Source organism: Psammomys obesus, unplaced genomic scaffold, assembly GCF_907164565.1.
Source record: "Psammomys obesus unplaced genomic scaffold, mPsaObe1.curated_primary_1811, whole genome shotgun sequence".
NCBI lineage: Eukaryota > Metazoa > Chordata > Mammalia > Rodentia > Muridae > Psammomys > Psammomys obesus.
The window spans coordinates 2,098,216-2,240,383 of NW_026592636.1; the positions used below are offsets into that span (position 1 = coordinate 2,098,216).

At 51.2% G+C, this 142,168-nt stretch overlaps 2 protein-coding genes across 5 annotated transcripts; both read right to left on the reverse strand.

Annotated features, from left to right (window-relative positions):
• Positions 1-9,530: 9,530 nt before the first annotated feature.
• On the reverse strand, positions 9,531-17,528 carry Fadd (Fas associated via death domain). Its single transcript, XM_055614678.1, has 2 exons — positions 17,179-17,528; positions 9,531-15,557 (listed from the first exon to the last, which is right to left on the reverse strand). Exons 1-2 carry the CDS (start codon positions 17,462-17,464, stop codon positions 15,217-15,219), a joined length of 627 nt encoding a protein of 208 aa, XP_055470653.1. The 5' UTR covers positions 17,465-17,528; the 3' UTR covers positions 9,531-15,216.
• A 7,315-nt stretch (positions 17,529-24,843) lies between these two features.
• Positions 24,844-117,290, reverse strand: Ano1 (anoctamin 1). Of its 4 annotated transcripts, XM_055614718.1 has the most exons (26): positions 117,035-117,290; positions 107,919-108,251; positions 95,843-95,941; positions 94,212-94,363; positions 92,555-92,609; positions 88,914-88,965; positions 87,090-87,155; positions 86,528-86,583; positions 83,338-83,379; positions 77,618-77,682; positions 76,132-76,266; positions 72,596-72,756; positions 59,905-59,987; positions 57,737-57,748; positions 57,120-57,191; positions 53,308-53,382; positions 50,348-50,549; positions 50,075-50,186; positions 49,559-49,616; positions 44,720-44,820; positions 43,831-43,976; positions 39,653-39,805; positions 33,759-33,811; positions 32,038-32,222; positions 27,680-27,785; positions 24,844-25,270 (listed from the first exon to the last, which is right to left on the reverse strand). In XM_055614718.1, exons 1-26 carry the CDS (start codon positions 117,140-117,142, stop codon positions 25,004-25,006), a joined length of 2,949 nt encoding a protein of 982 aa, XP_055470693.1. In that variant the 5' UTR covers positions 117,143-117,290; the 3' UTR covers positions 24,844-25,003. The 4 variants fall into 4 exon arrangements, with proteins under 4 accessions (XP_055470693.1, XP_055470695.1, XP_055470694.1 ...); XM_055614720.1 differs by lacking the exon at positions 87,090-87,155; XM_055614719.1 differs by lacking the exon at positions 57,737-57,748.
• Positions 117,291-142,168: the final 24,878 nt, after the last annotated feature.

The following is a 142,168-nucleotide window of genomic DNA, read 5'->3' on the forward strand; positions in this document are numbered from 1 at the left end:
GACAGTGGTTTCTGCTGTTTTCAACCACCCACATAGGGTCATTTGTCACAGCAGCCCAGGAGGCCTACATAGTTCCCATTCCAGGCCAGCACAGCTCTCCACCTGCAAAGCAGAGAGCATCCCAGCCTGCTGCCCCTCCCCAAGTGCTCCAGAGTCCTCATACAGAGAACACTTCCCTTTTCTAAGGCTCATTTCATTAGTAATTACTATTTTAATAGATCTTAAAATAATGTGTGTGTGTGTGTGTGTGCGTGACACATGCCATGGCATAAATATGGAAGACAAGTTGCAGGATTCAGTTCTCTCCTTCCATGTGGGTCCCCAGGATCCAGCTCAGGCCATCAGACTTGGCAGTAGGTACCTTTACCCAATGACCTTTCACAGGCTAACTTTTGATAATGTTTTAAAACCAAGAGACAGGCAGGGTGGCACATGCATGCAACCCCAGCACTTGGGATCTGGAGGCAGGAGAATGAGGCGTTCAAGGCCATCTTCAGCTATAGCCAGTTCGAAAACCGCCTCAGATACGTGAGACCCTGTCTCAAACCAAAACCAGCAAGGCTGGTGGTGCAAACCTTTATCTTAGCACTCAGGAGGCAAAGGTAGGTGGAGCTCCATGAGTTCAGGGCTACAAAGTGAGACCTTTCATGTCTAAAAAAAAAAAAAGAAGGCCATGTAGTCAAAGAATGCTTGATGGCGAGGGAGAGTCTGCAGGAGTGAAGGGTGAAGCTGAAGTTGGCATGGAAGCCTCTGTCACCAGGCTAGGGAGCAGACTCCGCCAGAACTGTGAGGGGCAGCCTGCAAAGAGTAGGTGAGGGCACAGCCAGGAAGGAGCAGGAGGCTGAGGAGACTCAGATGGCACAGAAAGAAGCCAGACAGGATCACCAGGCCTCAGCCAGGATCACCAGACCTTACCCCACCTGCTGGTCCTCCCCAGTCTTAGTCATCTCCTGCCTCCAGGGGTGAACATGCCATTCCCCTGAGCCCTGCTGAAGAAACTGGCCTGTGGGCTGGCCCTGCCCCACTGGGCCCACTCCCATTACTGTGATTGGTGGGGAGCAAGAACTCTAGATCCACCCAGACATTTATTCTCAGAAGAGAGGAGCTGCCAAGATGCCTGTGGTAAAATGAGGTGAGCTAAACCTCCCCAGCAGATGAACCCTGAAATCAAGGCCACTCACATGAAGATACATGGCATGATCTTACCCAAAGTAGGTCCCTACAACAGTCAGACTCATAGACAGAGAGACAGATGGGACAACAGTGGTTAGTGCTGTACAACAGCTTTCCTGAAGAGACATGAGCACATTTGGGTTTCCCAGTGAAGGTGTCTCCAGAGCAAAGGAACATTCCAATCATGTCCAGAGCACTGAGCCAGTCAGTGAGTTGTCAAGCTTACTGTCATGGGGGAGGGGCTTCTTACAGGAGTGTGGGTGACTTTGCAATGATGAAATGAGTAGCATTGATGGTGACTTGAATAGCTGCATAGATGTGGTCATCCTAGTCTCCTGAAACTGTGACTCCCTGAATCTGGGTTTGCATACAGCTGAGAGCAGGGCAGGAGGGTGTGGCTGAACACTCAGGTGAGGATCTGATGACCATGCCTATCTCACCTACTACAGGCATTCAGCAGACTCTGTCTTGAGGACAGTTGCTCAAGACAGCAAAGGCAATGTTATGCCTGGACAATAGCATTCAACAACAATGGAGGGCAAAGTTTTTGTTTGGGAAGATGAAAAATTCTGGAGGACCACAGAGGGCTGTGGTGTTTTGAATGATAATGGCCCCCATAGATCCATATATTTGAGTGGTTTGCCCCCAGTCACTGGAACTGTTTGGGAAGGATTAGGAGGTGTGGCCTTACTGGAGTAGTTATGTTACTGGAATGGGTTTTGAGGTTTCAAAATGCAGTTGCCAATTAGCTCCCTTTCTCTCTGTGTATAGCTTTGTCTCAAGATGTGAGCCCTCAGCTACTGCTCCAGAGCCATGCCTGCCTGCTGCCATACTTCCCGCCATTATGGTCATGGACTCATGCTCCAAAACCATAAGCCCCAATAAACTCTTTCTTCTTTAAGTTGTCTTGGCTATGGCGTTTTACCACAGCAATAGAACCATAACCAAGACAAGCACCGAGCAGGCCAGAACCAAGAACATAGGTATGGGTGGCCACACAGCTTAATAAGAATTCCATCATCTCAGCTCCATTTATGGGATGGAAGGACACCAGAACAGTGTAGGTACATGTTGAGGCACATTCTTGATCCACACCCTGATGCCAAGGACAGCACCCTGCTTGCAGAGTAAATGAATGATAAAAGAAGCCAGAGTGATAGCACATGTCTATAATCCTAGTACTCAAGGGCCTAAGGCAGGAGGATTGCCATGCTTCTAGACCAGTCTGGGCTACAGAGTAAGACATTATCCTCAAAACAAAACAAAACATCAACCCAATAAATAGGCCTGGGGTGTAACTCAGTTGGATGGGTGCTTGCCTAGCAAGCATGATGCCCTCGGTCACACTCCCTCCATTTTACATAAAACTAGGTGTGGTAGCACATACCTACAACCTGAACATGAGGGAGATGGAGGCAGGGGATTCAGGAGTTCAGGTTATCCTCAGCTACATAATGAGTTTGAGGTCAGCCTGGTCTACATGAGATCCTATCTTAAAAACCAAAACCAAAACAACCCAGGGGCCAGAGAGATGGCTCAGTGGTTAAGAGCACTGACTGCTCTTGCAGAGGACCTGGGAACCTTCAGTTCCCAGTCCTACATGGCAGCTCACAACTTCAGTTCCAGAAGATCTAACGACCTCTTCTGACCTTCAAGGGCACGATGCACATCTGGTGTCCATACACACATGGACACAAAACACCCATACACAAGAAATAAAAAATAAAATCTAAAAAAAAAAAAAAATCCTCAACATATAGAGATTTAAGGGCCTTCATTACTCTGAACCCAACTTCCAGCAAAGTCTCAGGGAAAATGGCTTTTCTTTCCTCTCCCCGCTCCTGGTAGTACCCATAGGGAAAGTCTAGTTTTCCCATGATGAAAGGGTTTGGGAAGCTGTCCAGACGTCACCACCCTCTCTTCCTTGGGCTCTGGCCAGCTTAGGCTTAGCTGTGGAGCTGCCAAAGCCTAGGAGCATTTCCGGAATGTAGGCTTCATGTTACCCTCCTCCCAGCCAGCTTCTCTTGCCTCAGTCCAGACATTGGCCATCTTTGAGTGCCTGGTGACATCGGCCTGTTTGCCTTTTCCTGGAGTTCAGCGCGCTGCTGGTGACTGTGTCCTTCTGTGGACTTGTTGCGGGACAGAGATCCAAAGACCACTCAGAATGATCAAAGTCCTAATTGAGAGTCTGTAGCAAGCCATCAGTGACTGCCTGGAGAGAAACACTTCTCACAGAGCAGCCTCGAGTGTGTTTTAAAAGGATCTTTTAAAGTCAAAGAACACAGAAATAACTACATCCTGGTTGGCAGCTTCAGGAGGAAGTAAAGAAACCAAGCAGTTTAACAGTATCCAAAAACATGCAGTTAGCTGAGACATTTCAACCCCGAGTCTCTAGGACAGGACTGGGTACTTTCCCATGAGACTTTTCATAGGGGGGATAGAGGGCAGGGGGTCAGTTTCAGCTTAAACCAGAGAAGGCTCCAGTAGAGACAAGATGGAGGAATCTTTCCCCGTCCCAACTGGTCTTAGTGAATGAGTCAAATCGTGGACCTGGTCCTAAGGTCCAGGATTTAAAGAGCTGTAGTTGGTCCTAAGGACAATTAATTTGATGAATTACTCTTTTGTTTCACAGAATTGGCCATACAGTTTAAGATGCAGGGCCCCACTGTTAATCCAGTCAGAGTGAGAATTAAAGGTCCAGTCAGTGCTTGATAGCAGAGGGGATAGCTGGGAAAGCCAGGAGAACAGAGACTGGTACCAATGATCTGATTCATGTCTTTGTCTTTCTCTGAGGTCTAGCCCAGCCATGGCAAGATTTTCTCTGATTACTCCTGATCAATTATCACAGAAACAGCAGGTTCCTCCCAAGCTATACACAGTCCCCATTTCAGTTTCATGAGAAGTAAGTCTAAGCCTCTCTGGTTTTATAGGACCACTTCTTCAGGGGAGCCTAACTGTTGTTCTAATTCAGAAATGGAAACTTGAACACCTCTAGGTCCTGATCAACCTGTCTGCTCAGTACCTTTAAGTTTTTATCACCATAATAAAGTCTGACAGGCCTATAGCTGTTGAGACAGTTATGCCTGCTTCCACCAGGAATGGGATCAAGACAGATACAACTTCTTTCTTTCTTTCTTTCTTTCTTTCTTTCTTTCTTTCTTTCTTTCTTTCTTTCTTTCTTTCTTTCCTTCCTTCCTTCCTTCCTTCCTTCCTCTCATTCTTTCTTTCTTTCCTTCCTTCCTTCCTTCCTTCCTTCCTTCCTTCCTTCCTTCCTCTCATTCTTTCTTTCTTTTTTTTTTTGTTTCTGTTTTGTTTTGTTTTTAAGACAGGGTTTCTCTGTGTAACAGTCTGGGCCATCCTAGAACTCATTCTGTAGACCAGGGTGGACTTGAACCCTGGAGATCTGGCTGCCTCTGCCTCTGCCTCCCAAGTGCTGGGATTAAAGGCATGCACTGACACCTCCAGACTCTTTTTTTTCCTTTGTAATCCAGGGTCCATATTAAAATACACTCTCCCTTCTTCCCATTATATAAGTATACCTGGGACAGAATGAGTTTCTTAGTTTGAAACGCATTAGAAGAGGCACATATGGTTAAACCATTAGTACACACTCACCAAGCAGTCTTGGAGGCTCGGTAATACTGCTATTGTCCTGATGAGTTAACTGGAAAGGTAGAATAACAGGTCTCAGAATAAGGTTAAGGCTTAAGTGCCTAGGTTAAGAGTTTTGGGTATTAGACAAGTTCCAGACCCTTGCAGGTCCTCTAACATTAATCTGAGCTGCCCTAATCACAATGAGTTCTGACAGTCTGGTTAATTCCTATCCCTGTGTAGTAAGGGGGAGGTGGGGTTAAAGGTTTAAGCATACCCAGCAATCTTGGCCCATTTCTGGTTGGGAATGATTACCTAAGGGACAGTGGCAGGTGGGACTATGTTAAGTAAGGTAGTAAGTGTCCTTGGAAGGGAGAGTTGTCAGGTCTGTGGCATGGGTAGGAGATCTTTGTAGGGACCCAGAGATCTGGGGACTGAGAGGAAGGGGTTTTTCTGGGTAGTGACTCTATCCCCAGCGTCTCTTCCTGTGGCATTGAGTTGGATTCTCCAAGTTCTCCCTGTTTCCCATAGGCCAAAAATGTTTCTTAAGGAATTTCCAGACTTTTAATTTTAATGATCATTGAATCGCATTCTCCTATCCTACATTCCTTGGGAGGACCTTTCTTTCTATACATATGTATTCACTCACGTGGTTTTTAGGAAGCTTCTGTTTCATAACCTCATTCTTTGCAACGGAAACCCCCTTGTTCTTGGCAACTAGGGTGCCCAGCCATGGGGCATGCACAGAATTGTAAACTCTGCATTCCTGTCTCAAAAGATAAACTCCTAATCCTTCATTCTACGATTCAATGTAAAGTGGACATCAGTGAGCAAAGATCAAGGCGGAGTATGGGTTGCTGGTCTGTAGTCATGCTAGCTAAAACCTCCCAGGTATCTGTCTTTCTCAGTTCTCTGCTCCAGGCCTGAGGGCAGTGGGGGTTGGACCATAACCGTATGCTCTTATCCACAGGACAGAACACGAGACTCAGGAGGTAGAGGGGCAGGGAGTGAAAGGCCCAGACCAGCCAGATGAAACCTTAAATTTAATGAGTCCATAGGAGACAGCCCATTTGGTGGCATTGTCTCTAGGAGGGCCAAGATTTCCTGTTTTTAACGTCTTTGCCTAAGTGTTGAGAAGTCCTCTTTCTCTATTCAACATAGTGTGGACATGTGCTGCCACAAAAGCATTGTGATTGTGTATATGGTGAGAGTCTGGGTCAGAGTGATCAGTTCTACTCTTTGGGCTGAGGTATCTGACTCTAAGGCCTGAGCCACAACTGTTTCAATTAAAGGAAGCTTCTGTGTACCTGGTTCCGTCTTTAATGGAGCTGTTCCCATCCACGTAATGCAATGCATTGGGATTTCTTAGAGGAATGTCTGTTGGCTAGACCCAAGTCAGATCTGTTTTTAAAGCCTCAAATGCCTTTTGTTTAGTCTCAGTCCTGATTAGGGGCTTGGTAGCCCCCATTGTGCTGCTGTATACAGACAGGGCTTGCTATTTCTTCAAACCCTGACATCCACAGGCAGCAATACCTAGCTACAGCTAGGAACTCTCAAACCTGTCTCTTAATCTTTGAAGCTGGAATGTGAAGGATGGCAGCAATTTTACTCTGACACAGGCTCCTTTTGCCTCCCCCTCAGGTGGTAGCCAAGGTAAGTAGCCTCTGATGAACAAAGTTGGGATTTCTTGCCCAACTCTGTAGCCCAACAACTCTGTTGTTAAACAGCTTTTGAGCTTCCTTCAGCAACTGGAACCTAATTATACCTTTAAATCCTCTAAATTTTCTAACTTTTTCCTAACATCTGGGCCTGACTGGGTCACGAAGGCAATGTTGAGCACCTGCCTGTGGTCTCGTGCATCTAGATCTACAGGCGTTAAGACTGTAGAAGACACTCTAGGATGCTCTGAGGTCCCCTGTATGACTTCACTTACCTTGGACAGATTTGTGGGCTTCTGCTCTGCCGCTTGGAGCTTAGCCTGGGAAGTCCAGCTGTAGATGTCTACAGCTCCCTTTATTGGGATTGGGATCTCAATCGGGCCAGTTCGATGGAAACACACTCTCTATGTGAAAAACGCTATTAGCCAGAGATCCTCCATCTGGACCCAGGACTGCTCTCTTAGCTTCTAACTTTATGCAGTTCCTTTCTTCTGGTGTAAACAGGGTGGCCAGTAACTGTTGGCAAGCATCCCAAGTAGGCTGGTGCTTTATAGAAAACAGTCTCAAGGAGAGATGATTGCCCTGTGACCATCATCCAAACTGTTCTAGTCGTCTGGCAATCGTATGTGGCTGCAGATGGCCATCAATGTCAAAAGAGGGCCACTGTAAATCACAAAGGGTCCGGAGGTGTACTCTTTGTCTTTATATGCCTCCTAAAAATGGTGGAGGAAACAGCTCGAAGAATTGAGCTGTTTAGAAGCAGAACTAGCCAGAGTTTCACTTTTCAGATCCCAATTCACAATAACAACCATCAGACCAACCAGAAGAGCCAGCAAGACAAGACAAGAACAAATAGTAACAATAAGGAGACAAATTAGGGGTGACTACCTGAACAGACTGCGGATTCCAGTGGCATCTCACATGGATCCTAGGCATTGAATACTCTGTGTCCAAACAGAAGGTACCTTAACCAGACTTACCGCTGGAGGTGACAGAACAGGTGACTTTCACTGAAGGAAATTTAGACAGGGATGTTGGAGGGGCCTGAACCTCTGTAACATACTGAGATCTTCTTTCCCAGAGCATTAGAATGTCTCAAGCTATGCACCCCCTAAGAGAAAGTCTTTGCCCATCCACTGTGCTCCATAGTTGCACCGAGACATAAGGGTTGGTCAAACTGTTCAGAATCTGGGCCTCCAAATGTTGAAGGGTAGAGACCCAAAACTACTCAGTAGGACCAAAATCTGAATTGAGAGTCTGTATTTAGCCAGTCAGCAACAGCCTGGAGAAAAAGAAACATTTTTCACAGAGCAATCTCAAATGCATTTTATAGAACGCTTTTTAAAGGCAAAGAACACAGAAAAACTACATCCCGATTGGCAGTTGCAGGGGAAGTAAGCAAGTAAGCAGTTTAACAGAAGCCCAAATATGCAGTTATCTGGGACATTCTGACACTGAGTTTCTAGAGTAGAACTGGGTACTTTCCCACAGGATTTTTCACATTGGGCACAAGGAGAGTGGGTTGTCAGTTTGGCTTAAACCAAAGATGGCTCCAGCTCAGACAAGGAGGAAGAATCTTTGCCCTCTCACAGTCTTTGCCACTTTCAGTAGTACATTACTGGGCACTAGAAGGTTCTGTGGGTCAGACTGGCTCCATCTGGCTGGTAGCATGTCTAGGACTTGGACTTTGTTTGTTCCTTCCCACTCACCCTGGGACATCCCAATGCAGCTCTAATCAGCCAACCTGAAGCCCTTCCTCTCCTCATCTGCTGCAGGGGAGGATGGAACCTGTCTCTCCACACCAGCAGGCTCAGGAGACCCAGAGCCACTTGCAACAAAGAATTTGTCAGAGTACAGAGCCAGAATAGTTTGTGCATATAACACTTCAACCTACCCCAAATAGTGGCAGACATCACCACATGGCCCTCAAGTCACCTGGGGGTGGAGTGGGGTACCGCTCTGGAAATCATGTTTAACTATCTTTCTCCTCTTCCTTTCCTCATTTCCTCTCATCTTTCTCCACTCTCTCCCTCCCTTGTGTTCCTTCCATTTTTCTTTTTTCCTTTCTGTTTTCCCTTCTTTCCTTTCCTTCTAGAACTCAGAGATATGCCTGCCTCTGCCTCTTGAGTGCTGGGATTAAAGGCATGCACCACCATGCCTGGCTCCTTTTATTTCTTTGAGGCAAGGTCTCCTGAAGTCCATGCTGGCTTGGAACACTCTATGTGGCCAAGTCTGGCCTTGAACCCTGATCCTGTTCAAGGTGATCCTGCCTTCACCTCCTGACCACTGGTGTGTGCCACCATAAAGCTTTTTCTTGTTTGGTGGGGTGTGTATATGGGAGTGGTAGTTTGGATACATAGCCTATGTAGTCTAGGCTGGTCTTCAATCCCCTGCCTGAGGCCAGCTCACTCCTCTAACTCCACTTCTCCTGGCCTTTCCCTTCACTATTTCCTAGGACTGAACTGTTTGCCTCCTGGAGAACTTCTGCTAATCTTATGAAACCCAACTGTGATGGTTAACGTGAATTGTCAACTTGACAGAATCCAGTTTACCCTGTAGATGGAGCTTTAAGGAGCCTGTGGATAATTATCTTGATTACATTAATTGATGTGGGGAGACACATCTTAATTGTAGGTGAGACTTTTCCCCAAGGCAGGGAAGAGGGCCAGGGAGATAGCTAGGTAGTAAAGGCACTTGTGGCCAAACCTGAAACCCCAAGGACAATCCCTGGAAATTCTTGCCATCAGTGCCCCCTACAAAGAAATAAAATGTAATAAAAACTTTAAGAAATAATAAAGTGGAAAAAGTGAGCTAATCAGCAGCAGTCATTCATTGTTCCTTTTTTTTTTTTTTTTTTTTTTTTTTTTGAGACAGGGTTTCTTTTAGTAGCCTTGGCTGGACTCACTTTGTAGACCAGGCTGGCTTTGAACTCACAGGGATCTGCCTGTTTATGCCTCCCTCAGTGCTGGAATTAAAGGCTTGTGCCACCATGCCTGGATGCTCTTTGCCTTTTTTAATAAAAAGATGTATTTTTTTTTTCCTTTTTTCCTGAGACAGTGTCTGTCTTAGAGTTACTATTGCTATGATGAAACACTATGACCAAAAGCAAGTTGGAGAGGAAAGGGTTTATTGGGCTCACACTTCCAGATCATAGTCCATTACTATGGAAGGAAGTCAGGACCGGAACTCAAACAGGGCAGAAACCTGGAGGCCACAAGGGGTGCTGCTTACTGGCTTGCTCTCTGTGGCTTGTTCAGCCTGCTTCCTTGAAGAACCCAGGATCACCAGCCCAGCATTCCTTCTGTGGCCCCTCCCCTGTGTCAAGCCTGTAAGGCTCTCTAGATTGCCCCCTGCTGCTGCCACTGCACACTACACAAGCCCTCCTCCCACCACCATCCCCATAGCTACCCTGGTGTTTGTCACTGTCTCTAAGTCCCCTCTTGCTCCCTGCAGCCCAGCCTGAAGCAGGAGAGGTACTTGAAGGGCACAAACACAATCTCCGCACCAGATGTAACAGCCAGAAGGCTGTTGTATGGAACTATCAGGAGGTGAGGGCAGTCCTTTTGATGTTGGTAGTCCTGAGCCCAGAGGGCTGAAGGCTAGGACAGTGCTACCAGAGACAGGCTTATATCTCCAAGCCCTGGGAACTAGACAGAGATGACTACAGGCCCCGAGACTGATGGCTTGGGGTGGGGGCGGAGTGTCCAACCTTCAGACATCCAGGGAAGATGTTATCTCCAAAGTTCACTTCAGAGTTGTAATCAGGTTGCCAAACCCCACCCCCTCAGGGCAGGTAAGATGGCTCAGCAGGTAAAGGTGTTTGCTGTGCAAGTCCAGCAACCTGAGTGCTATCCCCAGAACATACAAGAAAACAAAACAAAACAAAACAAACAGAAAAAGAGAATCAGTTCCATCAAGTTGTCCCCTAACCACTGCCTGCTGCACTATGACAAAAATGCCCATATACATAGTAATAAATCTTAGCATACGCCCCATGGCTGCCAGTTGAACATGCCTTTCAGGGACATAGGTCACAGGCTTACAGCCAGCAACAGCAGCAGCAGCAGTGGCTGCGCTGCATAGCTCCTGAGCTCTGGGTGCCCACATCTTTCAAGGGCTAGCAGCTCCCAGGAACCGGCAGTGATGAGCCTCTTGCTTCTAAAATACTGCTGTGAAGCAATGGCTGCTTCTGCTTCTTGGGAACAGCCTTTTATCGGGCCTAATGTTGCAACACCAAGCAGCAGTGAAGGGCGCTGTGGAAACGGCGTGGCATGCAAACGGAGGATTGTATCCACACCAATCACAGCAGTTTCTAGTCACCGACTTCCCACTGAGTTCCAAGGGTTGAAGATGGCCAGTCAGTGAAAGTTCATCCTGGCTTGGGTGGGGTAGATTGTCTGGAGGCCTCCTAGGAGGAGCATGGCTTCGGTACAGTGCTCCCCTGGAGCTGGCGTGGCGTCAGCATGCTCCCTCAATGCAGGGGGCTAGGCAGAAGAGTAGTCTGTGGCCCATGAGAAGCCATGCCTGATTTATGTGGTGCTGGGACTGTAACATGGGATTTGCGTATGCTAGACAAGGTCAGTAATGAGGTATAGCCAAACCCTTATTTGCCAACTAGTTGTTTTTTTTTTTTTTTTTTTTTTTTTTTTTTTGAGAGAGGGTCTTTCTGGCTTTCAACTTGTAGCAATTCTGTCTCAGCTTACCAGGTGCTGAGATCACAGGTGCTGAACCACACACAGGATCTCACCACACACCCCAGGCTGTCTAGATTGCTTGTTTCAACTTCCTGAGTGTTGGATTATACACAACTGGCTTGCCTGTAGTCTTAAAAAATGTACAGTGTACCAAGTGACACAGCGGTCCTGAGAAGGTGGGCCAGAACAATAGGAAGCTAAGGCTGCTAGGTGTGGGTCTCAAAGAGGACTTAGACACTGGTTTATGCCAACAGAAAGTCTTTAATACCCTGCCAGTGACTACACTGGGTGTTTGGGATCCCAGAGTAGCTCTGAGCCTTTTTAGGGTGAGCTTTTAAAAACCTCTATCCTGGGTTGACATACTTAACAAGAACAGTTAGCCAGAAGTGGAACTACAGATGCCAAAAAGCAAGGTTAGTGCATTTAGAAACTTTCCAAGAACTATGGACTTTGATGGATTGGGTCTTTGTTTTCATTTTGCCAGGTGGTACTGTTTATGTCCTGAGTTTTATGGCCTGAATGGTACTCCATCATGGCCTCAGTTGTGCTGAGGTCTGGGGGCTTGTTAAAGCATTAGTGTGTGCAAGCAGCAATTAATTTGCTTGGGGAGTTCCATCCCCAGGAGGCTTGAGTAATTTGGCAAGTGGGGAGAATCTCCCTAATGTCCCAGGCCAGGGCTGTAGGGGAATCATGGATGGGCACAGCACCATTGGACATGCTTGGCCTTGGTGTCCCTGCTCAAGTTGACCTTCTGGTGAAAAGAAACCTCAGCATCTTTGTATGTGCCTTTCACTGCCTTGGGCTTGAACTGACCCCTCAAGGCCACAAGGATGGTAGGGACAAGGCCAGCCGGGGTCCAGCTGGCTGCCATCAGGTGTATGAGCTGGGTCTTAGCTCTGAGTATGGGGCAGGAATGTGATAGATGTGTGACGACCTCATCTGAGGACACTGGCTGTGTCCTGATGCCTCCAGCCAGGAGACCCATTGGAAAAAATGCCATTTTCCCAGGCTTTCACTAACAGCAGAGCTCTGCCACGAGCAAAACAGGACAGATTCATCTCCTGTGACTACCAATAAACAAGAAGCCTGCCAAATAGAACTCAAATTAGCAATGCATTTAGGTGTGCAACAATTACCTGGGAAAACACACAACAGGCCCATCTAACTACACCTATCACTAAATTCAGGGACTTGAGGTGGTGGTGTTGACCTGCTGCAGTCACCAGTAAGCACAGGGACTACCTTCTACTCTTTACAGGAGTCCTGTTCCTACCTAAATATGTAGTGTGCTATTTTTGGCAGTGGGTTGTTGTTGAGACAGGGTCTCATGTGGTTTAGGCTGGATTTGGACTCAGTAACAGACACTGCCTTGAACTGATCCTCCCACAGGTTGAGATAACAGGTCTGTAAAACACAACAAACACACTTGCCTTTTTGTTTGAGGTAGTCTGCTTAGCCCAGGATGGTCTTAAAATACAGCGATTCTCCTGCCTCAGCCTCCAGTGTTGGGACTACAGGTGTGAGCCAGCATTCTCACCTTATTTTGATCAACAGGGACTATACCTCATCTCTCACTCAGGCTGGCCACCATACTGTCCTATTCTAGCCACACAGTCCTGTTGCTTAGCCTTGGCTTGGCAAAGCCTTGGTGACAATGAGTCCCATGGTTATTAGATATCCCTCAGGCCAGCCTCCACTCAGCACATGACTCAAGATTCTGTGGGCTTCTTAGCCCACATCTTCCAGTAAACCAGTACGGCCTTTGCATCAGCTCCTGGAGGGCCATGGTCCCTGGTGGAAACGTCACACATTCCATCACATCACGTTCCACAGTCTGGTTTGAAACAGTCCACACTGGGACCTTGTGACCAGACGGCAGTCAGCTGGATGACTCAGAAATGATTATAGAATTCAAAAATAGGAAGCTAAAAATATGCAGGGCTGCTGGCTTCTAGGAACAGGCGGGTCTGTGGTTCCAGCCCCTCGTGGGGGATGGGCAGGAGCCAAAGCCCTGATGGAAGCTGAGGAAGGAAGGGCAGGCAAAGTGGACAAGGAGTCACCTGTGAGGTGCAGGGTTTTGAATGGCCATTATTAGGAGAGGGACAGGGTATTTGTGCTGAGGTGTCCAGGGCAAAACTGGGCACAAGTTGGAGAGTTTTGTGGGGTGCTGACTCTGATGATGCCCATGTTTTAATCCCCCAACATGGCTGAAGGAACTCTGTACAAAGGGATAAATTTCTCTGGTGGCCCAAAAGCAGCAACTCTGAGGCCTAATACTAAACTGTTACTGGAAGAAAGGAATGCAGCAAGTGACACGATGAAGGGGCTCTAAAAGCCATGGAACATTCTGGAGAGCCATTTTGGATAGTTGAACTGCACTAAAAAATGTGACATCTAAGTCCGTCGACCTATGACTTGACACAGGACACTTGAAAGGCACCAGCAAGAGTCATAGCAGAGTTGCCCAGGCTTCCTACAGTAGAGTGTGGGCTACTGGGTGGGCCTGGGTGAGGTTGTGAAGCAGAGGCAAGATGATCAGAAAGGAGTTCAAGGTCACTTCGGTTACACTGTGAGCCTGAGGCCAACCTAGGTTGTATCTGGGTTACATGAAACCATCTGAAAGCAAACCAAAATCACCCAAAACGGGGAGAGTTCCTAGAGAGGACCACAGCAGACCTCGGACAGGCTTACACCTATTCTGGGCCCCCAGGATAAGAGCATTGTAGCTGTAGCCAGGTGGGACATGGGGTCAAAAAAAACCAAGATGAGTCCCCAGAGTGGTCAGGAGGCCTCAATAGCCAAGAGTTTGAACAAGGCAGAAGAGCCAGATAGATAGGTGCTGGGCTGAGAAGCACGATAGCTTTGAGGCTGGGGAGGGTGCAACCCAAGGAATGCAGGGGCCAAGGGACCAAGTATGCTGAGGGATCAGCTCTCTGGTGGGGTAGGTAGAGCAGAGGGAAGGAAATGAAGGGAACAGAACCTCAGTGCCAGGAAATGTTGATCAATGTTTGAGCACAGGCCCCAGGCAGCTCTTCATTTTGTCAGGTGAACCCTGTGATTAGGATCCTCTTCTCGAGATTCAAACTTTTATTTGAGATAGGTAGTCTCAGCTGGCCTGTAGCTTGCTATGTAGGCTAGGCTGGCCTCAAACTCACAGATCAGAGAGATCTACCTGCTTCTACCTCCCTGTGTGCTAGGATCAAAGGTATGCATATTTATGCCCTGCTGTAGGTTGGAAAGCTAGGACAAGGCACAGTGTATTTGGCTGCCCACTGTGGTCGTTGGGGCCCCCTGCTGGTGTAAAGCAAACCAGGAAATCCCAGCACCCTTTTACAGCTAGCACCTAGGGCTGTAAGGCTGTTAAGACCTGAAGGGTCCTTAACGTAATGGATATTCTTGGCGACACAGGTTATCTCCAGGTAATGGCACCTGCTTTGTTTTCGTGTGGTCTCATTTGTAGCCTACGTTGCTGGGCAGCACAGCAGTTCTCAACTCTCAAGTGCTGGGATTTCAGAGTGAGCCACTACATGTAGGCAGAGGGCACTTGTTTAAAGACCGCAGTGGAAGCAGAGGTGCTGCCCTTTAAACCACAGTCCCTCACAGAAGCAGTGATTTTGGTAGACAGTGAACTCTACAATCAGTCCTTGCAGGAGCTGAGGTGCTAGGCTCCTGAAAGTACCACTTGTTTAGTGGTCAGGAGCTGCTCTCTGATGGCCTCCAAGGAAATGGGACAGATGTCCTCTTGGCCAACCGTGGGGACAGCCAAGTGCTCTGAGCTGAGTTGGTGTCTTCCCCCAAGGAGCAAAAGGAAGTCTCTCAAACTGTAGAACATGTGCCATTAGTTCCAACTTCCTCCTTGTAATATCAGGGACCTCTCTCAGGGGGAGGAGAACAGTAAGGGGAACGGTCATGTGTCCCCAAAGCCCAGGAAGCAGAGGCTCTAGAGATATAGCTTTACTTCAGGAGCTGGTTCAAGCTGAGTGAGAGGGGCCTCCAGCCTGGATCAGTGAGGTCTTCTTGGAACTGAGCACAAAAGGCACTTGGTGCTACATCATGGTGTATCAGGTCCACAGTGACTCCTCAGAGGAGCCGCAGGCTTGTCAGGGTGCTTCTGAGGAAAACACCATTGAGTCCCATAGCATCGAGGACACATCCTCGCTCCCACTTACAGATCCCTGGACCTGCGGTGCTTCTTCTACCAGGTCAGCCACCAGGTTCAGCTGGCAGGCCCGCAGCGCCCTTACCAGCCCAGCCACCGTGGCTTTCTCCCTTTCGGTATTCCTCCAGACCCTCAGAGTCTCCCTTACTTGCTCGTTCAGGCTTCGGGGGTATCTCTCCTCAATCGCATCAATCTTGACCTCAGACAAGTTTAGAAAGCGGGCCAGTCTCTTCCAGTCTCTCCCCACATTGTCACACACGATGTCAAATGCCACCCGCAGATCTAGGAGGAAAAACAGCAGCATGACTTAACTGAGGAGTTGGGAAAGTCTCATCATGGGCCACCAAGTATGGACCTGGGCACTTTAAAGGCAACACCACTAAAGCCAGCTAGGCCCCGGGTAGGCAGACACTCAGTTGTCCAGGAGTTATTCAAGAGACCCACAGTGGCCTCCTAATTGCCCAGTCCCCTCTCAGAATGGGCCACACCGAGCTATAACTTAGAACACTAGAAACTGAGGAGGGGCTGGAGAGTCAGAGGGAAACAAATAGGGCTGCCCTAAAACCCTACTCAAACAGTGGGTTGGCTAAAGTCCCTGAAGCTTCACTCAGCTCATTCTACACCTGGGACCTTTGCTGGTTTGGAAGAGCCATCCCTGTCACAATCTGGAGGCCCTGCCGGCACAGGCAAGGTGGAAGGAGTTGGCTAAGTGGTGCAGGGAGCCCTGGGCAATGGCTGAGAACCCCTTAATAGATTCCAGCAGCAATAACAAACACTTAAATGTGAATACACCACCCATTTTCTTGTATATCTTGTACACACTGGCAGAGGAAACAATGTGTTTTTCAAACAGTTCTGTGTCTGAAACAAACTGTCACAGCCTGTGGTGGCATTACCGGGTCTGATTTTGTCTGCATTTTAGATTTCTGGGCTTTTGACTATGTCGACCTTTATGGTCATGGTATGTCTTCCCAAAGGCTCCTAGAAGAGATAGTCCCTCAATGGTGGATCAATCCACTGCTTCATAATTTGATGTTTTACTGGGAGGTGGTGGGAACCTTCAGAGGCAGAGCCTACTCAGAGGAAGTACTAAGGCTGTACTGCTGGGGGAGTGTATTTTGTCCCAAGTTCCTTCCCGTCATTTTGCTACTTGGCCTGGCAGCCAGGAGGTAATCAGCTTTGCTTGACTATGTCCTCAAGCTGCTTTGATTTCCTGGCAGTCCAAGAACCAGCCAACCAGGAACCAAATAAACCTTTGCCCCTGTAAATGGCTTCTGGGTATTTGTCACAAGTGATAAAAGAGTCTAACAGATGCTTAACCAGTATCCACACCCCAAGGCCAGACTGGTGCGGCTCAACTGTGGGTGCTATCCACTGTGCATTATGGGAAGCCATAGTGCCTCCTTTTTTCGGCAGAAGTAACACCGGATAACCAGACACTGGCCTCTGGAGCAGGGAGCTTAGGCGCAGCACAGTCTATTTTGGTCAGGAAGCACACTGCTTGGACGAAGGCACTCCCATTACGGAAATGGTGCCCAGCAGCAGGCACACTTGATTTGCTCACTCTTCAATTCTACCCTCACCAGGGTTAGGGTAACTTAGCCACATCCATTTCTTAGCTGAGTTTTCCAATTTACCGAAAAGGGTGGGGAGCCAAGCACTGCAGGTCTGACCTGAGTTAAACCTGGGGCTGAGCAAGTGGTAGAGCAATAGCCTGGGTTCAACCCAGGCATTACAGGTAAGACGGTGGAACGTCCTCCCATTCCGGCTAGCCTGTCCAGAAAAGTGGGAGTGCCCTAGAGTACTTCCGAGTAGGAGCACGAAAAGGGAACTCCGAGGCTAGGCCTCTCCACTCATTCCTCTGAACCCTGGGCTTCCATCTACCTCCCGCCCTCCAGCCCACCTGCCTCCCCCGGCGCGGCAGAGGCCGCCACCCCCGCCTCGAAGTCGTCCAGGCGTTGCAGTAGGTCCTGTCTCCGCAACGAGGTCAGCAACTCGCGCAGCAGCCCAGTGCGCGTGCGCTCCACGTCGTTCTGCTCCAGCAGCACCGAGAACAGGTCCAGGCCACTCTGCACGCGTTCCAGCTTTCGTTTGCCCACGCGCCCGCGGCAAAGGAACTTTAGTTCCATCAGATCGCTGTTCGACAGGCTGCCGGACAGCGAATGCAGCAGCACCAGGAACGGGTCCATGGCACCAATATGCCGGGGTGGCCCTCGGAGACTCTACACAGGAAAACTCAACGGGCTTGCGCGCCTAGCGTCTCGCGAGAATTCCAGATCCCACGCATGCGCGTGTGGCCGTACCGGCTTCCGCCCGGGCTGGCGGTGGCTTCAGCGCTTGTTGGCGATAGTTCCTGCGCCTGCGCTGGACAGATCAATAGCTGGTGTTGTAACGTGGATCATCTCGGATCTTGGGACTCCAGCTTTTCACCTGTGGAACTGTGCAGCCCTTCTGTGTGGGCACTGGGAAGTCAGCTGCAGGCCGCAGGGATGCCTACTGCGGCCGGATCACGTTCAATCACGATTTAAAAAACCGATTTATTTATGGGCTGGAGAGACCGCTCAATAGTTAAGAGCGTTGGCTGTTCTTGCAGTTTCACAAGCATCTGTAATTCCAGTTCTAGGGGCTTTGACACCCTCTTCTGGCAGGCACACATAGACAAAATACCCATATATAAAAAATAAAACGTTAAAAAAAAAACCCAAGAAACATTTTTTGTTATGCGTAGAAGCGTTTTTAGGCGTTTAAGTGCATGCTTGCAGTGCCCACCGAGGCCAGAAGGCGGCGCGGGACCCCTGCGGTTGGTTGTGAGCTGCTGTGTGGGTCCAAGAGAAGCAAAGTCCTCTTAACTGCTAAGCCATTCCACCGGCTCACTAATGCGTTTAATAAAATAGTATAAGAGATTATCTGGGATATTATCAGAAAAAGTTGTCGCGTGTCGGAGGTTGTGGAGATGCTAACTGCCCTGATTTGAGCTCTCATTAACAATACACTATGTTCCCCATAGCCGATCACAGTTACGGTGTATGAGTTAAAAATAACCTGGGGGCTTGTTCAGGGCTTCGGTAAGACAAAGTGCCTACTTCACAAGCATGAAGACCCGAGTTCAGATCCTGGTGACCGCATAAAAAGCTGGACAAGGTGGTGCCTATCTGTAACCCCAATTCTGGCGGAGACAGGTGGATTCCTGGCGCTCAGTGACCAACCTCAGTAGCTGAATGGCTGAGCTCCAGGCTTAGTGAGACCCAGCTGTGCACAGCATACCCAGCCAAGTTGCCTTAAGTTTTTAAAAATTGATTTACAATTCACTCCTTCAAAGTGTACAGTTGAAGCCGGCTGTGGTGGCACACATCTTTAATCCCAGCACTCAGGGAGGCAGAGGCAGTTGGATTGCTGTGAGTTCAAGCCCAGCCTGGTCTACAAAGCAGGAGTCCAGAACAGCCAACACTACCTTGTCTTGAAAAACAAAAACAAAAACAAAGAAAAGAAAAAGAAAGAAAGAAATGTGTGCAGTTCAGTGTTTTTTTTTTTTTTTTTGTTTTTTTTTTGTTTGTTTATTTGTTTGTTTCTGACAGGGTCTCACTATGCACCCCAGGTTGACTCCTGGGGCTATATAGAAAGATAAATGGGGATTGGAAAGGTGGCTCAGGGGTTAATAGCACTTGTTGCTCTTTCAGAGAACCTGAATCTGGTTGCAGACACCCATGCTAGGCTGTTCACAGCTGTCTGTAACTCCAGCTCCAGGGGACCAGGGGCTCTTTGCTGGCCTTTGCGGGAAACTGCGCCCATATGCACACAAACCAACACATTTTTACTAGGTGGGGAGGACTCTTCAGAGGAGCAGAACCAAAGGAGAGGATTTATTGGGCTGCTATACAGGAGAGAGCTGGGAGTCCAGCAATGGCTGTCTGCATCTTGCAGAGGCAAAGGACCAGGTTCCCAAAGCCTGATGCTGGAAGCCTGGGGATTCCCTGGAGAGCAGTGGCATTGAGTTTGTTGAGTCTATAGTTTCCCCTGTTTGTTTTTTTTAAAGCCAAGATCTCATACATCTCAGGCCGGTTTTGAACTACCACCTCCCCCACTCCATATAACTCAGAAAGACCTTAAACTTCTGATCCTCCTGCCTCCACCTCCCAAATGCTGAGACTGCAGGTGTGCACCACCAGGCCTGGCTTGTTTTTATTTTGGGTGTCAGTTTCATGTTAGATTTTTGTTCTGTAAACACTCCCACATTTTGTGTACTTTTTTTTTCCAGTCTGTTTGTAAGATCTTGGAATAAAAGAGTTCATAATTTTCATGAAATGAGGTGCTTTTCTTTTCATTGTACTAGTAAAGGTCAAGAAAAGCCTGTCTGATATTGGTAACAGAGCACGCCTCTCAAGGGCCTCCTTCATCCCTGTCCAGAAGAGAAGAGGAAACACAGAAGCAGGGCTGTGCAGGGCTGTGCAGTGAAATGCTCAGGGCACATGTGATCCCTGGTCTTTAGCTATGCACAAATGGTAGACCATATTGGCTGCTCTAGCATCAGGGAGAGCAAGGTTTCCAGAAAATTGGTCCTTCAGGAGAAAAGAACGCTGAAAGTCCTTAAACCAAGTTGAACTGGAGGCCATCCCAACACACACACACACACACACACACACACACACACACACACACACACACTCACACATGCACGCGCGCACACACACAGGAAGAGAGCAAGCAGTGGTGGTGCATGCCTTTAATCCCAGCACGAGGCAGGAGGCAGAGGCAGATCTCTGAGTTCGAGGCCAGCCTTGTCTACAGAGGGAGTTCCAGGACAGCCAGGGCCACACAGAAAAACCTTGTCTTGAAAAACAAAGCAAAGAAAAGAAAGGAAGAGAAGGACAGGTGAGTGAATGGGAGGCAGGAAGGGAGGAAAAAAGAAAGAAAGACAAGGAAGGAAGAAAGAAAGGAGGGAGGGAAGAGAGAAAAGAGGAAGAAAGGGGAGAGGGTTTGTTCATCCCTTTCACTGCTTACATGGAGGTAAACTCATGCCTTGTTTGGGCTGACAATGGTTGGAACTCTTGCCTTCTCTCTCTAGGATTGTCTGTGTCTTCAAGTTTCTTGGTATTTTTCTCTCTGCTTGTGTTGTCCCTCCGCTAATGCTGCGGTGGGAGCTTTCCTCAGTTCCCAGGATTCCTTGTCTTTCCTTGGGGAGGTTTTTAAAATTTTGTTTTGTTTTGCTTTTTAGTTTTAGTTGATGTTGTTCTTTTTTGTTTTTTGTTTGTTTTGAGACAGCGTTTCACTATGTATCTCTGACTGGCTTGTACTCATAGAGATTCGCCTGCCTCTGACTCTGGAATACTCGGATCAAAGGCAAGCCAGCCATGCCCGGAGGAGAAGTGTTTGTTTGTTTGTTTGTTTGTTTGTTTGTTTTGGGTGCCTCCACTGCCAGGGAAGCCTCCTTCTAGACACCTATATCTTAGTCCCAGACCCATGACCCCCAGGCTTAGTCCTGGCCCCTGGAAAGCGGCTGTGAAGACCTGCTGGATGAAAATGACTTGCAGATGCTGTGAAGATGAGGCTCTGGGTTGGAGATCTGCCTGGCTGACCTCAGAAAACTATCTGGGCCTGAGCACTCAAGGAACTAAAGACTTCTGAAGAGGAAGTAGCTGAGGTCAAGGCTGGCACTGTGGGTCTGCTTCGGTACTGGGTGTCTGGACCAATCTGAAATTCAGTCCAGAGGCCTCCCTTTGGACTTACGGTCCTCAGAGCTTCGTGGAATGTTTGCAGCACCATTTGCACCCAGGATCTAGGTTTATGCTCCCTGGGTGCAGATCCCCAGGTTGCCAGCAGATGGCAGCAGCCACCAGCAGAAAGAGGCCAGCAGTGCCTGCCTTGGCTAGGAGACAGCAGGGTGGTCAGGGAAGAGGGTGTCTTGCAAGGAACATGAAGGGACAGAGGCTTCATAGTGTTCTGCTTCAGAGACCTAGCATGTCTCCCGCTGAGTGTTGGGATTACAGGCATGACCCACCAGGTCTGGACAAATCTGCATTTAAATGATGCAGATTTCTAGGGCTTTTATGTAGGGAGGTAGGTGAGCCCATGGAGCAAAACAACTGGAGTTGCCTTGGAATCGGGACAGGCCCCACCTTTGGAAGCAGCAGGCTGCAAACACTATCCCTGTGGCCTGACATGACTCATTATGTACCTAGTACAAGTTGCAGAACTTGGGGCTGGAGAGATGTCTCAATGGTTAGGATCTGAGATCAACCCACAGCACTCACATTAGGAGGCTCACAGTAGCTTGTAACTCCAACTCCAGGGGACCTGACAGCCTCTTCTGGTCTCTGAGATTATCTGCACTAAGGTGCACATACCAACATTCAAGAGAAAGTCTTTAAAAAAGCAAACAGAAGTCGCAGATCTAGGACCCTCCCTGCCCTGCTCCGTCCACAGAGACCCTGTAATGGTAGAAATGTCCAATGCTAGCTGCCTACTTCTGGTTTGAAGAGACCGTCTTCCAGCCACCTTGCTGGGTGACTGTAACTCTCTCTAAACCCCTGCAATCTTACCTAAACCCCTGGCTGTCTGGCTTTTTTGTCACCAGGTCCCAGGTTTTATGTGGCAATATTAACCATTCTCCACCCACTTCATGCCAGGCGTATTGTATGCCTGCTCGATACCCCCTCTATGGTGCCCCCATTCACTAGTTTCCCATCAACCATCGCATGAACCCATAATGTCAACCAAATCCCACTGATGTGTTATCTCCTCCTCTTCCTACAGCCCAGGCCACCATGTTCAGTCTCCAGGAAGCCAGAGAGCCCTGCCTGGGTCTGTCCTGGTCTTCTGCCCTTCCTGTTATCTTGCCACCTCCTCGCCTCTCCCTTCTCAGAACTCATCAGGCACACTGCCACCTCAGGACCTTTGCACATGCTCTTCCCGTCCAGCCTCCCTCCAGCCTTCATGTGTCACTGCTTGTACCCAGGACAGAAACTTGAGACAGCCTCACTCTCGTTTATAAAGTTGCAAGCATAGTTTTCTTCCTTGTGGGATTATATGGCTGTGGAGTTCATCTTCTGGGTCGGTGCCCAGCAGCTCCTGTAGGTAGGGCCATCCAGAGTGAAGGGGCATGGCCACTCTGTCCTTCCAAGTGCTTCTTCAACTCTGTGGGGGACAGGGAAGGCTCTGTAAGGAGACCTCTGGCTGGCGTTAGTAAGCAGTCTAGGACCTCATGCATGAAGTGTGGCTCTAGACCTCACCTTGCACCATACCCCAGTGGGCTTCAGACGGGGGGATCCTGTGTTGTTAACCTCTGCTATGTCCATTCTGGGTCCTACACACCAGAAGGAAGTATTCCAGGGCTTTAGACAGTTTTTTTCTTGAGACAGGGTCTCACTATGTAGCTCTGGATGGCCTTGAACTCACAGACATCAGCTTGCTTCTGCCTCTGCCTCCTGAGTGCTGGGATTAAAGTGTACCTGCCACCACAGTGAGCCAGCCACTGGCTAGGGCAGACTTAGACCAGGAGCTGCAGTTTTCTACAAGGTGTGTGTGCCAACACTAGGGGGCACCAGAGGCCGCTGCTGTCCTAGGGAGCTTCCAGGGCCAGGTGGTGGGTGGGCTCCACAGAGAAGGGGCTGGCTGCTTTACTGGCTTTTGGGGTGTTGGAAAGAGCTTTTGTTTTACAAAACAGTATTGTAGTGAATAAAGATGACAGATCTTTAAATAAATGCTCCTATTTGCCCACACAAAACACTGGCGCCACAAAATTGCTCCCCACCGGATTTCTAGTGCGCTGGGTCGCGGATGGTTGTGAGGCTATGTGACTGAGGCGACTGAGGGAGGACTGTACTCTCCACTGAGGCATAGTCTCATGCCTAGCAGTATCAAGTTCACATGTCCATATGCAAACACACAGACACATCTGCACACACACATGTGAGCACACACACACACGCTTGCCTATGTGGAGTGTATATAAACATACTCATGTAACAAAGTATGCCTGTGAAAGCAAGTGGAATATAAGCACACCACACACAAAGCATATCAGTACACACACATACGTGTGCTGTGCATGCCAACATGAACGTGCAGACACGAACACATGCAGGCACACATGCCCAGAGGCACACACAAACGCTTGGACAGCCCGTGCACACAGCACTGCGAGTTGGCATCTCAGGACCATCTAGAACAATTCAGACATCTGCCGCAAAAGACTCGAATGTTCTGTCTTTTTCAAAGCTGCAGTATCAACCACAGGGCTCCCCAGGGACCTTGGGGACAGGGACAGGTTGGGACAAGAGCACTCGGGAGAGGCCAGGGTTGTGTATTCAAATTTATTTTTGACGAACGTTCAGCCACAGTCTCCTGACTGTGGGTGGGGTGTGTACATTCAGTTTTGTTCTTTTTTAAAAAAATGGTTTCTGTAAAAGAGTTTTTGGTAATTACCTAATTTGGGATACGGTAGCTATATACAAAACATCACTGGAAACCGCCTCACTACACAAGAGAAAAATAGAAGCATCAGGTCTCATGATTTGAGCAAACGGTGAAAACCTCTGAAGCCCGGGACTTGGGCCGCAGCTGCCGACTACAGGACCTCCACCTTGCCCTAACTTGAGTGTTAGGGGTCGCCTCTTCCAGCGTGGGTGAGACGCTTCAGGCAACGGTGCTGAGAGACTGCACTCAGCTGGCTAGCACATCAAACGAAGCTGGCCCGCGAGGCTCGTTTCAGAGAAGCTATTACAACAGTGAGTGCCGAGGACCTCGTATCCCCGTGAGTGAAAATATAGGCGTGTTACCAAAATAGAAGCCTTTATTGAGAAAAATCTTTGGTAGTAACGATATTTTAATTTCCTCTCAGTATTTGGTTAACTAATGAAATAAACTCCTTCCACCTTGAGCTACAGAAAGAAAAATCCCTCAAATACACCACATTATTGATTTTTAGACAAAAACCAATAGAGGTTCTAAAAAGTGACAAATGAAGCCACGGAGGCTCTGGGGCTTGGTGGAGCCCTTCAGCCTTTCTAGAGCTGCCCTGCCTGTCATCCCAGCTTGGCTCCCAAGGAGGATGTCAGCTAGGTGTGAGGGGCCCTCGAGGGGCTGAGTTGGAGTCTGCCCGGGACACCAAGGGTGCTGGGGGGGGGGGCGCTCCTGGGCACCTCAGTTACTGGAGAACAAGAAGCTGCTGTGTGTGTGTGCTATGTGGGTAGCCAGGCACTTCTGCTTCTGACTCTGGGTCTGAACTTCTGAGCTTCCAGAAGAAAAGCCAGTGGAGACGTTCACCTTGTCCAACTACAGCAGGCGACATCTTTGGGAACCCGAGTCTCCGTCATTCATCCTTCTGCAAAATGTCGCCAGGTTCCCAGACACCGTTCTGCACCTATCTCGAGGCATCCTTCAGATTAAGGATGCTGACTCGAGGCCTTGACCCCTTACCTCTACGGGGGGTGGGGTGGGGTGAGGGTGGCTCTGTGTCCTCCTCATGCGTCCTTGCCCCATTCATCCCTGTCACCAGCCGTCCTTGGCGTTGAATACTAAAGATAAAAAGTCCCTGCTGCATAATGGCCTTGTGCAAAAATGAGAAGAAACAGAAAGAACGAAGACCGTTGTTGAATGAGTGGCCCTCCACGAGTACAGACGACACAAGAGCCACAGGCCCCGGTGGGGCTAAAAGTGCTGGCTCTGGAGGAAACCAAGTGGTCACTTGGTGATGGTCAGAAGCCTGCTGGCCTGCTGGCCTGCCATCATGGCTACAGCGCGCCCCCGTGGTACTCGTAGCTGGGGACGGGGCTGTCGTCGCCTGCCTCGGGGCGGGCCGTGGGGCTGTGGTTGTTACAAGGCACGTCCCTCGGCTTCTCCTTCTCCATCCACGTGTCCAGGAGCTGCTGCTTGCCCTGCTCCTCACGCATAAACAGCTCCACCATAAGAACCTTCTCCTTGTGGATCTGCTGGCTGATGTCTTTGGGGATGTCGGGGATCACCCAGTCCACGAAGTCACTCATGAACATCACCAGGTTCTGCAGGGAGAACAATGAGGGGGATGTAGCCGGGGGGGGGGCTGGGAACACCCCAGCCTAGTGTCCACATCACCTGTGCACCCGCTTGCCCATCTCACCTGTGTGCCCCACCCGCACATCCCTACCTATATGCCCCACGTCTTGTCTACCTGCTCCAAGCGGCAAAGCCCATCCCTCCTCTCTCTGTCCCTGTGCATGCCCTCATTCTTCTGGGCCTCACTTTCCCAGAAGGTACAAACAGGACAGGGAGGTACGGCCCCTGGAGACCTGGGGCTTTCTGAGAAGCTGGGGACGAGGAGGGTCTTGCACTCCACTGCCCCGTTGCTGGCTTTCTTGAGGAATCTGAACTGGGTTGTCAAGAAAACGCCCTGAAAGAGACTGATTCTTCAGTTGGGATCTTCACAAGTGACTGACTGGCCAGGCTCCTAAACAGCGATGGACACCAAGGCTGCAAGGAACACTCTTAAGGGCAGAAATGGCCTGCAGTATCAGGAGAGAGCTGAGGGCTGGTCCTTGAAGCCTGAGGTCTGCTAGGTCCCATGGTGCTGGCCATGGCAGTGGAGATGTTTTAGGGACAAAACAAAGTTAAGTTGGCTTGTATGGAAGACCAAGGTTCTTGTTCACGGAATGTCTTGCAGAACATTCACTGCACCTGCACGTGGGTGATTGGGCACTCCCAGCGGGGTTCCCAGCTTTGACTTACGGCACAGCTAGGAACCCTCTGCCCTCTGGCCTCCCTGTTCCCAGTCTGGCTTCCGGAGTCAGTGACCAGCCCTTTAAGATGATAGGGGCCTGTTATGTTCCGGTGGCGGGGCCAGCCTGTGCCTGCTGGGGTGGGCAAAGCTGCCCTCCATGGAAACCCTCTCCACTATGCCCCTGCCTGCTATGCTCTACCCTTAGAGCGGCAGTTCTCAACCTGTGGGTTCACGAATCAGATATCCTATATGTCAGATATCTACATTGTGATTCATAACGGTAGCAAATTTGCAGTCATGACGTAGAAATGAAATGATTTTATGGTTTGGGGGTCATCACCGCATGAGGAACTGTATTAACGGGTCGCAGCATTAGGAAGGCTGAGAACCACTGCTGAAGAGGGCTTCCCTCAGTAGCCCTCATCTGTGCTGGGTAGTTTTCTGTCAATTTAACAAAAGTTATGGTCATCTAGTTAAGAGGGAACCTCCATTGAGAAATGCCTCCATCAGATTGGCCTGTAGGCAAGCCTGGGGGACATTTTCTTTGTTTCAAAAAATTTTTAAAAATGTGTTTTAGTGTGTTCTTAAGTGTATGTCTGTGCAACATGCACGTGCCTGATGCTCAGGGAAGCCAGAAGAGGGCGCTAGATCCCCTAGCATTGGAGTTACACAGATGGTCATGAGCTGCCTGACCTTACGGATGCTGGAAATTGAACCCACGTCCCTTGGAAGAACAGCTAGTGCTCTTAAATGCTGAGCCATCTCTTTCTGTGAGGCGTTTTCTTGACAGAGAATGTGAAATGTGAAAGGGCCCAGCCAGCTGTGGGAGCAGCCATCCCCAGGCAGGTGGCCCTGGGTTGTAGAAGAAATGAGCCCAGCGAGATTCGGGAGGCAAGCCAGTAAGCAGCACCCCTCTGTGGCCTCCGCATGAGCTCCGGCCTCCAGGTTCCCATCCTGACATCCCTCAGTGATGAGGTGTAACAAACAAACTCTTCCCCACATTGGTTCTGGTCGTGGTATTTATCACAGCGACAGAGGAGACTAGGGACATTATCCCAATAGCTTCTGTCCCCACTTCAGTGAAAGGCTGAGGGAGGAATGAGTGCCCAGCAAGGACATGGAAGTAACAGAGCAGGGAAGACCTGTTAGAGTTCCTGGCTCTGAGTGTTCACTCAGGTGTCTTTTTGGCATAGATTTCTCTGATGCCAAAGGGATGTGCAGGGACATGGCCTGGGCAGCATGGGCCTTAGTAGTAACTACTCTCTGGCCTGTCAATCCCTTCAGTCAAGGGTGTGTGTGTGTGTGTGTGTGTGTGTGTGTGTGTGTGTGTGTGTGTAGTTCAGCCCATAGTAGGTGCTCCTGCCTGGGGTCTGGAGTTATCTGAGTGCCACTGCCTTCAGTTTAAAATTGCCCAGAGACACAGAGGGAGATGAGCGGGGACAGAGACTGGCCTCTGGCTCCTGCGAGTCTGCTCAGTGGATCTTACAGCTTTCAGCAGCTTACCCTGCTTTTTCCTGTTCCAGGACATTCTCTTGGGCACTGCTCAGGTTCGGGTCAGTCAGTGTCCTCCCCAGAGTCCCCCAAGATGTTTCTTGGAGGCTGGCCCCCAAGAAGGCCCAGCCTCCTGCCACTCTCAGTTCCCCCTTCCCTGCCAGAACTTCCCAAGTGCTGCCCCTCCACTTTCTGAGGACGGACATCCCCAACACACACATACCTGGAAGACAATGACAAATGCCAGCCGGGCGGCCAGGACGGCCCAGAAGTCTTTGGAAATGTCGTATTTGTGTTCTGACCATGGGGGCTCACGGTAATCTTTGTACCTGCAAAGGGTATCAGGAGTCAAGGACAGGTCACGTGGATCTTGGGCCCCGAAGAGAAGTTTGGGGACTGAGCCAGGCTCTGTGGCTGGCTGCAGAGATGGCCTGCTCTCTGCCCAGAAATTCTCTCCACATTGGATGGGGTGGTCAGGGCCTGGGGGCTTGGCATAAGACAGGCCCCAGGGACTTTGGAGAATGTTGGAAGTGCTGCGGCCCTGGGGACCTTTTGGGGCAGACTCGCTGCAGTGTGTTCAAACCTTTAGGACAGGGGTGGGATGTCCTGATTTAAAGGGATGCATTTGGTGTGAAGGTAACAGAGGATGGCTAGTTTTCTTCTTCTTTTGAATGTTAGCTACGTGTGTCTGTGCGTCTATGAATGTGCATCAGTGTCAGGGAGCAGCAGGTCCTCCTGGGGTTGGTAACGTGAGTGGTTGTGAGGGGTCAGATGTGGGTTATGGGATCTGAATGTGGGTCCCCAGAAGAGCAGCTGGTGCTCTTAACCGCTCATGACTGATCTTGACTGTCTACTTGACTAGATGCAGAACTACCATGGGGGGCTGGCGAGATGACTAGCCCGTGAGGGTGATGGCACCAAGCCTGACTACCTGCTTTTGGTTCCCAGAGAGAGAACTGAGTCTTGAAAATTGCCCTCTGCCTTACACAGGTGCACCATGGTACATGCACTCCCCCAAACAAACAAACAAACAAACAAACAAACAAACAATAAACCACCGTAGTAGAATCACCATGGACCCCTGGGCAGGTCCGAGGGTGTCTCCAGAAGGTTAACCAGGTGGGAAAACCCACCTCGAATGTGGGTGGGGTCCTCCCAGGGGCTGGGGTCCTGGGCTGAATACAGAGGAAAAAGCAAGCTCATTCCCAGCAGTCTCTCTCTCTGCTTCCTGGCTGTGACACAATGTGGCCAACCAGCAGCCTCAGGCTCCTGCTGCCTTGACTTCCCTCATGATGGGCTTGCCCCCTCAAACTGTGAGCCAGGACAGACCTTCCGTTGATTTTTGTCACAGCGGTGAGATACATAGCTAATATAATACAGTTCCCAGAGGCAGGGACAGGGTCTCTACAGCAGCTGGTGTGTTCCGGGCTGGTCACTAATGGCTTCGAAGCCCAGGGAAGTGATACCAGGAGGAGGCACCTGGCCCTAGAAGCACAACTCTGATGCTCGGCTCACGCTTATTGTCAACTCGCTGTGTGTCCCCAAGTACTTGCTTGGCCTCTCTAGGCCTCAGTCTGAGCATTCCCTCACTTGTTTAGGTCATAAGCATCTGTCAGTGGCTACTGAGTGCCTGGCCGCATCCCAAAGGACACATGAGTGAGAACACAGCAGATGGGGCCTTTTGTTCATGGAGGGAGTTAGACAGGAGTCTCTAGGGCCTGTTTTCCACGGAACTACCAGCTCCCCAGATAGGACCAGCTGGGGATGGTGGCAGGTGCTGAACAGAAATTGTACAATCACTCTGATGGGAACAAGTGGCCTGTGCTCCCGGAGCTCACAAATGACTGTTCCTCCTTTTCCTTCAAAGCCTTGGGTCCTCTGGAAAACTCCGATGCATCCCTGAAAGCCCACTCAATGACTCTCTTCACTTGCCGTCTCCCACCAGCCATACTGACCTCCAAATTTGTTTTCTTCCCTTGCTTAGCTTTATTAATCAGTGGCCTTTCTCTAGCCCCCTTGGGGAGAAGAGAATGTGGCTTCCCAGTGTGGGTGGGGCTGGCCTGGGCCATGCCTGCTTTAGCACAGAAATCAACAGAGGCCTGTAGGAATCCCGGGTCCTAGCTCCTGCCTCTGCCACACTCTGTGCTGGCCTGGGCTCCAGCTTTGGGAGGTGGCTGTGGTATATGTGAGGAGTGGCTGAGCTACAGGACTGTGGTCCAGATGGTGAGAAGTCTGGATGCAACTGGAGCTGGGGTCGAGGGCCTCTGTTTTCATGGGGCCGAAGCAGCAGGAGCATAGGTGGGGCTTTGGCCTTGTGTTTTTGGAAATCTGCTTCCCTGGCTTGGCGTGGCGTCCTCTAGCTGTGTCCTCCCTGCCACCAAGTGCGCCTCACCCTCGGCACCATCGCCACTCTGCCGGGAGTGTGCAGAAAAACGAGCCACTTCTGATTTCACCGAGTGCCCAATGGTGCCCGAGGTGAGGGTGCTTTCAGTGATACTGGGGTGTCCTGCAGTCTGGCTGCCCGATGCGAGGCTGGATTTTGAGGTGTCTCCCTGAGCTGCGTACCTTGACACCACAGTGTCAGGTCATCTTCCCCCTCTTCTCCTCTTTGCTCCCCAGTGCAGGAGTCCCCTCTTCAGGGAGCATCATTGCTTTCCCCAGGAGTGACCAACACCACTGCTGGTGTGCTCACATCGGGGCCCAACCGACCCACAGCTCCATGGACGAGATTTTGACTCCACAGGGAGCAGAAACTACCAACACTCACAAGAAATCTGCTTTGAACTTGGTCCTTTCCCTGGCTAGCAAGAGGTGGGGGCTGAGTCCCTCTCTCCGGACTGGGTACCTGGAGACCCTGGGGCAAACGGAGGGTACTCTGCAGCCATGCTGGGCAGGGGAGGCCAGGGAAAGCTACATGCTTCTGAGGTGACTTGTGTTTTCAACTTGGAAGGGTTTGCTGGGCTGGGAGGATTTCTGTCCAGGGCTATGTGCAGAGACAGAGCTTTCAGACATGGAGGTCATGCTGGGCTGTCTCCTCTCAAAACCTGCCCTCCTAGCCTCCACCTCTGCCCTTATTTCTTTATTTTTGCCTCTGAGCAGGGTTCCATGACAGCTGCAGCTCCGTCCCCCAGCACCAAACCACATAGAAGTGGTGTTCCTTTTCTTTCCCGCTCTCTTTTTCCTTGTCGTAGCCTGAAGCCACTTGAATAAATAAGTATTACTTGTAACTTATTCATACATAAATATATCATATATAACAAATATAATATATAATGCATTTATAATAACTATATAAATTTATTTATTTGAGGTAGGGTCTCATTAGCCTAGGTGCCTCAAACTCAATATGTAGGCTTGAATTCCTGATCCTCTTACTTCTATCTTCTCAGTATGGATATAACAGTGTCAGGCCCTGCTTTTTTTGTTTGTTTGTATGTATGTATGTATGTATGTATGTATGTATGTATGTATGTATGTATATATGTTTTTTGCGACAGGCTTTCTCTATGTGGCCTGGCTGTCCTGGGACTCACTTGGTAGACCAGGCTAGCCTTGAACTCACAGAGATCTGCCTGCCTTTCGTGCCACCACCACCACCACCACCACCACCACCACCACCATCTGGCTCCAGGCTCTACCTCTTAAAGGTACCTCTCCTCTGCCACCCTGCAAAGAAGCTTCCCACATGGGAGTCTTCAAGGAAAACCCACATTCATGCAAGAGCATGAGCTAAGGTATCATGTTGGCTTCTAGGGAAGAGATCATAGGCAAGACAGAAGCTCCAGGGACAGTGAAAGCTCTCTGCCCCTCCCTGCCAGTCTACCACAGCTGGGCAGCATGTACCTTTAACCCCAGCAGTCCTGCTTTAAGTCCTGCAGTCCGGACTTAGACTTGGGACCTAAAGACAAGAGGATCTCTGTGAGTCTGGAGACACCAGACCTACATAGTGAGTTCCAGGCCAGCCAGGGCTATGCAGTGAGACTTTGTCTCAAAGGAAGTAAAAGCAAAAACAAAAACGATTTTTACTTATTTTATGTGTATGAATGTTTTGCCTGCATATAAGAATGTTTGTGCACCACACGCATGCTTAGTGCCCATGGAGGCCGGAAGAGGGCCTCAGATCCGCTGTTGCTGGAGATATAGATGGTTATGAACGACCTTGTAGGTTCTGGGAATCAAACACAGGTCCTCTTTGAGAACAACAAGGGCCATTGACTGCTAAGCTATCTCTCCAGCCCATGTTGGTTTTTGGAGACAAGACCTGATGTAGCACAGGCTGGCCTCAATCTCAATATGTAGCTGAGGATGACCTTGAACTTCTGATCTTTTGTTTCCACCTCCCAGTATACTACGTTTGAGACATGGTCTCAAGTCCTGGTTGGCCTCACTCAAACTCACAGCAATCCCCCTGCTTCCGGCTTCGGGTGTGGTGTTACAGGCATGTGCTACCCCTACAGACATTTTAAAAATTGCTTGTAACTACTCCCGGAGTCCTGCCCGGGAAGAAGCCTGGCTCCTCCTTAGCCTTTCCCAGCTGCCCCTGCAAGGGGCTCTCTTCAGAGGGAGATGAGAAGGCAGTACCTGCAGATCTGAACCTCGTAGCCCAGGTCCAGTGGGTCATTGGGTGCTGTGCCATTCTGGAAGTCACTGACGTTGAAGGAGGAGAGCGTGTGGTTGACGAAGCCATGCATGGTCCCGTTCTGACTGTACATGTAGAGGTATACCAGGCGAGGGATGAAGTCAGACGTGAAGGAGATCACAAAGGCCTGCAGGGAAACAGTGAATGTGGATCTGGGTGAGGCAGGGGCAGGGTGGGGCAGCGCAGCCACAGGAGTGAACAAATGGTCAGGATGCTCCTGTCCTAATCTGCAGCTTGCAAGAGCCTGAAGGGCTGTGGTAGTGGTCCTTAAGTAGGGACAGCAGGGACAGTGGGCTGCCTTTCACAGGCTGTGTGGCTCTGGTTGAAGGTCCCAAGCCCTCTGTGCCATCTTTCTGTTCTTGTTCAACAGGTTGACCATGCCCTTTGGGCACAGACTCAGCTCCTGGGTTTGCTCAAGAAATTTAAGAGCTCAAAGAAAGAATTTGCAAACTGTAAAGTTCTTGCCTACCTTTATGACAGACCTGTCTCTGCAGTGACTTCATGACGGGGTCTGAAGCTCAGTGGCCTTGGATGGCTGTATGGCCTTGGGTAAGTCACCTGCCCTCTCTGTGCCTTAGCTAGCTATAACACGGGCTAGGCCACACTCCCACCAGCTGTCTGCCGGGTAATGGCTTGGTATGTGGCAAGAATACAGAAGGCTTAGAATGTTCTGGGAGCTTCTAACATTGTTGCTGGTGTCCTCATGAACTGCCTTATGTGTGCCCTGGTTTCACACATGCTGTACTCTGGGGCCCCCTTGTTCTGTACTCTGCTGTTGCTCCCTTAGGATGAGACATAGATCTTCAGCTATATTTCAGCCCTTCTCAGTCTCTTTAACAAGGGGCCTTAAGGCCTTAACTGGAGAAGGGAAGACTTGGCAGGAGGGAAGGACAGTGTAGAGTTCGGAGGCTCCTAGCAGCTTGAATATCACCCCTATGACTATTGAGGACTGGAGTCCAGGTGCCCCTGTGTTGGACACCCCGGGCCTGCTACTGTTCTGGGAGCCATTCCTGTTTCCCATGTGCACAGGGTCTGCGCATGGGGGATCAGTCAGCGGATGGAGAGGCAGGAGGTTATAGGGACACTGCTGTGGATGCTGCAGGTCCCCTTGTGGTTCTCATGCTTCTGAGCCAGCCTTGGGCTTTGCCGCAGCAACATGGAGCCTGTGGGGACCACAGTGGCCAAGGGCTACGGCACTCCTGACCTGAGGCTAGGAAAGGCTAGTAGGGGCCATACCATGGGCTGAGAAGACATGGTCATGGGCTGGGAAGGAAGCTAGGAGTGTGACACTGGGCTTGAGGGAGGTAAGAGTGCTGGTTTGTCTCTCCCTTTCCAGCTGTGTTCCAAACAGGCTTTTTGGTGTGTTTGGAGAGAGGTTCTTATGTAGCCTAGTCTGGCCTTGAACTCTCTAGGAGGCTGAATATGACCTTGAACTTCAGATACTTCTGTCTCCTGTTACCCCCAAGTGCTGGAAGAACAGGTAAGTAAACCTCTCCTGCTTTATTCAATGCTGGGGATAAAATTCAGGCCTCGCGCATGCTAGACAAGCAAGCTACCTACTGAGCCACAGCCCTAGTCTTCAAGGGAAGCTTCTAAAGAGAGACATCCCCACAGCCTTGGTGGCCTCACTTGCCCAGCCAGGATTCCTATTCCCATCACTTACATTGATGATGACAGCCAGCTTCCCGACTCCTCTGAGAATGTTATACCAGATGCCTAGGAGAGAAGCAGATAGGGGCTCCTGTGGTCAGGTGTATGGTTTGTGATGCCCACGCAGTGCCTGAGTAGGCCCAACCTTGCAGGCCCTGGGGCAGCTAGAGAACCACCCTCGAATACTAGGTAAGGCACAGAAGGGACCCAGGGAATGTCAGTGCCCTTGGCTATACTGTGTTGCTATGTCACCTTATGGGTTGTCTGTGAGTACCCAGCCTTAGACGCCTTGGTCCCTTGTGGTCCCAGACCTTCCCTGTGAACCTGTCTATAGGTACTCAGTGCAGGAAGAGCCCTTTCCTTCAACCAGTGACCTGGCCTTGACCCCACTGCTTAAGCGTCTGTGGCTAGGGCATCCTGACTGGTGAGGCTGGGATCTTGCCTTGGGTGTGATGCTCAGCAGTGTTCAGCCAATCACCATGCTTGGATAAGCCCTGGCTTCCATTCCTATGATCCCAAATGGGGAGAGAGCCTATACTAAGTGTGGTGGGACCCTGCTTCTTGGCCATCGACCATTGAAAAAGGAAGGAACAAAGCCCAGGAAGGAGGTGAGGTGCTGGTTGGGGCCTCCAGGTTGTGATTCTTGCAGGGAGTCTCATGCCCTGTATGCCTCAGTGCCAACTTCACCCATGAGGCTGGCTGTGTGCCCAGGGGTCCTGTCTTGAACTACACTCCATTAGGCCACGAGTGTGTCCCGTCCATATTTGGCTTGCATCCCTGGGCCAGGTCTGTGTGATGGCCCATCCACCCTTGGGGAAACTATGGCAAGTGCTTTGTTTCAGGTGTGGTGTATGGCCTAATGCTAGGAACTTCTACCTAGGAACAGTTTTGAGCTTCACACCGATGGACCATGAGGCCAGCAGGTGTTCAGCCCTGCGTGTCCCAGCAGCCAAGGCTATGGCAATGTGCATGTGTCAGGTATATCCTCCTGCCTCATCTAGAGATGATTCCAGCTTCAAACAGTCTCCATCATAGCAACGAGGCACCCACATGTAGCTATCAGGTAGGAAGGCTAGGAAAGAGCCATCCCACGTCCCTGACCCTGGGATAGCCTACTCCGAGATGAGATGTTCATGCACATCCACCCGGTGCTTCTTGTCATGGTAGCAGAAGCGGTAGGCAGACAGGTAGATCCTGCGTACTGAAAATCCCATAGGCCTGAGAGAGCCAGCAAGCTAGGAGGGAGAGCATCCCTGTTAGGTCACTGCAAACATACTTCACCAGTGGGAGCACTGCATGCACAGTCTCTTGTGTCGTTTTTAGTTTGTTTGTTTGTTTGTTTGTTTTTGTTTTCAGGAGCAGAGAGCTCTTCTGTAGACTCAGAACAGGATGTGGCTTAGGCACCCCTATGGCTCCCGAGCCCTGTGGCATTTAGCCGTTAGATGTTTGACGACAGCGTTGCAGGAGTGTGCAAAGCCTTTTCAGAAAAACCCAGAGCAGAGGATACAAAGATGCAGGTCTGCCAGCTGCAGAGCCCTGAAAACTGTTGGGTCAGTGAGATGGTCCAGCAGGTAAGAGCTCCTTTTGCTCAAGCTTGATGACAAGAGTTCCATCTCCTGAACCACAGCAGGAGACAGAACCCACTGTTCTGTAAGTCGGGCTTCTTATAGAGATGCTGTGGCTGACACTGGCAGCTCCCGCAGGCCAGCTGACCACACATGTTCCCTTATATATGCCACCTCTTGGAGCCATGAGACGCTTCTTGCTCCTTTAGCTCTTTTCTTTATCCTTCCTTCCTTCCTTCCTTCCTTCCCTTTCTTCCTATTTTCTTTTCTTTTCTTTCTTTCTTTCTTTCTTTCTTTCTTTCTTTCTTTCTTTCTTTCTTTCTTTCTTTTTTTTTTTTTTAGATAGGGTTTCATGTGGCCCAGGCTAGCTTCAAATTCACTATAAGCCAAGGACAGTTTTAAATTCCTGATCTTTCTGCTTCCACCTCCTGGGTGCTGGGACTACGCTTGGCACATGGTAGTATGCGCCATCATGACTGAGTTATGAGACGCTGGCGGGGACCTTTGTGCATGCCAGGCAGGTACTCTGCCTATGCCAAACCCTTAGCCAAGCAAAGGTATAGTTCAGGGTGGCCTCAACTTACTTCATCTTATTCATAGGGTCATACTCTGGAGCACAACTTCTGGCCTGGAACTCACTATGTAGCCCAAGCTGACCTCAGACATGCAGCAATCCTCCTGCCTCACCCTCCCGAGTGCTTAGATTTGCAAGCATGGCTATGCCTGATCTATAGATACTTTTTAATTTCAACATTTGTTTTCAGTTTTCCAGGGCACACACCAGGAATAGAATTGCTGGGAGACTGATAATTCTGCAGTGTATTTCAATCTCAGAACTCCAGTCAGAAAGGGAGGGGAAAGTTCTTCCCCTTCCCTCCTCTTTGATCGTTTTAGACAGGGTCTCACTGTGTAGCCTTAGCTGGTCTGGAACTCACAGAGTCCACCTGCCTCTGTTTCCTGTTGGAATCAAAACCATGTGCCAGAATGACTGGCCAAAGTCTATTTTTACTTTATTATTTTTGGAGACAGGTTCTCACGTAGCCCAGGCTTGACTTTGAGATGAGGATCCCAGAATGACCTTGAACTTCTGATCCTCTTGCTTCTACCACCTGAGTTCGGGGATTGCGGGCGTGTGCCTTCGCACGAGAATCTTTTTCTCCTTCTTCTTCTCTTCCTCCTCCTCTACAACTCTACTGGACTCTAAACTCCATTTCCAGTAGCTTGACAAGGAAGCATGCTGCTTCTCGTGAACATGGCACCCACTCACCTCAGTGCTGAGACCAGCCGCTACATGCAGTGTGGCTCAGGCAGTCATTACTGCCTAAAGACCTGGATTCTGGGGTCCCCGACAGAGAATCCCAGCTAAGAGCCTATGTGATAAAGGCTCCTGCTGTCTGGAGCACAGCTGCCACTATCCGGGGTCTGTGGGGGTGCAGGCCGCTGGCGCCACTGGGTCTCCTGTCCCCTGGGAAAGCTGGCCCAGAGGCTCTGCACGGATCAGAGGAGGAAGACAAAAGCCCCTTTGAGCAAAAGGTTACAGCTCAGGAGGCCACAAACAAGCGTGTGAAAGGCAGGTCACGCCTCCAACCAACTAGGCAGGAACCAGGAAGCAGCCGCTGATCCGTGAGGCCTGGGAAAAAGCAAGGAGCCCAGAGCAAGGGCTCTGAGGACACACCAGGAGCCCTGTGGGGGTGGGGAGGACAGCAGAAGCTAGCAGGCTACCCACACTACCCTGTTCACCTGGAAACCTGGTATTTCTAGGGTTCTAGAGGACACCCTGTAAGGACAGCAAGCCTCTGTCCTGAAGCAGAATTACCAAACAGTAGAATAACAAAAGAGGACTCTGCTCAGGCATTTGTGAGAACCCACCAGGGGGACAGTGTGGCCATACACTGTCCTTCCTTTCCAGCTGTGAGGCAGCGAACTGAAGAGCTTCTAAAAACTACCTCAGAGAGTCCAGTTCCCTTTGGGCCTCCAGCATTCAGTAGAGGGTCTGCAAAGCTGACCCCCTGTTCATCTAGGAGGGGGAGAGTCCTGCTTTTCTAGGAGGTAGGACTCTGCTCAGGCATCCTCTCAGTTTCCTCCAAGGGCCAGGCGGGTGGAGAGTTCCAGGAGAAGTTTGCACTGGGCATATCTCTGGACTTGTCTCAGAGCAGGATGCGGGGTGCCCATCCTGTGGCTCAGACACAACCCAGATGTGGCCAGTGGCCAGTGGTTCTACATCAGCCCTCTGTGGAAAGGCTTTTACGTTTCTCAGAGCAATGGGAACGTGCCTGGATTTGGCCTTCCACTGAGAAGAGTTGTGCCCCTAAAGCTGTGGCAAGCCAAGTGCCCCTGAAGGGCTCTTGTAGCTCTGAGGTCAGCAGTCTGGACATAGCTGGGTGTGGCTTACCCAATGACCACAACAGGGCAGAATAGGGGACACTGGAGCCCACGAGGGTCAGTTTGTCTAGGGACTTTGAATGCTTTTAAGTCTGTGGGTAGAACCCAGGGAGACCCACTTGGGTGTCTGTTTCCATTGTCTGAGTTGCCTGGGCAGTAGGTGGCATCAAGAAGCCACAGTGTCCAGGCACATTATGGGGACCTCACATATGAGCCCTGGCTCTGACCTCTTCCTCACCTGTTTCCAGGCTACTCTCAAGGCTGGGGGTGGGGGCAGGGTATGTGTCCTTACCTGCTGGTAGCATAGATGTGAGGTAGGTTATAGAACCAAACAGATGATGTCTCCATAGCTCATGTGCTTGACTATGGCCATAGCAATTTCATCCAGCTCAGTGTAAAAGGTCACAAAGTGACAGAGAAACCCAGTTCACCTTCTCTCAGAGGTAGCTGAGAGACTAGAGGGTGTGGTCATCCCTGGCAGGGGATGGCCATGCTACCAGAATGGGGCGGCCCAAAGAGCACTCAGCCTGGCAGACACACTAACAGAAGCAGGAAGGAATATGAAGTGGAGGGTGCAATCGGAGGGTTTTCACAGGGGTGGATGGTACAACCCAAGGATCCCCCACATGGTAACCTGGATGTCTAGGGGGCTGAGAAAGGTCTTAGAAAGGCCAGCCACCCTTAACAGTCTTGCAAACTCCCATCTGGGACACAGAACCCAACCCACTTGGGAATATAATCTATACGGGTAGGTGACCAATGGCTTCCCTCGTGTGATTCAATCTTTGTTTATTCCAAGTGTCAGCCCAGAGCTGCCCTTCTCACTGCTCAAGAGGAGATGGATTAAAAGTGGGTCTCACTTTAGAGTAAAAAGGACATCATCCTTACAGGCTCTGGCTGATGTGTGCATCGCGTCTGGAGCTCTGTCAACTCCATCTTCCATGTCCTCTACTGTTCCCGGATACACGCAGTGTTTCTGCTTAACTGCCTCTGATGATGGGACACTCACTACCAGGGGGATGGGTGCTCTTCCTTTGATGCCGCAGACTACTGCAGTGCTGTGAACCCCATCTCCCATCCCCCTGCTCACCATGCACAACACGCAGCCTAGAGACTCAGGGTTCAAAGCCTCATCCTGGGTTTCATCCTGGCCTTGAAGTTCATGGGCAAGTCATTCAATGACAAGACTATGTGTATGTGTGTGTGTGTGTGTGTGTGTGCAGGTACCCTTGCAGGCCAGAAGAAGGCACTGGATCTCCTGGAGCTGGAGTTACACTCAGTTGTGAGATGCCCAACACGAGGGCTAGGAATGAAGTTAGGTCCTCTGCAAGAGTAGCCCAGTACCCTTAACTGCTGCACGCTCTGTCCAGCCCCAGCTATGCTGCTTTCCGTGAGCACTGAGTGTGGTAGGGCTACAGGAGGCAGGGGGTGCTCGCTGAGCAGCTAACGGTCTACCTCTTAGTTCTAGAGCTGCCCCAGTGTTGGAGGATGGGGTGTTGAGAAGAAGCACGGAGGAAAAGCATCCCCTTATCTGTGTCCTACGCCCCCTGGAGAACCAGCACAAACTTACATGACTTTTGGTTTGTGTGTGTGCCTGTGTGCATGCCTGCGTGTGTGTTTGTGTGTGATTTTTTTTTTTTTATAACCCAGTCGTGCTTTTCTGAAGCATGAAATCGGAGGATGACAATGTCATGTCACAACACCAAAAGGGTGGGCATGCCTGAGAGACCTACTTAGTGGATGGCTGAGACAAACGGAGAGCTGACAAATAGTCCCGCATGTCATTGGTTGCTGACACATCTTGGAGGCTGGGGAACCAGTGGACCACATCCAAGATCTTGCACTTGGGAAGGTGGTGGGAAAGCCCTCGTAGGGAAACACTGGTCTGTATCCCACTAGCTTCTCAAGAGCGGCAGCCCCCCTGCCCGCGAGCTCTGAGCCTATCTCCCGGTTCACTTACCAATGTCTTTGGCTCTGATGGCTACTGGCCTCCGTAGCTCAGTGACAAACTTTTTGGCATCCAGGCGGATCTCAATGATGTTGTTTAGCAGGGCAAACAGTGGAGCCAGAGGGAAGGATGCGACAAACAGGGTGACAAAGCCGAACTGAATGACTGTAGGGAAAGCATGCACTGTCAGCAATGCAGCCGCCCACCACCCGGCATCCAGCATGACTCAGACCAGGCCTGCTTGGTACCCTGCCTCGAAGGAGCCCACCTGCATGGACCTGCCTGCCGGTGCATGAGGACCTCTCTGGAGAGAGCAATGTCCAGGCCCAGGGAACTGAAGACAGAAGTCATAGTATCTGGAATTCAACATGGCTGGCCTTAAACTTGTGACAATCCTCCTGCCCCAGCTTCCCAAGTATGGCAGTGTGCCATCATGTCTGGATTATTTATTTACTTCCTATATGTGAGTGCACGTTCACGTTTGCACAGGTGTGCACACGTACACGGAGACCTGAAGTCGTGAACCTCAGTCCTCAGGTGCCGTCCACCTTGTCTGTTTGTTTTTTAAGTAGAATCGCTCTCTGGGGCTTGGGGGTTCAGATTAGGTTAGACTGACTTCCCAGAGAGCCCCGGGGATCCTCCTGTTTCTACCTCTTCTATGCCAGGATTACAAGCCCATCACCACCCTTGGCTTTTCCCAAGGGTTCTGGGGACTGAACGCGTGCCTTCATGTTTGCGTAGAAAACACATCACCTCCTAGTCCATCTCCCCGGCTCTGCCCGAGGTGATTTTTGTACCTGTCTGTAAGTGAGCTCTGGTCATCTTCACGAGGATGTGACTCCTGAGTCCCATGCATGCTCGAGGCTCACACGTCTGATCTTAGGAAATCTCTGCTCACAGGCAGATCGAAGTGAGATCATGGCCTGGCCTGGCCCCTCCGTATCCCCAAATCTCCCTAGGTCAGGAAGGCCTGCTCCCATTACTGTGTCTCAAGAGTCCCTCCTTTCCTCTTCAATCATGCCTAAGACAGTAGGAGGACATCTGTCCTTCATGACTGTCCCAGTTTTCTGTCTCCAGGCCTCGTGTTATTGTTCACCAGTTCTGGGCTTCTTCAGCCCTAAAAGCTGCAGTCAACCTGAGTTGCAACAGGTCAGGAAAAGGTCACCAGAGGGATGTGAGTCGGAAAGCTGGTCCAGGAGCTGTATGGCAGGACCTGGTCCAAGGGCACTCCGTGCCAGAGGGTAAACAAGGAAGCTGCAGAATGTCACCCTGTGCTCAGATGGCTGAGTATGGCCATTGTTACCACAGTGAGGAGGCTGTGGGAACTGTCTCAGATGTCTTGGTGACCTCTCATTGGCCCTGAAGTGTGGGGCAGTGGGGTGGAAGGCCTCTTCGGAGGCCTGAGGTGATGGGGGGTTTTGGTGAAGCAGGACCAGCCACATGCCATGGTTGTATGCATTGCTGTGGTTGTGTGCATGGGCCATGGCTTTTGAGGCTCAGGCTCAGGCTCGGGGTGCTGTAAGGGGGCTTTCCCACTTCAAAATAAGTTGACATGGGATCTCACGTTGCCTAGGTTGGCCTCCACTTTACTATGTAGCCAAATATGATCTTGAACTCCTGATTCTCCTGCCTCCATAGCCCAAGGTCTGGGATTACAGTACAGGCCTTCACTACCATTCCTGGTTTATGCCAGGGATTGAACCCTGGGCTCTGTGCGTGTTAAGCAAGGGACATGCTACACTCTACAAAGGAGCTAGAGTTCCAGCCTTGGCTTTACTACTTCTGAGTGGTAGCACTGCCTCATCCAGCATGAAGGGGATGAAAAAGAGAGAATGGAGGGGAAGTAGGAGAGTCTCTGGGCCTGAAGCTAGTGTGGGATGCCCTCCCATCCGTATCTGTGCGTTCCTGTGCCCAGCCTGAGATTTCCCTGGAAGAGAAGATGGCAGCTAATGAGAAAACCAGGTGAGGCATGCACCCTAGTGGTGGGACGGGGTGGGCTACTTGACACATAACAGACCTCTGTCCCTGAGATCTCCTTATCACTAAGCCCTGGAGGATCATGGGAGTCTGAGGTGAGAGTTCAGTAGTTGTGAGAAATGACCATGTCTCAGTCAACTACAGGGTGCTTCTCTGAGGCATCTGGTCTCCCAGAGCCTCCTCAGAGGGCTGAGGCCTGACTTTGGGGACAAGGGGACCAGTGCCCCAACTCTACTGGCCATGACCCTGGGAATGAGCAGGGGGAAGAAAGGAGCTTGGAATTCTGTTTGGTCCCTACCCCCATGCTCTCCTGAATCTTGGGGTGAGATGATTCCTGCCAGCCATGAGGGTGGTCGGGAGTAACCTGCTTAGAACCACATGAGAAGACACAGAGAGTAGCAGGGAGGTGTTGTGGGGGCAGAATCCCCTGGCCAATGTGCTGCAGCCTAAAGGTCACCTGCTCATCACTAAACTCCAGGCCAAGGCTGAAGAGCGCTAAGGCCACATACCAGGCCTGCCTTGCTTTTCAGTACTGTAGAAAATGCAGGATCCAGGGCGGTCCCTCCCCTGCCAGGACCTGGGGCAGGCTTGATGCTGCATTTTTTTTTAGTCCTGTCCATGGTCCTGTCCAGAGGCCTTGCCAGCCTAAGTTCCCTTGTGCTTGAGTCTTCCTGACTGCATTCACTCCTTCATATGTTCAGTGAACATGCACTGAGCATCTGCTGTATACTTGGGTCCATTCTAGGGGCTGCAGACAGCAGTCAGGAGTGGTAAGGAAAGGTCTTCCCTCCACAGGGTTTTCACCCTCCTGTGAGATGGACAGAAAGGGAGGGAAGAACAACTGAGTGTGTTGCTGGGATCTGAAATGGGGCCAGAGAAGGAGCTGGGTCCTATGCCTGGGGAGGTACTAACATTTTCAGCCACTGCAGTCAGGGAAAACCTTTACTGGGGGACACTCAGAGCAGAGTCCTGGGAGAAGGAATAGGGAGGATCCATGCAGGCACCTGAGGGACAGCATTCTAGCGAGGTTAGGTAAAGGCAAAGGTCCCTTGAGAGGCCCGAGCTTCATGCTTACAGAACAATGTGGCATAGCATAGGGGACTGATGGATGGACAGGAGGGAGCCTGGAAGGCCCCAGGGCTACATAGGCCACACTTGGCCTTTCTCATCTCTCCTTGGTCAGCTCTGGGCATCTTTCTATGCAGGCACACCTACTGTTGATGAGGTCTGCCCAGGCCTCTCTATGAGTACTAGCTTTATTCTGGGGTCACAGCAAGCCCAGGCAGAGTCAAGTATTCGGTGCTCAGGAAAAATAGAGGAGCCACAGACCCAAGGGAGAACTCTCAAGGGGTGTGGTTATGGTATCCCAAATGCTGGGGCCTCCGATGGAACTGGTCTTGCTGGCGAGGGAAAGGAATTATTCCTTGACCTTATGTGTCACACTGTGTGGCAGGTGACCATGGGTTGCCAGTCCTGGGCTTTTGGAAGACAAGGTTGGAAGGGACAGTGTTTACAGCCCCGAGGAAGGAGCAGAGCCTAGAGCCAAGAGTAGGCTGAGCTACTCCCCATCCTACCACTGCCTGACGATGCTGAAAGGGGAAGGGGAAATGAGGGTCAGGTGATGTACAAGCCAGCCCCACAGCCCTTTCCCTATTTCTTACCTAGTAGCCTGTTTCCTGTGTGTGTGTGTGTGTGTGTGTGTGTGTGTGTCTGTGTGTGAAGGTCAAAGGTCAATTTCCTGTATCATTCCCCAGATAGGTCTATTTTCTTTTATTGGCACTGATCTCTCACTGGCTTGGTACTCAACAAGTAGGGTAGGCTAGGCTGGCTGTCTAGTGAGCTCCAAGGATCCTCCTGTCTGCTTCCTTCATGCTGGGATTACAAGCATTCACCATCACATCTTTTTTTTTTTTTTTTTTTTTTTTTTTTAATGTGGGTTCAGGGATTGAGCTTAAATCCTAGTGCTTATAAAGTAATTTACCAAGTGAGCCATCTCCCTAGATTCAGTTTCTCCTTTTGTTTCGTTTCGTCTGTTTTGAGACTGGGTTTCACTATGTAGCCCATGCTGTCTTCATACCCAAGAGCCTCCTGCCTCAGCCTCCAAGAGCTGGGATCACAGGCAGGCTTCAATCACTGTGCCCAGACCCATCGTCTTTGTCCGCTCTGCATCCCCGGTGACCTGTGCCCACCACCCTGCCTGGAATACCACTTACTCATCTCCATGTACTCGGGCGTGAGGCCAGCGAAGGGTTCAAGGTTGAAGTCCACCTCATAGCGCTGCTTCCGCTTCACGGATTCCTCGCGGTCAGTGGGGCTCTGCCGGCGCAGCTTCAGGTAGCGGATGAACTTTTTCATCTTCCTGCAGGGGGCGCTGTGTCAGCAAGCGGCTGGGGTGGAGGCTGCGCCCGCCACACCGGAGTTAGACTGTCCTGCCTGCTCTGAGCCTGAACCACGGGTTAGTGTAGTAAAAGAGGCATCTTGTTTTGTTTTGCTTTGAGTCAGGGTCTTACTGTTAGCCCTGGCTGGCCTCAGACTCACCCAAGTCCACCTTCCTCTTCTTCCCTAGCCCTGGGATCAAAGGCATATACCACCATGCCTGGTAGAGGCCTACTGGAAGGGTATGACAGCTCTGCCCTTCTCCCAGAGGCAGCACAGCTCGGCTGGTTTCCTAAGATGCTGAGTGGCAGGGAGAGTGCGAGGCCACTTATTGCTGTGTGAGGCCCTTGGAGGCACCCAGGAAATGTGGGCCGCGCCATGCCCCTGTGGCCTTTCCTCAGTACTCAATGGCTCTAGCTCCAGGGAACCTGCACCTCTGAGGGACGGGTTGAGGGGATTAACCCCTGGGTGGACAGTCTGCCACTCAGGAGGCAGTATGCAGCCAGGGGCTGTGTGGCACCCTAAAGGTGGGAGTCCGTAGCTCCCTGTCTACAGTGGGGCAACTTTCGCTCCATGTCCCCTCTCCATCCTCCTCACCTCCCCGTTTCTGATGTCTCCTACCCCAAAAGAGGCTATTGCTTCACCTGTCATAGAGGCTACTTCAAGAGTCCGCTTGAGTCACCCACCCCACCTGCCACGTCCCCTCCCGAGGCAGCTGCCACTCACGGGATGCCGATCTCAAAGAGATTGTTCTGGATCAGCTGCTTGCCCAGCATGATGATGCTCAGCTGGATGCAGAGCTCCATGAGGCAGCCGCCCGGGGCACACTGTGGGGGAGAGGGCAGGTCAGACCTAGCCAGGCTCTGGGCAGGGGGCCAGGCTGGCCCTCAACCTGTGGGGTGACTCATGGCCTCTTAAAAATTAGGTTCAGGGCTAGGGAGGTGGTGGGTAAGATCTCGTGCTGTGCAAGCATGAGCATCTGAGTTCGAACCCAGAGCCAAGCGTAGTTGCATGGTTTCTCAGCATTGTGGGGTGGAGGCGGAGGCAAGTGGACACCAAGATCTCTCTGGCTGGACAGTGAGAGACCCTCTCTCAAGTCATAAGGAGGGAGTGATAGAGGAAGACATCTGACATTCTCCTCAAGCCACCTCACATACACACATCTGCACACACGCACACACGCACGCACACACGCTCATGCGTGCAGAGGCAGGGGGTTCACATCTCCACCTTCTGAAACTTTGAGAACAAGGCCTTATTTGGGAAAGAAGTCATTGCTGATGTGGTTAGCCAAAGGAGGTGGGACCATGCCCTGCTTCAGTGACCTCTGACCTCTGCAGAACACAAAGACCCAGAGGGAGACTCCAGCATCTGGAGCAATACAGAAAGGGCCACCAAGAAGCCAGGACTGGTGGTACGCACCTGTAATCCTAGCACTGTGAAAGTAGAGGTAGGAGGATCAGGAATTCAAAATCAACTCAGTTACGTGAGGCTGGCGTAGGCTACATTAGACCTCGGCTCAATAAAAAGAATAGGGAGCTGACTCAGTCAGTGAAGTACTTGCCCCACAAGCACCGGAATTCCATTCCCAGCTGGGGGTGGCTGTGTCTGTAATCCCAGTGCTGGGGAGGCAGAGGCAGAAGGATTCCTGAGGATTACTGGCTTGTCAATTAGCTTAGCCTGCCTGGTGAGCCTACTCAGGTTGGCCTTTGGCCTCCACATGTACACACTATATACACACAAACACATACAACAGAGAGAAACACACATACACATACTATATACACACAAACACACACAACAGAGAGAAACACACTTGTACAAACTGAAGAGAAGGAGAGAGGGAAGGAGGAAAGGAGGATGGGTGGAGGGAGGGAGAAAGAGAAGGAGGGAGAAAGGGAGGGAATGAGTTATCAGCGATTCTATAGATGCTGGGAGAGGTGGGCCACCCTCCTCAGGAGCCTTCAGAGGAAAGGGTCCCTACAACACCTTCATGTGCTTTGTCTTTTCAGGGTTCAGAGACAGGTGAACCAGCAAGCAGGTGGGTAATGGAAGATGGCCAGACCTCAGGCTCCTTCCTCTCCCCTCCCTGGGGCTTGCACAATTCTTTTTTTTTTGTTTGTTTGTTTGTTTTTAAGGAGAATCTTTTTTTTATTATCATTTATTATAATTTATTCAATTTGTATCCTGGCTGTGGCCCCCTCCCTCATCTCCTCCCAATCCCACCCTTCCTCATCTTCTCCCCCTATGCCCCTCCCTCAGTTCACTGATAGGAGAGGTCCTCCTCCCCTTCCATCTGACCCTAGCCTATCAGGTCTTATCAGGACTGGCTGCATTATCTTCCTCTGTGGCCTTGGAAGGCTGTACCCCTCCCCCCAAGAGGAGGTGATCAGAGAGCCAGCCACTGAGTTGTTGCCAGAGAAAGCCCCTGCTCCCCTTACTAGGACCCCACTTAGATACTAAGTATATGGGCTACATCTCAGCTGAGGTTTTAGGTCCTCTCCAGGCATTGTCCTTGGTTTGGGTGTCAGCCTCTACAGGATCCCCAGGGCTCAGGGTTTGTTTGTTTGTTTTTTGGCTCTGTTGGTCTCATTTTGGAGCTCCTGTCCCCTCCAGGTTTTTCTGTCTCCCTCTTCTTTCATAGGATTTCCTGCACTCTGCCCAAAGTTTGGCTATGAGCATCAGCCTCTGCTTCAAGACCTTAATCAGTAGAGTCTGTCAGAGGCCATCTGTGGTAGGCTCCTGTCCTGTTCCCTGTCTTCTTCTGCTTCCAATGTCTATCACGTTCGTCCTTCTGAATGAGGACTGAGCATCTTCCCTAGGGTCTTCCTTGTTGTTTAGCTTCTTTCGGACTATAGATTTTAGTATGTTTATAGCCACAGCAGGTGGGATCATGAGGTTGGGAAGCCTCATGTTGTGGTGGTGGCCAGTTCGCTGAGGCTCAAAAAACCCCACAGTTCCCCACTGTTGGCTAGGGCTGGCAGGCAGGGGCTGATGAGATGTGTGAAACCAAACTGGCCCAAGCACAAAGGTGAGCCCTGGACACAGTGATTGCCAGAGTTTTGAGCAAAACTTTCTATAGAGTCACTAAAGTCTTCGTCCTAAAGAGCTATCATTCCACTAAAAACACTTGGTCTGCATGTTCTACACTGACCCTCCTCTAACCCTACGGAGGCTGCAGAGAGGATGCTGTGCAAGAAGCAAAGAATCCTCCACAAACCACTACATCTGTAGAGGAGGCCCTGGGGTGCCTGGGCCTGTGGTCAGATAACTGAACTAGGCTGACCTCAACTATCTGATCATCTCTTTGTACCTCATTCCACTGTTTCCTTATCAGGAAGGCCCACTCCTGTCTCTACTGGTGTGTGTGTGTGTGTGTATGCATGTCTGTGTGTGTGTGTGTGTGTGTGTGTGTGTGTTTGACATATACTTGTGCTTGCATGCATGTGGAGGGCAGAAGTCAGTCATTTCTCAGGAGCCATCCAGCTTGGTTTTTTAAAGACTTTTTTTTTTCCCCAAGACAGAGTTTCTTTGTGTAGCTCTGGCTGCCCTGGAACTTTCTCTGTAGACCAGGCTGGCCTGAACTCACAGAGATCTGCCTGCCTCTACCTCACAAATTCTGGGATTAAAGGTGTGTACCACCACTGCCCAGCTTAAACAATTTTTTAATTTTAAGTATATGAATGTTTTGCCTGCATGTATGTCTGTGTACCACACATGTGCCTGGTGCCCATGGAAGCCAGAAGAGGGTATTAGATGTCACAGGTTTGGAGTTACACGTGGTTATGAGCCACAGTGTAGGTGCTGAGAACCAAACCTGGGTCTGCTTTAAGAGCAGCAAGTGCCCTTAACCATTGAGCGCTCTCCAGCCCTTAGGCCTGGCCTTTTGTATGAATGCTAGGGACCAGACATAGGCCCTTAGGCCTGTACAAGCAAACACTGAGCCATCTCTCGAGCCTCACTCCCTTGTTTTCTGATAAGCTGAGCTTTCTTGTGGGCTGGAAATGCTAGCTGGCTACCTGGAGACCTGAACCTCTGGCAGATACAATGGAGCAAGCCTAAAGGTCAGGGCTGTGTCAGAAGGTGAGCCTCCAGGGCCAGAAGCCAAATGTTTCCACACTGGCTCTAAGGACAGAGGTGGGTGCTGCCATGCCGGAGTTTAAGAGAATGCAGCCAAGGTCTATTTTTCCTTCTTAATTCACTTTAACCAGAGAGGGAAATAGTCAAAGGCTATTGAAAGTAGCCCCAAGGAAGCTAACGGAGTCGAGAGAGAGAGAGAGAGAGGGAGGGTGGGAAATGGAAGAGGGAAGAGGCAGGGATTAAGTGAGGAGCAGAATAGGGAACATGGAGGTGAATATGATCAAAATATGTTACATATGTGTATGAACATGTAAGGAGACCCATTATGTGTAATTAGTATGTACTGATAAAAACAGGGCAGATGGGCTGGCTCCATGGGTAAAGGAGCTTGTCACTGAGCCTGGAGACCTGAGTTCAATCCCAGAGAACCAACTCCTGAAACTTTACACTTCGGCCTCTACACGTGTATCATAGCTTGCACATGTGCACACACACAACAAATAAGTAAATGTGGTAAACAAAAAAAAAAACAAAAGATTTAAAAAGGAGGTTGGAGAGAGACGAGCGAGCTACTCAGAGCCCTTAACTGCTCTTCTGGCGGATCTGGTCAGCAGCTCTGTTGGTTGGCTCACAACCAGCTGCAACTCCTGTCCCAGGAGATATGACACCTTCTGCCCTCCTCAGGCACCCACTCATATGTGATGTACACAGACTCAGGAAGGCACATATATGGGGCTGGAGAGGTGGTTCAGTGGGTAAGAGCAGTGGTTGCTCTTCCAGAGTAACTGGGTTCAATTCCCAGCACTCACATATCTGCAGGTCCAGTTGCAGAGGGTCCAACAACCGTACACAGACATACATGCAGACAAAACACCAGTGCACAGAAAACAAATGCATAATTTCAAAAAGAAGGCACACATACATACACACAAATAATTAATAAATCAAGAACCCTTTATAAAATTAAAAAAAGCAAAAATTTGAACCAAAAGGGTAGCAACAAAAGCTAGGCATGACCCCCTCTCTATCTTTCCCCCTTCTTCTCTTCCTCAAGGTAGAATCTCGCTGTGTGGCCCAGGCTGCTCTCAGCTGGGATGGTAGGTGTGGACTGTCATGCTCAGCTAACTGTTTCCCCCTGGGATCCTGGACTGTATAAATGAAGAACAGGAACAGAGCTCGAGCATCCTTGGTTCTCTGCTTCCTGACTGTGTTCGAGACGTGACCAGCTGCCTCAGGCCCTTGCTGCCTTGACTTTCAGCCCTGATGAGCCACAGCCTCGAATTGTGAGCTGGAGCAAACCTTTTCTCCCTTAAGTTGCCTTTGTCAGAGTGTTTTAATCTCAGTGACGGGGAAAGAAACTAAGACATTATACACCCACGTGGGCATGTGAAGAGGCAAGAAAGTGTCCTGCCTGTAGTGCAGAAGACCAGAGGACAGGAAGCTAAGCAGAGGGCTGCTGGGAAGGGGGGTGGGGTGGCATGTTACCTCCTCCATCCGGAAAGAGCGGAAGATGTACACATAGTCGCCTGGCCGTCCAACAAACCTGGGACAGTTGGGGTAGTGGTTAGAAAAGAGCTGGACTCAGCCCCCCAGGGGACACCACCCAAAAGGCCTGTGCTTTTGCAGATCCCCAGTCAGAGCCAGCAAGGGTTTTGCACAGACTGCCTCCTTTCCTGGCTGGCCCTCAAGATGCATATTTATATACCAGTCACTTGGTGCCACCTGGCCTGCTCAGGGCACTATCAGAGGTTGCTGTCTTGACTGTTGTCTGGGGTCTACAGGCAGAGTTGCCCATTGTCTGGGGTCTATATTGCTAGGGGCTCTCTCTGCTCTGTCGCCCCAGCTGAAGCCAGCCCTCCCCAGAACATCATGGCTGTGGGAGCTACACTTCTTGTCTTCCCTGGGCTGTGGGAGCCTCCCACCATCAGGAGGGACAAGGTAGAACAGGGCCTTCTACCAGAGTGGAGGAGGGGGAAGAACTTAGGGCCGAGGAGTTCCTACCGGCCTTTGAAGAAGGCGACGTAAAAGATGGGAGTGTAGGAGTTCACGAACTTGAGCAGGAAGGCCTTGAAGGTTAGCCTGTCCTCGAAGCTCTTCTCTGTCTTCGGGACCTCTGAGGAGAGACACATGGTGTTGGCTGTGCTTAGCAACCCACAGACAGGCCAGACCAGGCCAAGGGCAGGCGGGACTGGCCAGAGCCCAGTCAGTGGCCAGGCTGCCTTCCTCAAGGGTGGCCAGCACCAGGGCTCATACCATCCTGCACATGGTACTCACCAATCTTGGTGAGCCACCTGGCAATGCAGCCGTAAACTTCGTCCAGCAGGATGATGACCACAAGGTTGATGATGACAGCGGTGGCCGTGACTGTGACCCTGATGTTGGACCGCACAGAGGGGGAGGAGTTCATGGCCAAGGCTGCGGCTGTGGAGATTCTATAGATGATAACTCCCAGCACGATGGCAAATGTCACTGCGATCTGCAGGGCAGGCGTGGACATGCTGAGTGGTAATGGTAGTGGTGGTTTGGGGGCAGGTGAAGAGCTCCCTTCAGCCTGCCCATCTGTTCCTAACCCTCAATTTTTCTGCGTCAGAACTAAAGCTGAAATTACTGGAGATGCCAAGTGCTCTGCAGGCGTCAACCCCACAGAACAAGGAAAAAAAAGCGAAAGGACTCCAAGGACCAGCAAGGTTGTGCAGCTAGGTCAGGGCACCCAGCTCTGGGACTGGGTTTCAGTGCTTGGTTCTTCCAAGCCTAAAGTTTACCAGATCTACATACTATCCTCCTTTATTGTCCCCCATGCAGATCCCAGGACACTGATGTCACACCCTGGTGGCTGTTCTGGTAGATGTTAGAGCAGAATGGCTACAGGGAAAGCTCCTTGCCCAACCTGAGGCAATAGGGATCCGATTTTCTGGATTGTGTTCAGGGCTGAGCCAGGCACCCTTAGCCACTGTGGTCAGGCAGATGGTGGCATTCTGCAGGTTGGCTGGGACATGGCCAGGGTCCTCTCCCCATAGCTTTCTTGGAACCACCTTCTAAGCCCTTCCATGACAGCAGGCTGCTAGGCTGGCCAAACCCATCTCAGGCTACAACATTCCATGGAACCCAGACTGGTGGTGCCTGAGAGATGGGTGGGAAGCCGGTGACAGATTTGTTCCGCCTGCTACAATCGTCTGTCTGGGTTCCTTTTCCTTTTGGCAGGAGTCCATGGGTAAGACCCAGTCTCTGCCCAGCCCAAGGGTGTGCACACCCCACCCTAGAGCTTGCTGGGTGAGGGTGGGCATGTCTGAGGCTTGAAGAGCAGAACCTAGCTGGGCTCCAGCCACTTATGTGTGGTTTTTGGCTGCTCTAGGCAGGCCTCTGGACCTTATGTCTCCGTGTCCTGGATATAGGGCAGGCCTTGTGCTTGCTGGCATGGTACCTCATGGCGCCTGGCACAGCCCCTGCTGACCTATGTTGCCCACTCAGGGGTCATGGCCTTTGGAAATCTCCTCAGAAGACTTGCCCTGCACACTGTGGGCCACAACAAGGCCTTTTTAGACATCTGTTAGTGACTAAACAGAGAAACACCCTCCCCAGGAAACCATCTGCAGCCCCCACTATGCCTTGCAAGCACAAGGCATGGGTACCACGCCCTGAGCTATGCCAAGGAGTGAGGGCTTTCCTCGGAACACCCCTTAGGCCTGCCAAGAGGCTGCTCCCGGCCGTAAGGCCATGTCTGGTGCCAGTATGCAGAGGTGGGGACGGCTCTGGGCCTGTGGTGACTCAGCAGAGCCAGCCCTCCACCCACCTCCTCCCAGGGAGCCACAAGCCCTGTGCTCTGCACCTCTGGCTGGCCACGCTCGTTAATGTCTTCAGGACCGGCACCTGTGGGGCATCAACATCTGTGCCTGAGTGGAACTCTGGGGTCGGGGATGAAACTGAATCTCCGTTGGCCCACAAGCCCGACTCACTTGTGACAGGATTCTCTTCTGGGAAAAGACAGCCAGCTGGTTTCTTATCCAAGCCCGTCTACCCTGGCTCCACTTGTCTACCTATGCTAGATCACCATGTGTTCCTTGTTAAGCCTCTCTGCAGGGCAGGTGGGCAGGAGAAAGGGCTCGACCAACGAGACACGCTGTGGGAAGGTCTTTTGAGGAAGCCCCCTTCACAGACAGGCAGCCTGAGCCGCTCATCTTTCTGCCCTACTCTCAGCCTTCCTTTTCTCTTACCTGGAGTGTAGAAGTGATGTTGTGGATGGAGTAGCTATATTGCAGAAAGGGTGAGTGAGGACAAATCCGGGGAAGTTGGTACCTCTGGTCACACTAGGCCCTAGGCTACCCATTCTCTTCCTAACATTCGCCAGTCCCTTTGCTAGGAGCAGCTGGACTATGGGGCTGCTTGAGGCTCTTGGTTCCCGAGCTTTGCCCTTCACTGACTGAGGGCTGGGGGTGACATTCTCCAGTTGTGCCTCAAAATGAGGCTGAGAGTGTGTCTGTGGTACCGGCTACATGGGAGGTCAAGGTTTAGAAGCTCAGGAACAGCCTGAGAGACACAGACCTCATCACGTAGAACCAAAGCAAATGAGGCCGAGCTTATCTTTCAGGGAGTCCCTGGCTTCTCCAGGGAAAGGAAAATGAATGGAGGATCCCCCCTGTGGAGGCTGCCCCTTTCTGGATCCTCTAGGTAGACAGAAGGTGACTATAAGTCACCCTGTCACATGAAGGTTGAGAGGGGTACAGGAGGTCTGAGGCAGAGGCCTGGTGGGATCAATGGGGCTGGGAGTCCCCTGAGAGCCGTGGGGCATTTGCTGGATCATTTGAATCGGCTCAGAACCACCTGCACTGTTCCTCCTCTTTAAATGTTTTTTTTCTTAGATTTTGTTTTGAGACACTCACTATGTATCCCAGCCTGGCCTTGAACTTGTAGCAATCCTCCTGTTTCAGCCTCTTGAGTGCACTGTCATGCCTGACCATCATGTGAAATCCCATTACAGGTTTCTCTAAGATTTGTCAGCTTGGTTTTAAGGGGTTAGAGGAGATCCCAGCGTGAGCCACTCCCCACTTAGGGCAAACTGTGTCACTGCAGTCAGATCACATTCTGCAGGACCATCACAAACCCCAGCCTGTCCCATTTTAGGGACAGAAGAGGGGGGTCCCTCACTCCCTCTCTATCCCAGGAGTCAAGGCCACAGTGTCCCAAGATGAGTGCAGGGCACCTCTGACTCCCAGTCCCTCCAACCTTCTAGAACTTACCATGAAGATGATGGAGACAAGGTTGGTAAAATAGGCTGGGAATCTGTCCCTCCAGGTCAGCTTCACCTTGTCCGTCTGCAACATGAAACCATCTGGTCACTCACTGGGAACCAGCCCTCCAGAAGGTGCTGAGCAAACGTGACGGCACAGTGAGAGCGGAAAGCGCCCCTGTGAACAGGGTCGCAGTGTGACAGAGAAGGGGATGACCTCAGAGGCTAGGCTTCCTCTATGCGTGGGCATGGCATTGCCCACTGCTCCCTAAGGACTGCGGGACCTGAGAGGGAGCCGCCCACATGTGAGATGCTCTTCTTTCTCTGTAATCTCCTGTCCCGGGCTACAGGTCCTAAGCTGTTGGGCCATTTGCCACCCAGACCATAATAGCTATTTCTCTCTTTGCTGAGCAGGTAGGAACATGTGGCTAGCACTGCATGTTAGGACTCAGAGCACTGTAAGGCCATACTGAGCTGGGGCCACATAGCTCACAGAGGCTCTCTTGGGACCTGCGCTGGCTGGCCTGGAAGGACCTTGGGGAGCAGGTCACTAAAACCCGGGCAGTTTCAAGCATGTGGGGGAGGAGGGGCTTTCAAAGACAAAAACACATACTGGAGCCCAGCATGCTGGCCTGGTTGGTTGTCACATGGGAGGCGACTCATGCCAGCAGGGTCTGCATGCATGCTCACAAGAAAGCAAGAAGCAATCGTGGACACTTGTGACAAGCATGTCTCCAGACCCCCCCCCCCGGCCCCCATGATGCTGCATCCTCTCCCCGTGGATCCTTGACAGCCATGCAGTGACATTGCGACACACGGCAGGCTGCAGTGGGAGGTGAGGAAAGGGGCACGGATGGGAATGTTCCAAGAACACACCACAGAGGTGGCCAGGGACAGACACAGTGGCCAAGGAGGCCTGCCAATGGTGTCAAGGCTCAAGTTGCCCCAAAACAGACAAGTACCAATTTCACCCCCGCCATGGCTGTCCTAACCCTCTGCTTCCATTTGTTGGTCGGTTCTTCTGGAACATTCCGGCGCTTCTGAGGGTGGGTAGGGAAAGAGAGCACTGGGTGGTGGAATGGGGCAGGTACTGCTGATGTCGGATAGGGATGTGGGTCCAGGCAATGGTTCACTCTTTCTGTGAGCACCATGTGCCGAGGCCAAACCAGGCCCTGGGCCTTTTAAATAAGTTAACACACAACAGAGACTCAATTCAAGGTCAGGGCAAGGGGAACTACAAGTTTTCAGAATAAAGAATCCAGTATACAGTCCCCATAGGCTCCTTCAGAAACACATCAGGCTGCGATTTCAGTGTTTTAGAGCATGGGAAATACAGGTCTGTCGCCACCGCCATCCTGAGACAACAGAAAGGAGGCCAAGAAGCCCTCGAGATGCACAGGTTGACAAGCCAATCAGGGGCTGATCTGGTTTAATAAACTAATTGCATGGGGTTGGGACTGAAGCTCAGTTGGTAGAATGGACCACCAGCCCCACAAACACACTATGATATCACATGCCTCTAATTCCAGCACTCTGGAAGATGGAGGCAGGAGGATTAGAGATTCAAGGTTATCCTCAGTTATACAGCTAGTTGGGAGGCCAAATGGGCTTTATAACCATGGGCCAGCAAGGAGGCTCAGCCGGAAAAATTGCTTATGGCCTAGCTGAATGCTTCAGTACCTTAGGAACCACACCGTGGAAGGAGAAAACAGACTTCCTAAGGTTGTCTTCTGATCTCCACACATGTTGTGTCATGCACAAATAATGTAACAGAAAAGAAAAAAGAGCAAAACCGCACGATTTTGTTCCATAACTGGGGAAAGTTCAATGCAAAGCAGTCACTGGGAGCCACACGAGATTGGAGAGAGAATGTGGCCATATGAAGCCCATGGGCTCAGGGCCACCATCCTCCCAGAGGCTTGGAAAAACCCTCCTCCCAACAACTGTGTGGCTCTCTCATGATCCAAGAGCTGGGGCTGAAATTGAGCTGGGGTCAGGCAGCTCCTGTTCTCTGAAGTTGCCTGCTGTGGTGCAGTGTGGCGAGTTGGGATCTCCAAGCCTCTGCTGCTTTAGGAATGAGAGAGAGGCTTTTCTGTATTCATTCCAATCTGCGATATGTGACTAGAAAGCCAGTAGGCCCACAGTACTGGGGGTAGGGGTGGGGGTGGGGGTGGGGCTCAGGCTGACTCCTGAGATGTCTCCACCCAGGCTTAGAGCCAGGAAGGTGCCCTAAAGACATGATGGAGGCCTGTAGGGTCTTCTTGGCGGGCAGTGTCGGGGACGGGACCCCAGGCTGTGTATAGATGGGACTGCCCGGCTGATCTGTTAAGTCAGACAACTTCTGGCTGGTGTGTCCAAACCATGGGCCGCATGTGGCCTACCACAGCCCAACAGAAAATTGTAAACTTCAAACATTATGATTTTTTCTTTTCTTTTTTGCCATTTTATTGGTAACTTGATTGTAAGGTTGTCTCAGCCCTATAGTTGACAATGCTGTGCCTCAGTGTCAGAACACCGATTGCTTATATAATTTCTTTCTTTTTGAGACATGGTCTCAGTATGTAGCCCTGGTTGTTCTGGAACTCACTGCGAAGACCAGGCTGGCAGAGTTCTGCCTGCCTCTGCCTCCTGAGTGCTGGATCAAAGGCGTGTGCATGACCACATCTGGCTGTGATTACCTTTTGCATCCTTAATTCCTGTTCAGTCTCTTTGGGGTGTTCTGGGAGATGCACCCCTTCCTTGCTACAAGAATGGGGTCTTGTGCTTGGCCTGCTTGAAGCCTCTACTATAGTCACCTCCATGTATTTGTCAACTATATACAGAGGCTGCTTGGTACCATGAGCTCTGTGCATGGGACACATGACAAGGTAAGAGCCCAGGATTTGTCCTGGTTACTCCAGACGTGGAGGGTGCAACACATCAGCAAAACCACAAGCCTGGAAGAGACTCTTCCGATTGCAATACCACCCAGTACCAACATGAGCCAGCAGCCTGAAGTTACTGTCTTATCCCACCTTGTTTGAAAACCATGAATAACAAACAGGCCAGTGCAAGAATGCACACTGCGCGTAACAGACACTGTTACACTGGTGGCTGGCAGGTGAGGCCCTGCCAGTCAGAACAAGAGGCTTTGGGGACAGCTTATAATAAAAAGACAGTGGTCTGAAGCACATAATGATGCCCACATCTTCTCTCTATCCCTATGTCCTAGACTCCAGGACCTAGAGATATGAGGTCAGGACTCTGCCTCTATAAATGTTCCTAATTCATTGTTTAACGCAGAACACAGGTTGCACCGGGTGGGGCAGGGCCTTCCCAGAAACTAGATCCTAGTGTGACATGTTTGCTGAAGTTGAGGTCACTGTCAGGATACATCAGGGAACAGTCTAAAGAGAGCTCGGCTAATTCAGGCCCTTTGGTTCAATCTGGCCCCTGGCCTGTTTTTGTAAATAAAGTTTTATGGGAACACAGTTGTGTGTATTTGTTTGCCTTTTGTCAACAGCCCTGTTCATGCTACAGTGGCAGAGCTGAGTAGCTGTGGAACAGGCTAACACAGCTTAAATATTTACTCTTTGAGCTGAGCCTTGGTCTTGAGAGAGCACGGAGTATTTGTTAATACCTGTCTCTATCTGGGAAAGCGCAGTTTTTGCTGACTGCTGGTCATACCTGATAAATGGATAACATTTACTGATTCCTGGTCATACCTTATAAACAAGTGTTTGCTGACCCCTGGTCATATCTGAGACACAGTGTTTGCTGACCCCTGATCACACTTCAGACACACAGCAGGTCATTATGGGAAACAAGCGGCAGGGCCTGTACCTCTTTATTTCTGGATTCTTTTCTCAGTGACTTCTCTAAGACTCTGGCTTCGTACTCTGCTCTGGGATGGTCCTGAGAAAGACAGCAAGTCAAGAAAGGATGTGTTAGTGCTGAGTCCATATCCCTCCATGTATTTGCCTCAGGAACCCTGGGGACCAGTTCACAGCTGGCTGTCACATCTCCATTGTCAAACTCCCTGTACTTGGCCTGAATCTTGGCCCTGGACTCTCCCTCTCATTAGGAACCCCAAATCAATGGAATGACTAGAGGGTCTGGCCTCTGCTCCTGCGGGGCCCTGGCTGTGCCAGGTTTCAGTGAACACCCAGTTGTGAACTGACCCTCTGGAACATTCTGTGGAGTAGCCACAGGGGTCAAAAAAGACATAGCAAGAGGCAGCAAGCGCAGGCAGACTGGAGGTGCCAGGCCTCAGGGAGCCCAGAGCAAATCAGCGGAAAGTGCTGGAAGGAAAGACCAGGTTAGGTGAGACTGGGAGAAAGCAGAGCCCAGGTGAGAGCCGCGAGGAGACGTCTGGTGGAAAGACAGGAGCATGTGTGTGAAGGTCCCTCTCCCCAGAGATAGGCTAGAAGAAGGCAGAGTGACCAAAAAATATTCCAAACCTTGACAGCTTCCTGCGGGGAACCGGGAATAAAGACAAAAACAGAAAGAACCATTACTGATGTTGTTCATCCGTAGAGCCAGGATGATGATAATGTCCAGCAGAACAGGGATCTGGATGTTTGCCGCTCCCAGATCCCAGTTTTGCAAGCTCGCTGCAATTCTCAGAATCAATGGAGAAGCACAGAGAACAGTGACCTAGCTTCCCCTTGTTCCATCCAACCTGGGTTCAGACCACGGCATGGGGATAGGAGGATGGAAGCAGCCCCTTCACCTGAGGCAAGCCACTCCCCCAGGACCATGGCCAACCATAGGACATGAATGGCTCACTTTGGGGACTCACTCAGGCCGACTGGGGTTGTGTGGCCTCAAGGATACATCTCAGAAATAAAGCCCTAGATCTTGCCATGATGAGGTCAAGATGGGGAGTGGTGAGGTGTTCCCCTCAGCTTTCAGGACACCATGGAAGTGTGTCCACCTGGACAGGAAGACCCAGCAGCTTCTTCTATTGAAATTATCAACATGGAAATAGCACCAATGAGAGAGGCCACCTGAGGGTCAATGGGTCCACCCAGGCCAGAGCACCAGTCATTTGTGAAATGGACTCACTACAGAAGAGGACAGACACTATTACACGGGTGGCTGGCAGGTGAGGCCCTGCTATGGTTAGCCAAGTAACTCTCTGGGAAGCTTTCTGTGCCCTGGGCACATCTACAACCCAGCAGAAACCTCCTCAGTCTGGTCAACTGAGGCTTGCTCCTCAGTGCCTATGGGGCAGTAAAGGGCCAATATACCCCAGGTCACATAGCAATGATAGTGTCAGATCAGATGAAGTCGGGTACTGTGGTCCCAGAGGCTGGGACCACAACCTTATAACCATAACCTGGCTGCCAAGCTGCTATCAGCATGGATCAGAAGCCACCACAGGCACTCTGAAAGGTGCACGTGGCCAAGAGAGACCAGCAGACTGGAGCTCAGGAGGGTGTGAGCTGTGTGAGTTTTATAAGGGCACAGAGCTGGGGCTCAGTTGCACCATTTGTCTAGTGTGGTGAAGCCCTGGGTTTAAGCTCCAGAGAAAGAGAGAGAGAGAGAAAGATTTGTAACACATCAAAAACATCAAAGGGCCTCACTTATAAAAAGCAAGCCTGGGAGGAACCCTGGCAGTGCAGCTGAGATGGGAAAGTGTTTGCACCCATAAGGCCACGAGTTAGACCCCCAGCAGTGACTAAACCAGATGTGGCTGAGCACACCTGCCTGCAATCCCGACACTCCAGAGGTAGAGCCTGGAGGGTCGGGAGTTCAAAGTTATCCTTGACTATTCAGCAAGTTAGGGGCAGCCTGAGCTACATGAGACCATCTCAAAAGGGGCGGAGGTGGAGAGAAAAAAAAAGAAAAGAGAAGAAAAGAAAAGAAGAAAAGAAAAGAAAAGAGAAAGAAAACAAAGGAAGCATGCCACAAGGTGTGCCTCAGCCCCATAACCCCAGCTCTTGGGAGGCTGGGTCCTGAATTCCGTACTGTAGGAAGTGCGAGGCCAGCCTGGGCTACAGAAAGAGATAGCATGCTGCACCAGGCAATGGTCATGCCTCAGCACATGCAGGGAACAGCCTGCTCTTCATCGAGGCTCTTCTTTGGGGTGTGGAGGGACAGTACTCCCTAATGACCCTAACTGGGAATTTCTTCCTGCTGGAGATAGCAGTCAGGGGACTCAGGGGGAGGGTGTCTCCCTGACTCCATGGCCATCTACCACCAAGCATCTTTTAGGAACCCAGCCCTGTTTGCATTTAGTTAGTAAAGGGCTTCTCAACCTACCTTGCCTGCAGACTGAGGGATGGTTTGGATGGAGCACAGAGAAGAAGGAGGCCTGTGGACAGCAGTGACTCCCTGCCCACACCCCACAACATCAGATGTGATGAGGTCAGTGTGGAGAGCCCTGGCCAACACCTGAACCCACACTCGTGGGTGTTATGTCTTTGGGAGCATGGAGACGGAAAACACTGGCAGATGGAAAACTGTTGCCCTGGCAACTGAGGAATACCAGGGCAATGAATGGAGGAGCCACAGGAGTCGAGCCTGGGATAGGGGGCCAGTCAGGACCTGGGGGGGTGGGTGTTCATGTGAGCTGGAGGAAGTGGCAGAGGGGGTCCTGGAGAGAGAGGACACAGCCACTCACCTCCTCCTCCTCAAAGCCTGTGAGGTCCCAGCGGTAGTTGAGTCTCATCTGCTTCCGTTTCCAGTGCTCCATGAAGGTGGCGGCTGCAGGATGAGGGGAAGCAGTCAGGGTCACTGGATAACGCAGAGCCTGTTTCTTCCATGCCACTGGCTAAGTGAAGGCCAAGGCCACGCAGCTTCAGCCCTCTCACTGACCCTGCCTGGCCATTGCTTTCCCACTTTGCTGATGAAGAAACTGAGGCAGGTGCAAACTCTGGCCAAGGTAATTCAGCCAGGCAAAGAGGATTAGGCTGGCTAGCCTCTGACCCTGGATCTCTAGTAATCTTGCTTATTGTTCTCAGGGCCCCTGGGGAACAAGCCCTGGGGGATCTTGAGATCAGAAAAGATAAGGATTATCTATACTTAGAGGCAAGGTCTCGTGTACCTGAGGTTGACACTGAACTTGCTGTATGGCCATGTGCTGTGTGATGGTTTGTTTTACTTGTCAACTTGCTGTAATCTAGAATCGCTTAAGAAAGGAGACTCAATGGAGCAACTGTGTAGATCAGACTGGCCTGTGGATATGTCTGCAAGGGGTTGTCTTGATTGTCAAAGACCCATCCTGAATGTGGGTAGCACCATTTCATGGGCTTTATAATGTATGAATGAAGAGACCTAGCTGAGGGCAAGCCTTGGGAAAGCAGCCATTCTCCTTCCCTCTGACTGTGGGAGTCCTGTGCCTGCTGTCTCCAGCTCCTTCCTCTGTGGCTTCCCTCCGTGTAACCTAGAATTTCAACACAAATAAATCCTTTCCTCCCTTAAGTTGCTTATGTCAGGGTATTTTTATCACAGCAGCAATAGAAAACTAGAGCATTATGCAAGGTCGGCCCTGAACCCCTGATTTTCCTGCCTCCACTGCCAGAGTGCATAGGTATGAACCATCACATCTACATCTGTGTTATATCCCTGACAGACCAACCAAAGTTTCAGACGCGACCTTCTCTAGGAGATGCTGATGACTAACCCCAGCCCCCGCCTCCCACCTCCTGCCGAACACACCCAGCGTCAGAACACACCAGCCAAGGGCTGGAGAGGTGGTTTAGTGATTAAGGGCACACTGACTGATCTTGTAGAGGATCCAAATCAGTTCCCAGCATCCATTTGGTGCTCACAACCACCAGTAACTCCAGTTCCAGGGGATACGTTTCCGTCTTCTGGCCTTTGAAAGTACTACACTCAAGTGGGACATACACATTTCAGCATACACACATGCATATACAATAAATACATCTTAAAAGAAAACACATCAGCCGACTCCCTCACAGGACGCTATGGTACAGACATGGCTGGAGCATCTCCCAAGACTCAATATTGAAATTTTATCACCACCATGAACTATGAAGACAATGAAAACTAATCTTACTGTGCTATTCAGGGGTGGGGCCTTCAGGCGGCAATTAGTTCTGATAGGTCCCCAGGGTGGAGCCTGGTGGATTAGCCCCTGTAGCTTTGTGGAAAGAGGAACAGACATTGCCAAGTGAGGCCCTACACTGCCCTGCGATGTTGCCAGCAACGAGGATATCCCCAGAGGTGGGCTCTTGACCTTGAACCTTCAGTGTCACCAAAATGAACCTCTTTGCTCTATAAAGTTACCAGATCTCAGAGATTTCATTTTTGTATGAAAATGAACTGACACAAGACCAACCCCAGGCTGTATCGGTGCTGTTTCTGCCACCTTCTAGGATGATCTCTGTCCATCTTGTGTGGCCTTTCTAGGTATCTAGGGTAAGAATAGGGTCTAGCTCCTCTGTCCATAGTATTCGGCTGGTACCTGGCCCAGACAGGCTCTCCACAGTGACCACTGATGAATGGGTGATTTTATGAACACACAGCTTGCAAAGGTAGAAACAACAGCTGAATGTCTGCTGGGAACACTGCTCTCAGAAAGCCAGCAGAGGCAGGGGGATGGACAGCAGTCACAAGGTCACTGGAGCTTGAGATTCTCAGGCTGCCACATGCAAAATGCTGTACCAAGAACTGTCATGCAGAGAAGGTGCCTCTGTGAAACCCTATGGTTAGTTATTGGCCAGAGTTGACTTCCACTGTTCTATTAAGGAGGAAACTGAGGCTCAATCAGGCCACAAACTGCTCATCTAGCAAGTGGGGACATCAAGATAGAAATAAGATGCCCCAGATGGGAATCCTGGTGGGGTCTTCCTGGAGGAAGTCAGAACCATGAGGATACAGCCACAGTCACTGCTGTACCAGGACAAAGGGAGAAACAGCCGAATGTTCTTTCTTACCACTTTCAAAGCCACACTGGAGAGACGACTCAGGGGCTAAGGGCACTGATTGCTCTTGCAGAGGACCAAGGTTAGATTCCCAGCATCCACAAGTCAACTCACAACCATCTTTAACTCCAGTTCCAGGGGACCTGACGCCCTCTTCTGGCCTCTGTGGGCACCAGGCACACATGTGATGCACAGACATATGTGCAGACAAAACATTCATTCACACAAAATAAAAGTAAACTGAATCCCAGTTCTAGGGAAGACTTAAAGCTGAGTCTTCTAGGAAGTGGGAAACCAAGGTAGCCTGGGAAATGTAGTACCTAAGGAGCAGAAAGGCAGGGTGGAATAGTATTCAAAGACCAGCCTGGACATTCCTCTAGGTAAGGACTTCTAGGGACTAGAGGGCAAGACTTTAAAGGTCAATGCAAGAAAAAAACCAAACCAAACCAACAACAAAACCAAAAACAGACCGGAGGGGGGTGGCACATCAAATCAAAGAATTTCCGCAAAGTTAAAGAAACCACTGAGTGAAGGGATGGCTGACAGACTGTCAGTCTGTACAGGCTGCAGGCTGATCATCTGCAGTGACTTTAGATGCTGCCTCAACCTGGTTGAAAATAGGCAAATTGTGGGCTGGGGATGGAGCCGAGCTGGTAGAGAGCTTGCTTAGCGTTCAGCAAGCCAGATTCAGTCCCCAGCACTGCACAAACTGGGTACAGTGCTGCATGCCTGTGATCTCAGTACCCCTGAGGTGGAGGAAGGAGAATCAGGTCATCCTTGTCTATACAGTGAGTTTGAGGCCAGCCTGGGCTAGTGAGCCTGAAGGGGGTAGACAGGCAGGATGACTCTTGCCTGTCATTCCAGTACTTGCAAGGTTGAGGCAGGTGGTTCACCATGAATTTTAGGACAACTTGTGCTTCAGTGTGAGTTCTTGTCTCAAAAAAAGAAAACAACAATAACAACAACAGCAGTACACACACATACACAAAAGTAAAACAAACAAAACCTGGGAGCCAGAGATGGAGAGCTCTTTCTGCTCTCACAGAGGACCTGGATTTGGTTCCCAGTGCCCATATGACGCCTCACTGCCATCTGTAATTCCTCTTCTGCTCCAAAGGCTCACACATGTACACAGCACACATAATTCACACAAGTGCACAGTACACACATGCACGAAAATGAATGAATTAATTAACCAAAAAACCCAAACCAACCCAAACCAAATGGGCAAAGGATGTGAAGAAAATTCTCAAAAGGAGACATGCAAATGAGCTACAGGTTTATAGATGGGCTAGCCTCGCTCGTCACCAAGAGGACCAAAACCCACAACCACAATGAGCGAAACAAGATACATAAACACAGAACAAAACAAAAAGCAAAATCGTCCCTTATCACAGTCAAAACAAATGCCACCAAAAGAAATAAGAGAGAGAGACAAATGTTAAGTCACAAAGAGAGGGAAATGTTTGCTTACATCTGGTGGGAGAGGAATTCACAATCTGTTCAAAGCACAAGGGGCCTCAGAAACCAAGGGCCAGGGCTACTACATCATCAGCCCATCCCCCTACCAGCTGTCTATGCCAGGACAGTGACAGCCCTGAGGGAAGATCCCCAAATGCATGCACAGGGCAGTGCTGTTCAGGGCAGCTAATCGCTCACCAAGTATGCATGAGTGGATGGGTGGATGTTGAGCAAGTGCTGGGTACATACAGCTGTCTTAGTCGGACATAAGGAAGTGAAACTCTCCTGATGGGACCAGGAGACCGTGACGAGAAACACAAGCAGAGGAATGGAGGCTTTAGAGAGGCCATCAGAAGCCAGGAGCAGAGAAGGGCTGGGGAGTATGGGTGCCTTCTGGGTCCTGGAACAGGTCTGGTGTTCCATGACAAGTGGGTGATTAATTGCTGTCAACATCTTTGTGTCATTTGATTCTGAGAGCCAGAAGTCAGGACTGCGATTTCCTCAGCACAGTGATGTGTAAGAGGCCTGGAAACCTCAGTGCTGGGAGCACCCAAACCTCCTTCTGGACTCTAGAAGGATTCTGTAAAACCCTTCCCTGCTCATGCGGATGTACCAGGGGGACAAGAACCTTGCTTTCTGAGTCTGTGGGAGGAACCAGGCCCCAGAATAAAGATGCCTCTACCCTGGGGCATGGTACCATGACAGAGGCCAGGGTCAGGCACACCTCTACCTGTTCCTTATGTCCCTGCTTCTTATAGTGTTTGTGTCATGGGCTTTGTCTGACATGGCAACACACCAAGATCTCAGGCAGCATGAAATGGCTGGGCTCCTCTCTGCCACCCCCAGTCTCCTCCTCTCTACATCCAGTTCCCTGACCTGCTGGCTGCAGTTGCTGACTGGCAGTAGAGTGGAGGCTGGCTAACCTCATGTCTATGAGCATCAGAAACACAAGAAATGAGCCCCAAAACAAAACAAAACAAAACAAAAAAAAAAACAGGGCACTGAGGCTTGGGAGGCATCACACTGTGTCCCAGGGCAAGCTCGGAAGAGGATTCTGAACTGATTCTGGCTGACCTTTAGGGTCTGTGCTCAGTTATCATACCAGAATAATGCTGACAGATACTGGATTTCCTTAAGGGAAAAACAATCATAGCCATATTTTATATGTCCAAGTATTCAAGCTCTCTCTCTGTTTCTCTGTCTCTGTCTCCCCCAAGGTCTCTCTATGCAGCTCTGGCTGGCCTAGAACTCACTTATGTAGAGCAGGCTGGCCTTGACCTTACAGAGTTCCTCCTGCGTCTGCCTCCCAAGTGCCGGGGTTAAAGATATGCACCATCATACCATGCTGAACACATCCTCTTTGCAGGCAGAAACAGAGAAGCAGAGTGGTTAAGTAATTTGCCTAAGCTCGCACAGCTGGTTCTGGAATGCTCTTTGCTTGTTTAAAGGGAGGTGTGAGGGTTCTAACCTGCTGGGATCCAGGCTGACCAAGACCCAACCATCCTCAACTGTGGTGAGAAGTAAACGTTTAATATCAAAGTGGAAATTGCCTGTTTCTTTCATATGAGTCAGAGGCCAGAGCTGGTACTAGGAGGAGGCTGGGGCTCGGCCTCCTGCAGTTGGCCACAGGCCACAGACACACTATCAGCCAGGCTGCAGGCATTATACTGAGATGGAGCAGAGGTGAGACTATGCTCAGATGAGGCTGCAGGAAGGGATCAGGGAGGCTCAGACAGAGGCAGGGTCAGACCTCAATGCTGGGCATCAGATCAATGGAGAAAGTCCCTTCCGTGTGGACTGAGCAAGGGCCGGAGGGAAGCTGACCACTCATCTTCCTAGGGTACTCCTGTGGTCCACTCTCCCACAGTGAATCCTGACAGACGCTTTCCCCAGTGTTGCCATCGCACACCATACATGCTGTCACATAACAGCTGAGGCACACAGCAGCCTCCCACACAGGCGCCCTTTTACCCAATCCCCAGGGCCACTGAAACTGGGAAAACACACCCCACTTCACAGACACAAACTGGGGCAGGGGTCCACTCGGCTCTTCTCCATAAGTGGTGAGACCTGGACCCTGATCTTGTGATGTCAGCATGGCTTGTGGAGAGGAAGATGTCAGCACACAGGGCCTGAGCCATGTATGGAGTCCAAAACAGCGGGGCCACCACCCTGGCTTGGAGTACAGAGACCGGCAGTTAGGAGGATGCAGGCCAGGGCTGGAAGAGCACGGAGCCACGGTCCTGCTTCCTTAAGCATTTGTTTTGGCTACAGTACGTTACACAATTGTCTTCCCGTGGAGGATCCAGCACTGGGTGGTGAGTCTCTGGACCTGCCTGGATCAGACCTGGCTGTGAGCTCAGCACGTGAGTGGCCTCCACTAGCCTCAGTTTCCCTAGCTCTAGAAGGGCTCGGTGTGCATCTTGTGGAGCTCAGGCTGCTCCCAGCAGTCCTCGGGTGGGGCCTGCTCTTACCATCCAGCCACTCTGAAGGACACCTAGCGTATCAGTCAGCATGACACGGGTCAGGGACTGAGATGATGCAATTGTTCTGGTGGCCCCGAATATGAAAACATCTAAACATTTACGGCAAATCTTTCCTCGGGCTCTGGGGATTTGAAGTCAGGTCCTCATGCTGTACAAAAGTGTCCCTGCCGACCTGGCCATCTCCATCTCCCCAGCTTTTTAAACTTTTAAAGACCGGCTGAGCTGCGTGCCAGCATATGATGGTATGTGTCATAATTAGACATTCATGCATTAGCTCCCTGATGGACTTCTGTTCATGTAAATCCTAGATTTCTATGTGGGAAATCTAGGATTTCTATGTCACCACCCTCAAAGTGCTGGTGTGGGTAGTGGGGGCACTGGGACCCTTGAGGACAGGATTGGTGCCCCGACTGAAGAAATCCTTATTGTGTGAAGGCATAGTGAAAAGGGGGGGGTGCATCTGTATGCCAGGAGCTATAGAGTCTGGGTCTCCCCACTGCTGGGGCTTCAGCGCAGACAACGGTACCCCTGCATTTTTACATGGGACCCTACCTACTCACCGCTGAAGTTCAGCCCAGGACCCACGACTGGCCTTTTGATCCCAGCAGACAGTCGCATTATAACTTGCGGTGATGGGGCCCAGGCTGAAACAACACTATCAAATCTCGGGCTCAAATCTGACATGCCATTCAGCAGTGCCTCCAGACCCTACCACCGGGCAGAAATCACCGTCCTTTGTTCTGTGTGAGGCTGACAGACAAGTAAGGCCTGTGATTATTCTATAATGTCAGAAAATTGATGGTGGCAAATAGCTAAATGGGCTCAAAGTTGCTCAACGTGACATTTCATTCCGAGTTTTAAGATGTCAGACATAGCAGGCAGGAGCCGTCGGAAGCCAGGGTTGCTGAGCCCACGCCAGTGAGGCGGAGATTAAAAAGCAGTTTTGAAGATTAAAACAGCAGTTCTGGGAGCCTCCTCACTGCAGCCTGTGGGGAACAGTATGGCAGGCCCACCATTGTGCAGAGCTGGGAACAGCTGGAGTGCAGGAAAAGGCCTCAATGGAAGGAGGGATTTGGGGAGAACTAATCCTTCAGAGGGTAGTGAACAGGTAATTGATGAGGGATTTGAGATCTCCGCTAACGCAAAGGGCCCAGGATGGGGTTTCCTCCGTATTTTCACTACTTCCCACAGCTCCCTCCTGTGGGCCCCTCTGGCTTCTTTGCTTTCGACATAAGCTTCCTTTCTCTGAAGCAAGGCCTCACTGGAGGGGGTTGGCTTCCCCCCCCCCCCTTTTTTTTTTCTTTCTTTCAGATGGGTGGGTGTGGAGTTAGCCAGCACTTGCTTTTCTTCTTCTTGATGGACAGGCACACAATGGAGACATGCTGGTGAGACCCCAGCCTCAGGAAAATGAAAGCTTCTAGCTGCTCCTCTCCAGGTGCAGAGGAACAGGGTCTCAGAGAGAGGAGGCTGACAGACTCCCACCATCCTGCCTGGAGCAAAGCAATTCTGAAGAGATTCCTGTGCCCCTCCCTTTGGCCATCAGACTGTTCAAACAATGGACCTCAAAGCATTGGAATTTTCCCAGGAGTCCCATACTGGGGAAGAGAAAGGCTGAAGCCTAGTGCCAGACAGGGGGAGCTTGTTTCCCAGGGACCTCACAGAGCTCTGAGAACTTGTCAGACCACCTTGCAGGAGAGACTGGAGCTGAGACAGTGAGGGGTGAGTGACAGGCAGGACCACACCTTGACCAGGACTGCTTAGCTATGCGCTCCTCCTGCCCTCTGCTTAAGCCTGAACCTCATGTCTGGATCCTAAAGAGGGACTTGGGGGTCACTAGTCCTCTTTGTCCCTCGTCCCACCCAGTGTGGCCTCACTGAATGACTCTCCTCTCTGAGTTTCACTGTTACTTAGCTGTTTAATTGGTCTGTTGATGATGGTGGCTGAGTCTGGCTGGCTAGAGCTACCTGGGCCCAGGCTCAGACCCTGACAGGTCCTGGAAAGGTAGATGTTCAGTGGAGTGGCTCACTGGCTGCCTACCATATGCACACATTTAATGAGAAGGCTCTCATTCCCAGACTGTGAGCTACGCTGGGCAGCTCCTGCCTGTGTGCCCTCACTACCAGCTTAGCACATACATCTGCTTTTCCAGGAGGGCACCTTGCAGGGGCTAGGAGGATGTTTGAATGTCAAGGTGTAAACAGAGCCCTTACTTGTACTTCAGAGGCAGACAGACAAGACAGGCAGGCAGACAGACAGATGCAGAGCTGATCTCCAGCAAATTACTTAGCCTTCCTGTGTTTCAGAGCCCTCAGTAAAGAGTACAGCCGCAAATGTCTGCAGGTACAAGGCAGCCTACCAAACTTGTTCAGCACATGGGTCAGACATGATGTCCAGGTGGTTTTTGTTTTGTTTTGTTTTTTGTTTGTTTGTTTTTTGTGCTGGGGATTAAACCCAGGGCTTCATGAAGGGTAAGCTCAGGCTCTCTCTCTCTGAGCTGCACCACAGCCCTAGATGTTCTCTTTTTCCCCTTCCAGACAGAGTTTCCCAGTGTAGCCCTGGCTGTCCTGAAACTCACTCTATAGCCCAGACTGGCCTCAAACTCAGAGATCTGCCTGCCTCTGCCTCCTGAGTGCTGGGATTAAAGGTGTGTGCCACCATGCCCAACCTCTAGAAGTGCCCCTTTAGCAAGCTCCCTGAAAAATTCTGGAATGGTAAGTCCTATCCTCACTGGGAGGAAAACAGACAAACAGCCCCCGCCCCATGGAGTACAGGTATGAGTGTCCTTTCTATACATCTTCCCTGGGATGGCACCAAAACATGGCAGGTAAGTGCATGCACACACAGGCACACACAGGCACACACACACACACACACACACACACACACACACACACACACACACATGAGTCTCTTCCTACTGCCACATAGCTGTTGGAGGCAGCTGTGACGAATCCCTGAGCTGCTATGTATGTCACCAGGCCAGTAAGCTAGAGATCAACTTGGATCAAAGTGACTAATCTGACAGCGTGTTCTGTGTTTGTGCTGGGGTGCCACTGTGGGGCTGCCCTAGCTGAGCAGGGTGTGCTCCCTCCTAGGGCAGCAGCAAGGGGGCAGGAATGAGGGGCAGTGTTCGAGAGATGGCATAGGGAGACAGTGGTCAGAGTATGCAGACTGTATGGCCATGACAGCACACATCCCCGATCCTCACAGGCAGGAACCAGAAGCAAGAGGATGTGGAATTCAAGGTCATCATTGGCTATACATCAAGTCTGAAGCTAGGTGTGAGCTTCATGAAACCCAGTATTTAAAAAAAAAAAATCAAAATAAGAAAAAGAAAAAAGAAAGACACCATGTGCTGCCTTCTCTGGAACGGGGCAGGGCAGGTGCTGCAGGGAAGATGGATGGCTTTGTGCACATGGGAGAGTTAATCCACTACCTGTGACAGGAACTTCATTCACTGTTAGTGAACACTTCTCATTCTCAAGGTAAGGCCATTTGGGTGGAACCTGGGTGGGGACCCTTCAGGGCTGGGGCCCAGCTCACTGATAGATCGAAAGCTCAGCCTTTATCAAACTGGCTGCAGGAGGCTCCGCTCCCAACTCTAGCCCACCCCCAAACCCCCAAACAAACCAGCAAATGAACAAATCCAGCGTGTGCTGTGGCAGGCTGTGACTTCCATATCTGGGCTGCAGCCAAGCCCCTGTCTCTCGAGATCTCAGGAATGATTAAGCTCAAATGAAGTGTGGGGTCACACAAACACCTCCTCTCCAGTGGAGGCTTCCTTCCTCCTAGGGGAGCCTCCCCCTGGAGGCTGCTGCTCCAGCTTTAAAGGGGGCCGAGGCTCCAGATGCTCCCCTCCTACCATTCTTCCTAGAATTCTCTAGGGACAGACCTCTTATCACACACAACCTCGAGGCACACCCTCCCGAGGTGGGCAGCAGGGCACCCCATGGAACGTGGTGGATCCTGGTCCCCTGTAGGTCTGACATTCATCTCAGAGAATGCCCTGGCCACTGTCCTCCAGTGCAGTTGAGTCCCTCCTGACCTATCACTGTCAGACTTTCTCTGTCATTTATGGCCTCTGACTCAAGTGTAAGATGGGAAAACATCTATGACACCATGACCCAGTGTTGGCTTCTGGTTCCTCCTAGCAAGAACATGAAGTTCTTTGGGGCAGGTCTCTGCTGGCCTCTCTAAGATCCCTTTGACACGCTCCCACCCGTTTCCTGCAGCAGCAGGCTCCTTCAGTGTCCTGTACCTCACCCCCAGGGCCTTTGCACATACGGTTTCCTTAGAATTCTCGTTGTTAAGTCTTAAGAGCACTGAACACATCTGGGCTTGCTTCTTGTGGTTTCTGAGGTGATGAATACTTGGCAGCACCCTTTAGATACTGACTGATAGGTCTCTCAAGAGACTCTGGCAGCCCACAAGCCACTGCCCCCAAAGTTCTGGGGCTATACACACACACACAGTCATGATCATTTTTTTTTTTTTTTAAACAGGGATGCTGGGGATTTGAACTCAGAGATCCTCAAACTTGCACAGCAGAAGCTCTTACCTACCGAGCTGTCTCCCAAGCCCCATTCTGTGGATGCTTCCATAGGCGTTTTTTTGAGTCCTCTCCCACCCCTCAATATTCCAGTGTCAAGTGACAGCAACCATTCATGGAAGGCCAGCTCTTCATGGAACATGGGCGGACACTGTGCCTGTGGCCTGCCTCCTCTGATCATATTCCCTGCTTACAGAGATGAGGAAGCTGAGCTTCAGAGGCGGACTGGAAAATCTACCAGGCCCCCTACTCTCACCCATTGCATGTCTTCACTGCTGTGTATAGCCCTGCTGTATGACTGCCTCCCAGCCGTGTAGGCCAGTCTGAGCCTGAGCTGCTGCTGCTGCAGGACATGGACACCAAGGAGCGATGCTCGGACTGGGACCTGTAGGCAGACAGGAGACTGTGGGCTGTATGAGATCCAGGTGACTGGGAGGTTCTCTGGTACATCTTTGAGAGCTTTTTCCTGTTAGTAAGGAAAATCACAGGCCAAGGCCGCATAGACAGGGAAGGGACCCAGAATTACCCAAAATCATCAGCCTATTGGTCTATTACGGCTTCCCACAGCCAAGGCTGTCCTGGCTCTTGTTCCTGCCCTGCAACCAGTCAGCCAGTTGAGTCCTGAGTGGGTAAAGCGAGACCACTCTGACTCAAATGCCACCTATAAGGTTATCATAGGTCAACCCAAGAGCTTTCCACCTCTTCCAGGCAGCCCTCTTGCGTAACCTCCACCAAGTGGCCGGGCCCTTCCTTCTCATACCTTTTCCCATCAGCTGGGATCCCTGGAGGTGTATACTCAGAACCTGCAGCCAGTGTGGGAACCAGCTGCCCCTGTGTGGCATATCCCCTGCTGTCAAGACTGTGCAATATCCTGCTTACAAGGAAGGGCCCTGTCTCACTTGCTGTCAGAATCATCTATGGGACGCTAGGGAGCTCGCTTGGGGCAAAGATTTTGCTGTGTAGGCACAAGGACCTGAGCTTAGTCTCTCCACCCATATAAAACCTGGGTGTTGTGGCACATACTTGTAATCTAAGTGCCTAGGAGGCAGAGACAGGAGTATTCCCCAGAATTTCCTGGAATGCCAGCTGGTCTGGCATTACTTGCTGAGTGCCAGGTCAGTAAGAGACATTGTCTCCAAAACCACAAGCTGGGGCTGGTGAGGTGGCTCCCTGGGCAAAGGTACTTGCCACCAAACCTGACAATTCACGTGACCCTTGGGACCCATACGGTGGAAGGAGAGAACCAGTTACTAAATATTGTCCTCTGACCTCCACACACATGCCATGGCTCCTGTGCACCCCTCTGCACACATACAAAAATAAACGAATAAGGTGTAACACAAAATCAAACAACCCCCCCCCCCCCCCCAAGGACAGCAGACAGCTCCTGAAGAGCAATACGTGAGGCTGTCTTCTAGCCTTCACGTACATGAGCACGCATGTGCGCCCACCCACACCAGCACCATCATCAGTCACATCACCACCACCACCACTACCACCATCGTCATCATTATCATCATCTCCAGACACCCAACAGCCACACTTCCCAGCCTTGCTGGTCTCCAAAGTTGAAGTCTGGCTGTTGGGATTATAGTCTCTGTGGTGAACAGCCAGTTGTCTCTGATCAGTCTCAGGCTTGAGGACTGTGGTTTCATTTGGCCATTGTTGTGCAGAGATGGGTGGCCTCAGACAACTCATGACCCCCTGGGTGACAGTCTACAGCAGGCTCTCTCAGAGCCCTGGCTATGCTGACACCTCTCAGCCAGGTTAGAAGAGCCTTGCTCATTTTAGACACAGTGCAGACCTGTGGCCACTAAGGCACACTTCATGCTCGGGATACAGACCTGTGGACCATCGGACTCAAAGTCAGAAGAGAGTCTTCCCGTCCTTGCCATGTGGGTGGCCTGAATCGAAGGCTCCACTTACCCCAGAGGGCCATAAACACAGAGAAGAAGACGGTGGCGGGGTTGTCAAAGAGGTGACTGGCGCGGGCCGTGGCACAGGCTGAGCTCATTTTCCAGTAGCTGCAGGTCTTGTCACACAGAGGACACATGGTGATGTTGTGTCTCTGGTCACACATCTCCATGCTGCAAGACAGAGGTGGCCTCAGCTTCCCAGGTGGCCTCAAGTCCTCAAGTCCCAGTCTGCTTTCCAGGGACCATGGAGGGTGGCCACAGTAGTCACAGTCAGGGCATGTTGGCTAACTGAGGCCACTCTGTCCCTCGACAACCCTCCCCACTCCCTGCCACAAGGTTCACAGGCATGCGGCTCATGCCTGACCATGAGTTTCAGGGCCCTAGGCTCCATCTGAGACCCTCAACTTAAGCTCCCATGGTTTTGGGGAAGAGTCCTGGGTCGTCACCTGAGCAGAACCCTGATGTTGCCAGGTCTGAAAACACCCACCCATGTCCACATTCTTCTTGGGGCAGAAAGGGGCACCAGGGTGTCCCCACTGGAGTGAGCCTTTGGCTGGTAACACCTAAGGTCAACACTCCTGATACCTCCATAGCCCAGGATCCCCAGGCAGCCTTCCTATTGTCCCCAGGACCCATCAAAGCTGTGCTACATGCACAAAAACCAGTTTTAAAAAATATGGTCAGGCTCCGAAGCCCAAGGGAAGGATGGTGTGAACAGCAGCCAGGAGGCTCTCACTGTGGCCACACTCAGGCTGGGTGACTCTTTGGTAGCACTGGGCATCATGCCATGACCCTCACAGGGCACACTGGGCAGCTAAAAGAGAGGAGAAAGGGTGCCAGGAACTTCTCTCTTTGGGTGGCTAGACTCAAAGGAGCATGCCCCCAAGCTGCCAGGTCCCCAAGCATCCTGAGGCGTTCACTCAAGAAACACAGAAGGCTCCAGGGATGGCAGGGCCTGGTCATTGAAGCGCACAGGCTCAGCTGGGTTCCTAGGCAATGCCCTGGTTGAGTTGAGGACCTGTGAGACCAGGGCACCTGGGCCTTCCCCTACTCGTGCTAACACATCAGGGAATTTACAAGACACCAGCAGAAGATGAGGACTGGGGCCTCATCACTAGCCTACTTGGTGTCCTCTGATCTGGCCTGGCGCTGGGGGCTGTCACATTACAATCGCACTTCACGGATGGGGCGCAGGAACCCACAGAAGAAAAGTAAATTCCTTAGGGCCACACAGCATGGTGGAAATTAAACCCTGATCTCTGAATGATAGCCCTGTGCTTGGACTGGCTCTCAGGTTCACAGGTCCCCTGCTGAGGTCAGGCTTCTGGGCTGTGTTCTACACTGTCCTGTACTCTGTGACCACACTCAAGTCCTCTAGCTTCAGGCTCAACATTTCCGGAAGATGAGGAGAAGGCCCAGAATGCTGTCCTCTAGCCACAGCCTGCCGTGAATTCCCCTTCCTTCGAACTTGGACCAGACCCTGATCTATAAATAGATGCTCAGGCTGCAGAGCTCATTCCCAGGGGTCAGATGGCCATTGGGAGAAAGCTAAAGTGAGTATTTTTGCTTTTTTTTTTTTTTTTTCTTTTTCAGATTTCTGGATCCTCATGAGTTTGTGTATATACTTGTGCTGGCTCTCTTGGAGCCCTCTCCGGTGCCCAAGGCAGAGGACACCAGCTCCAATCTCATTTTGTGCATCAGGGGTACTGGTCACTCGCCACAGACGTGCAGATAAGGACAGGCTAACGGCAACCAAGGCAGTGGTTTTGGAGTATCTGGGGAGATGTGATGAACACGTGCACATGTGGGAGAGGGGTGGGCACCCGAGGAGAGAGGAGCCATTTGCTATGAGTCTGAGGTTCTAAGTTCAAGTCTTGGCTCTGGTGTGTATGTGTGTGTGTGTGTGTGTGTGTGTGTGTGTGTGTGTGTGTAGTCTTAGGAAGGGTGTTGAGTCCTGCTGCCTCAGTATCCCAGTCTTCCTAGATGAGCTGAATTATGAGGGACACCATGCTGTTGAGTTGCTGGGAAGGTGAAGTAAGATAGACCAGAATTTGGGGCCCATTCAAGGGCTGGTGCAACTTAGCTCTAAGGTGGCAACAGCTGTCGCCATCCTCCTGGGGCATTAAATTAGTACAATTTTATCAGATGCCCAGGACCTGGTCCTTCAGGGCCCATGTCTCTCCTCTCACCGACACAGACGGTCAGGCAGCATGACCTCAGTTGTGACTGGCCCCTCTCCCTAGAAATTGGTGGATGGAAGGCTGTTCCTGCTGGGTCAGCCTGTGTCCCAGGGCCGTGCTGTCTGCTTGGCTTAGGACTGGGCAAGGCGAGAGGGCCTGAGGAGTGGCCTCCAGCACAGGGAGTGCCAAGGCACAGTTCTACCCGTCTGCCTGCCTGCCCACCCATGCGTCTCTATGGCTTGTCCTTCCCGCCAGCCTCAGCTTCCAATAAAAATGCCAGCAGCCAAACAAAAGCCCTTTTTCTGGGGGCCTTAAACTCTGCCAAAGTCAAGAAACACAGCCTGAAGGTCCAGTACTTAGCGAGGGTTGGTGGGGCAGGGTGCACAGGGTGGTTCACCACTGGCCACCACTCCCCTGACCCGATGGGCTCCAGGGGGCACTACATGCCTCTGGCTGCCGTGTGAGGTCAACTGGGGCAGAAGGCCGGGGTCGGACAGGCCTGGGCATTGGCTTTGCCCCTAGATGATCACTGCTTGCCTTACTGACCATGTGACTGAAGGAGGCTGAGCTGCCAGAGTTAAAAACCTTGGTGCTCTCTGTTAGGAGTCCACACTCTGAGCTGGCAGAGCGCCCTCTACTCAGGGACATCATGGAAACACCCCCGCTCCACTTCCTGTGTCTCACAAGCTTTGAGCTCTGGCAGTTGACAACCAGCCTTACAACCTCCAAGTCTCGGCCGTTTTCACCCGCCCCATCAGCAAATCCCAGCATGCGCTGCATTATCCTTGCGTTATAAAGCCTTGCAACATCCATGCAGACGTAGGGACAAGCTTTCTTCAGCTTGGGACTGAGGGAACTGGCGTGGCTATCTTAGTCACATACTAAAACATCACGAGAGGGGCTGGAGAGATGGCTCGGTGCTTAAGAGCACTGACTGATCTTCCAGAGCCCAAGCTCCCTGGGACAACAGCTCGCAACCCTCTGTGACTCCAGCTCCAGGGAGATCTGTTGCCCTCTTCTGGCCTCTGTGAGTACTGCACACACTTGGTGTGCACACATACATGCGGACGAAACACTCATATACACATAAAATGAAAGCACCACAGAAGGAAAATTGGCCAGATAGGATCTTTTTGGTCTGAGAAGATCCTGCCTTTTCCCCGGCTGACAGACACAGGGATCTCTACTGATTAGAAGCAGTGGTGATGCTCCAATCTGCAGCCCCATGTCAGAGAGGCACACTTCTGAGGTCGTGCAGCTGGTCACAGGGTTGGGCCTGTTCAGATCCTCCGTGTGGCCTCAGAACCTGGGTGTCCCTGAGTATCGGGATTGCTCATCTCCCATACAGCCTGGGACTGCTGCCTACCTGGGGATGTTTTCATCCACCGTGGCACATCCGTAGAGAAAGACGATGACACCCACAATCGAGGCGGGGATGAGCATCTGGGTGTAGGCTCCAAGCCAGGCGAAGTACAGGCCAACCTTCTCGCCAAAGTATTTCCTATGCCAAGAAACACAGGGATGTGCTCACATCTTAGACCACGGGACACATCATGTGTGTCCCGCCCCCCCCCCCCCCCCCCAGCAAGGAAAAGCTCTAACTGGCTACTGTTTCTCCTGCCTGAGTGGTGGAGAGTGAGGCTCTAAGATACGTTATGAGACTTGGGGTGCTCTCTATTCTTTGTACATACTCCTACTTACCCATTTTTCTTTCTTTTTTTTTTCAGTAATAAGTTTGAACCAAGGTCCTCACACATGCTAGGCAAGTGTTCTACCACTAAACTATAACCCTGAGCACATTTATTCTCTCTCTCTGTCTTCCTACCTCTCCCCTTCTTCACCTCTCTGGTAGCCAAGGCTGGCCTCAAGCTCATGCTACAGCTGAGGATGACCTTGAACTTGTGGTTCTCTTCTGTTTACCTTCCATGTACTGGGGCTCCAGGTTGCATTGCCATGCCCGGCTTACACTGTGCTGAGCATGGAACCGAGGTCTACAGGCGTCCTAGGAAGGCACTCTGCTAGCTGAGCTGAACCTCCATCCTTCCCTCTCTTTTGAAGACTGGGATTTTCTCTATAGCTCAGGCTGGCTTTGACCTCATCATATAGCCCAGGTTGGCTTTAAACACCTCATCTTTTCCTGCCTCAGTCGCCCAAGTTCTAGATCACACCTGTGTCACCAGGTTGGACTCCGCCTCTCCGTGGTCGGGGGAAGGGCGCACTTCTGTCTCTGAAGCCTTTCCTGGTGGTCCAGATGTGCCCCCATGGCTATGGATTCCATTCCAACCCCCCATTCAGTGTATGCAACAAATGAAACTTGCTCAGAGGCATTAAGTAAACCAATCCTCCCCTGGCCCCTGTCATAGAGTCTGCTGGCCCTCCCTGGCTGACATTTCTTGTCACCATGCACACTCTCATTTACAAGCCCCCATAGGACATGGAGTTGCCCGCCCTCTTGGCCTCTTGGGCTGTCCCAGAGGTCCTCTCGGACCTGCTTGCAAATTCTCACTCACTGAAGCAGACACTACTTCTGCTTGACACCATACCAAAGCTGGTGATCTCAGCAGCTGCCCTGCTGGCCAGGCTGAGGAGGGCTCAAGAATAGTCAGTGGGTAGGCATGGCCAAACAGCAGTCCTCCAGGAGACATGACTAGACAGTGTCCCCAACCCTGCCTGAGCTGCCTTGCTTCAGGGAGACCCAGTGGCCCACACAGCCTTCAAGTACAAACAGGTTCCCAGGTGGCTGAATATTTGGGACAGTTGACACGACATGCCCGTGGACTTTGCCATGCTGGTGTGGCCTTGAGTCTTGCTTTCCTCAGCCACTGCCTAAGAGGCCAGGTGCCCCCACTCACCTGACCAGGTCAATGGGCTGGTACTTGTAGAAGACCCCGTAGCTTGCCCATTCCTCATACAGGAGCTGGAGAGAGGAAGGGACGGGAAAGGAGTTGGCAGAGGGCCACACACTGGCACTGAGCCCTGGAAGAGCTTCAGGGTTTCAGCCAGCCTCTCCATCATTCATTTGTTCGACAAATGCTTGGGGAATGCCAGGGAGGGAGTTGGCATTCTGGGTTCGGGTTGGAGTGGGAAAGATCCTTCTAGAAGGTTGTGGACTCTTAAGCTTTTCATGACGGGACTGGGAATTCATCTATGACATCTGACATCAAGAGGTCCCCCGGATCAGATACCAGATTGTTTATTATCCAGAGTGTGTCAAACTACTAATGTTCAAGCTGAGAGACACGGATGGTAAAATTGAAAGAAAATCTCCTGGCATACAGAGACAGCACAAAGTTCATCTCTGGAGACAGGCTTAACACCTGTCACAACAGAAAAGAGACCAGGGCCAGCCAGTCAGCCCAGCACGCAAAGGAGCTTGCCACCAAGCTTGGCAACCCTGAATTCAATCCCCAGGACATGGTAGAAGAGAGGTTACCTTCTGACCTCAACACATGTACACACACACACACACACACACACACACACACACACACACACACTATGGGGGAGAGGGGAAACTACTGGTTAAAACAACCCCAAGTGTGTAAACGGGTCACACATTACTAACTTTGCTTCACACCCAGATCCTACGTCACACTGTCCAGCTTCAGGGTGGCTCATGATGGCACAGAGTGGCCCAAACCCTAGAATAGTTATTTGCGTACTGTCATTGCTACTGTGTATGGACTGGGTGGTAAGAGGGCCCAGAGACCCTCCTTGGCACACACCCTCCATGCCTAGCCTGGCAAGGAACTAACAGGTAATGGGCTTGGTCCCACATGCTTCCCAAGGGGGTCCCAGGCTAGAGCTCTTCTGCCAGTCTTCTGCGGGACAGGACTGTCTGGTCCTCAGTCATCCTTTTTCTGTTGGCATCAGGATAGTAGAAGGGAGGAGACTGGGTAGGGATGGCTGTGTGGACTCCCATGGGTCTCTGCCTCTTACTTGGTTGCTTGTGATGTGTCTTCTTTCTGTACCTTTCAACTACATTTATTTATTTAAATGTTTCAGTCCCCCTCCCCCGTGTGTGTGTGCATGCGTGCTTGTACAGGTTTGTGTATGCAGATGTAGGTACGTAGCTGTGTATGCTGGAGGCCTGATGACAGCCTTCGGTGTCATCCTCAGGTAGGCCATCCACCTCCTTTGATTTTTCCTTAGCCTAGAGCTCACCAGTTAGACTAGGCTGGCTGTCCACAGCACCCCAGGACCCCTCCTGTTTTCCTTTGAAAGTCACCACGTTGATTTATTTTTCACACAGTTCTGAGGATCAAATTCAGGTCCTTCTGCTTATGAGAGATGTACTTTACCAACTGATCCATTTCTGCTTTAACATTCAGATCTAAAAATCAGGGTGGGATGGTTCTCTATGCTTGGGTGTGGTTGTGCATGAAAACATCACCCTAGACATTCTTATGGACTGGATGTATGGACTCCCTGACTCCCATGTGACTACTAGAATGTGGGACCTTTCAGGAGAAAGTCAGGGTGACATGAGGTCAGATAGTTGGGTCCCTGACCCCAGACCTCGAGGATCTTTTAGATGGGGCAGGACGGCACTATGTGCAGGCAGGGAACCCAGCTGGCCATCTTCTTGGCTACCTGAGTGCCCCGTCTGTTCAGTTTCCCTCAGTGGCTATGGTCTCCTCACTGCCTGACTGAAAAGGTCCAGAGCAGAGGGGAAAGACTGATTCATGTGACTCTTTGAAGATGAAAGATAGGTAGGCAGCATGACCTACCTATCCAAGAGAGGGTCTACAATTGGGAGGGGGGTCCTTCCTATCTATCTATCTATCTATCTATCTATCTATCTATCTATCTATCTATCTATCATCTATTATCTGTCTCTATCATCTATCTATATCTATCATATACAATCTATCATCTTTATCATCATCGATTCTGTCTCTATCATCTAACTATAACATCTATCTACCTGTTTATCTTTATAAATAATCTATCATCTCCATCCATCCATCCATCCATCCATCCATCCATCCATGTATTCATCTTTTTGAGACAGAGTCTCATGTATTGCAAGCTGGCCAAGACTTTGCTGTATAGTTGAGGATAACCTTGAACTCCTGATCTTCCTGCCTTCAACTCCTGAGTACTAATTAAGATTGCAGGTGCAATCATGCCTAAACCGTGCCCTGTTTAGGCAGCACGTGGGAGCGCACCCAGGACCTTTTCCATGCTAGGCAAGCACTCTACCAATGGAGCACTATGCCCAGCCCCTTCCTGACGCTCCCTTTACAGCTCTGCCAGGTCATGATTGTATGTTTCACTCACAGGCAGCCCTCATGCCTCCAGGAAACAGGAAAGAAAGCAAGGGAGAGCCAGAGACACTTGTGAGGAGCAGAAAGTCCTGCTGTGAAGCTGAGACTTGCCTGCCACTTTGCTACCAGCATGGCCTTCTCTGGCCCTAAAGTCCCAGATGAGGCTCATGTAGCATGAGCACCACCATAGCCTCAGAGAGGGTTCCCAGTAGGAACCTGAGAGGAAGTATCAGCATTGCTGAGCCAGGGAAGACTGAGGGAGCCCTAGGCAGACCTGCTTCTTCTGTCCCTCCTTTGTAGCAGAGGCAAAGGGGCATTCTTTCCTCCTGGGTCACTGTGGGAGCCTGACGTCTCTTGTGCATCACTATGATCTGCACAGGTTATGCAGACATGAGAGAAGCCTACAGCTTTCTCCAGAGAGCAAAGTAGGCCACCTGCCAACTTTGAGGAATCTATACTACAGCCCTGACAGGTGACCAGCCAGCAGCCACTAGCTCACCTGACACTACACACTGCTCTGTGCCATAAACTGATGGCAGTGGGGAAGGAGGACAGACACTCATCAGAGGAGAGGGCTGTAAACCAGGGAAAGAGACTTGGGGTAGGAGAGGAAGGAGGAAGAGAGAGCCAGGGAAATGTAGTTGAGGGGAGGAGGAAGGGAAGGAGGGAAGCACGGAGGGGTGAGAGACAGAGGAAGATGGAGGAGAAGGGAAAGCAGGGAGATCTAGTTGGGAAAAGGAGAGGGAGGGAGGAAGGAAAAGAAAGATGGACAAGGGCAACAATTCGAAAGCTTCTTGGAAATGAAGTGTTCAAAAACCACCTCAGGAGGATCTGACCACTTCCTGTAACCTCAGTCATGGGGTCTGGCTGGCCTGTGTGGCCTCTGCAGGCTTGTCATCATCATGACAGAGGTTGGGAGAACACTCCGTTTTCTAGCTGAGTACCACACTGTGGAACACTTCCTGCTCTGAGGTAACTTCCCTCACCCTTACTGTCAGGCAAAGAGCTCACAGGGAGAGTCACTTGCCTGTGGGGCCCCTTCAGCTTTTGTTAGCCTAGAGGAGTAGGGCTCAGGGCAGCAGAGAGTGCTCAGGCTGGGAACCATTTTTACTGACTGTTGAACAGATGAAGAATGAGTTTGGACCTGTGGCTCTTAGTCCAGGACAGGACAGGCTCACTCCAGCCACATCTGTATATCTCCCACGTGGCAGAGCCCCCCTCCTTACAGGTCTGGCTATGCCCTTACCTGTGGGACCCTCACTAGCCTCAGGATGACCCAGCATCTGGCTGCGGCAATGCCCCTGCTCAGGTGTGTGTCCTGCGTTTGATTTAGCCTTTGCCTTGGTGTGGATTAGAAGCTGCCTGTGACCCCTGGTGACTATGATCTAGGCAGCAAGTCGGTGCTGATCCCTGCTCATACCAGCCCCTGGCAGACACCTCACTGACACACCGCCCAGCCCAGGAGATGTCCTTGCTGTATTTTGTTTCATTAGTCCTGTCAGGTACTCAGGGTCAGGCTTCAGGGATTCTCACTCATCCATTCATCTGCCAAGCCGTCTTTAGAACCATCTACCTACCCACACACCCAATCATCTGTCTATTTATCCACAGAGAGGATGGGAATAACAAGGAAGAAGCCAAAGATTGGTCACAGAAAAGGGAAAATTTTCACTCAAACCAAGCCACTTAAAATGGAGCCATCATGGAAGAGCAGACGTTCTGTGATAGGACCAAAATACTTACCTAACCTTCCTCTCTTCCTTCCATCCATCATATCTGCTCACTGACACATCTACCTACCATCCATCCATCCATCCATCCATCCACTCATCTTTCTCTCCACCTACTATCCATCCTTATATCATCTACTTATCCACTCCTCCATTCATGCACTCACTCATCATCTATCCGTTCATTTATTTAGCTATCCATGCATCCATTTATCCACCCACCTACCCACTCATCTATCCATCCAACTTATGATCACTCACCCACTTAACCATCATTTTTAGCCATGCCTTATACTCTTTGCTGGGATATAAAATTCATTTGGTTTGCGGGACATTTCCAGTAGAGTTGATTGCTGGGTCTGGACAACACGGAGCTGTGCTGCTGGACCTGGCATTCAGCAGAACCGGGAAGTTATCTGAATAAGTTATAGATATTCCCCGCCTGGTGTGACTATCATCTGCATTACTGAAACCAGTGTGATGGCTGGTGTGGCTGCAGCCCTGGGGAGAGTAGGGGGATAGGATGGGGGGGGGGAGAATAGGGTGGCTGCCGTCTATGGAAGAAGGACCTCAGCAAAGAGGTCCACAAGGGGTGAGGGGGTGGACTCTGAGCCCAGAGCTGGCTAGGACATGGAGTGGACCGTGCTGCTCCAGCAGGACTGGATAGAGGAGTTCATCGGGTCATGGGGTCTCAGATGAATGCCAGATGGAACACTAAAAATAACCAAATATGTCATTTGAATGCTAAATCAGATAGAATCTTCAGCTAGATTCCCGGGCAGACAAGTTGCTTCAAGTACTAGTCATTTAAAAACAAGCCTAGGGCTGGAGGAAGTCTGAGAGGGAAGGACATGCCACCCAGAGGTCCCCAGGCCAGGGATGTGGGGACAAGGCCTCTTTTGTAAGGCTCACAAGGGAGAACCTAACGAACCACTTGCACAGGGATAGGGGTGGGGCAGAGGCTCAGGAAGGGCTCCCTCTTCAGGAGGGAGGCCTGCATTTGTTTAGCAGACAGCCTTGCTTGGAAGTAACTGGCAATGGGAAGGAACATTCCTGAGTGTGGAGCAGGCAGCTGGGGGCAAACACTCATGTGGGGGCAGCTTCTTGGAGATGCCCTGGGCAGAGTGAGGATTCTGGACTGCTGGAGAAATGAGGAGGCTCGGCAGAGAATGACACGTAGTGTTTCCCAGAATTCCATGAACTCCTGCCTGGTAACTTCTCCATTCAAAAGGGCCCAGGTAAGCTTGAACACCAGAAAAACAGTTCCCCAGGGTGCTGTGGGGACTGTGGCTCTCTGGAAAAGCGGTCACTGCGAATCCATGTTTACTGATCCTAAAGCTGGTAGAGTGAGGCCAGGTACCTTCAACAGCCACAGGAACCAGGGACACAGTACAGAGTAACTCCTCAAGACAGGGGTTCCCCCGGCAGCCAGTGTGGGAGAGGAAGGTGGAGAGGAAGGGGCAGGATCTGAAGAAGCATGGTCAGGATGAAGTGACTGTAGGAAGGAAATAGATAGCCCCCATGCACTCGCCCTTCCCAGCCCTGCCTCCCACGCTGCTTTCGAACACTTACTTTCCTGTCGTTGAACTCAATGTTATCACCCTCATAGTCTCCCTGTGAATGAAAGCAAAAGTAAGTTCCAACCATGTTACAGAGGGTGAGGTTGACCAGGTGCCCCTCCTCCATGGTCAGGGTTGTGTGAGTCTTGTAGGCACTTTAGTTGGCCTCTGACACCAGATTCCTCTTCCTCAAGCTTTGTCTTCCCTTGACACAGAGTAGGATCCAAGAGGACACACATGACAATGCCTTGAAGTTGGCAGGGCCAAAAAAACAAAAAATGGGGGCTTTGGGGGGAAGGAAACTCTTCCACCAACAAGAACACCTGATGTACTCTGTGAAGTTCCCAGAGCCCTGCCTAGGTGCTGACTGTCCAGTATCTCACTGTAAGTTACACAATTTTTGTATCTCTAGATCCTTGAGTGCACCATAGCCAGAGGCTCAGAGATGCAGCCTGACACAACCAAGGATACACAGCTAAGTTTGGTTAGACCTGGAGCTTACAACCAGATCTCTAAAGTCAAAGGAAAAGAGGATCCCAAAGTTGAAAATGAGTTCTCCAAACCACTAAAGAGGAACAGCAAGAGAGTGGTTCTCTCCAGCAATTTCCACCACATATACCTGGCCTGGGCCAGCCACCTGCTTTTGCTAGCCTTTAGGCCTTTTAGAGTCAGTCTAGGGCACCCTCCATTAGTCAGCAACATTCTCAGCATCTGGCACCCCCTGCCAGAGGGGGAAGATCTAGCCATGCCCTCAAGCAAGCGGCCCACTGCCAGGGTCTGAGGCCAGGAGGGTCAGCTTCCTTCTGGATTCCTGGGGCTCCTCTTCCACCCAGGCTCAGATCCTTTGGGTCTTTTCATGAATGAGTCTCATGGTTCCAGTATGGACTCATTCATACCAGAGGCTTGTCGTGGTGACCTGAAGGCAGGCGGATGCCAACCCGGAAGGAAGCTGAGAAACCACCAAGCAGCCAACACAAATGTCACCAGCCTTTCTACGCGAGTGATACCTCCAATTACTGGAGAGCTCCCCAGGGTCTCGCTCAGAACAGGTGACTCTTGGTCGGCACACAGGACTAACGCTGGCCACCCAGCTGGCTGCAGTGCCTCACATCTGTCTAGAGATATTAGGTGTAAGAATGAACAGATCGCAGGGATGGGGAGAGGGCGAGGATGTCCCAGGCCAGGAATAAAGACGGAAACATGGATGGAGGACAACTTAAAAGATGAATGCAGAAAATGCAAGCAAGCATCAAAGTACATTGAACATGGCCACCAATCCCTTGCTGGCCCAGTCTGCCAGACGCTCAAGCTGTGCCTTCTGTTTAAGGACACGGGGCTCCCTTCAGAGGAGCTACTTCCCCTAGACCCTACAACAAGGTCTTAGTGTGTGGCTCAGATTAGCCTCAAGCTCACCATCCCTTTGCCTTAGCCTCCCGCGTGATGAGAGCACAGGTGTGTGACATCACTCCTGGCTTCCCTAGCTGTTTCAGTGTGAGCTTTAACGGGATGGATGCTCTTCGGTTGCTTGCAAGGTTTATGGGTGGAGAGTTCCTTCTCTCCAAAGGTTCTGGGCTCTGCTTCCAGGCTGTGATTTCCTGGACAGACTGCTTGAGTTTCACAAGCCCCTGCCTCCCCATGATTAATGTGGGAAGTGCGGCCACCACACACGTTTTCACATGGCCGCTGGGTAAGGGAAAATGGCAGATCTTCTCCTCGAAGACGGAGCAGTTGACCTTCGGTGAAAGAAGACACATGGTACCACTTAGGCACGCAGCCAGGTGCCAACCACAAGTGGTCTTTATCCCCGGTCCCTCCCAGGGATTCTGTGGCTTCACACAAGTAACTAAACTTCTCTGAGTTTCTGTCTGCATTGGATCAAATGAGATAAAGTTTCTACTGTATGCAGTACTTGGCATGCAGTAGGTTCTCAGAGGTATATTCTAATCTGTTCCCTTTAAGATTTAAAGGGCCAGCTTAAACTATACCAGGCACTTTAGCTTCTGGGCCCCAGCTATACCAGGGAAGGCAAGGCAGAGCTAGGCTGCCTGCTCTGAGCAAGGCTGTATCTTAGAGCCAGTGGCATCCTACAGAGAAGCAAGCTCAATGGGGACTTTATGGAAGGGTCTAGGAGTACTGTCAGGATCTGAGGAGTCAGGGCTCTTCCCAGGAAATGTTCACAAGGCAACATATCTCTTGCGGAGGAGGTCAGAGGGCCAGAGTCCCGACAACACAATACCTTCCCATCCTCAACCCCCCCCCCCCCCATGGTGGCCTGTGGGATAAGGGGCATTGGAAGGACAGGAGAGGGAGGAAGAAATCAAGGGTGCTGGAGAGAAGAGGCCGGGAAATGCATTGCTGGTAGGCAATCACACGCAAAGGCAGAAAGTAGGGAAGCCGGGCCCATGGACCCCAAATCCCTGGCTCTAAGGTGGTGAAGGCTCCAGCTGGGGGTGGGAAAGGAAGATGAGGTGACAGACACACCTAGTATGACCTCTTCCCCAAGATCCCCCATGTACTATTTCAGCAATCCTGCCTCCTCTGGAAAGTGGTTTCTTGCCTGACACCACATCTGCCCTGCCATTAGGCAGGCACTAGTTCTACTAGGACAACAAGTCTCTGAGCAGACTGCTCAAGGCCAGTGGAAGCCAGAGAGCAGCATGGGATCATGTCTGCTGCCCCTCAGCCCTGTCCTTTTTCTCTCCTGCCCTGGTCTGTGCTACCCTCCACATTGGCAAGTTCCAAGGAGTCTCTGTTTGAGGCCCACACACCACAGCCTGATCTGTTTCCAAAAAGACGATAAGGAGAGAATTCTGTTCCCTGTCTTCACCCCTGGCCACAGCAAAAGGCCAGCTGGATCAGGATATTCAGCCCAGGAAGCTGGCCATTCCCTGGTGACCGCCAGAGCCTGGGGCCCAGAGCTCGAGCCAGGGCAAACACTCTGTGGATCAGCTAGCTTTGAGGTATGGAAGAAGCTAGCCCGGCGTCTCCCACAGCCGCCCCTGTCTCCATGGGATTGCTCTGCCAGCCAGGACAGCTCTGTGTGTGACTTTTCCAGCTCCCACTGAGAGGGGACGGAGGAGGCCACGCAGGAAGCTGTGGCCACAGGATAATTGTAGCTCCCAAGGGGGTGTGGTCCTTGAACATTGGGGGTGGGGCGGGGTCAAACGACGCAGAAATTAACCGTGTGTGTGAAGGTTACTTACATCGTGCAGAGGGTACGCGGCTGAGTACACGCCATTGGCCAGAAGGCTGGTAATGCCTTAAAAACAGAGGTAGAGGGAAGTTAAGGACCAGCAGGCCTGCTGCCCCGCATCTGGAAGTCAGAGCCATCACAGGGCGTTCCTGCTCACAGGGATGCTGCTCGAAGCCAGACGCACCAGACTACCCAGAGCCCGGTCACCATCCTGGGGGGTTCTTCCCCGGGTAGAAGGCAGCAGGGCGAGTTAGCTATCCACTAGAGATGATTTCAACATGCTTGATTGGCAGGGTTAAGAAGACGCAGAGCACACCCCAAGAGGAAGTTCTGTCCCTGAGGAAGGAGGCAGGAGTAGTCCGGTCACCCCCAAACCTCGGACTCGCCAGCTACCCCCACCGGCCTGAGGGAGAGCCTGCAGATGGAAAGAGAGATGGCCTCCGAGCGGTCAGAGAAGCTGATCATGAGAAGATGGACGGATGGGAAATTGATGGTGTCAGGAAACACACATACAATTTGGAATTAGCTTGTAAGTTGATGGGAGAAGCGGAAGAGGAGGCCCCCGCTCTTACCGTATTTCCCACACTTCCGCCGTTTACTTAGAAGGGCAGAGTCCTTCCTTCTTCCCTCTCCTTGCCCTGTTTACACATTGGCTATTAGTTACACAGAAGGGCCTGGAAGGGTCAAAGCTACATCGTGGGGGAGACAAAGCTGGTGGTGGCAAGGGGCTCACAGTCAAGGACTCAGGGCAGAAGGAAGATGGCTGGGCCCAGAGCCCACACTGGCATAGGAGAAATAAAAATCTACAACCTGTCCATTGGCGCAGATGCTGTGCCTGGCTCTGGAACCTGCTGCTGAAGAGGGGAGAGAAACTGGACCCTAGGCTGGCCTCTTGTGGGTCAACTTTTCTCAGCTGACTCTATGCAACACAGCTCATTAACATTTGAAAAATAACCTAAACAAGGCTCATCTCCATGGACATGACCTGGAATAGCCAGAGGCCCTGAGGGACACTTAGGGATCAAAACCACAGGTAGCCGGAGAACATGGCTGAAGCCACGCTCACAAGTGCAAAGTTCACCTCACGTCAAGAGTGAGGCCTGTGGAGCTGGATCCTGGCCTGTGGCCTCCTCACAGGTGCAACCAGGGTGAATCTCCTCAGGGCCCTTGCTTGGACTCACCAAGCCCTTTCTTCAAGCCTCTGTCTTCGCCTGAGAGGCTTACCCTGACTATGACTCCTAACTACTTGAGCTTTCTCAGCCCCCTGTCTGTGAGGCTGCATTCTAGTTTCTCTGTTTCCTTACCCTAGAACATAAGTACTTAAGGGGGGCCCTGGACAGACAGGGGCCGGCAGGAGCCCGTCACTGCTTGATAGAGGGTAAGTGACTTTATAGGTTAGCAGAGCTCCAGGCCAGCTGCCAACCAACATGAAGTGGGGATTCAAAGGCACCCTGATCTCTCTCTTCCACCCACAGGTGAGTGAACGAGAGAAGCAAAAATCTGGGTAGGAACCAACCCAGCCTCTACCTCAGGGTTGAGCTAGAACAGGGGTCGGCTCCAGTCCAGCCATGGTTCTACAGACCTTTACAGAAGTCACATTTCTATGGATGGGACCTGATAGTGCCCGGACTGGAGTCATGTACCCTTTCTACTTCTGGTGGCCTTGTCATAGCTGTGCTCTGACAGTGGTAACCTGAACAAGCCCTTGAGTTTGCTTTCTCCTCCTGCTCCACTCACCCAGAGTGCAAGACATGCTCATTCTGGAGGTCCCCACTGTCTGAAGAGACCAGGCCAATGGGGACAGAACTCCTGGGTTCCTGGCTGGGGCCCCAACTCCCAATGAATCAAGATATGGGCTTAGACATTTCAGAGTGTCACTGTGGCTACCTTTGGGCCATAGCAGTCAGGCCACTTGCAGTTCCTAAACGCTGGCAGAACCCTTCCTGTGGCATGACCTGTCTCAGCCAGCTCACACAAGGGCTTGGCCGCTGCCCTTCTTGGACTGCTATTTCCAATGGCCAGAACTGGGCTGTGGTCCCCAAGAGACACCCTTGTTATTCCTTCCTGATGAACTTATAATCAAAGATGGGTTGGGAGCCTTGTCTGTTTCTTTTCCATGGTTTAGGGTCTCTCTGCAGGACCCTGACCTTATACCCTCAAACACCTTCAGCCAAGGGAAGAGCCCTTCAGCATGTAAAACGCCTAGCTATAAACCCACTGGGAACAGGACCCTGGCACGGCTTTTCTGCTAGTTTCCCATCCCTCTCTCCTGAACCAACATAGGCTTAAATCAAATCTCTTTGAGGAAGCCCCAAGCCAGGCGACCACCTCCCACTGAGAGGAAGGACAGCCACCGAGAAACTCTCGCTGACCTCAGGTCCACAGAGTGTCCTTACCCATGCTGTACTTGGCCTTCGTGCAAGTCGTTCTCTTCAGGATTTCATAGACCTAGTGCACAGGGAGGGACAAGAAGGGGAGCCGTTACTCTGCTGCTCTGCCAGGCAAAGGCTCAAAGTCACAGGGTACCAGGAGGGCCCTGGGCTTGGGACACCAGCAGGTGACGCCCAGGGGTTAGTCAAGTAGGGGTCATCCTTCACCTCCTGGCGCAGGACTAGCCTCACAAGGTGCCAGTCATGTGCATGGATGCCTTCCTAAGGGAGTGGGGGACACTGTCTCGGTGCCCTGCAGCTGCTCACTGCCCCCCTTTGTGGAGACAAGAGCAGGAGCAGAGAGCCCTCTGCACACGTCTCTGTAAGGGTTAGAAGCCCAGAAGAGGGCAAGATCCATGTGTGGGCATGGATCTCCAGCTCCTACCACCCTGGGCACCAGGAAAGAAGCCCCCAGGAAGAGATCCCATCCCTCTTCACATATCTTTGACTAATAAGATTATTTTTTTGCTTGGTGGTCTCGGGACCCCTGGCTGAAGAGTTTTGTTTGCCTTGGGCTGAGTTAGGAGATTTCATACAAATTGCACAGTGCTCCCTCCTCCCCTCTCATGCCCCAATTTAACTCTTTAAAAAATGAGCTTGGAATAACAGCCATGGCCTAATTAGTTTTATTTTATTTTTGAGACAGGGTCTCATGTCGCCCAGGCTGGCCCCAAACATATTGTCAAGGATAACTTCAATCTTCTTATCTTCCTGCCTTTGCTTCCTAAGTTCTGGGATTACAGGCCTGCACCTCCACCCCTGGTTTATGTGGCCCTGGGGATCGAACCCGGGGCCTCCTGTGACCTAGGCGAGCACTCTCCCAAATGAGCCACAGACCCTAGCTCTGTCCATGGGCTATGTGATGAGGATTTCTGAGCACACTGATTTCCCTCACAACCCTTTGCTGGGTTCACTCAGGCAAGACCAGTGTCCCTCCACTGGCCCCTAGGCTGGCAACATCTGTCTCTACAGTCCTTGTCTCCTCTGTCGGCAGCCCCAGCCTCTCGCTGCCCCCCCTCTTGCTCTTAATTCCCACCTGCAGCCTCTGTAAGGAGCACTTGTCCCTACAGCTCTAAGTGGTCCCAGAGTCACCTTCACAGGTCTATCTCCATCTGTGCTGTCATCCCGCTTTCCCTTCACCAGCTGCCCTGGGACTGATGCTCTCAACACATCTCTTCTCCTTCCAGGAGAAAGCATACTGCAGGCACTTAATAGATCCCTGCTCTCCAGGACTCTCGGTGGTACCCTCTACGTCTGTTAACTCATCATGATCTTCTGCTCATTCCACAACCACCTCTTCCTTTCCACTCATACAGTCATGACAACCACCATGGCCCCATACCCATCTACCTCTACCATGCGACCCCACATCTATCCATCACCAAGGACCTCACGTCCAACCCCTTCCAGCACCACGTGACCCTACATTCATCCTCCTCCACCATGTGACCCCCCATCCATGCCTCTTCACTACCATGTGACCCCACATCCATCCATCACTACCAATGGACCCCACACCCGCCTGCATCCACCCCATGTGACTCGACATCCATCCACCTCAACTACCATGTGATTCCACATCCATCTGCCTCCATCATGTGACCCCACATCCATCCCATCTACCTTTACCACCACATGACACACATCCATCCATCTGCACATGTGACCCCCCCCCACATGCTTTTACCTACTCCCCACAGTTGACCCCTGGGAGTGAACATAGCTTACATAAAAACCTTGCCCAGCAACCTTTTATGGCTCCCCACTGCCTAGAGGTCCACCGTCCGAGATCCCAGTGAGCACAATGGGCCCTTGTGTCTTGGAACCTGCTGGTCTCTGACTCCAAACAGCTTGCACATGGGGCCACCCCAATGTCAGGAGAGACATGGCCAGTCTGGAGGGAGAGAATGCCACACCCGGGTCTAAACCAGGAGACTTGACTATCCCTGCACACATCTGTGAATCGGCAGATGCCTTTGGAGCACAGAGGTGGTCTACACACAGGCTTCCAGGGTCTCTTGGAGGCAGTGTCCCTCCTTCCTTCCTCCAGTGGGAAACAGAGTCATGGCTCTCTATGTCTGCTGTCCCCAGAGTCATGGCTCTCTGGCTCAATGGAAACAGTAACGTTCACCCAGTGGAACCTCAGACTGAGGTTCCTCACAGCTAGTCACCAGGAAGGGTGTCAGCATTGCTCACAGCCCCTTCTGCTTGTCACTTCCCAGCAGGAGAAGTGTGTTTGCAAATGTTCTTCTGGCGGCATCTGACACCCTGGAAATTGCGCAAAGCTGAGGTCGGTGCACGCACACTAAAGCATGGGCACACAGCTCTTACAGTGACCTGGAAGAGACACTGTGTGCATCACACCAGCGGTTCTCCTGAGAAGCAGATGTCTGAGAGGCTGTCTCTCAGACATGCCAGCCCCAGCTCCTTTCGGAGGCCAAGAGGGGGTATGGCTGCCCCTCAAACACACCAGTCCCAATGCCACCAGAGGCCATGTCTTTGCTCAAGTTCCTTGCTGCCTGTCTCATGAAGTCTAATTGTAAAAACGAATCAAACGGCTCGGCAGGTAAGGGCTCTTGCTGCCAAGTTTGACAATCTGAGTTCAATGCCCAGAGGAGAGAAACAACTCCCTTGGGTGGTCCCCTGACCTCTACACATGAACTATGGTACCCGTGCCTCACCACCCCCAATAAGGAAGTCAATGAACACCACCAGTGATAGCAGGACCACTTGGTGCCTCTGGGACTGCCCTGATGGGGGATGCTGCCTTCTCTGCCCTGACTGGGGACAAACCAGCATCAGTCCTGTTCTGACACAGGTTTGGGAACTCTCTTGCAGGCACAGGTAAGGGAAGAGGCAGCAGAGGGAAGCACCTGCCTGCCCTGGGTCTGAGGCTTTCTCACCAACAGGACTCATGTGTCAGACACACGTACGCACGCACGCACGCAGGGTGGCAGCTCCAAGATGAATTCCCTGCACCAGGCATATGCACTGCCTCCCCTCAGCCCTGTGTGACCCAGCCAGGCTGGATGCTCTAAGCGGGAGAAGAGAACAGAGAAGGCCTTAACTACCCCATGAATTTCTTATTTAGATAGAAATTGGGTCCTGTGCCACGCACAGTCCCAGCTTGGCTGGCAGTCAAACTGGCAGCTGAAGGATAAACACTAGGCCAGTGCCCTGACTAGGGCAGGGTGGCCTGCATGTTCAGATTGCAACCTAGGCTGGCTGCACTGGCAAAGGCCTTGGGATAGTCTCCTAATACATGTGCCTGGGCTGCCTGGCTTGCTCCAACATCCTCAGCCAAGTCTTGCAGGCTCTACCAGGACAGAGTGACAAGGGGGCTCTGCAGGCTTAGCTGGAGCTTGTCCTGGAGGTCCCCTCCCCCAGCTTCCTGCAGCTTAGCTCTTTCTCACGCTCCTCCTCCAAAAGGAGCAGCCAGGGCCTCCCTCCCCTGGGCCACCCACTGCCCTCCTGATTCATTATTCTAATTATTTTTGTCACAGGCAATTAGAGCCAGCTTCCACCCCGAGGAGTTTCAGAGAAATGAAATGATCACCGGGGTCCCCCAGGGCACCCTCTGATGAGGCAATTCCAGGACGCCTACTCACTATTGTGCTCCGGGTTTTGCTGTCAAAAAAGGAGTCTTTGTCGGTCAGGTCGAATCTGTAGGAACAGAAGGAGACAAGGAGATTGCTGGAGGCCTTAGGGGGCTCCAAGCCTGGGGATTCGTCCTTTCTCCAATAACAGTGACCATGAGGGGCCTAACTCTCCTCATAGCAGGTACATGTCCCCCTGTCCCTGGGCATGGGGTTAGTGGTTCTTATCAGCCATATGTGGAAGGCTCTGAGACCTCTCATTGCTGAGAAGGGAACTGAGGGTACCCTCCAGCTCTGACTTTTTTGTTTTGTTTTGCTTTAGACAGTCCCATGTAGCCCAGGCTGGCCTCCAACTAGCCATGGAGCTGAGGATAGCCTTGAATGCCTCATCCTCCTGCCTCCACCTCTTTCGTACTGGAGTGGCAGGCATGTGTGGCTCGGCCAAGCCTTGCTTTGATCATAGCCCTGGAAGGTAGTCTCTTAAGCCCCTCTTTCAGTGGCAAGGACAGGGTCATCCCTCCACATGATGGTTTCAGCTTTGAGGATGCTCTCCCTGGAAAGCGTTCAGGTGTCCTGAGCCTTACAGAGATTGCCTGAGGTTTCTGGGGCACAAAGAACAGCTTTAAAGTCACCATCCTCTGGGGTGCTTAGTGGAGCAGCAGAGCGTGGAAATGAACTGGGTTTGGATAATGGGTGTGGCCCTTTCATGCCCCTGAGCTGGCAGGGGTAGCTGGGCAGCATGTCCAGTCTGCCAAAGAGTGGTCAGTGTGGTCAGGGCAGCACATGGCTCCCCCACAGCCACCACTGTCTTTGCAGAGCAGAGGCCTCTTGTGGCTGCATGCTCCTTGCCCCCCCCCCACCACCCCTGAGGCCAAAGCACCCAAAAGCTGCTTGCCCCTGGGCCTTGCCATGCAAACTACCTGAGTTCCTGGTACCCAAGCCTTCTCTCCCATTTCTGCCAGCAAGGCCAGGCCCGTGGAGGCCTTGCAACTGCTGTTGCCCAGCCAGGTGGCTATGCACCACTGCCCCCTGGGAACAGGGAGGATGGAGGGTCCATGACAGGCTCAGCACTGCCAGGCAACGCACTGCAGTTGCGGATCCCCAGGGCCTTTGGGACTCCCTGGAGGGAGGCTTCTTGCTCACTCAATCGCCGCCTTACCAGCTGCTCCACTCGGGATGCTGATAATTTTGTGACCAAGAACCAGTGCTCAGAGAGACAACGCTAACCTAGACCTCTGCTCTAGGCAGGGCCTAGGTCGTTTTCCCTAAACATTAGTAATCCAGGCAAGTCTCAGTGATCCCTCTTTCCCCTGTGACTAAGGGCACTCAGAAGTTGCTTTCTGGGCTGGAGACATGGCTCAGAGGTTAAGAGCACTGTCTGCTCTTCCAGAGGTCCTGAGTTCAATTCCCAGCAACCACATGGTGGCTCATAACCACCTAAAATGAGATATGGTGCCCTCTTCTGGCGTGCAGGCAGAATACTGTATAAATAATAAATCTTAAAAAGAAGAAGAGGAAGAAGAAGAGGAGGAGGAGGAGGAATAAGATGCTTCTTCAGCCTCTTCTGGGCTCAGCAGCTACACAGCACTTCTAAGAACATGTTCCCCTGTTTTCGGGGGTGTGCGGGGGCTTGTGGGGGATGGGGAGTCAGCCTAGACTTCTCACTCACAGGTGCTGCTTCTCCCGGGAGAAGGGGTAGGACAGCCTCTTTGTGGTCTGCGGCCTGTGCTCAGCCACCTTGGGCTGGATGGGGTCTGTGATCTTCTGTAGTACTGAGTTGATGGTTTTCAGGAGGCCCCTGGTCTCACTGATGTGGTACACCTGTGGGAAGAGCAGGCAGGACGTGAGCCACTCTACCGAACCCCAGTTCTCATGATGATTGGTTAATCTTGTCACCTGGATGGGATTTCGAATCACCATGGAAATGAAGCCCTGGGCGTGTCTATGAGGAAGTGGGTTAGCTGAGGTGGAAAACACACACTGAATGGCATCATCCCATGGCCTGGGGGCCCCAAATGAGCAAAGAAGAGAAAGCGAACTGAGCATCAGCCCGTTTGCTCTCTCTGCTTCTTGATTGTGTATGCAGCTGTCTCACACTCCTGCCTCCCTGCCGTCCACACAGGGATAAGGCTGTGTAGCTCCACAAACCGAGAGGCAAATAAATCCTTTGGTTATTAAGTTGCTTTTGTCAGGGCACTGTGTAATGTGACTAACTCGGAGTGCTTATTCTCAGAGGGTCAGGAAAACATAGTCCTTCCTGGAAGCAGAACACCTGGGAGCACAGCACCCAGACAGCCAGTGTGCCCCCCCCCCGCCCCGCATACACTGTTTCAGGCGTACCCAAAGAGCTCAGCATGTTAGGAGAGTTGGGCCAAGAGCTCAGTTATAACACATTCTAGAAAACATTCGCCCCAAATGTCTCTTCTGTTTCCAAAGTTGTAATCCAGGCGGCTTCGGTGGATCTGAGAAGCTGGCCTGCAGTCCTCCCTTCCACCCACACACATAAGTATGGACTCCAAGCCCAGCTTCCCTGGCAGGCTGCTCTTCAGCCATAAAGTTTTCAGAGATTAAAAGGAAAAATCCCAGCAAGCTTGAAAATGTAATTAAATTGAATCTGATAAATTATTCGAGACCCCACAAGCATCAAAGAAGCAGGGCCTCAAGCTGGACTATATTTGTTCTGGTTAAATTCCTGGAGCAGAGAGGACAGCTTGTCTGCCCGGACCTTCTCTTGGTGTCCTGGTGGGGTATGGTTTTAGGTTTCTTTCTTTCTTTTTTTAAGATTTTTATAGCTGGGCGTGGTAGCATGTGCTTTCAATCCCAGCCCTTGGGAGGCAGAGGCAGGCGGATCTCTGTGAGTCCGAGGCCAGCCTGGTCTACAAAGCAAGCTCCAGGACAGCCAAGGCTACACACAGAGACCTGTCTCAAAAAAAAAAAAAATTGTTTGCATGTGTGTGTGTGTGTGCCTCTCCCCTCTCTTCTCCCACTCTCTCTTTCCCTCCCTCCCTCTGTATGTGTGTGTGTGTTTACATATTTGTAAACACAAATATGTACAGGTACCTTCAAAGACCAGAAGAGTGTGCTGGATTCCCTAGAGCTGACATTACAGGCAGTCATGAGATCATGAGATCCTCTAAAGGCTAACTGGGTAGGGTCAGACACTTCCCAGTGGACAGAACTGTCTCCTTGTGTCCTCTGTCCTTCTTGCCCTTTTCCAGGTGATCAGGGCTTTGCCGTGAAGATTCTGCCTTCAGGTGTCCCCTACCAAGACCAGCGTGTAACATAAACGTTCCCACCAACCTTCTTTGTGGGCATCTTCAGTTTCAAAAACTCAGCCTCCCTGCAGAGCACGTGCCAGGGCGCGTGGATCTTCACAAACCCGACACCATGGATTTTGGTCTAGAGAGAGAAAACGGGCTATCGGTCAGGGTGCTTGGCAGCTGGAAATCCTGTCGGCCTTGGTAACCAGCTGATGACTGATGAGGTGCGGCTGCCTTTGCCTGGCGCCATGCCAGCACCCAGCATGGCTATGGACCTTCCTTACATATTAGCACTTTATGCAACAATCCAGGGGTTGCCAGGCCACAGCCAGGAGAGATCTTAGGGGTATAAAAGAGTTGGGAAGTTTTCAGGGGTTAAGTGAGAGCTCTCTACCCCCCACCCCCCAAGCCTGGTAACAGCAGAGGACCATTCATGATTCCAGGCCCTGGGCCTCCCAGAGCTCACTGAACAGGTACTCCTGTGGGGGTCATGCAGTCCTCTGTGCCTGCTTGTAGCACAACTCCAGTCTCCTTGTGTATCTATGACCATTATCCTTAAGGTGCTAATGGCCTGACATGGGACACCAAGAGTTCAAGTCCAGTGCTGTTTTGACTTGGGACAAGTGTGATGGTTAGTTTTGTCAGTTCGACACTATTACATCATGCTGGCCTGTAGACATGTTTCCATGATAGACTGTGTTGATGAGTTGGGAGACCTGCCCACTGTGGGCGTCGACATTCCCTAGGCATGAAAGCCTAGGCTGCATAAGAATAGGAAAAGTGAGCTAAGTATAAGCACACACGTATTACTAACTGCTCTTGACTGTAGATGTTATGTAACCAGTTGCTTCAGCCTCTGTTGCCCTGACTTGCCTGCAATGGATATAAACCCATTTCCCGGTAAGCCTTTGTGAGGGTATTTTATCGCCATAAGCCAGGCTTCTCTGTTGAGTGACAGGAGGGAACCCACAGGCTACTAACTGGCAGCCAAGTTAGTGGCTTCGTAAGACGTTGCTACCACCAGCCGGAAAAGAAAAGCAGGATTGCCTGTTTCCGTACAGAAGGGACAGTTAAGCTTGTGGGGAAGCCCCTTTAACCTTCCATCTCTTGGCTAGCAGGGTCCACCCAATTCACACCCAAGCTGTGCTTCCCCAAAGGCAGAGGTGCTACACCCACCCCCTGGTTCTCTGTAGACACCTATCCCTTGGGAAAGGCTCTTTATCAAGGGACAGGTGTCTACGGAGTCACACAAACATTCAGGACATTGACTAGATCTTTCACAAGACCTCTCATTGGGAGCCTGGAGCTCTGCCTGAGGCTCTACAGGGTCTACAGTTCCGAGACCTTAAGGAGCTTGTCATGGGGTACAGAACGGCCAGTGTGGCTTGCCCACCACAGGACCACAGGTGGAGTGAGTGGTCCAGCTCACAGGTATGCTGCAGGCTGCTGGGCTGCAAGAACAACTAGGTCAGTGTCATCTGAGGATGACCTATAAGAGAAAACATTCTGGGATGCCAGAGCAGGATTCTTTCTGAGGCTATTCTGTTATCCTGGGCTACATAGTGAGTTTCAACCAAACAACCAATCAGTCAACCAGATTAACCAATCATCTGAAGTGGGGAAGTAAACATACTTGTCCAGAGCTAAAGCCACAAAATTGGTGCCTCTGGCACCTGCCAGCTCTCACCTGGCAGAAATGATGGAGAGGTGGCAAAGCTGCCTGACTGCTTGCCTGGCATGTGTGAGGCCTTGGGTTCAAGCTCCAGGACCCCATAAACTGAGTGGAATGCTATAGGTCTGTAATCTCAACACTCCAGAGGTGGAGGCAGGAGATCAGAAGTTCAAGGTCATCCTCAGCCTCATGGGGAATGTAAGGATAGCCTGGGCTACTTGAGATTCTGTCACACACAAGCAAGATAGTTCAGGCCAGAGCTGGAGGATAGAGGGCTTTGGCCACAGGCTTGGTCTGACTCTGTGAAGAGACACATCACACCAGGATAGAGAAGGCATTCCAGAGTCTTGGGGCAGAATGCTCTGGTCTGTCTGCTTGGGAGGGATGGGCTTGGGAGGACAGGGTCAGAATCCTGCTCAGACTGAAAAGTCTATGGCTAGTGTCTTAACCTCTCAGGACCCTACTCCCTCACCTATAAAGCAGGCGATATGAGGTCTGGTTTGAATTCAGACATGGCTCTGGTGCCTTTAGCAATGGAGCCTCAGCCTTCGGCCTGCAGGCAAAGTCAATACAAGGGACTGAAAGCGCTAAATACAGCTTCAGCCTGGCTCTGAGGCAGGTGAGGCTGTGCCTGCTTTAGCCAGCCCCATTACATACTTCCCAAGCCCTGGTGACTCACATGCTGATGTCGTGGGACATCTCTGAGTCAGGGGAGGTGGCTGTTGTGGTCCACGAGTGGTAGAGGCCAGTTATGACCACGTGTGGTAGAGGCTAGTTTTCCCACTACAGACCCGGTTTGATGTCTGTGTAGTGTTCACCCGCACGCAAAGGCCTAAAATATTCTTTGCAGTCCCAGAGTCCCTGGGAAAGTGGACCCTGCTGACGTGAGCGCTCGGGTCTCTCCCAAGGAAACATCTGGTTGGTGAATGGGGTCATGGGACCCATTTAGCAAAAACACACTAAGATGTTTAAAAAACGTGGTACCCAGCCTGACCACAGCACGCCCACAGTAGGAGGAGCCTGGGGCATGGCCAGGTCCCTTCAGCCTCAGCTTTGACATTTGAGACCACAAACTCATGGGCATAAGGCAGTCAAGGCACAACCTAGCTAGGCCCCAGGGATCTGTGAAGGCATAGGTCCTCAAGAAGCCCCCATCCAGATGGGATAGGTTTAGGTCCTAACATAATCTGATGGGTTAGGTCAAGCCACTTAGCTCCATTTAGAGCGCATTCGAGGAGTTACAGGCTTCTGTCTTGACCCCCAGATGAAAAGACTGTGAATTCACTAGAATTGGTTTTAGAACCTTCTTTACAGAAGAAGCCAGGTGTGGTGGCTCATTCCTGTCATCCTAGCATCTGAGAGTCTGAAGCAGAAGGATTACTGTGAGTTCAAGAGGTATCCATCCCATGATGCTAACCTGGGCTACATACTGATTTCCAGGCCAGCCTGGGCTGCAATGTAAATCTGTCTTAAAAACAACCAATGGAAGAAAGAAAAAAAGAAAGAAAGAAAACTAAACTAGAACTTTGACCAGGCAGGTCGCACAAATCTGTGACCCCAGAAAGGCAGGAGAGACAGGAGTTCAAAGCCAGCTTCAACAAGAGAGCAAGGTCAAAGCTAGTCACGAGAGTCCATCTCAAAAAAAGAAGGAAAGAAAAAGGGGCTGGGGAACAGAGACATGGAGGTCCGCTGAAGGGTTCCTATGGCTGAGGGCATCAAATCACCACCTCATCCCTGTGCACCAGTCGGACAAAGTAAGAGAGAATTACACCTACCACCTGCCTGATGCCCTGATTCCCACCTGCCTTTCCTCGCTGGCAATGGCTGCCTGGACAGATGTGAGCTTGAGACAGATGTGTGCCCATTCTATGGCTGACCACACAGGGCACAGAGTTATTCCTACTTTCTCTCAGACCTCCAGGTCTGCCTCAGTGTACCCACATGGGTGATGAGGGGCTGTAGACACTTGATCCAGATGTTTGAGCAGCAGGTGTGGCATGGGAACTCAATCTGGCACTCATTTGTCACGCTCGCTCTTCCACCCACACAACTCTCAGAGGGTGAGGCATGGCACTTAGGGCTGGGATATGTTGTCACTAGTGTAGGGCCTGGGCGGGGAAGCATTGCCCGCTAACTGGCACGTTCACAGTGTGAGGGAGACCTGGAGTCCTTGGCAAGGGTGGGTATGAGAACAGGGGTGCCCATCTACCCTTAGGGGAATGTCCTCTTGACTCTATCCTCAGATTTAAGCCTTGGGCACTGGGGAGCCATGGACTGGGTCTCAGTGGGTGGACCAGGCTCACTGATCCACCTTTGTCCTTTGCCAAAAAAATATGGCAGGGACAGGCCCTGGATGTGTTTCTCTCCAGTCGTGGGCCTGAAGCCTGCTGGATGGCAGAGAAATCAGCAGGTAGATCAAGTCACACCTCTGCTGACATTGAAGGTGGAGCTTCCCCCCTGAGGCAACCCTCCATAAAAAACAAAAAGAAAATGCTGGCTAGAATTAGAAAAAAAAAAAATATCAATGCACTGCCTTCAAGGATCTGCACGGCTGGAACCAGGGCGGGTGTGCCGCGAGTCAAGCCATGAGGGCAAACGCAGATCCAGAGAAGACACAAGAACCACCTCTTCAGTGGTGGCATCTCCCCTATGGTACTGAGCAGGCCTGACCTGAACTAGCTTTGATGGCCACCTGGCCATGATGGGAAGTCACAGGCTAGAGATCCTTCCGTGGTCCCCTTTTATGAGCCCTGCAAAGGAACAGTTATCTTCTGACCCAAGGGCAGTAGGTTGGTGTCTGCTGGAAAGCTTGAGCGTGCAGGAGGATTTACACCCTGGGAATGGGCAGACACTACCAAACAACCCACACCCCCACGAGCATGCTTGCTACTCTGAGTTTCCCTGAAGAGCATGGAGAAGGGAATTGACGATGAGAAGAGAGAGGGGGGGAATAAAGAGGAGTAAAAATACCTGTGGACGTGGAATGGCTTCACCTGTGACTGTGACCTTGGGGGCTGTCCACCCAAGCCTTGGGAATGCTACAAGGTTTCAGGATGTCCTCGGTGGGCACAGAGACAGCAAAGCCCACTGGGTTTAAACAACCCAGGGACACGGCCAGGGAGAACAACCGAGTGACAAGAGACAGAAGCCAGTGCTCTTGGCTGGAGAGAGTGAGCTCATTAGATGGATGACAGGCAGGTCAGCACCGCTCACCTCAATTAAAGACATAAACTTCAAGACAGGAAGGGCCGTGTAGGACAGGAAACTATTAAAAAGTAACACAGCCAACTTGGGAATGAACCAAGCAGAACTTCTAGACAGTAATAGACTCATACTGAGAACTACAATCCTGACACGGTGTTGGCAAACAGAGCCCCCAAAGAAAACAGGATTAAAGGACGGGTGTGAGCTGTGGGTATCTGAGAGGGCTTGGGGACATTTGCTTACTTCCATGGGGTGCTGATGGGCCGTGGCCTACCTCAAACTTTCCAACTAACTACTGTTGGCATAGTTCCTGGCAGACCCCTGAAGGCCTGACCACAGAGAGGGCCTCAGGTGGCAGCCACGGTGAAACAGAGTTCACCTGAAGCCACCTGCCTCCCACAGCCCAGAGTCGGGTGGGAAGGGCTGTGAGACTGTCAGAAAAGTCCTTACAAGCAGGCTGGAGGACCTGCATTTGATCCTTGGAACCCACATTTTGGAGCATGGTAGCCTGACCATTTGTAATCCCACTGCTGGGGAGTCAGAGGCAGTTGGATCCCTGGGGGTTGACCAGAGGGTCTAACCTAATCAGCTAGCCAATGAGAGATCCTGTGTCAAAGAACAAGGAAAATAGCATCTGAGGAATGACAATTAAAGTTGTCTGGCCTTCATACACATGCGTGCACACATACATGATGCTGTGCGCACACATGAGCGTGCACACACACACACACACACACACACACACACACACATACACACACTCACACACACACACACCCAGAATTCATAGCCAAAGAAGCACATTTCTGCAGCATGAAGTAGGCTAGAGGGACAACAGTCCATGTTGCTTTGAGCCTCAGGGTAGCCCCATGGGGCACAGGCCTTCAGGGACCAAAGAAAGCAGTGTGTGGTAGTAGAACTGGGACTTAATGACTCTGTAACCTGGGCCCCAGCATCACAGCAAGAAAAAGGACAGTTCTCCTTTGGGGGAGTCTGTGGGGAAAGTGCTGCATATATTAGGGTAGACAACTCAAAGCCAGGGGTGGTTGGCTTTCTAGACAGCTCAATGCCGTGGGGCCCAGGGTTAGGATCAGAAGTGAGTTGGACTGACCTGTCTTCCCATGCTTGCCAGGAAACCCATAAGGGTGGGGTGTGGGCAGCCTGCTTCTAGGCCTATGGATCCCATGAATTGGTTTCTGCTTTTCTGGTTTTGATGGGGTAGGAGGAGACAGGAGACCCTAACAGCCTCCTCTCATGAAAGAGCCTAGACCTGCAAACCTCCACTGTCCCCCACCCAGTGCTGGGCTCCAGATCTGCCTATAACCACTGGAGGGGCAGGAAGGGGACACTCCTGCCCCTACTCATCTCCTGGAATCATGGCTGCCCTGCCTTCCACTTTTCCTATTCACCTTTCAGAGGGTGGGAGGCAATGCCCACAGGCAAAGAGACCCTTCTTTATCCTTATCTTCATGGATTTAAGTTCTGAGTCTGCCTGGTGGTGACAGGGTCAGGCTGCCGTTGCCACCTTGAACCTGGGAGCTGTGAGGAGCACATCTTATCTTGTGCCAGGTACAACATTCCTCTCCTAACCCGCCCACACCCTTGAGCAAGGTCACTGTCACCCCCACTGAACAGATGGGCAAACTGAGGCCTAGAAAGGGGATGCCTCTTGATCCAAGAAATGGCTAGTTCTAACTCCATCCCCCACTTGAGAGGCTGTGCTGTCCTTCCCTGCCCCCCCCAGGCTCTGTGTCCCCTAGCTTGGCATGAATGCAGTGGCATGAGATCAAACAGGCGCTGGTGGGGTTTTGAGTCCATAGACTTAGGGGAATCTGCCAAAGCCAGGGTCAAGTACAATGTCAGGGCAGTGAGGCCCTGGCCACCCCCAGTAGACACAGCCAGGGCTTAAGCCTGTGGTGTTCTTAGCAATGACCCCAAAGACATAAATAACACCCAGCAGGCTTTAAGGCTCCGCTTCAAAAATGCTAATGGATTTTCTTGGAGGAAAACACATTGGTCACAAATTTCTCTTGTCTCTTTAATGGGAACCCTGGAAGCTGATCTCACAGGGAGGGAGGTGGGGTATGTGTGTGTGTGAGAGAAAGAGGACTGAGGGGGAGAGGGAGGTAGGGGAGGAGGAAGAGGGAGAGAAGGGGATGGGGGAGGGAGAGAGTGAGGCAGAGAGAAGGGTAAACAAAGAGGGAGCTAGGAAAGAACAGAGAGAGGGAGAGAAAGAGGAAAGAGGAAAAAGAAAAAGGAAAGGAAAAAGAGACGGAGAGAGACAAGAGGTAAGAGCAAGCAAGATATAGGCACAGAGAGGAAGAGAAAGGGTCCTTAAGACCTCTACCTCAAGACAAGGCTCTCTTGCCATTCTCCACCACGAAGTTCATCCAGGTGTCCCTGACTCATCAAGGGCAGAAGGTGGGGCAAAGCTTCGGTCCTGCACAACCACCCAGGGTCTCTTTGTGAGGCATCTTGGATTTCTCTGGGTGGAAGGCTATCACTCTACAGGCTCTGCAGTCAGACTGCACCACCACGCTGGTGACTGAACAGTGGTGAGGAGGATGCAGCAGGGAGACAAGTTCTCCCAGGGGACAGCACAGGGCCCCAGGACCCCGAGCCAGAGCCTGTGTTGGCAGAAGCCTGTGGGTGTACAGAATACATTTGACCCCACAGGGAGTCAGGCCAGCCCAAGGCAGACCTGTACCATGCTAGGCCATCAGGCCACTCTGCTGTGAGCACCACATTTCTACCACAGGCACTGAAGCTTCTGCTGGCTCCACTTGCCACCCTGCCTTGTCTCCACCTCATTCATGAGGTGGGTCTACCACACTTCGTTCCCCCAGCAGCTGCTGGGGTGCCACTGCCCAAGATTTGCAGGTGTGTCCTTATTTGGAAAGAGGGTCTTTGCAGATGTAAGCAGGCTTCGATAAAGCCAAAACGGGATACAGTGGGCCCCAAGTGACTGAAGTGTGGCGACGGGACTCATGAGCTGCAACAGAGGAGGCCTGAGTACAGCTCTGCCCCACATCTTGATTTCCGGCCTGTGGCTTCCAGCATGCAGAAGGTATAATCTGCGCTGTCTCAAGCCACCCGCCCATCTGTGCTCACTTGTCACCTGGTGGTTAAGAGCTGCTCTCTGTCCACCAGCAGTGTCACAGGCCACATGTCGTTCCTGATACCTCAGGACAGTGAGCTGGCCTCAGTGAGAAAGCAAGCATATCAGGCTCTGGTCTGCATGGCGCTCCAGGCCACTGCTCCCAGTCCAGTCCCACCAGACATATTCAAGAAGCCAATTTGAAACAGCCCCAGGATGTTGGTTAGCATTGTGTCTTTAATCCCAGCATGAGGAGGCAGAAGCAGAGGCTCTCTGGGAGTTTGAAACCAGCCTACTCTTCTAGAACAGCAGGGCTAGAGTGAGATACCCCCTCCTTCCCTCAGAGTGAGAGAGAGAGAGAGAGAGAGAGAGAGAGAGAGAGAGAGAGGAGAGAGGAGAAAGGAGGGGGAGAGGAAAGAGAGAGAGATTTATCCAATGTGGTAATCTGTGCCATTTTGGGGGGCACAGATTATGACCCTAACTTTGGTAACACCACAAGCAGTGTGAGCATACACCTGCTCATCAGCTCCCCACAGGAAGCTGGGCTGGCTACCTCTGCAGTGCTGCCTCACGGCCAGTGACAGCTCAAGAGGCTGGTGTCAGGCACAGGACACCGCATCTCTTTCAAGGTCATCATTCATCTCCCCATCCAGCCTTGGAAATGGGGTTCCCTCGGCTGGTGATGATTCAGGGCCCCAGGCACCTTCAGCAAAAACATCACAGGGACAGACAGTTTTAGTTTCCAGGACTCGAGGGTAACCCATCAGCCAGGCAGAGGCCAGGGGTGCAGTTAAAGGTCAGATGCCATGGGGCTCAGGTGAGGAGACCAGCTTTAATGGCATAAGTAATAGTATAGGGTGTGAGAGGGCACAGAGTATTGGAGTACCTACTAGTAAGGATCTGAGGTGTCCTACCCACAGAAGACATCTAAACCTGAAATTTCGCTTCACATTGAGTAAAGTGTGCAATTGGGGGATCCTGGTATAGGCGTTCTCATTCCAAAATCTGCCAGCTCTCAGGTTCCCTGTAATCTGAGCACACACTCAGGCTGCCTCATTAGCTCTTCGCCCCCAAACAAGCCTGCCATTTCTGGGCTGGCTGTGCCTGCTAATCTCAGCAGCCAGAGCCCACTCACACCTCGGCTTGCCATGTGCCCAAACAGCCCATCCAGACCCAGTGTCTGCTCCACCCCGGGGGACCGTGAGCAGCAGCTGCTAACTGTGGCCCTGCCAGCCCTGTAGTCCTGCAGCTTCCAGCAGGCTGGTGGGACCAGGGGATGACTTCAGGGCTCGGCAGGGAGGCCGATCAGTGTTGTTGCCTGGGAAGCTCCGACTGGAACCTGGAAGGACTCAGGCCCAGTGCACAGAAACTGGGTGTGGCGGTGCGCAGCTGTAACCCTGGCACAGACGGGACTGTGGATCCGGAGGCTTTGCTGGCTTGCCAGTCTAGCTGCAGTGACAAGCTCAGGTTCAGAGACAAACCCTGTTCCCCACAACAGTGGGAGGTTAGGGGGTTGGGAGACAGTTCAGTGCATAAATCCCTTTCTGTGTGAGTGTAAGGACCTGGGTTCAAATCCCCAGAACCCTTGTAAAGGCGGGCACAGTATTATGCATCTGTAACCCCAGCACTCTTACGGCCGGAAAGGAGCAGAGACGTGAGAGAGCCTGAGCTATGCAGGATAGTGGCGGACAACAGAGGCTCCACCTCAAACAGGTGGAAGATCAGGACCAACACCTGAGGCTGACCTCTGAACTACACGCATGCACACATGTGCACACACACACACACACACACACACACACTCACAAACACCAGAAAACTTGGGCTGTGTCCTCTGCTTGTGCCCATCATGGTTGTATCCACACTCCTCCCTTTTTCTTTTTGTGCCAGGGACTGATCCCAGCTCTCAGACACACCCAGCAAGTTCTCTACAGTCCCATATTTCATTTTTCACTTTTTAATTTTATTCTAAATCGTGTGTGTGTCTTTGCCTACATGTATGTCTGTGCACCTCGTATGTGCAGGAGCCTTTGGAGGCCAGAAGAGGGAGTCATAGCCCCTGAAACTGTAGTTACAGATGGTTGTGAGCTGCCATGTGGATCCTCTGCAAGAGCAGCCAGGGCTCCCAACCATCTGAGTCATTCCCGGCACCTCATATTTTGGTTTTTAAAAGGGTCAAACCAACTGCTGCAAAGCCTTATTCAGCTCTACAGCCAAGTTATTTGTGAAATTTGGGGTCACTTAGGGGCAACACTAGATCCTTTTTTTTTTTTTTTTTTTTACAAGAGTCACTAAACCCTTCATGTTTGATTTTCATTGCAAAGAAGAGGGAGAGAAGCCATCGCATACTAAAATCTTTTTCTTCCTTCCATCTTCCCTCTCTTCCAACTTTCCCCTCTCTCTTCCCCCTCCTCCATTTTGTGTTGGGTTTGTAGCCCAGGCTGCTCTCAGTTTCCCCGCTCTCTTGCATCTGAGCCTCTCTCGGGTGTTGAGGCTCAGGTGTGCACGCTCACACCTGGCTTGGACCTAACAGGAAACCCAGCCAACAGCCATGTGTTCCCTGCCCAACGCTGCGTGAAGGCTGCTGCTGTCCCCATTTTCCAGATGGAAGAACCAAGGCCTTCAGTTCAGAAAGGCTAGGTCAGAGGCTGAGGTCTGACAGGCCAGTATGAGTCACCTCACGTCAGAGAGTCCACACCTGGGAGTTTCAGATTGTTCCAGGGAAGAACCTCCAGATACACAGAGGAACAGGCAAGAGACACAGCTATGGAGGACAGCTCGCACACTGGACGCCTCAGCTGGGGAGAGAACTGCAACTTTTAAAGACCCTCTCCTTCCTCCAGGAATACAGTGACCTGCACAATAAGCTCTGCATGGCAGCAAGTTATCCCCAAAGCCCCAGGGTGGCCTGAGTGAACAAGGAGAAAGCCAGGCACAGCCCTGCCCAAAGGGACAGAAATCACAGAGGCTCGGCAACACCAACGTTCTGGCTGCCAGCCTTACAGTCGAGGAAGCTCTGAGTCCTTGTCAGCCTCAAGCTTTTGCTGCCTGATCCCTCAACTTCCCCGAGCACCCTGGGAACTGCCACAGGAAACAAGCAGGGAGGGTCTGCCGGGGGATACCAACCCCTGAGACTGGGTCACACTGGACGATATCCTCAGGGAGTGTGTGCAGGCAAACATGCTCGTGTGTGTGTGTGTGTGTGTGTGTGTGTGTGTGTGTGTGTGTGTGTGTGTGTGTGTGTGTTCAGCTGTCATTCCTCAGGCAGTATCTACCCCCAGCTCTGGGATTACAAGTATGTCCACCATGCCTGGCTTTTTACATGGGTTTGGTCGGGGTCCAAACTGTGTCCTCGGTGCTTACAAGGCAAGCCCCTTAGCAACTGAGCTCTCTCTCCAGCCCCACCTTTTAAGTTTTAAGTGGCTATGTAGCCCAGGCTGGCCTTGAACTCTCAATCCTCCTGCTAGTCTCCTGAGAACTGGGACTAGACTTGGCCACTCACTTGCAGAGCAGGGGCCTTTCCCCACATGCTCATGCCTACTGAGAGGGTAAGATGTCAACCAGGAAGCACACAGCAATTGGCTGAGTGGTTGAAAGCAGCAATAATTTGAGCCACTGTCTTCTGCCGCACAGCCAGCAGTCCTAAGAGACAGTGGATTCCTTTGTTCTTTCCAGAAACTTCTCTTAGCACAGCTTTTAGACTTCCTGAACACGGTGTTACAGAGATGTGGGGTTCAGAGCAGGGACCACAAGAACCTACAGACCCATCCAGTCTCTTCTTCACAGGTTGAGAAACTGAGGCTCGGAGAGGGGCTGAGGACATCCAGGAGACACCCTCAGAACAGCTCCACAGCCTGCTCCTCTGACCCAACAAATCTTCCCATGCCGGGCACTGGCTGAGCAGAGGCAGGAAATGCTCTGACCTCAAGGTCACAGTAACTGGCCAGCCCTGCCCCAGGCAGATGCGGTTGCTGGAGAAGGAGGCTGGCTCAGGACTTCCCAGAGTGGTTTAGAAGCCATTTCTAGCCCGCTATGGCCACAAGAGCTGAGCTAAAGGCGGCCCTGCCCTCACTGCCTTCTGCAAACAGACCTGTGCTGCCCATGTCCATCTGGTGTCCCCTGTCACCATGAAGCCACACTCACGTCCTCATCACGCTCCAGCTCCAGGCCTGCCTCCAACAGGTTGCCCTCGTATTCCTCCCGTCTGAAGCGCTTGTCATCTTCATGGTAATCCATGGGGGCTTCGGGTGAGCCCGAATCCACGGGGCTCCCCTTTCCAGGAAGGGGTTGGTCCTGCCTGACACTGCGGGCCCCCAGGGCCATGTCATTGTGAAGTCCCCTCCTGGCCAGAGTCCTGCTCCCTGAGGCTCTCTTGTGATGGTACACCAGGATGTAGTCCACCTTGCGTTTCCCGTCTCTGAAGTATAGGCCATACTTGCATTCAGCATCAGGGTCCACGGACAGAGAGTTGAGCAGCTGTGAGGAGAGACAGAGAGATGTGTTCAGTTGTGGAGTGGTTCTCGAGGGGCCTTCTGGTAACATGCTTCAAGCTGGGTACTACGCTCATCCATTCGCTCGCTCGCTCGCTCATCAGACATGCTGGGCCTCACAGCCCTGCTTGCTGCAGGCAGAGCCTAACAAATGTCTGCTATGAAATGTTTATGAACACCTGCAAAACTACACTTTCTCCTCACTAAAGTCACCACCGTGCACAGGCTCTACGCAAACACCCCAGCGCATTAGTTATTTTTCCTTTTCATGTGTGTGCATACATTCCTGAACTTGCACATATGTGCAGGGGTTATAAGACAACAAGAGTCTTCCTTGGTTTCATTTATTTATTTATTTAAGATTTATTTTTATGTGTATGAGTGTTTGCCTGCAGGCATGTATGCGTACCGTGAGTGTGCAGTCCCCATGGAGGCCAGAAGAGGGTGTTAGATACCCTCAAATGGGCTACAGATGGCTGTGATCCTTCGGGTGAATGCTGGGAACAGAACCCACAAGGCTTTTGATCACTGAGCTATCTCTCCAGCCATCTCCCCTGTCTTTTTTGAGACAAGGTCTCTCCCTGAGCCTAGAGCTCTCCCATTAGGATTGTTGACCAGTGAGGCCACCATCCCTTTTATCCATCCCTGCCCGGTGCTGGGATTACAGGTACGCCATCGTGCCCAGCTTTTAAATGTAGGTGCTGATAATCCAAGCTCAGGTACTTGTGCTTGTGAGGCAAGCCACCCCCCGCCCCACAGCACCATATTACGTGAGACTTGAACATCTGCGGGTTTCAGTATCTGAAGGATCTGGAACCACTACCATGCCAGAGGACAGCCACTCCTATAAATGGCCACCGTGAGCCAGACCCAGTCCAACAGGCTAAAATACATAGAGATGGAATGGCCTTCTTGGGGCCCACACTCTAGAAGGAGGGAGGCCTTTGTCACCCCTGAGGATGCTAAGTCATGCTTGGTCGCTAATAGGACCTCCTGGTCTTTGGATGGTAAGGTCCTGTCTGACTCCTGGCAAAAAAATCTGCTGTAAAAGCCACAAAGCTAAAGTCCCAGGAAAGAGGTGGTACATGTGCATAGGGCAGAGCCCGAGGCAGGGCAGAACCGAGTTTAGTATCTGCAGGCACAATGTCACCCTCTGGCAGCCAGAAGCCAGGAAGCATGATGATGGCTTCAGGGCCACCGGCTAGCTGGGTGATCAGAGTCCAAATGTGTGAAAGCCCTTGTTTACTCAGACTGGATCCTCCAGAAACACCCAGTCCCCGAGTTGGGCTCTAGCATGGAGGAAGGAGGACTGAGATCCAGGCATTACCCATTCCAGGACACTGGTTGAGAAGCAGCCTAGGACCGCCAGCTGTCCCCAGAACTGGCTTCAGCCCAGCATGAACACCTGCGCCTGGCAGTTTCTTTCTCAGAGTTTAGCTGCCACGTAGAGAGGCCACCCTTCCCCTGTGCCAGCTCTTGGTCCTGAGCAAAGTGGTAGGGAGGACGTCACCACCTAGGCCCTCCCTGGTGGCATGCAAGTCCCAACACAATGTACACGTCTCTTTCTGCACCACAGCCACCATGCCTCCTCCTGGAACCCTTACCACACTGAAAGATCCTAAGCTGGGTGAGGATCTAACCCTCCCCTCTACACTGGGCACAGCCCTGGCCTCAGTTTCCCCTGCATAGTACTGAAAGACATGTCTTTCCCGGTACTAGCCTGCTGGGTTCTGCTCCCTTCTCTGGACACCTGCTATGATAGACCCAGTCACAGGATTTTCCACTTTCTCCATATCCCCTCTATCCCCCTAACCTATTCTATTCCATCCTGTCTATGCCAGAGGCTCAAGCGCCACCAATACCCAGGGGCCTGGCCTTGAGCTGACCTTTACCTTGACACATCAGCTGCCAGGAAGCCACTGCCCACCTTTCCCAGTACGGCCACCCAGAGCTAGGATGTCCCTAGCTATTAGATGACTATGAGGAGCTATGTATTTCCTCATATATAGTAGGACCACACCCTCCTCTGAGACACAGGAGGCTATGAAGGGGAACAAGGGAGAGGGGAGGCAGAGTGGAGCTGTGTCCAGTCCAGAGTAATGGAGGGAGGGGAGAGGGACTCTTGAGCAGGGTCAGGGGGTCATGGCCTTTCACCTCAGCATCCTTACCCTAGGACCACATCTCTTGGAGACAGCAGGGTCTGTGGTACACCCAGCTCCCACAGGCTGCAGGAGACTGGAAAGGTTCCACCTTCTTCCTCCATGTTGACTGGGGTTTCATCCAGGACTCTATGGGGCCCTGGACAGTGTGGATATTCCACTCAAAGTGCTCCTAAGGGGTTTCTGTCCTATTTTCTGTGAGTGACGCCATGTGGGTGTCTATAGGTCAGAGACAACCCCATGTCTGTGTGGTCTCAAGAGGGCTCAGGAGGGCTGCGTTTTGTTATTGGTTTTTTTGTTTTGGTTTGGTTTGATTCTTTTGAGGCAAGGTCTGGGACTTGTTATATAGCCAAGGATGACCTTAAACTTCAGATTTTCCTGCCTCTGCCTTTCTGGCGAAGCTGTTGGGGCATGTGCACCCATACCCTGTTTCAGGCAGAGCAGGGGCTAGCACTTAGGGATTCCTATATGCCTAGACACTGAGCCACAGCCCCAGACCAGGGCTATGACACTCTGGAATGTCACTGCAGGAGTGACACTCTGGCCCAGTAAAGAGCTAAAGTTGTGGGAATCTGAACATCTGTCCTCAGGCACCAAGGTGAGTATGTCTCCATAGAGGGACAGAGGCTTCATGTCAGGGGCAGGCATGGGACTGTGCCTAGCCTTGGATCCTGTCCACATACCCAGGGCACTTCTGTCCTCACCTTCACAGAAATGGTGACATTCTTTCTAAGAATGGGGCAGCCTGTCTTCAAATGTCCCACACATGGAGGGGGCACTGTTGCTAGGTCCACCCGGGCTGGAAGAAACTGAGGTTGCTACATGGGAGAGAGGAGAGGGTACATGTGTCCGGTTTGATGCCCTGAGTACCAAATCCCCACCCATTACCCCAGAATCCCAGCCCTGACTCAGTCCTGAAGGATGCGACCAGGAGTGTGCCTCCATCCTGCCATGGAGGTCCTGAGACAGCAGGCAGTTTGGAAAGCAAAGGCTGGGGGGCAGGGGGGGAGAGGTCTGGAGACAGCAGTGGCTTTTTGCAGGCCCTGAAGTTGGCCAGGCCAGGTCCAGGCCTGGGAACACTGGAAGGGCAGTAGGGCCGCCCCCTGCCAGGAGGATTAGCCAGGTTGACTAGGGTTCTGGCTGAGCAGAAGCAGGCTCAGAACATGCTGGGCCAGGTGCCTGGGGGGCATGCCTGTCACCCTGGCTCTATCCCGGGGGCTAAGCGTAGGTTCTTCTCAGAATCCCAGGAAGGGCAAGGAAGTGCAAAGTCACAGGGTGCTGGCTGCTAGCGGAGCCTTGAAGGGGAAGATGAACCAGGCCCCAACCAAGAACCCTGGAAGACCAGGAGCCCCTGTGCCATGCTGGGCAGTGTAGCCATGCTGAGCCAAGATGGGCATATACTGGGGGGTCAGGATGGGGTGGACACACCTGCTTCTGCTGGCATCCTGATCACCCCGGAGGCTGAGAAGTACCAACATTATTTCTAAACACAGTCCTGGGACCCTACCAGGCTTGGCAGGGGGCCTTCTAATTCCTTCAGCTAGGACCTTCCACATCTCTGCCCTTCCCCCTCCAACCTGCCTACATTCACAACTGTCCTCTTCTCTCTCCCTCTCTTCATCCTTCATTAGTTCCTTCAAACCGCTTTTCATTTTTTCTGTTTGTTTGTTTTGTTTTTTTGTTTTGTTTTGTTTTGTTTTTTGTCTAGGATCCAAGTTGCCATGCTGGTCTCCTGTGGACCACCTTCCAAGAAGTTCTAACTCTCCTTAGCATGAGCCCCTAAGGCTAGACAGGCACTGCCCTAATACACCTGCACCCAGAGCCAGAACAATGGCTACCATTGAAGAAGATGGACAGCCAAGACTTAGAGAAAAGGACAGTCAGAGCCTTCCAGTGAGACATACAGGGAAATTACCCCAGGACGCCACTCAGGATTCTGCAAGGTGGGGCAGGGGTCCGGTTCGACGTGAGCAACTGCATCTGTCTGCTTGGCCCTATTAGGCCTCCCACAGGGGTTTGCCAGTCCTAGGGGAAGGCACGGGGGGGGGTGTTGGGTGGACTGCCTCTGGAACATGGCTCCACCTCCCTGAGACCGTGTCCGTAAGCAGGACACATTTAGCAGGACTTCACTGGCAGTGCTGTCAGAGAATTCAGGGTGCTCACCATAAGGTACCTACCACAGGCCCCAGCGGGCTGTGTGTCGCTGGGAGCTCACTCTCACTGGGAGCTCAGTGCATGAAGGGGGGGACAGAGAGTGTGGGGGTGTCCTTAAAACTCTTGGCCTAAGAATGAGGACCTGGATTCGGATTCCCAGCACTCACGTAAAAGCCTGGGTGCAGCATGCACACAACCACAGTACTGGGGAGGCAGAGACAGGCTCACTGGCCAGTCAGTCTATCAGAACTGGCAAGTTCCGGGTTCAACGAGAGACTCTGTCTCAAAAAGCAAGGCGGTGAGAGAGAAGACAGCCAATACCAGCCTCCACAGAATAGGTGTGCACGCGTGCGTATACACACACACACACGTACACACATACACACATGTACACACACACGCATACACACATATACACCACACAGACCACATTCACATGCCACACATATACACAGGGAAGGGGAAAAAGAAACCTTACTGTCAGAGGGGACCATAAGGAAGAGGTGGCAAGGAGTCAGATTCAGATTTTTTAAACTGACAAGGCGGGACTGGGTAGCAGGAGGTAGTACCACACTGGTGTGGCCATCCCCGGGGGTAGGTAGGTGGGAGGGTGGCCCTTGGGGACTTGTCCTGTTATACTGGGAAAACTGTCTGTGTAGGCATTGGCTTTATAAAGTGTGTGTGTGTGGCAGGGTGTGTGTGTGGGGGAGCCATCTTTCTTCAGTGTTAGTGGGTAGCAACTTCTAGACAGGCAATGTGAACTCCCTGCCTACTGTTCTCTGTACCAGCCTGGGACCCCCAGCGTCCACAGGACTGTTCTGAGATGGGCCTGGGAGATGGGGGGGAAGACACAGTAAGTCCCCAGGAAGCTGCAGAGGCACCAGGTGAGTCCTCCTGTCCCTTCCCTATACAGAACAGGACAAAAAGGCCACTGTGTAAACTGCAGCAGGACGGATGTGGGTTGGACTTTATGTGTAACTTCCAAATTTTCTCATTGTCTGCGGTTAAGAAGGGGTACCTGGGTGGAAGACAAGGGGTTTCTTAGTGCTCTCTTAATGGTAGGTTGTGGGATGAGTGTGTGCCTTCACGTACAAATGAACATCAAAAGCTTGTATCTAGGTACTGCTATGCTCCATGGCTGTAGAGAATGGGAGGGACACTTGCAGGGGTCGAATGTGATGGGGTTCTCTCCTGGTGTCTGGGGGAAGTGCTCCCAGAAAGGGCTTCCTCGGGGGAGAAGGATGGACAGCAGATCCTGTCCCAACACCACAAACAGGGAAAGTGGTGCCAGCTGCCCCCAAGATGCTGGACAGAGCGGGGGGGGGGCATCGGCACGGCCCTGAGTTCACACCCTAAATGTGCGTGTGGGACCAAAGTCTGTCCACTCACCTCTGCTTCCTGGTGCACAGGCTGATTTCAAACACCCTGTGACAAAATACTGATGCTTTTGAAGGGGTCTAAAAATCTCAGAATTTCTTTAAAAATGGGACAGATGAAATCAGAGACCAAAAACTTGCTTCTGGTTTGGAGACTTGGATTCCAGACTGATGAGGAACATCAGGGCACTTTGATTGATTTTGAGATAGGGTTTTTCATTCGGTAGCCCAGGCTGGTCTCAGCAAGTCTCCTGCCTCTGATTCTCCAGCTCTTGGACAAGCCCACTATGTCCAGACTTTTTTTTTTTTTTTAATCTTTTTCTGCCTGACTCATAAGCACAAGCTATCCATTTCCGATCACTGGGCTTGCCCAGGAATTTATAAACAGAAGTTTTCGATGGTAAATAAAGCAGCCTATGGCCCTGTCCCGGCAGGTGGGCTGACACTCACACAGCAGGTATTTCTGGGTGTGGGCATCCCAGGCCATGGAGGGCTTGGGTTAAAGACAAAGAGCAGAGATCTGCACAGAGAAAACCTAACCTAAGGTACCGAGTCCCCATCACCTGGCCTCCGGCTCCCAGATGATCCCCTGGCCTACCTCTTTGAATGAACCAATGGGGTGATCTGCCCCCTTTCCCTAGAAATAGACGTGGCAGGAGAGGCTGCCTAGATCTGCGGTCTGGGTGGAGGGGGTCTTTTTCTAAGGCTGCTTCTCTCGGGAAGGGAGGTGCAGCTCACAGCCTCCGGCTTTCTAGAGCACTGGGCTTCCTCAGATGACTCTGTGATGACTAGCGGTGGTGGTGGAACCGTGTAAGGATGCTCAGAACCCCGGCTTTCAGAGCTACAGCTGCAGCATGATCCGTCTGTCTCTCCTGTACATGGACCCAGGGCCATGGCCCTCCCGGCCTGCAGAACTGTATAAGCATCTAGGAAAAGCTGTGAACAAAGAGAGGGCCGCCGCTGGGCTCGCCCACATGTTTCTGGACTGAAGAAGACTTTGAATGAGATCCAGACCTCGGTGACCTCCTTGGTTTGGGGGACACTGGTGGCTGTTAGGTGTAGACACGTAACAGGTCTCTGGATGAGAATGCCAGTGGCCAGGGCCATTTGTTCAGACTGTTTGTTCATACTCAGGTCCCTTCTCATGGGTGCCACCTCTACAATAACACCTCCTTATTACCTTGGCAACCACTGTTCTCCAGTGCCTCCAACTGGAGCCCTCACATTCCCACCTCTGGACCCCACATCATGGATGCCACCCAGCCCCACCCACCATGTCCATTCACAGGCAGCCTTGCTGTGGTCTCCCTCAGCATCTTTCAACTGATGGGTGACTTGTGAGGAATCACCTGTCGCTCTGGGCCTCAATTTCCCGTATTAATAGTACCCCCACCACCACACACACCACACCCCTTTGTTTTGAGTTAAACAAGCTGAGAAGGCCAGTTGGCCACCTTTGGGGAACTGTCCTTTGTTCCCATCTGGGCTGGCAGGGGAGCATTCCATCAGAGCGTCTTGAGCTCCGGAAGGGAGGAGCCCTCCCTGTCTCTGCTCTCTCTGGGTGCCCAGGGGCCAGGAGCTAATAAGGCTCAGTGAGGCCCAGCCCAGGGCTCTGTTCACACGTGTCCTTGAGCTCCTAAGGCTGTTCCCATTCTGTACATGACAGTAAGGTACCTGTCCATCCACAGCGGCCCCTGGCCCAGGCTCTGCAGGACTCGGGTACCATTCAGTGTTTTCATCTGTCCCTCAGCTAGCACCCCAGGACTGCCAGGTCTGTTCTACAACCCGAGCGGGCACTGCCCAGCCAGACCTCCTATCAGGCCTCTGGGCGTAGCCACCCTGGGCATGATGGCTCCCAGCCCCGGGCTAGGACAGGTCAGGGCAATCCCTCAAGCTGGGCCTTCCACTCCTCCAGCCCCAGGCCAGAGCCCCAGGCTTTGAACAGCTATGCTCCCTGGAGCCTAGGAAGGGACCTTGAGGGACCTGGGGGCTGCTGGGGTGTTGGGGAGGAAGAGAAAGAAGTTCTTTGGTCTTTGGTATCTGCTGGGAGTGCCCCGCCCCAAACCAGGCCCTGGGAAACTTTGTTCTTTAAACCAAACTCATAAGGGTTGAATCCCCCCCACCCCCCCAACACACACACCATGCCACTAGGAATCCCTGTGACCTGCTGAGTCTGGCCCCAGGGACAATGTTATGGTGGAGGGGACCTCTGGACTGGGTTCCCCAACCAGGTGACTGACTCCACCCTGCCCCTGCTGAGGGTACTGGGAGGGGACTAGGGACCAACTCTGGGAACGAAGTCTGGGTGGCGGTCACCAGCTGCGGTGGGCTGGGCTTGAGCATCTGGCAGGTGAAGCCCCACCGGGTGGGGGTGGCGGCAGAGTGGTCTCGCTCACCCTGGTGGCCACCTGGTATCTACCCTTGACTCTCACCCATCCTGCTGCTCCCGGGGCGCCTCTGACTGGGGACCTGGAAAGGAGGGTCCTATCTGGGCCTGGGCTGTATGCTCAGAACACAGGAAACTCGGGCCGGGTACTTCGGGGACCCCGGGACACTCTAGAGACCCCGGGAGCAGCAAAGACCTCGAGGGGCAATTCGTTGGGAGCTTGGGGACACTGCAAAGCCGGAGCTGGGCGCTGTGTCCACTCCGGGGACCCCTGAGAATTCGCTGTGAAGATCTCAGGGACACTTTGGGGGCCTCGGAGGACCCACCCCCACCCCCGGTCCGGCTCTGTGGGACTTCGAGGACACTCTAAGAGCCCTCAGGACACTCTGAAGACCCCTGGCAATGCGTTGAGGAGACCCCAGAAATACTCTGGGGAACCCGGGCCGAGCATTGCGGGGGTGGGGGACCCCGAGGACGCGGCAAGCCCTGGGCCAGGCTCTGCGGGAGACCCTGGGGACCCTCTGGGGACCCCAGGGCGCTGCGTTCCAAGGGTGGGAGGACGCACAGAGTACAGCCGGTCGCGCGCACTTGGCCGCGGCCGCAGCGCGTCCCCGGGGCCGCACGTGTGTAGGTTGGGAGCCCCCAACGCCCTGCGCGGCGCGGAGAGGTCGCCGGGGACCGCGCCCGAACTCACCGTGCCCTCGGACGGCAGGTAGCCGAGGTCCTCGATGGCGCAAATGTTCACGATGTGGACGCTGCGGTCCTCGGCCGGGAGCGTCGAGTACTTCTCCGGGACCCTCATGGTGGCCGCACGCTCCCCATCCACGGCCCCGGGGGTGTCTGCAACGGAGAAGCGGTGCTGGCCGGGCGCGGACGGGACGTGGCCGCTCCCTCCTCCCTCGCGACCTCCCGGGCGCTGCCGCCACCTGGCCCGTCCCGAGGGCGCCCGCGCGCCGTGAACTTGGCCGCGCGCCGGCTCCGCCTTAAAGATATAAGCGTAGGGGCGGCGGCCACGCGGGTCAGATTTTCCGTAGAAATTTAAACACAGGAAGAAAGGATTCCGAGTTTTATTTTTATCCGGGGTCAGAGCCCATTTAGGATTTTTTTTTAATTTTTTATTTTTATTTTATTTTTTTTTAATTTTGAGGGTGTAAACGATTCTTACCCGGAGAGAAAGTGCCCCAGACCACACCTTAAATAAAAGGCCCCAGAGCTAACTTCGCTGTCTCTTCTCTAAGGAAGTGACAGACCAACCCCACTGCCCTCACCTGGGACCTCTCCTGCCCTGAGCCTCCCCAGGTGCCTGTGCCTGTGTGGTCCCCCTCCCCCACCATCGTCTCTCAAGTACGGTAGCCTCCAACCTGGGAACTTTTTGACACTCTCTTCGACAGGGGAGAGAGTGACCCCTGCATGCCAAGGGGGGATGCTGCCCTGTTGTTCGGTGGTTTCTGTTTCTTTGTTTGTTTGTTTTTCTCTCTTTGGAGGCGTTAGGGAGGCTACAGAGCGCCCTGACGCGATGGTCCTCCAAGGCGGGTTGCAAGTCCTGCAGAGTGGCTAGAGGTCAGCGCTTTCTGCTTTCTCACCTCAGAACCTAGCGGGGGTCCCTGCACACAGTAGGTGTCTGTAAGTCTTCCTTCTGGAGGAGGAAGAAGAGAAGCTCCACGGCCAGCTGCTGTCCTGATTGAGTTTCTGCCGGAGCCACACCCGCCGCCTGCCCTGTAGGGTGGCTTCTCTTTTCCTCCACCTCCCTGCTGAGCATCAGAGACCTTGTGCCCCAGGACACCCTCCTGGGCTCTCCATCCTTCAAGCAGCCAGGCTCTCCTCTCTCACTGTCCCCAGACCCTGTCTGAACCTCATGGGCACTATTCCCACACAGAGCCTTGTCAGGTGGGTGCCAGCTTCCCACGGGTGACGGGTGCACTCCCACCAGCTTGTCCACAGCTGCAGGGGAGCATAGCCACTAAAAGTCACCCACATCCACAGAGCCTCTGGTGGTTCTCAGGCGCTATCTAGAGAGGCAGGCTGGGTGGGAGAGACAGGTGGTGTTCCTCCGCAGCTCCGGACTTCCAACCCAGGGGCCAAGCAGCACCTTTTCAGGTTCACAGACTGCTCCCTCGTGACCACCAAGACCTCCCCTCACTGTGTGCTTAGCCATGGTGGCTGCCATCTTGTGCCCCCATTTAGGTCTGAGTCTTTGAACTTGGAGAGGTTTTGAAAAGGCTACCAGGTCCTTGAGCTAGCCACTCCCATAGGTGCCAAGTGGCCTTAGAGTGGGTTTTAAGAAATGCTTTCAGCTGGCCAAGTCCCAGTTGCAAACAGCTCCCTCCCCCACCAGCCTCCCCTGTGCCAGGGGACTGGGCTGGAAAGACATACAGTCACACATAGGGTTATGCAACTTCATACTATCGATAAACAACGGGCGTTGTGTAACTGTAGCACACCCTAGTCCTAAATTTATGTTCAGGTGTCAGGGATATTCCAGAAACCAACAAGGTATAAAGTTGTTGTTGTTGTTGTTGTCAGGGCCAGGGAAGTGGCCCAGTTGCAGAAGGCTTCATGTGTGTGTGATGTACCGGGTGAGACTTTGGTGCTAGGCTAAAATGAAATGCGTACACGTGTGTGTGTGCGTGTGTGTGTGTGCGCACACACGTGTGCGTGGGCTGCGTGTGTGTATGTGCATGTATGACTGTGTATGACTAGCTGGTCAGTACCAGAAGCTCTGGTGTTCTCCTGTGTTTGGGAAGTGGCACTTTTTCTTTAACCCTGAGAGGGCTCTCGGGGGCATTGGAATGGTCTCCTGGCCTTGTTCTTAAAGCCCCTGGAAGCTGCCAGCTCGGGAACCATCTCTAGATATGGTGGCTCTCCGTCTTCTCCCCGGACAGCGCCCTGCTATGATGGAGGAAGCCGAGCTGGGACTCTTCTCTCGGGGTTTAGCCTGGTTCTGCCCCCGCCTCAGCTGGGGGTTGACACCTGCTTGCTGGGGAGACTCCATTTTTTCCTTTCCCACCCTCTGCATCTTCTGGTTAAACCGCCTCCAAGGCTTCTGAGTGCACAGTTTAGGGGAGGCTCAGCAAGGGCAGAGAGAGCATGGAATGGCCTCCACACAGTAGGAGTTTGGGGGATGGATGGGCTGGAAATAATCCTGTGACGGCTGATTGCTGGATGTCATAACCCAGGAGGCAAAGCACTGGGCTTGCCTGCGAGGGAGCTTAGACTGGATTAATCGAGGTGGGAAGACTGTAAATGTGGCCACACCATTCCACGGGCCGGGCCCCCAAAGTGAAAGAAAGGAGGAAGCGAGCTGAGTGCCGGCGTTCATCTCTCCCTGCTACCTGACTATGGATATAACGTGGCCATCCTCATGCTCCTGCCATCGTGCCTTCCCTCACACGTGTCCTCACACTGCGAACCAGACAAACCCTTCTGCCCTTCTGTTGTGTTTTATCAGAGAAACGAGACAAGCAGCTACTAAAGGACACATGCTTTCCCTAGGTCCCTCAGAGCCCAGGCCCAGAGTTCTTGGGTCTTGAAATCTTGAGGACCACCATCAACAGCCATTAAAAAAAACCCCACAAAATTAAACCCACAGCTTCTAGACCTACTTCCAGGAGAAACTGATACTGCTTTCCAAGTCAAGCCCTGTCTCTGGGAGCCTTTGTTCTGCTGTGAGTCACTTCTGCAGCTCACTGCCTGCTTGTCCCAGTGGCCATGCTGGGCCACAGGGTGCTCTTTTGATGGGAACTTCCAGCCTTCAATGCACGCCTTGCCTTCTCAAATCACCCTGGAATGGTGTTGGATGCCAGGAACCAACAGACACCTGTGTCTTTGCTGACATTTCTTAGTCCTGGGTGTGTGTTGGAGGAGGCTGAACAGGAAGTGATAGGAGGGAGGAGAGGACTTGCCTCGTGCAAGGCTTGGAGAGAACCCTTTCCCATGGCCTTTGTGTTAGCCTCCTTGGCTTTGCCCACACGGAAGGAGCCTCTTGCCCTCTGCCCTGCCCTGCACCACAGATCTGAGCACGTAGTCATACATAGCTCAGAGAGAGGAGCAAACGAGTGCTTACAAAGTCAGACACAAAGAGGGCCTCTGTACCAGAGAGAGTCAATGCCTGGTCACAAAGACCCTAGGCCCAAACATGAACCTGATTCCTTGTCAGGCCTCACCATGCCTTAGTCCCTGCTTTTGTAAAAAGAGTCATCTGGAATCCTCAGCTCAGTGAGCCCTGGGCCAAGGGCTGTTCCAGCAAAGGTCTCTTCCTAGATGGGACTATTAGAGATGGTTAATTGCGGTAGATTGTGAGTCACCTGCAAGATTGGTAGAATCTACTTTTGGGTGTCTCTGTGTGGTGGATATAATATAGCTATGTTTTTCCAACCAGAACATTTCTTCTCCAGGAGCTCCTTAAGACTCAGAAAGTAAAGGAAACTCACAAGACTTAGGAAGATCCTAAAACTTAATAGGACTCATGAGGCCCCTCTCCAGGGTTGTACAAGCAGAACAGTGCCTGGGCAGAGGAGACTCCCCCACTGGCTTAGATATTTGCATGTAAATCATGCAGGGAGCTCCAGGGATACTGCTTTCCTGAGCTGTCATTCATGCTGGTTTTTCAGTGATGCAGCTTCCTTTGAGTCACCTATGCTCCTCCTCCCATATAGTCCTCGAAGTATCCTGATAAGCTCACTGGTCCACTGAGCTAGACTCAAGTAGAATGGTTTCTTTGGTTTGTTGCCAGTGCTCTATCTAGGATGAATGGGCATTTGCTCACTTCTTCAGAGGAAAGGTTACACAAAAGCATTTCCAGAGATGGTTGGATCCTAATGGTTTAGACCTAATCAGTGGGTAGCTTGATGGTGTGACTAGGAGATGGTAAGCAGTAAAAGGTAGGGAAGAAGGCAGGGAAGAAGTAGAAAGTAGATGGAAGAAGTAGGTCATGGTGGGAGGGTTGTCCTTGGGGCTGGACTTGGCCTTCGCCCCTTCACAGGCTCTTGCTTCCTGTCTACTCTGGTGTGAGCCCTTCTGCTCAACCACACCCTGCAGACAAGATGAACACCTCTGATGTGCTTAGCCCAAACAATCTGTCCCTTTAACTGTTCTCAGCTATTTTGTAACAAGGATACAAAGGTAACTAAAAGACCTACATGACATTTGGGATAAGACCATTTTTTTGACCCCGGGGACATTTTATGTCCTTAGTCCTTCTACCCCTAGAATCCAGTAGCTCCGTCTCCTGCCAGCTGTGACAACTGCAAACTGTATCAAGGCCTTGTCAGACATCCCTGAGGTGCCCTCAGGCTGGCCAGCATTCTGAGGTCACCCTTGCTGGGCAGACCACATGTGTCACTGGCCTGACAGACAATGCACTTGGCTTAAAGGTCAGGCAGGAGGGTAAAGCTGGTTTTCACCAGGGTCTGCTGATCCCCTACTGAGAATATTGTGTGCGCCCAAGTGCAGGTGTTAGAGGTTGGGCAGACAGCAACTCCTCCCCATAGAGTTTTGTACCAAGAGGTACTTAAGGGCTGGGAATGTGGTTGTGTTGTGGAATGTTTACTCAGTGTGCACAAAGTCCTGAGTTCCAGCCCCAGTACTGTATTAAAAGACAGACAGACAGGTAGGCAGGCAGATGGGCAGGCAGACAGGCAGGCACCATGGTACATACTGTGATCCTCACACTCAGGAAGTGGAGGCAGAGGATCAGGGGTTCAAGGCTATCCACAGAGAGTTGAAGGGCAGCCTGGGCTTACATGAGAATCTGTTTCAGAACAACAAAAACTCACCAGCATGTGCTTAATTTATTTAGCTCCGCTTTTCATCCCGAACCTGGAGATGTGTTTTATATTTTAATTATGTGTTCGTGGGTGTCTGTGTGTAAGTGTGTGCACATGAGTGCAGTTGTCCACTGGGTCCAGAAAGGGGCATCGGATCAACCTGGATCCAGAGGTCCAGGAGGTGGTGAGCTGCCCAGCCTGTGTGCTGGGGGCAGAACTCACTCAGAGCAGGAAGAGTTCTTAACCACGGAGCCATCTCTCCAGCCCTCATCCCTAAACCTAGACCACTGCACCTCAGAAAAAGAAAAAAAACTCTACCGTACAATTCTGTTTGCCCACAGATGGCCAGGCAGGTAAAGCCACTCGCAGTTAGCCTGCTGATCTAAGTTCAGTCCCAGGGACCCACCTGATGGAAGAAGGGAACTGACTAGTACAAGTTGTCTTCTGGCTTCTGCATGGTACAAGTTGTCTTCTGGCTTCTGCATGGTATGCCCGCACTTGTATGTGTGTGCGCGCACACACACACACACACACACACACACACACACACACACAATCAGTGATTCTCAACCGTCCTAATGCTGTGACCCTTTAATACAGTTCCTCATGTTGTGGTGAACCCTCCAGCCATAAAGTTATTTTCATTGCTACTTCATAACTGTAATTTTGCTACTGTTATGAACCATAATGTAAGTACCTGATTTGCAGGGTATCTGATATGTGGCCCTTGAGGAAGGGTCATCTAACCCCCAAAGAGGTCTCAATCTACAGGTTGAGGACCACTGTACTAAATAAGTAAATGGACGAGAGAGAGAGAGAGAGAGAGAGAGAGAGAGAGAGAGAGAAAAGGAAAGAAAGGAGCAGGGTCTTAATGGCTGGTGACTCACAGCAGCCCGAGGGTAGGAGCAGGAACAAGGGAAAAGTGAGCCACCCATGAGTCAGGGCCAGTGGTATCTCATGGAAGGACTAAACAAATGGCAAACAACGTAGATGACATGGACTGCTAAAAGTGACTTGGGTGTATCAAGATCTTGAAGAGGCCGTTGCTGGGAGAGTCATTCCTGAGGTAGCGGGAGATGGGATGTCAATCATTTCCTTCCCTCTCATGACATCAGCGCCCAGCGGAGCTGCCCAGCTGCTGCTGCTGCTAGGAACCAACAGCCCTGGCATGCAGCCAAAGCTGGGTGCCGAGAGTGAAGGGACTGTGTGGTTCCTGCAGAGCCTGTGGAATCTGGGGAGGGGGGGTCAGTTTCAGGGGAAGGCTCAGCCTCTCCTTACGTCTGGCTCATTCTAATCCTTGAGAACACACACACACACACACACACACACACACACAAAACCTTTGAAAACATGCCCAGGCTAGGCTAGGACTCGCCAGCCGCCTGGTCGCCTCCTCCCGGAAGCCTTTCTTGTGGGGCTGGGGACACTGACTCAGTTCCACCAGCCCTGGCTCCCTCTTCCCAGGCGCCTGGACTGGCTGCTGCCCCAGCAAGCTCATTCTCCCAGCCACAGGCATTCTGTGCTCTAGCATTTGGCACCCTGTACATTTTCTCCATTTGTGCTTATTTATTTAACAAGCTGTCTTATTCGAGCTGGCCCTATGCTAAGCGCTTTACAAACATTAACTCATGGTCTTACCCCGACTGTGGCTGTCTGTGAGTAGATTCACATCCCTGCCCCTCCTGGAGCCATGAAAGCCTCAGGGCCAGAATCACCCTCTCTCGGTGACGGATTAGGTGGGAATCAGCCTGACCTCCATCGGGGCAATATAGTGGTATCCAGGTCCCTGGGCAGTAAGTAGTCTGTACTTCACCACCTTGCTCAGGACGAACACAGATGCCCAGACCCCAGCCAGGTGACCCTCAGAGCCTCCGTGATGGACTCCAGGCTTCCTCCTCAGACTAAAAGAACAAAAGTTCTGCAGCAGGCTCTGCCCTTCCATTTACTGTTCTCTCCCTCCAGGAGTAGGTCTCCAGTGCAATCCAGGGGGACTGCTGGGAAGAAGGAACAAATGAACCCGAGTTTCAACTCTCAAGGCCATGAGCCCTTCCTACCCAATGCTAGGGCATCAGAACCTCTAAGCACCAAGGTTCGAATTCTCTTGACAGAACATTCTGGAACATGGCGGAGTCAGCCACTGGGCTGGAGCTGCCTCACAGAAGTCCTGTTCGGTTTTCAGATACTCTCTCTGGCAAGTCACATTAGTGAAGTAAAAATAACCCAGTCAAAGGAACGACACATTTCATGCAGCCCATTAAATTTTTTTTTAAGTAAATTTCAACTTGTTGTCAACAAGTGTCCCTTAACAGAATTTTTGTTGTTTTATTTTTCTGTTTTCCTACATATTGGAAATGAGCCAGCTGTCTCACATGCTCAGGGCTTTTTGGTTTGGAAAAGCCATGTTTTTCCCTGGGCTGCTGGCCACGCGTGGCTAGAAACCCCCTCAGCCTTTCCTAACTATTTGAGGGAGCAGGTGTGAGGCTTTCTAGACTGTTCTGTGTGGCCCTGGGTTTTACGAGGTTTCTGCTGTAAACTTCACTGAGGTTGCGAGCTCATCAGGGAGAGAATTGCCTGGTTGCCCAGCCTGTGGGCATGCATGTTTGGGGGCCTCTTATTAATCAATCAGATTTTTCTCTAGGCCACAGGAATTTAGAGGAAGCTGCCTTTGCCTAGAGGCTCTAGGAGCATCCTTGATGTCTGTGGACAGAGAGCTTTTATTGCAAAGCCTACCTATTGGCCCAGCTGCCACTGGGTTTGTGGCAGAAGTTCAAGGCCCGAAAAGGATGTAGAAGCCTCCAGGTGGCCCTGGTGCACACAGCACCCACTGACTCCCCTTCATATCAGGGTGGGGGCTGCCATAGGCCCCCTGTCCTCAGCATAGACTGCAAGGTCTCATCCGACCACTCCTGGGTGGGAGTCAGGGTGGAGAGGGCCCACAGGAAGGTGTCATAGGCCTCTGAGAGGGAGGTGTTCATTCTGTCAACAACTGCCACTCACGGGTGCCTTCATCAAATCTAGTCTCCCTGGCTAAGCTGCTGACTCAGCCGTTCAGTCATCCATTCTCTCTCTCACTCTCTCTCTCATACACTCACTCAGGGGTCTCAAGCCTCGAAGCCAAAATCCCATCCTCTTTATAAATGCACCTGAGAAGCCATATAACTCCCCTTCAACCTCCTGTCTGAGTTTTTGATCCCACTGTCCCATGGGAAGCCCACCTGGTTCCTCTTTCAAGCCTAAGATTGCCAGCCTGCCAGTTCTCTCTCAGGTCCAGGAGAATAAAGCCCTTCATCTTCTTCTCTGGAACCTACGCTCAGGTTCCAGCTGGATCTGGCCTTATTCGGTGTAAAATGTCTATTGGAAGATAGCCAGGCACGCTGCACAGACCTGTGACCTCAGCCTCAAGTGCTGAGGCAGAGGAGAGAGAACACTAGGCCTTTCCTGTGCTACAGAGTCAGAGGCTAGCCTGGGCAACTTACTGAGACCCTGTCTTAAAGTAAATGAAGCAAAGATGGAGAAAAGCACAAGTCACGGTGCTCCATGCTCAGAGCCCGACCGAAGTGGATGCCATGTGTTCACTGGCCACTTGACAGCTCCAAGCTAGTGGAATTCTCCCCAAAGCAGGACGGCTTGTTGGCTTGACATTTTCAGAGAGCCGTGGGGGCTGCTGGTGGCAGCTGCCATACACAAGCCATGGTCAGCCAGCCCAGCCCTGGCGGGAAGAAGTGTAGCCCTTCGAGGGGGCAGTCAGTGCATCTATTAAAGCCTTACTGTCTGCAGCCATTGTGACTGGAGGAGAGGAGATCATTTTACAGGGAGCCTACAGGGCCCTAGGCAGCTGCTGCGAAACTGAGGGTCAGGCCGGGGAGTGTGCAGACAAGAGAAGGAAAGGCCACCGTGGTTCTGGAAGCTTGTAGAGGGCTTCTCAGTGCAGCCTTCAAGGGTCACTGGTAACCAGGAAAATGTCTGTTTGGATGCTTACTCTTTGTGGGGCAAGATCCGGAGGAGGCAGGTGCAAGGCAGAATGATGAAGACTGGCGGTGTGGACCAAGACAGCGTGTGGACCAGGGTGGTGTGGACCAGGGAGGTGTGGACCAGGGAGGCAACCAGGGCAGTGTGGACGAGGGTGGTAGGGATCAGGAAGATAGAGGTCAGAGCTACGGGGCTGGTCAGGGCCGAGGCAGTGGGGACCAAGTGAGCAAACTATGTTTGCCGGCTGTTGCTAAGCAACTTTCCAAGATTCCAGGAGCCAGGACCCACTGTGAGCTAGCCACGAACCACCCCTTCTTCCCCTGCAGTACTGATGCCAGTACAGAGCAGACAGGCACCATTTAAGAGCTCGTCTCACAGCCTGTAAGGTGGAACAGGCAGTTTTCCATGCTCACTCGCTGTCAGGGTTCCTCAGGGTACAGGGGTCAGGGAGAAACACGGGGACACCATTTTATCATGAACTAAAGGATTGTCTGCAGGGTGGGCGAGACGGCTCAGCGGTAAAGCCAGGACCTGTGTTTAATCCCCAGCACCACATAAAAAGCTGGGCGTGGAGGTTTGATCTTGTAATCCTAGGAGCTGAAGACAGGTGGATTCCGGGGCTTGCTGGCCATCCAGCCTAGACTACTCGGTCTCAGTGAGAGACCGGCATGAAAAAAAAAAAAACAAAAAACCTAGTGAAATGGCTCTTGAGAAACGACGCCCAAGATTGACCTGCAGCCTCCATATTCAGGAGCCCACGCGCACGCTCACACACACAAATGTCTGCACACGTGCGCACACACGCATAAACACTCTAATCTCTGTCAGAGATTAGTGGCAGAGCTTCCTTTCTGGTGGAAGGTGAAGGTGAGAAGCCCGAGGAATAGCCCACGGCATGCCTGTCTGCAGCCCCCTCCCCTCCACCCTCTGCCAGCCTTTCCCCTGACACCAGCAACCCTGACTGTGTCTCCTTCGTGCGCAGGGCACGTGGGCTGTGCCTTTCTGGGATCACTGCAACATGAGTGCGGCTGGCAGCATCTGGGCCTGGGGCATAGTGGCCCCATCTGGCTGGCTGGTCTGATTCTCCCTGCCAGCTGTCATAGAAGGCTGTGCTGAGTGGCCTCTGGGATTTTGGAAGCACCCGGGACTGGCAAAGTACCTGGCCTACCACAGGTACTGTCACTAGCCAGGCGTCTGCACCTGGATGTGTTTGAACTCCATATGTGCCAGTATGTGGGAGGTCACAGATGAATTGCCATGTCTGCTGTTTCCACCTCCACCGAGTCACCAAGGAAGGAGAGGAGGAGACCAAGTGTACACTGTCATGCACACAGTAGGTGCTCAGAAAGGGCTAGGGGACCATTATGTGCTAACATGAGGCTTATCTGTGGGTGCAGAAGGGAGGGCTCCTCCCTCCCAGGCTCAAATTGCTGCAGGGTAACTTTGGACAAGGTATGTGGGTTCTGGGACCCTTGATTCTAGCTCAGTGGGGACAGTAGGACAGCGATGAGGAGGTAGCTGAGTCTGAGATTGAGTCTGAGATCTGGGGTCCATTCAAAATGGCTGCCTTCGGCATCTAGACCACAGCTGGTCAAAGCTCACCCAGTCATCTGGGCTGGGGTCTACGCAGGCCTCCCACCTCTCCTTCCTACACACAGTGGATGCTTGGTGTTTATTCCACTCTTCTGTGTGAGGCACAGGACTGGGGCCAGGGTGTCCAGACCAACACTGCAGGGGAGGCATGTTCTCAGGGGATCAGACCAAAGAAAACCACTCCAAAAGGTACATGAAGGGAACAGCAGCCAGTGGTGGCCACTGGGGAGCCTGTGGCGAATGTAGGGACACGATGGGGGTCGCTGAGGAAGGACTGCTCAGCAGTGACCTCTGACTGGAACCGAGGCCTCAAAACAGTGGACTCCAAACAGTGAACCCAAGGAACAGAAACGTCCTTGGGAATCTCACACAGGTCCTGGTGCCAGCCAAAGAGGGACTTAACGGCTCAGAGGTGCCACGCGGCTCTGACAGCGCATGCCACAGGTGGATGGGCACCTGTGTATTCCCTGGCTGGTGTCCATTTGCATCTATAAAATCGCACCCTGCTACAGGATCAGCGGCAGAGAGAAGGGAGAGTGTTGTGCTCCCTGGTTTGGCCAAGCTGTCGGCAAAGGTACCTTCCTTTACCTAAGCGGGTCTCTAATCTCTTTTTTTCTTTTTCCTTTCCTCTGTGTGTAGTACCAGAGATGGGATCCAGGGTCCCGCACATGAGAGGCATGTGTTTTACCACTGAGCTGTGTCCACGACCTCTTTTTATTTTGAGAAAAGGTCTCACTAAGCTACCCAGGGTCATCATGGGCTGCCATCCTCCTGCTGGAGTTGCTGTGATATGCCAGCAGGCCTGGCTCCTAGTTTCTTTGAAAAGACAAGGAAATGGGGTTTTAGAGACTTAACCCAGGAATCAATGCGATGAGCCAGCCCTTCCGAAGATGCCACCTCAGGTGAAGGCTAGAACCTGGGGGAGAGTGTGATGGAGACACTGGCCACAGAGGGCTGGTGGGGTGGGTGAGGCTGGAAAAGAAGGTAGGCTAGGTCTGCAGGGCCTTTTGGCCTAGAGGGCTGGCTCAGTCCTGGATGTGAGGATACTTCAGAGGAGTCCTGAAGTGCAGAGGGCCTCAGGAGGTGTGGACAGACAGCAGTCAAGGATGGGGCAGGGTCTGCACTGAGAGAGATTGGAGAAAGGGAAGGGCTTGACCTGGGGAGACCCAGCCTTGTGTGAGCCTCTCTGTGATGACAGGGGCCAGAGACCCCTTCCCATCTCTTCATGTGGCTTCACAGAGGCAAGAGACAGCTCTACCTATTTCACACAAACTCTCCACAAATGCTTGGGGCCACATGGATTCCTCCTCCAAGAGAAGAAAACAAAACAAAACAACAACAACCAAAAAAAAAAAAGAGTGGAAGGTTTAGTGGGGTCTCCTAGAATGCTCCTCTGCCTTGCCCAGCCCAGCAGGCCCAGCTCCGGCCACTCCCAGCCTTTGGCCAGGTTCCAAGTTAGTCTTAGCCATGTGTTTTCAAAATCCTTGTGCTGGAACATGAACTGTGAGCAAACCGAGCCAGGACTCGGGGCAGCCTGCATGCACGACTTGCCAGGGAAGTTGCTTCCCTAGATCAGCCTCCTCCATCTCTTCCTGTTATGTCCCGGAACATCTGTAATGTAGTCCAAAGGTTTTCATTTCTCCCGCTGAGACTTTGAACAACAAACGTCCTGAGAAGGGGAAATCTTGGTGTAATTTATACTCAACTGTAGATGACTTTCTTTTCTCAGCTATGCCACCACAGCAGGTCCACAGATAGCCTGGGATGGAGGAAGTGAAGAAAAGGAAGACATTCCCACGGCAAAGGGAAAGGGAAGAAGGAAGAAGTTTGGAGAACAGGAACAAAGGAGTTCTTTTTGTCTTGCTGGACTGGCCTGGACTGACCCAGCCCTTCCCTGCCCATGGCCCTGACCCTGAGGCAGCCCCATCAGGGTTGGGGGGCTAACACCTGTCTGACTGAGGAGCCATCTTCATGTTCACTTTGATCTGAAAACTCGAGAGATGAAGAAGAGAAGGGTTAAGGCTGAGTTCCACCATGGTGGCTGGGGGCCTGAGAAGGCGGCTTTTCAGATAAGAATCTGGTCCCTGGGGAACCAGCAGAAGGGGAGTGGGGGAGTGAGCACCAGACTCTTCCTGGTACATGCTGTGCAGAGGCAGGGGGCTGGCCTCTGGCCCACAGCCTCCGCTCCAGGGGCAAAGTTCTCCAGACCCCCTCCTACACAGACCCGATGCTTCTCTCTGGACTCTTGAATCAGCCCTGGGATGTGCTGATGGGGCAGGGAAGGGCGAGTCAAGCCCTCCCATGCTAGGGAAGGCCAGAGAACCTCTGTAGCCAGGCTCAGCTTTGAACACAAAACAACCACCTCATGCTGGGAGAGAATGCGGGGGGGGGGGGGGGGGGATCCCCAGGCATGCCCTGCTTACTCCCAAAGCATTGAAAGATCATCTCTTCAGACAAAAGAAAAAAAAAAGAAAATTAAAAGAGAATCAAAGAAGGTAAGAAAAAGCATGAAATCAGAGAGCAGGGTTCAGATAGGACGCACCCAGGTCTGAGAGTGAGACTCACTTGTGTCACCTGGTGCTGATGGGGACCAGGACAGGACTGCAATAAAATGACCCGAAAGAGACAAAGGCAGAGCGGCAGGCACAGCCAGGTTGTATTTCTCCAGAACAAAGGCTGCAGAAACATGGGTGGGGGTGGGGTCCAAGCAGAGCATCACAGCTCTCAGGACCCAGCGTCTCCCTTATCACGTAAGGGGACACCCAGAGCACTGGAGGCATGGCCCTCTGCCCAGCACAGGGTCCTGACCCCCTGGTAAAAGCTCCATTAACACGAATTTGAGCTTATCTTTAAGGCAGGAAGAAAAAAATCACTCTGCTTGCAAGGCCACCAGGCACCAGGCCTCAGGAGGGGAGACTCATTCTATGCTGTTTAGACATAATGTCAGGCCCACTATCACCCCATGCTTCTCCACTCTCCTCATGCAACGAGGTACAATTATGAAAAGCCACCTGACATGATGGTGAATGCCTTTTAATCTTCCCAGCGCTTAGGAGGCAGAGGCAGGTGGATCTCTCCGAGTTCAAGGTTAGCCTGGTCTGCACGGCAAGTGCCATGTCAGCCAGGGCTACACAGAGAAACCCTGTCTCAAAATCAGTCAATCACTTAAGTGTCAGAAAACCACAGCAAACAGTGAATAATTGAGATGAACAATCCTAGGGACAATACAAGGGGACCGAGGGCAGACTCCCGAGTGGGTGTGGGCACTTCCACAGCCAAAGAGAAAAAGATGCTGACGTCGCCGACTCTTCTACAGAAGTGATGGGAGCCAAAGAAACAGAGTGACGATGGCGCCATGACGCTTGTGCTTGGAGGGAAAGGATGCGGAGTGACGTGACAGTTCATCTCAGCTGTCAACCTGATGAAATTTAGAACCACCTGGAAGAGGGGCCCCTGGGCATGCCTGAGGGGTTTACCCGAGAGGTTGACAGGAGACCTACCCAGTGCGGGCGGCACCACTCCCTAGGCTGGACTAAATGCAAAGGAGAGGGAGAGAAAGCTGAACACATATTCACCATGATCGCCTGACTGCTGACGTGACGTGACAAGCTTCTTTGTGTTCCGCCACTGTGCCCTCCCCACTCCTATGGGCTGTACTGTGACCTGTGAGCCAAATAAACCCCTTTCTTAGGGCACGCTGTCAGGGCAAGTAACTAAGACAGTGATTTAGTCACAGTCACATGACGGACCTGACTTCATGTTCTCTGGGAACGTGTGTGCATGTGTGGTACTCTACTACTGACTGACCAGGTAACAGCACGTAACTATACATAGCCGAAAGAAAAGACCTGCTGACCTAGGCTCCTCTTATCCAGACAAGCTAAAATCAAGATGCCTTTGAACAAATAAGCCAGTGCAAATTCATCACTAGCACTGAGAGAAATGCAAAAGGCAGGTTCCAGATCTAAAATGACCGATGGGCCAGCAAGAGGGTTCGGTGAGTAAAGGCGCTTGCCACCAAGCTTGATAACCTAAGTTTAATCGCTGGAACCCACGTGGTGGAAGGAGAAAGTCAATTCCCACAAGTTCTCCTCCACTGTGGCTCACACATGGATGCAAGTGAATATGCATGCCACACACACACACACACACACACACACACACACACACACACACACGTAAAAAGAAAAGCTCTAAAAAGCAAAGTCCTAAGCGGGAGCTTAACATGAGCTCCAGAAAATGGAGTGTACATGGGTAAATCCAAACACTGGCAGCACTCAGAGGGTTCTTTGAGATGCTGAGGCTAAAATGCAAGCACAGCTAATATGAGAAAATTACACAAACACTGAGGGACAAATGAACTCCACTGCATTTAAGGTTCTTGCAATGCCCAAAAGTTGTTAAGACACTATTTAAGAATAAAAAAGCCAGGCATGTATATGAGGTTTTTAGATAAACCATCAGAAAAAGAAGTAAGTGTGCTACTAACCAGCTGGCGGAAGAGAAATTGTAGTTTAAAAATAATCAACTAGCCCAAAATAAATTTAAAAAGCCAGCTTCTTCCTTCCTTTCTTACCTCTTTCCTCCTTTTATCCTTATTTTTTTCCTCAAAAAAAAAAATCTATCCAAACATGGAGACAAATGTAAAATAGTTATGCTGAGAATGTGAACCTAGAAATATCAATGATTATAATAAATATAAATGGATTAGATACTCTAATTAAACGGTACAATTTTTACAGGAGCTTTTTAGAAGCCTCAGCTGTTCACCATTTACAGACAACACAGTTGACTATAAAGACCAGAACCCAAAGGGTACAAATGTATGCACCACAGAGATAGGGTCTAGGTGAAAGCATACCAACCAATATCAGAATAATTACACTAACACCAAACATAGAAACTTTTAGTAGACATAAATAGCAGAAAGGAATAACTTAAATTATACTTTTGGACACTCTTCCACTTACAATGGTATCACACATTTTTATTTTTGCTTTGTTTTTATTTTATATGTATGAGTGTTTAGTCTGTGTGCACGCAGGTGCACCATATGTGTGTAGTGTCCACAGAGGTCAGAAGAGGGAGTCAGATCTTCTGAAGTCACAGACAGTTGTAAATCACCATGTGGATGTTGAGAATCTAATCTGGGTCTCCTGCAAGAGCAACCGGTGCTCTTAACCACGGAGCCATCTCTCCAGCCCCTTGGAGTTACATTTTTAAGTCATCACACATTCAAAATATCCCAAATTCAAAATGTATTAAACCTGCTTTAGTGTGGGGCCCTCCTGGTCTTACCATACCATGTGGTTTTCTTCCTGGTCTTGAGCTGATGAGGAGCCATAGTTCAGGCTCACTGCTGCCCACACCAAAGGCGAGTCAAAGGCTACTCTGAGAAAGGGCAATTTGAAAGTGTGGTTTCTATCAGATTCGTATTACCGCTTTACCATTACAAAGCTAAAAACTCACACATCAAAACTTTTAAGCCAAACATAATGCTGCGTGCCTGTCATCCAGCCCTTGGAAGGCTGAGGCATGGAGATAGCACAGTCAAGGCTAGCCTGGGCTACATACTAAGACCTTGTTTTAAAAATCAAAACAACAAAGACTTCAAAGCACATAAAACAAAACCTCAAAGGAATGAATAGAAACCTCTTGCTAGGATGACATGTTTTAGCATTTATTTAACACAATTCTTTCGGTAAAAAGGTAGAATTACAAGAAAGCATCTCACTATTCAGAATCCAAATTCTTTTTCCATGCCTTTGGCAGCTTATCATTGCTGACCATGTTGGGCCGCTGTCAGTGAGATATGCTGCTGCAATAAGCCACAGTCAGAGGCAGGTAGAGGAGGAAAAGGGTTAGTTTCGGCTTCCAGGTCACAGTCTGCCATTGAGGGAAGCCATGGCAGGAGCTAACTCACAACCAAGAACGATGCTCACTGTCCCGCTCAGGCTCACACTCAGCTAGCTTTCTTACGCAGCCCAGGAAGTCCTGCCTAGGGAGTGGTGCTGCCCAGGGAGCTCAGCCCTCCTCCTACACCCATTAACAATTAAGATAATCACCCACAGACACGGTCACAGGGCAATCTGGTACGGAGATCCCTCAACTGGGACTCCCTTCTCCTGTGACTCTAGGCTGCCAGACGTTGTTCAGTCTTTCCATATCCACATAAAAAGCCAGACTGGTGACCTGGTACTTGCAATCCCAGTGGTGGAAGGCAGAGGCAGGATGATTCCCAGAGGTTCCAGCTAGCTAATGGAGCCAGTGAGAGACCCTCTCTCAAAAAGTAAAGTGGACAGCCTCTGAGGAACAACACCAGAAGCGTTCTCTCTCTCTCTCTCACACACACACACACACACGCACACACACACACACACACACACACACACACACACACGTATGTACTCTCAGTTACAGCTCCTTGTGACAGAGAGGCTCCACTCAAGCATAACATGTCTCCTGGTGTTCTGACAATGAGTTTGTGAGGATACTGTGCCCACTTTTAACTTCCTTCCCAACCTGGGCTGCCAGGAGCCAGCATATCCAAGCCCTGTCATAGACACCTGCCTCCTCTGGCCGCTGTTATCTTCAGCTTCTCCCCACTGGGCCTCCCTGTGTGCTGTGATCTGTCTTCGGGAGAACAGACCCAGGGAGAGGCCCCAGCAGGCTGTGTTCAGGCCTGTCACTTGGGTAGGGATATTTGGGACCTGGGTTTAAAACGGGGATTCAAAGACAGGTGAGTCCCTGGAACTCACTGGCCAGTCAGTCTAACCAATCAACGCACTCTGAGTTCAGTGAGAGACCTTGTCTCAAAACATGGATGTAGAGTTATTGATAAAATCATTTGACATCAACCTTGGCCCTCCATATACACATGTACTCACACACATATACACACACACAATCACACACATGCACACTAAAAAAGAACATGAGAGTAAAATAAGTAAAACATAAATAACCAGCAGCAAGAAGGAGGAAGCAGACACTACTACAGACCCTACAGAGATGTTAGGGCTAATGGAAGACCTCATGTGAACTGGACAAAGACAAAGGAGAAAGCTGTCTCCCAGAAAACCCACCTCAAGTTTCCCAAAGAGCGATAACCAATCCAGCAGGCCCATATTTAGAAGGAAAGTCTGATTTCTCATTAAAACCGTTCCCATTCAGAAAACTCTAGATCCATCTGGATCCTAGTATAAAATTTTCTAAACATTTCAGGAAAAAAAATATCAATGTTTTCCACAAACAATCCTGGAATAGGAAGAGAGGAATGGCTCCTAGTTCACCTAATTGTGATTTCCTTTCTGGATCTGGGGACCAGACACAAAATAGTCTCCATTGAGCTGAATCCCATTTTTTTTTCCTCCCTTAATTTCATGTACATGAGGGTAAATTTTTTAATCATTTATTTTATGAGGGGGGCATGAATGTGAGAGAACAATTCTTCTTCCCGTATGGGTTCCCAGGATTGAACTCAGGTCATCAGGATTGGCAGTACGTTCCTTCATTCGCCGAGTGATTCACTCAGTCCTACTTCTCTAACTCTTAATCAGTGTATTTATTGTCTTGTTTTTGTTTGTTTGTTTTTGAGACAGGGTTTCTCTGTGTAGCCTTGGTTGTCTTAGAACTCGCTCTGTGGACCAGGCTGGCCTCAAACTCACAGAGATCCACCTGCACTGAGACACGGCCTTGCTACGACTGGTGCTCTATCTGGGTTTTGGGGATTGAAATAAGGCCCTTATGCTTGTAGAGCAAGCACTTTACCAACTGAACCCAGTCCTTCATCCAAACACTGGGAAGGCTGAGGCAGGAGGACGGCTGTGAGTATAAGGCCAGCCTGGGCTACAGAGTAACAATTTGTCTCAAAATAAAAACAAACAAAGGACAACTTCTGAGGCAGCCAGTACATTTGCCCATGCTCACTGGGCCATGAAGGGTCAAGTTCAAATTCAGTCTGATGAGTGCGATGGCGGAGCACATAGAGTCCAAGAGAGCTCCCTCAGCCAGGCCGGGGACAAGACGGGGCAGTTTGCGCAGGCAGCGGGAACCCAGGACCCAATCCTGTTGCACACTGCTGCATTTACCTGCCGAGCCCAGCTTCTGGCACTTCTGTGAGCCTCAGGTTGCTCCTGCCAAGTCCCACACAAGCCTCCAGAACTCAGTCAAGAGGCGTCATTGGTGGCAATGGCCAGGAGCAAAGAGCTGTGGATCGGGAAGAAAACACACGTGGCCTGGTGTCTACAGAACCCACATGCAACACAGAGAGACCAGGTAGGGGCCTTGACATTCAAGAAGAACTTGTTTCCCCTGGCAAACACCACACCAGGATCCTGTCTGTCCACTCTCTGAGGGTGGTGGTGAGGCCCCAGGGATATAGTTTCCTGGTCCACAGAGCAGCTTGGAAAGGGCGCACCAGACAGCACCTAGTGGCCAGAAGGGGAACTGCATGTGCGCAAGACATCACTTTGTGGTTGGAGGGGGCGCTGCACGGCTGCACGTGCATACGGCAGCGCCTAGTGATTGGAGGGGGCGCTGCACGTGTACAAGACGGCACCTAGTGGCCAGAAGGGGAACTGTGTGGCAGTGCCTCCTCCGCCATAGAAGCCGATGAGAAACCCAGGACATTGCCGGGACCTTTAAAGGTTATTTTTATGCAGTGTGCCACCCGTATGCAGGCGCCCTCAGAGGCCAGAGAAAGGTGGGTGTTGCGGCCAGTTGTGAGCCATCGGGTTTGGGCACTAGGACCTGAACTCGGTTCCTCTGCAAGAGCACCAAGCCATTCTCAATGGCCGAGCCAGTTTTCTAGCCAACATTTAATCTTACATCTAACCAATAAACCACATCCTTTCACTTCTCAGCCTAGATAAGGCACAACCAAGCACAGAGACAGCATCTATTACCCCTCTTTGAGGCAAAACTGGGGTGGGAGCAGAAACTGATCTTATTAATAAAAATTTCTATACCGGCCAAACTTTATCCAACCTTTAAAGAAGCAAAACCAGCTAATAAATTGATGCCGTTTATAGAAACGAGATAGGTTATTACATAGGGAAGTGTTTACTATGTTTCAAAAAATTCAAATCCACCAGGTTCGCTTTGGGTAAATGTTTATCTCGGAGTTCAGGGGCAAAGTTAAACAGTTGAAATAAAATGGAATTAAGCCTTAATATTTTGTTTTACTTCTGAGTACAGATGGAAGACGAAAATAATATTCCATAGAAACGGAAAGTTTCTATTTTCACCAAAATATTTGGAAAGTGACTTTATTTTTAATCTGGACACCTAGGTTTTGACGGAACTCTGCGAGGACAGGCGGACACAGCCTTGTGAACTGGAGGCATCAGGAAACCAGCCTCAGGGGTATTTAAAACATTTGTTTCGCAAAGATACAATTTGTTTCAAAAAGTGTCAGACCAGCCAGACACTGCCTGTAAACCATGGGGTTTGTAAAAGCTGGGACTCAGAGATGAAATATTCCTCTCTTCTCCCTTTCTAAAATCCCAGGCTGAAAGTCCAGGCCTGCTTTCTTGCCTCTGGGTATGTTCCCTTGTAGAGATCTTTCATTTCTCCTGGTTTTTTGTTGTTGTTGTTTTTTTTTTTTTTTTTTCTGGGTCTGACTTTTTTTTTTTTTTTAAATCATGGTGATGATTTTGTTATATGATCATCAAACTCATGTCAGAAACTCATGGTGCATGAAGAATGGAAGCAACCGTACTCTGCAGACAGAGGCACAGAAACTTCCTCCTTTGATTTGTTTTCAGCTGACAAGATTCTTCAGGGATACAAAACATAAAGCCCTTTAAAAAAATGAAAAGAAAATTGTTTGTCTATGTGCACATATATGTGAATACATGTGGAGGTCGGAAGAGAGCGTCAGATCCTCTGGAGCTGGAGTTCAGGCAGCTGTGAGCTGGCATGTGGGTGCTGGGAATGGAATTTGGGTCCTCTGTGGGCCCTCTCTCCAGCCCCCTGAAAGTTATTTTTAACAGAGACTATTTGATTGGTGGTTGCAGTACTGGGGATTAGCTCCATGGCCTCATGCATGGTTAGGCAAGTGCTCTATCACTGTGCCACACCCAGCTCTCTCTTCATTTTGAAACAAGGTCTCACTAAGTTGTCCAGGCTGCTCTTAGGCTCATTATGTAGCCCAGTCTGGCTTTGAACTTTCAATCCTCCTCCTTGCGATTTCCTAAGCAGGTGGGATGACAGGACCACAAGCCATTCTCAAGGATGAAGCCCTCTTTAGTCCCTCCCTCCCGTCACCTTCAGAGCAAAGGGAAGAGTTCTTCACTTTATCTCCACATCCCACCCAGCTCTGAGCACCAGCACCACATCTCTTCATTCTCTCTCCCTCTCACGCTCTTGTGCCTCTGAAGCGTTTCCGGGTGTGGTGGTTACCCTTCTGTGTGTCGTTTCAATGATTCTCCAATTTTATAATAGCTTTGGATTTCAGAAGCAGAATGGACAGAGTTTCTGCATGGCCAGTCATTTCTCTCTCTTTCCCACGTGTGTGTGGGGGCGCTGTGGGGGTGTGTTATATGCGACTGCCTCCAAATACCTGGGTCTTGTGTGGCAGGACCTCAGGTGCCTTCCTCTATCACTCTCTGCATTATTGTCTTGAGACGGGGTCTCTCACTAAGCTGAAAGCTTGACATTTTGACTAGGCTGGCTACCCAGTGAGCACCTGAGATCTGCCTGTCTCCATCTCCCCAGTGCTAGAGTTACAGGCATCTGTGTCTGTGCCCTCCTTTTTTTATGTGGGTGCTGGGGATTTGAACTCAGATCCTCATGCTTGCAATGCAAGTGCTCTTACCCACAGACCCATCTCCACAGACCTGGGACTGTGCTTTTAAATGTGTACGTCATATCTTCAGTGAGAACAGTTTTGTACTGACGCAATTTTGTGTGTCTGAGAACATGTGTGTACAGGAGCGTGTGCAGGTACATGTAGGTACACGTATATAGAAGTAAGAAGACGTCCCTGTCCTTCCTCAGGTCTCTTCTACCTTTTGTTTGAGACATGGCCTTCCATTGGCCTGAAACCTCACCAAGAAAGTGAAACTGGTCAACCAGTAAGCGCCAAAGATCCACCTCTCTCTGATTCCTGTCTTACCACCGTAGGGATAAAATACAAGCCAACTTGCCTGGGTAGCTCTGTGAGATCTGGGAATCAAGCTCAGGCCCTCATGCTTGGGTAACAAACTCTACTGACTGAGCCACCTCCAAGACACACTGGTATAGTTTTAGGCACAAAGAGGCTGTAAGGACAGCGGAAGGGAGGCATGGAACCAACCTAGTTCCTTGCTGACACTCTCTCTTCCTGATTTATTCCAGATCCTTTTCTTTCTCGCCTTCTTTTCTTTATCTCTATACTCTCTTTCTACCTTCAGATACCTCCACCTCTGCCTCATTCTCTGTATTTAACTGTATCTACTCTTTCCTTGAACCAGATGAGTGTGAGCCCTGAGAGGAATTCTTCACTGGATACTCTTTCACCATTAAGCACCTTTTCTTACGTAGGTCCAGTAAAGTTCTCAGAATCAGACACTTGATATAAATGAAATGTTGTGACTAAATCTATAGCCTGTAGTCATATTTGTCAGGGCTCCAGTCAGTGTTTCCAGATCCACAGTTCTGTCTCAGAGCCAAAATTTCAGTATGTTGCTTTGTTTTCCTAGATCTAGAGTTTCCTTACTTTTATGACCCTAATAGTTTTCAAGAATATTTGGGGAGGGTGAGGCCAGCCTGGGCTACAATGTGAGATCACAGCCAGCCTGGCCAACGTACTGAAATTATGTCTAAAAATAAAGAGCAAAGAGAGAGCGCTGAAGACAGATAGCTCAACAGTGGTTAGGGGGAGGGGAGGCCAGCTGTTACATTGTTATTTGTTTTTATTACAAAGCTGTTCTATACCTGAAACCTTCAAGGTGTTTCCTTTGTCCTTTTTGTAAGTAACATATAACAGGATCTTGATTCTTTATCTAAACTGAAAGTCTGTGCCTTTTAGTCAGAGAGCATGGACCCATTTACACTTAATGTAATCATTAGTAAATATAAATATACTGTTTTGATATGTGCATGCACAAGTGTGCTTTCTTTGTATTAAATGAATATCACTGACTATTCCATTCTATTTCCATTGTTGCAATGTTTTATCATTTTACTTTTATTTAGTAGTTGCTCATCAGTTTACCAGATACATTTTAAACTCACAACAGTCTTCTTCCAAATAATATTACACCATTTCACACTCAGCTTGAAAACCTTTCTGCAAGGTGCTACCATCTATCCCTCTTGTGTTGCCATACTTAGTACTATTTTTAAATGATTTTTATTTATGTGTATGTGTGTCTGTGTATAGGTGTGTGTGCTTGAGTGCAGTGCCTGTGGAGGTCAGAGGAGGGTGCTGGATCTCCTGAATTAGGGACAGTTGTGAGCTGCCATGTGAGTGCTGGGAACTGGACCCTGGTCACCTGTAAAATCAGTAAGTGCTTGAGTGCTGAGCTCTCTAGCCCCTACGTTTTACTTCAATCTATGTCATAAATTCTAATACTACACTATTCTTATTTTTGCTATGGTTAGTTTTCTCTTTATATTAAAACAAAAGCATACTTTATGGTAATCCATACATTTATCATTATTTATTCATTCTGGCCTTGTGTATTTCATCTTTTTAAATAAATCCATATTAATTCTGTTACCATCTTTTCCTTTGCCTGAAAAGCTTCGTTTGTCATCTCTTGGGGTAGAAATCTGTGAGCAATGCGCTTGCTCAGCTTTTGTGTTCTTATGAAGCCTTCCTTTTACTTTTTCTGATACTTTTTTTTGCCGAATACAGAATTGTGGGCCAGTACTGTTTCTTTTAGAGATTCCTGACTTGGTTCCTCTGTCATAGTCAAATGATGATGATGATGATGATGATGATGATGATGATGATGATGATTGTAGAGATGGGATGCTTAAGGCCCAGGCTAGCCTTAAGCTCGATATGTAGCCTCAGATGACCTTGGCCTCTTGATCCTCTTGTCAACATCTCTCCAATGCTAAGATTACAAGTGTGCACCACCATGCCTGGTACTCACCCATCCCCCTTCATGTACCTCAGTATGGACTTGAACATCTGGTCCCTCCTGCTTCTAATCTTCCGAGTCCTTTCCTAGATGGTCACTGCTCCTTTCCTTCTCATCGCTCTTCCAGGTTTTTTCTTAGTCCTTCTTCAGCTCTGACTATCTCCTGTCCCATGTTAATACGGTTTTTCTTATGTTGAACTATGTCTATCTCTTTGATCTGTGGCCTTATAGTTCTTACTGCAAGGGTCAACTCTTGCTCATTGGTTACATCATGCATTTCTGCACCTCACTTCCACTTCTTGGGTTTCTAGAACATGCAGGTTGGAGGCTTCTTTCCTTAATCCAGAGTCCCCAATGTTCTGTGTCTTTCCCCAATGCTTTTCCTCTCTGTGCTTAATTTTGAAGATTCTCCACATCTGAGTCATTAGTCACCAGCAGTTCTGGCTTTTTTTTCTTTTTCAATGTCCCTTGAATTGTCAATCCCATTCTGTACAGGATTTTGTTTGTTTAAATACATATATGGGTGTTTTGCCTTCATGTATGTGTATGCACCAAGTATATGCCTGGTGCCCACAGAGGCCACAAGAAGGCATTGCAGATGACTGGGAGCTGCCAAGTGGGCACTGGGAAGTGAAGCAAGAACAGTTAGTGCTCTTCACCACTGAGCCATCTCTCTAGCCCCTCTGTGCAGGTTTTGATGGTAAAAATTCCTTGTAAATTTTTAAAATTTATTTTTCTCTTCTGCTCACAAATCTACCTTCATGAGCATGTGGTGACCATTTCGAGTAGTTTTAACAGCCTTTCCCTCTGACTCTGCCATTTCCCTCCACCTGGCTTCATTTGCATCAACTAGCTTCTATTATGGCTTTGTGTTTTTTTTTTTTTGTTTTGTTTTGTTTTGTTTTGTTTTCTTCTTTGCTTCCTGCTAATTTTGGTTTGGTTTTGGTTTTGGAGACAGGGTTTCTCTATGTAGCCCTGGCTGCCCTGGTCTCTGTAGACCAGGCTGCCCCTAAATGCAGAGATCCACCTACCTCTGTTTCCTGAGTGCTGTGATTAGAGGTGTGCGCCAGCACCCCAATGCTTTCTGCTAATTTTTGATTGGTGCCAGACGTTATGATTTTACTGCCATTGGAGCTGGCTTGTTATTACTTACTTCTTCAACAATGCCTTGCTTGCTTAAAAGTAATCAAAGGGCTGGAGACGTTGTTCAGTGGATAAAGGCACTTGCAGCCTAGCCCGGTGACCTGCCTTTGATTCCAGGGACCCACATGGTGGATTGTGAGTCTGCACATAGTCTTCTGGCCTTCCCATGAGCACGATGGTATGTACAACCAGTCCCTTTACCCCATAAATTCATATAATAAAAAAGTGAGACCTTCACCCTGAGCTGTTAATCAGGTTAATAGCCAGACATGTGGGAAATGC

Bases quoted from the DNA above. Each gene is read 5' to 3' on its own strand.
- Fadd (XM_055614678.1), bottom strand. From the start codon at position 17,464: ATGGACCCGTTCCTGGTGCTGCTGCATTCGCTGTCCGGCAGCCTGTCG. The intron at 15,558-17,178 runs GTGGGCTGGAGG...TTTTCCTCCTAG, and splicing joins TGCCGCGCCGGGGGAGGCAG to ATCTGCGGGTGGCATTTGAC.
- Ano1 (XM_055614718.1), bottom strand. From the start codon at position 117,142: ATGAGGGTCCCGGAGAAGTACTCGACGCTCCCGGCCGAGGACCGCAGC. The intron at 53,383-57,119 runs GTACAGGCCCTG...TTCATGTTGCAG, and splicing joins AAGAATCCAGAAATAAAGAG to ACGGACAAGGTGAAGCTGAC. The intron at 50,187-50,347 runs GTGAGTACCATG...GTCTCTCCTCAG, and splicing joins CAGGTGGCTCACCAAGATTG to AGGTCCCGAAGACAGAGAAG.